Raw genomic sequence first — 114,361 nt, forward strand, 5'->3', positions numbered from 1 at the left:
TAAATGCTAATTACTAGGAGAAAGTGAATTGCTTCTTGAAATGTTTTATATATAATTGATCTAATTACTGCAATTTAATTGCTTACAAATAAATTAAGATCCTTTGCATTTATACAGGTTCTCAAAAGGGCTTTAGTGTTTGATAAAAGCTCAAGTTGATACTGTGTTGCTAATTTTGTTATTAATGTAATTGTGTTACATCGGCAGAATAATTGAACATAGCTTGTGAGGGTGCAAATGACTTACATGCACCTAATATAAATTTAATTTTGCCCTAAGATTCTTACAAACCCCACAACTGATGAAGACCAGAGCAAATTGTTAAAACAATATTAAGGCATTGTCAAGTATACAAAATAAATGTTCTTCAAGAACTAACCACATGTACAGACGTATCCGCGTACATCTAGCCTCTATATGCCATGCTTAGGTCGACACCTGAAAAATCTCAACATGGCTTAGGTCGGAAAGTCGACACAATCATTAAGTCAACAGGTCTACATTAGTTTTTCACTTTTCTTTTAGTCAGCAGGTGTTTCACGCCCTAGGGTGTGGTTGGAGAATAAAATAGCGTGCAGAGCGCAGCGAGACACCATGCGTGAAGCAAGCCACACAAGGGGTCCAGGTTGACATTCAGGACCAAAAAATTTGACCTTTTTGACTGTCAACCTAATGCATGTGTTGACCTTCCAACCTATTTCAGGGGTCTCCCTTCAGTGACCAATACCCACTCTGCTAATGTCAGTCCTCTTCATTTGCTGAAAATGCAAAGAGGATGCACAATACTGTGTTGATTAATTTTATATGACACCTGTATATTGTGTGTGACTGAGTCTGTATATGGAACAGAACTTGTATTGGAAAAACAGCTGCGTCGGTTGGTGTACAGATTCAGAGATGCAGCCACACACAGATATAGAAGTGTCATATCAAAACAGTAGTCCTCTCTTGTCATTGCATTGCAAACAACGTGCACTTTTGGCAAAAAAAAAGCCACAGCAAATGACACTGGGATCAACTGTATCATGCAAGAACAGGCTCACCAAAATATTGAGAAAATATTGAGGTTTACTGCAACAGTATTACACACATGCCAAGGCCTACTACTGATATCACACACAGCAACTGGACACTAGTGTATGCACGTACAAGGAATGTCTTTATTACAGTGTAGGTATGATCTCATCTGTCTCACCCCTATGGGTGGCGTATAACGGGGGACACAAGGTAGCGGCATATGCAGCAATCCCTGCGCCTGATAAGACATCTTACACAGGCCTGCCACCAGCTCCTTACAACCCCGGTGAGCTGCACACACCCCATTCCCTCTCACTTACGTCCGGGCTGCACACAGCCAGGCGCCCCCATGACCCCGGGCTCCAGCACCTCTCTCACGTATGAGCTGCCAGACACAGCCCCCATGGCTGCCGGCCGCGTCACCGGCGCTACAGGCTACAGCCCCGGAGAGCCCGCGTTATATCCGACCCGCCGCTACGTCCCTGCTCCTGCATTATCAGACTCCTTCCCGTGTGCTATCTGCTATGGCCTCCGTCCTCCCGGATTGGCTATTCATGTTACTGCCTGGTACATGGGTGTTATTGGCTGTGCGGCTGAGGTCATATTTCTCCCTCCCCGTGGTGTTATTGGCTCTCTCCCCCGGTCCTACTCACCACCTCTCCCGGTCTCGGTTCTTCTCTCCGCTCTGATTGGTTCCAGAACCGGAGCACGGAGCCCAATCAGCGCTTTGGACAAGCAAGATGGCGGAAGGACAAAGGCGCCGAAAGGCTACATGAACTGCGCATGTGCAACAAGCCACGCCCATACCATAGCGCAGGCGCAGAAAGTAAACTTTCCAACCCGCCCCGTCGCATACACTCAGCGCATGCGTGATGCTGGCTTCATGCTGTGGAATGTTCTAGCTGTATGATTTACGTCCTCCTCCTAAGCGGTGTGGGCGTATCTAGGAAGCGCAATATTAGCATAGATAGACGTAACTAGGAGGAAATTCGTGCGCCCGCCTAGCGCCTGTGTATGATTTGATTGTGTACTTGTGTAGCCAATCATATACTTACTGACAATACTTGCCTACCTGACCCTCTCTCTTAGTACACTAACCAGGGGGTGACTCCTGTCGCCAGTGAGTGTACACGGTAGAGATCGGCAAAACGGGTCACTAGCGAGAGCTGGGACCCACCGGATCAGTCAGTGAAACGATTCGGGACAGCGGTTCGATTTGAAAGAAGGGGTAATTTGTTAATAACGAAGCATGCTTTGTTTTACAATCATTTATTCCCATTATTTTTTACTTAAAAACAAAAAAAACAAAACATTAAGCTGAACAAATAAGAACATACATAACCGAGTAAAACACTGATCGATGGCTGGGTGCAGAATCGCCATCGATGGCGTCTGCACCGATGGCCATCCCTAGCAGCAGCAGCCTTATTATTCTTTCTTTTACTTGCAGTAGCAGCACTGAACTCAGTCTCCGGTGTCAGTACATCTCAGCTGCCACAGGTGGCAGTGCTGAGATCAGGAAAATGCATTGTAATTAAAAACAAAGTAAAAGAACGAGGGATCGGCGGGTCAGTCGTTCTTGAATGGGAGCCGTCTCAAAGATTCGCTTCGTTCACGAACGACCCATCTCTAGTACACGGTGCTGAATGATGTGGGTCATCACTGTGCCCCCCACTGCCTGCGTTCGGTGTCATGTAGTAGTACATGCGCTGCTTCAACAGCAAGGGCCTGCCCGTACCCGGTGTGACCATTGCCCAGACGTCGTGTTCTGCGGTTCTCTGCTACTGCTTATTGTCAATCATATCCTAACTACAGCACAGGGCATACCACCTAAGATTCAACCCGTTTCACACATAGAAAGCCATACAAATGTCATTTTAAATGTTTTTTTTCCTGCTTGTGGGCGGGGATCAAGTGTGGTTATCATTTGTAGCAAATACCGTTTCTGAGCTGTTCAGACTGCAGGGAAAACAGCTCTAAAACATGTAGGATCCTGCTTTTAACAAGTTTCAAAATACCGGTATTTTGTAACCGGTAAATTGATTGTGGAGCTTTCATATTGCAGCTGGTACCATTTTTTAAAGTAGTTAAAAAATCGGCAATATGGCGTGTTAAAACTGTAATGTCAAGGCAGGAGCTTAGAAGCACTGCTGCTGCAAGACCTTTGTAAACATGATGCTTCTGTTGACAACCTGTAAAAGTAAAATAAATCGCATTGTTTTTATGTTCAAATTTAAGGGGTGTACACATGTAGAGATCTCTGCTAAGCAATTTTGCTGTTGTCAAGATCTCCCATGGGAGCACATACACACGCAGAGATTTGTGCTAGGCAATTTTGCTTAAGCGAAAAATTTAAATAGTGGGTGGATATTACCGGAGGGGAGGGCATAAATTGTGTCAGCTATTTTTTTTTAAAACTGCGTGCCCCCCCCATCGCCATAACCAGCACCAGGCTCAAAAAGCCAGTCCTGGTTTTAAAAAAAATCAGGGAACCGAACAAGTAGGGGTTCCCTGTATTTTTTAAAACCAGGTCCAATGGCCGGTCTTGGTTCCCAAAATACGGGGGACAGAACGAATAGGGGTCCCCCGTATTTCAAGAACCAGGCCCAACCAGCCAGTAGGGTAATGCCACAGCCGGGGTAGACTTTTTATATAAGTCCCCCGGCCAAATCATTCATCCCTACCGACCAGTCAGCCTGGGCAGGGGTCCTGGGGGAGTGGGGACCCCACCAACGAAGGGGCCCCCCCTCCAGAACTTACCTGCCCAGTCTGAAACCTGGTGCTGTCCCTGGTACCCCTGGGCTGTGGGTACAGGGCTGATCTGTGTGTAAAATTAGATAAAAACCATTGAGTTTTGCTATGGAACTATGAGTTCCCAGCAAGCCTGGTCCACATACTCGGACTTGGAGAACCACAAGTCCCAGCATGTGGCCCATTAATGAGCTTGCTGGACTCATAGTTCAAAAGCAGAACCAATAGTTAAATAAAAACACAAACACATATGAAAAATAAAACTTTATTAAATTCAGAGCCCTTTCATCCAAATACTTACCTATCGTGACACTTAGGAAGGTCTCCTCCATCTGTTGGTTCTGAAGAAATCCTTTTAGGGTACCTGGAGAAGAAAAGCATACTCACCAGGGTTTGCTGGTGTAGATCGTGTCCTCTGGGTTCCATGTACACATGGAAGGGGGCACAGATGGGCAAACGGGAGGGGGCACAGATGGGCAGAACGGGAGGGGGCACAGATGAGCAGAACGGGAGGGGGCACAGATGAGCAGAACGGGAGGGGGCACAGATGAGCAGAATGGGAGGGGGCACAGATGGGCAGAGCGGGAGGGGGCACAGAAGGGCAGACAGGATGGGGGGCACAAATGGACAGACAGGATGGGGGGCACAATGGACAGACAGGATGGGGGAACACAGGGCCGGTGCTAGGGTCTCCGGCGCCCTCCTGCAAACCATACATTTTGCGCCCTTCCACACTGTCATTGCAACAAGTTGCAGCCCGTTTGTGGGAGCGTATGCACCCCGTGATGTGCCTACAACATTTTGCGTGCACATTACTGAGATGCGACCGGTTTGTTACATTGTTACATAGTAGGTGAGGCTGAATAAAGGCTTGCATCCATCTAGTTCAACCTATGTTTATAGTAGCTTATCCCTTGTTGTATAGTTGTTTGCTACACAGTGAAATGTTTGCGCAGTATCAGCTGTGTCAGTGAGGCAGCTCTAGCAGAGCAGGGAGGGAGCCAGCGCCTTTTCAGCATGGCGCCTCCCTGCTTTGCAGGAGCTGCTGAGTGGGTAGCGCCGGCCCTGGGGGCACAAATGGACAGACAGGATGGGGGGCACAAATAGACAGAAGGGAGGGGGGGCACAAATGGACAGAAGTGAGGGTGGGGCACAAATGGACAGAAGGGAGGGGACACAGACACAGACGGATGTGAGCCGGGAGGAGAGGGGAGGCCGCAGATGGGGCTGCGAGTCCGGCGGTGGTCTGACCACCTAACCTGGACTCATGCAAATATACCTGGATAAGGTCAGGTCGCTGGGCGGGTGGGCGTCCATGCGGCGGGGGTCCCCGGGAGGAGAGGGGAGGCCGCATATAGGGCTGCAAGTCCGGCGGTGGTCTGACCACCTGACTGGGACTCGTGCAAACATAGCTAGGTAGGCTGGGTGGGCGGACATGTGGCGGTAGCGGTAGAAGTCTGCACTGCAATACTGATGAGGGGGGAGTGGATTCAGGACGCGATCGTGGAAGCGGTCGCGTCCTGTGTACACACACAGTGACATGCAGATATTCTAAGCAATCTTACTAGATTGCACCTGCATGCGCTGATTTACTAATCAGGCGATCCGAATGTGCGGGACCGCGCATCGGGATCACCCAGAGCATACACACAGTGAGATTTGTGCTTAGTTTCTACGCAATCTAGTAACATTGCTTAGAAAATAGCACAAAATCGCTCCGTGTGTACGCCCCTTTACACTGCTGCTCAGGTACAATGGTATTTGCTGTGACAATGTCTAGGATGACAGGCAGGGGGTCAAAGTGAAAAAAGGTCGACACAGACAAAGGGGGAAATTTACTAAAGGAAATTTGTAAAAAAAAATAGGTGTATTTGTATCCAGAAATACACTTATTTTTGACATTTACTATCCCGAAAATACGGCAATTCGTATTCGTATTGATGTGCTATCAATACGAATACGAATTGCTGTATTTTCGGGATGGTAAATGTAAAAAATAAGAGTATTTCTGGATACAAATACACCTATTTTTACAAATTTCCTTTAGTAAATTTCCCCCAAAATGTCAATTTGTCGATGGTAGACACATGAAACTGTTGACATGGGTTTTTCACTGTTTTGTGTGTTTTTCGACATGGACCATCCCAATTAGTTTAATGTGTACCTTCGCATGGATGGCTTGCTCGCCATGCTTCTGGCATGGTGCCATGTTTCGCATTGCTCGGTACACTTTACCGTTCCAAATTGTAGCATTGGTTCCTACTTTTTCATCTCCTCTCTTGGAGAAGCGAGGAGACTGTCAGCTGGGGGACTAATCTTGACGTCATCAAGCTATTTGTGTCATTTTAGCTCTGCCCCTCCCCGAAGAGCCATGCGTTGCAGTATTTGAGCTGCTCAGCGGGGGATCTGGACACATTTTGGAGGCTTGCCCACCTTACTGGAGGGGGGTGGCCATCTTTGCCATTGATTTTTGCCATCTGTGGCAATTGTGCAAATTAGCCACCGATCGTGGCATACTATGCAATGGATGACCATATGTGTGCGTTTACCTTTTAAAAGTAATCCATTTTCTTTGACTGAATGGCCTGTGGGCAAAATATGGGGGTGTGGCTATGCTCTATGTCCCAGTATCTTGTGGAAAAAAATATATATATATTAGTTTATGCTTGACATCGGTGGAGAGAAACCATCTGGTTCTCACCCATCGATTGCAAAACTATTCCACATCGACCATAAACCATAGATGATTTTGAATCGTCAATGGTCATCCATCTGGGAGGGGAACCCATTTCGGGAGTGTAGACAAGTATGAAGTGTAGTCCATGTAGATGGTAAAGCATGACAAAAACAAACAAGATAAAAATTGAGAAAAACTTTCCTGTGTAGACTATTGATATGTCAACCTTTTGTCAATGTCGACCTTTTGTCCTTGTCGACCTTATACCTGTTGGCCAATAGTGGTTGACCTATTGAATCAACCTAGACCAGGGTTGCCGACTTTTTAATGCTCCTCTCCGGGAGAAGCCCGGAGAGGAGACTTTCCTTACCTGATCGGGGGCGGGGCTTGACGGTGACGTCATTAAGCCCCGCCCCCATTACGGGAACTAGTAGACATGACTGATATCCATGGAGGGGGCGGGGCTAAAATGACGCGATTGTGCCATTTTAGCTCCGCCCTCTCCTCTGAGACCCGCGGATTGCGGCATTTACATGCCGCAATTCGGGGGGCTCAGGAGGGTTGCCCACCCTTCCGGGGGCCGGGAGGGGGACCCGATTTTCGGGAGACTCCCGCAAATTCCGGGAGGGTCGGCAACCCTGACCTAGACACTGTGTACCATAGCTGTGCCCTTTCATGTATGCCCACATCAGTATCAGTACCAGCTGTCCTCATTTTAGCTAACCACTTGTAGTGTTTCATGGAATGTGCATTGTTGACCAACATTCATTTGAATAATAAAAAACATTCAGCTTCTATCAGCTTTACGTAGTCACTAACGACCCATCCACCCTTGCTTCGCACGTGTACATTTTTTCTAGTAACGGAGATGTTTGTAAATAAAGAATAAATTAATGAGTGGCCTATAATTTCTTTATAGACCACATTTGTCGTTTTTCCTTCAGAAGGGAGTACAAAAAGCAGTAGCGCACGCAGGGAGGGTTTCTGAGTACCCAGAAACCCCCTCAGGAGCCTAAGGGCCCTACTCTGAAAGCTGAGGGTCCACTCTTTCCATGGGTACAAGAATTTTAAAAATCGGCCCTTGGGAACCGGAGATATCTGACTTCAAAGCAGTGGTCCCCATCCAAGCCTGTTAATTGCTCTACCCAGTCAGATATTTCAGGTTCTGTCTGACTTAGAGTTTTTCTGAGGGTATATTCGAAAATCTGGGACTCTCCCCCTTTATTGGACACTAGAAGCTTGTCTCTACTCTTCCCAGAACCAGAGATATCAGCCTTCAAGCAGCTGGTTACTACTCCAGCTCCACACTCCTGGTATGTAGTTTTATATGCTCATTGGCAGATTGCTCTTCCTTCTGAACTCTCATCCCCTAGTCCCCAGTACCATTTGGTAGGTGGGATTCTCTAGTTTTTAATTCCATTAAAATCTAAGAAATCTATTTCTGGGAACTGGAGATATCTGCAGTCAAGCAAGCTGTCCTCCCACCAGAAAATTATGAATTATAAGCCCACTCCACTATACACCCCTCCTCTGCATATTAAACATCCTCTACCACCCTGGAAGTTATGTATCAGGGCCCCTTCATTCAGCCCAAATATATATATATATATATATTTTTTTTTTTTATTATTATTATTATTTATATACATTTGGTCTATCTATAATACTTTAACTGACCCGGCATATACTGGGTCACCTAAGTGTCCATCTCCGTGCTTTGCTTCGCCCCTCTGGAAACCCCCTTCTGAAAATCCTGCGTTTGCCACTGAAAAGATGCCACATCAAGTTGGCCATGGGAAAAACATTCCCCACTTATATCAACTCCAACTACATCTTGAGCTTTATTTGTGATCATGGGAAAGCAAACTGTTATCGGGAACTGTACTCGTCTAAAATGAAATGGAAAATTTGAGGGAATCATTGGGTATTAAAACAATTTCTCCAGTTCCACAGCCAGTAAGAATATTACCCTCAATGAGAAAGTTTTTTAGTTTTAACTTGCAATCGTGTTCCATTGTATGCCCCCTGCTCCCCATCACAGCCACCTGCCTCAGCCACCACATTCTATACCCCCTGCTCCCCATCACACACTCCCTGCTACTCATGACACACCTATTGCCACAGCCACCCCACTCTATACCCCTTGCTCCGCATCACACACTCCCTGCTACTCATGACACACCTCCTGCCTCAACCACCCCACTCTTTACCCCTTGCTCCCCATCACACACTACAGCCAACCCACTCTATGCCCCCTACCACAACCACCCCACTCCATGCCCCCTGCTACCTATACAGATGGAGCCGCTCTAATTAAAGCTGCTCCAAGTGCGCTGATCACCACCCGAAGTCAGCTGGACTAAAGCCGCTGCAGGTCCTTTCTCTCTGATGACCGGTGAGGGGGGGGGGGGGGGAATGCCTTGCCGACCACAACAGCTGCTGCCAATAGGCATGTAGGCATGTGCTGTGTAGCCCTGCACATGCTCCATGCACCCATCAGCTTACTGCACACATCAGTGTGTCACACACACAGAAGGAGGCAACATCCTCACACCACATGTGCGGTGTCTGGCAAACAGTATCCCGGTTAGGTGTCTTGCAATGCTTGCAGCGCACATAGTAAGCTGCCCACCCTGTATCCAGCAACAGCACCAGCTCCACCAAGAGAGAGGAGGGATCGGCATTGGACTGGTGGCAGCGCATATTTGCAGATGACTGGGCATAACCAACAGGGGTAATACAGAAGGGTGGAGGGGACAAAAGCAGATGGCTGCTACGACTGCTGTGTCCCGCTACCTGTATGTGTAGCAGTAACAGTAGTCACTCAGCAGCAAACAGGATAGCGGCAGCTGAAAGACTTAGTTGCCTACCCTCCTGCATTCTGCAGGAGACTCCCTGAAATAGCATCAATCTCCCTCTCTCCCTGATTAGTCTAGCAACCTCCCTCATTTCACCTAGCCCACATTACAGTATGTAAGCGGTTTCATTCCTTTTTCCCCAAAAAATTTGAAATAGATACATTTACATTGAATCATCAGCGCCATTTCCCAGCATTGGTGATAAAACACAACGTGTTTTTTGAGCAGTGTATATATATATATATATATATATATATATATATATATATATATATATACACATATACACACACACACACATATATATATATATATATATATATATATATATATGGACGCCCAATTATCTCTGCACGCGGTTCTCTATATCAGTCTGTGGCCCAGTTACTAGACTTTGTCCTTCAGCCTCTATTGCCATTACGCAAGTCCTTTTTGAAGGATACGACTAGCTTTTTGAAGCTGCTCATGGATATTCCTGCAGTTCCCCCTGGAACTTTAATGTGTTGTCTAGATGTATCTAGCCTATATACGTCTATACCCCATGATGGGGGGGTTAAGGGCTATGCACTCCTTTTTGGAACAACACCTTGACAATGAATTGTTTAACCATGCTTTATTTCTTAAGCTACTGGGCCTGACTTTGGAGCGTAATTTCTTTCTCTTTGATGGTAGTTACTACCTACAGCTGCAAGGGTGTGCAATTGGGTCTGCCGTGGCACCCTCGTATGCTAATATTTTTATGTTTTCCCAAGAGGATGAGATGTTCCTGAGTCAGCCCCATGTTAGTCAATCTTTGCTCCTGTACACCTGTTACATTGATGATATTTTCGTCTTGTGGACGGGTGGACAGGAGCAGTTTGACAATCTCATGTCTGAGGTAATGCACGGGATTCCACCATTAAATTTACTTATTCTTGCAGTACCAGTACAGCTCAATTCCTGGATGTAGCTGTTTCTATTGTTGACCACAAAATATGCACTGATGTATACCACAAAAACGTGGAAAGAAACACCTTCCTTATGGCCTCTAGCCATCACCCTCCAGCCCTGAAGCGGGGCCTTCCCCGCTCTCAGATGATGCGAGTGGCTCGCCTCATTAGTGATCCCATGCAGGTATCAGATCTGCTAGACCATCTGATAGAGAAGTTTATTCAAAGGGGATATGATAGAGAGTCTTTGGAGGTGCAAAAACTGCAAGTTATGGCTATACCCCGTGCTAATCTGCTGCAATCTAGTAATCGGCAAAATAGTAGTGTTCTGCCTTGGGCCAGTACGTATACTGTGGCCAGCCCCTCCATCCACTACGCCTCTAAGGCCTTATGGCCCATTGTTAAAAGTGATCCTGATCTACCAGCCTTTAGAACAGTTTGCCCACTGGCAGCTTTCAGACGGGGACGTAATTTACATGATCGTCTAGTTAAGAGTGACATCACGGGGATGAATATCCCTAGAGCCCCTAATGTATATATCAAGCCTCCGGGCTGTTATAGCTGTTTTAATTGCACTACGTGCAAATATATGATTGTGTGTAAAAATTTCAAACACCCTCACCCAACAAAGTGTACGATATTCGATCTATCTTTACCTGTAGGTCTGATCACGTTGCATATGTGATAGTATGCCCCTGTGGGTATTACTATGTCGGTCAGACTACCCAGGCATTTCATGTCCGTATGGGCCTCCACAGGTCGGCCATTGATTTTGCCCTATCGGGTAGAACAGTGGAGCAGCCTGTGGCACGCCACTTCAAGGCCGCAGGTCACATACTGGGTTCATTGAAATATTTTATCATTGACACGGTCAGTAACTCTGCTCGTGGTGGGGATAGGGCTAAACGCCTACTGGTCACTGAATCTAGATGGATCTTCCGTCTCAAAACCATTCATCCTCATGGATTGAATGATAAAATCAACTGGAATGCTGTCACCTGATTTCTTCAAGTTTTGTCTATTATTGTATGTGGATTTAACTAATTTTTTTCTTTTTTATTTAGTTATTTTTTTCTTGTCTTTTGATGTTTTATTACGTTTATGATCATGTAGGTCTTGTTGTACCTATGATGATATTTCTTGTGCCTAATGTTTTCCCTTGCTCTCCTTCCTCCCTAAGGCTGCCTGCGCTGTTTACAGATGCGGTCTGACTGAGCATGGCCGCCGTGGAACGCAAGCTGCAGGCGTTGCTTGGCAACGTGTCTGTGGCTTGGGACCGGAAGGACGCTGTTCAGTTCAACTTCCTGTTCTCAGCAGCGTGCGCCTGACGGCGGTGGAGGCGGGGATCAGGACGGCAGCAGGTATTTATGTTGTATGTTTATGTGTATTCTAATTGCTGTAGGATTTTGTGCTCTGAAGAAGGGGGTCAAACCCCGAAAGCTTAGCCTTTCAATACAATCCTGTTTATGTTGATGAAACGTGTCTCCGGAGTGCCATTTATTTCCTTGGATATGGTGTATGGTCTACTCATTTGGGCACCGGGGCCAGCTGTCGCTAACTTATTAGAGTGCCGGCTGCATTGGACTTTATATATATATATATATATATATATATATATATATATATAGGAAAAAATTAGAAGCCAGCACAGTGGATGAAAGTGTCCAAAAAACTTTTATATATCAAAAGATGAATTCCATCAGAAATAGCAAGTGGACACACCAATGCAAAAAAGTTGTAACAAAGTCCAAACACATGGTAGTTACCCAGTAGCGCACGCAGGGGGGGTTTCTGAGTACCCAGAACCCCCCCCAGGAGTCTAAGGGCCCTCGGCTGAAAGCTGAGGGTCCCCTCTTTCCATAGGTACAAGAATTTTAAAAATCGGCCCTTGGGAACCGGAGATATCTGACTTCAAAGCAGTGGTCCCCATCCAAGCCTGTTAATTGCTCTTCCCAGTCAGATATTTCGGACAGTTAGAGTTTTTCTGAGGGTATATTCCAAAAGCTGGGACTCTCCCTCTTTGATGGACACTAGTAGCTTGTCTCTACTGTTCCCACAACCAGAGATATCAGGCTTCCAGCAGCTGGTTACTGCTCCAGCTCCACACACCTGGTATGTAGTTTTATATTTTCGTTGGCAGATTGCTTCGCCTCCTGAACTCTGATCCCTAGTCCCCAATTCCATTTGGTAGGTGGGATTTTCTAGTTTTTTTTTTTCCAAAATGTTTTTATTGAGAGTTAGAGTATAAAACACAATACAACACGAAAAGTGAAGATTAAAATTGGGACAACAATTAGTGGTGCTATAATGATTAGATTTTCTAGTTTTTAATTCCAATAAAATCTAAGAATTTTTTTTCCGGGAACTGGAGATATCTGCAGTCCAGCAAACTGTCCTCCCACCAGGAAATTTTATTATTATTATTATTTATATACATTTGGTCTATCTATAATACTTTAACTGACCCGGGGTATAAGTGTCCATCTCTGTGCTTTGCTCCGCCCCTCTGGAAACCCCCTTCTGAAAATCCTGCGTTTGCCACTGTTACCACATCCATAATAGAAACATGGTGGTCCACTGCAAGGGTCACTGATGCCCGACGGCCGTTTCGATGCTGTATCACCGTCCTCAGGAGCATAAGTGACCCTTCAGCAAGACCGGATATATATAGTGCATTAAACAAAATAAACATATTCACCTGTGCGCCGCTAATCTCATATAGACACCTGTTCATACATAGCCAACGTGTGTGAAACATCTGAGTGTCCAGGAAGTGATGCGGCGTCGTTTCCGGCCAAAGCTAGTCACGGCGCCGTCACCAAGGGAACACAATGTTTAGAGAAAACATGCACGTCATAGAGACCACGCCCGGTGGGCTGAAAACCCTCCTTGGCGTCTGTATCCATGGTGACGCAACTCTTAACAGATTAGATACCACGCTGTTCACTCAGGCTCTGACAGCGTCATCGGTTGTAAGCCAAGGACACCAGTCAGAGTCAGGGAAGCGTATAATCGAGTGTAGGATCAAAAAGCGGGAACCAGATATATAATCCAGCTATCGCTCTGTCCGTCACTATGAGAAAAGGGGGAGAATGGCTATACGGGGTGTCAGGTTTGTCTAGAGACGGGCAAACAGGAGTATAATGTCATAAAGTATAACAAATATGACAAAGGAAAAAAAAATTAAAAATGCAAAGTATATATCAGTATAAGGAGACATATATCAAAGCTGTGCAGCGAATCATGGCATAACACACAATAAAAATGATTGTCTCATAAGAAGCAATGTAGAGACTGTTCCTCATTGAGTCCTCTGGGAGACATACAGTCAAGTAAATTAATCCAATAGCATTCCTTCCTTAATAGCAGATTTCCACGATCCCCGCCTCTCCTCAGCGGGGGAATATGGTCCACTGGTTGAAACCGAAAGTCCTTTAAATGATGTTTGCAATTCTGAAAATGCTTGGCGACAGGAGGCGTACTGGAGTCAATAGATGTCATAGCTTTTTTTATGGAAGATCGATGCATACCAACACGTTCTTTAAGGGTCCTTATCGTTTTGCCGATATAAATCATCTTACACGGACAAGTAATAGCATAAATAACATATCGTGTATCACAGGTAAGGTGATGTCTGATGGGATACACATTGGAAGTGCGAGGATCTATAAAGACAGGAGATGATATCAAAAACTGACAATTAACACATTTGGTGCAACGAAAGCTGCCATTTTTAGGAGCAAGCCAACCTTTGTTTTTAATGGGCAACAAGTCAGATTTTGCAACAATATCCTTTACATTGCTACTTTTTTTGTAGCAAAACATAGGTAATTTGTGACAGAATGATCCCATGGTATCATCTGCCTGAAGTATATGCCAATGACGATGTATTACATCTCTTATTCTTTTAGAGGCAATAGAGTATGTACTCACAAAAGTTAATCTATCAGAGTCATTGTTTTTCAAGGCAGGTACCAGGGATTGTTCCTGAGACAAATTTACACAATGAGAAATAGCTTCCTGTATCTCATCAGGCAAATACCCTCTCTCAATAAACCTATCACCCATCTCAGTGAGGGCTGACAATAATTTATTGTCATCCGAGGTAATGCGTCTCACTCGCAATAATTGAGACAGGGGTAAACCATGCTTAAGTGGTGCTGGATGAAAACTACCTGCCGACAATAAGGTGTTTTTGTCGGTAGGTTTTCTATATATGCAAGTGGACAGGGACCCATTGGACATAGAAATACCTACATCAAGAAAGCTAATATACTGCTCACTATAAGACATAGTAAAACGTATAGTGGTGTCTAGACTATTCAGATGATCCACAAAGAGTGCCAGGAGTTCAGGTCCACCAGTCCACACCATGAACAGGTCATCTATGTATCTTACATAAAAAAATACAAAAGATGAAAACTGAGAATTAGACATGATGTGTTGATTTTCATACATATGCATGAACAGATTGGCATACGATGGGGCCATGTTGGACCCCATCGCAGTGCCCTGTAGCTGCAAAAAAAATTTATTTTCAAAAAGAAAATAATTCTTGGATAAAACAATTTCCATCAATAATAAAAGAAAATTAACATTGGGACCTGCATAGTGTGGACTGGTGGAGACCAAACTCCTGACAGCTGCTAGACCTTCCCTGTGGATGATGGTAGTGTATAAACTGGATACGTCTAATGTCACCAGCAAAGCATCAGTCGGTAAGTTGTCAATTTTTTGGAGTTTTTGAATAAAGTCTGTCGTATCACGTAAGTAAAATGGAGTATTTTGCACAACAGGTTGGAGCCAAAAATCTATATATTGTGATAGAGGCTGACAAATAGAGCCACATGAGGACACTATTGGGCGTCCAGGGGGTTTGACCAGAGTCTTGTGGATTTTGGGCAAAATATACAAGATTGGGATGCGGGGATGATTTTGAGTCAGAAAAAAGGATGTAGGCTCATCCAGCCAACCATTATTGAGACCTAGAGCAATAACAGAATCAATTTCTTTTTTATAGTTATAGGTGGGGTCATATGTTAAGGATTTATAACAAGACACATCGGCCAATTGTCTATTAACCTCCGTGATGTAGTCGTCCCTATTGAGAATCACCACACCGCCCCCTTTATCAGCGGGGCGGATGGTGATCTCAGTGTTGTTGCTGAGGTTTTTTAATGCTACATTTTGTTCTTTAGTCACGTTAGAATAGGACATTTTTTGTTGGCCAATGAAATCCAAGGTATCTCGCTTTACTAAGTTGATAAAGATTTCAATAGAAGGGTTGGAGTAAGGAGGTTCAAATGTGCTTTTGACTTTAAACGGATTTTGTTGTTTAATAGTTTTAGGATATTTAGAAAAATAATTTTTTAATTTTAATAATCTATGAAAACGGTACAATTCTATCTCAAAGTCAAAAGGACGCTGTTTGTGTGTTCTCACAAAGGATAAACCCTTGCTGAGTACATCCAGTTCATCCTGACTGGGAGTATAGTCTGATAAATTAAAAACTATGGTTTCCCTTTGTTTTTGCGTCCTGATTGTTTTCCTATGATTGACTCCACCCCTCCTAGTAATTCTCCTCCTATTTGGCCTTTGTATTTGGAGCGAGTGACGCTGCCCTTCGGAAAAACCCGTTTTCCAGAGTGGTCAGAGTCACTCGCTGAGGTGTGTGTTTCTATATCAGAAAAATCTTTGTCATTACGTCCAGTCCGTCTACGTCTATTTCTGAAATTCTCCCTCCAATTAGGTCTTGAGTCATTTCCCTGTACCCAGCCATAGACTCTCATGTCCCTATAGTCCTCCTTGACAACTTTATATTTGTTTTTCTTAAATGCTAATAATTCTGTGTGAAAGGTGCTAATGGAGTCCTCTAACTTGGCAATCATGTCTCCTGTAGGATCATTTTTTAACAATTCTAAACCCATAGCTTCACAAGTTTTAATTTCATGATCAAGTATCTCCAAATCTGCATTCACTTGTTCAATCACTAGTAAGATAAGCTGGAACGAACAATCATTTAAAATCTGGCACCATTGCTGACAGAAATTTACATTGGCCCTGCCTATCGTGGGCTGATTCCGTATCCGAAACCCACGAGGTATCATTTTGTCCTTGAAATACTGAGACAAAGTTAACCCATGTAGCGTTAATTCAACTTTCCTTTTTCTCAATTTCACCAGGTCGGAGTAAACTTCTGCCGGTGTATCTACATCAAATGCCAGTGATTCTGTGTTGGTAAATAAAATCCTAGCTTCATCTTTACTGTCGAATCTTTTGACACCAGTCAAAGCGTCAGGAGAGATACTTGTATTATCCATCATGTCTGCACAGACAAGCAAATATGTGTCGCCAAAAAAATGCAAAAAAAGTCCAAATAATGAAAAAAGAAAAAAACGTGAAAAATCACAAAAATAGAAAAGAGCGTACTGTATCTTTAAATCCAGGTGCAATCTGCATAATTATGTTACTGGTGGCAGGAGCAGTATGCACACTTAACTATAATCGACTGTACCATGCTGTAGCCACATAAAATGTAAGTAGGAAAAAATTAGAAGCCAGCACAGTGGATGAAAGTGTCCAAAAAACTTTTATATATCAAAAGATGAATTCCATCAGAAATAGCAAGTGGACACACCAATGCAAAAAAGTTGTAACAAAGTCCAAACACATGGTAGTTACCACATCCATAATAGAAACATGGTGGTCCACTGCAAGGGTCACTGATGCCCGACGGCCGTTTCGATGCTGTATCACCGTCCTCAGGAGCATAAGTGACCCTTCAGCAAGACCGGATATATATAGTGCATTAAACAAAATAAACATATTCACCTGTGCGCCGCTAATCTCATATAGACACCTGTTCATACATAGCCAACGTGTGTGAAACATCTGAGTGTCCAGGAAGTGATGCGGCGTCGTTTCCGGCCAAAGCTAGTCACGGCGCCGTCACCAAGGGAACACAATGTTTAGAGAAAACATGCACGTCATAGAGACCACGCCCGGTGGGCTGAAAACCCTCCTTGGCGTCTGTATCCATGGTGACGCAACTCTTAACAGATTAGATACCACGCTGTTCACTCAGGCTCTGACAGCGTCATCGGTTGTAAGCCAAGGACACCAGTCAGAGTCAGGGAAGCGTATAATCGAGTGTAGGATCAAAAAGCGGGAACCAGATATATAATCCAGCTATCGCTCTGTCCGTCACTATGAGAAAAGGGGGAGAATGGCTATACGGGGTGTCAGGTTTGTCTTGAAACGGGCAAACAGGAGTATAATGTCATAAAGTATAACAAATATGACAAAGAAAAAAAAAAAAAAAAAAAATTAAAAATGCAAAGTATATATCAGTATAAGAAGACATATATCAAAGCTGTGCAGCGAATCATGGCATAACACACAATAAAAATGATTGTCTCATAAGAAGCAATGTAGAGACTGTTCCTCATTGAGTCCTCTGGGAGACATACAGTCAAGTAAATTAATCCAATAGCATTCCTTCCTTAATAGCAGATTTCCACGATCCCCGCCTCTCCTCAGCGGGGGAATATGGTCCACTGGTTGAAACCGAAAGTCCTTTAAATGATGTTTGCAATTCTGAAAATGCTTGGCGACAGGAGGCGTACTGGAGTCAATAGATGTCATAGCTTTTTTTATGGAAGATCGATGCATACCAACACGTTCTTTAAGGGTCCTTATCGTTTTGCCGATATAAATCATCTTACACGGACAAGTAATAGCATAAATAACATATCGTGTATCACAGGTAAGGTGATGTCTGATGGGATACACATTGGAAGTGCGAGGATCTATAAAGACAGGAGATGATATCAAAAACTGACAATTAACACATTTGGTGCAATACACAGTACAGTAGATTGTTTGAAAACCCTCAGGGTATACCATGGCACGGCACTCCAGGAAATGTGAAAATAAGGTGAATTTAATATACAACGTTTCGGGGTGCAAACCCCCGTTGTCAGGTAGACAGCATACACACACATTGCAATAATGCAAGACCTCACCTTATAGTGTGGAAGTGTTAAGAGGCCACCTCCCCCAGTGACTCCATTCGGCGTCAGACTTCCGGACTTTTTTTTTAGGGGCGTGGCATTAGGAAGGGGTGTGGTCACATAATACATAGTGCCACTTGTACACATTGAGCCAGGTAAACCACTGCTACATATTGCGCCAGGCAGAGCCCCTTAGACACACTACACCCGGTAGAACCCCTTAGACACACTGCGCAAGGTAGAACCCCTTAGACACACTGCGCAAGGTAGAGCCCCTTAGACACACTGCGCAAGGTAGAACCCCTTAAACACACTGCGCAAGGTAGAACCCCTTAGATACACTGCAGCTCCTGATGAAGGCGTGTGAACATGCTGAAACGCGTTGAGCCCATACCCTTGCTCCAGCATTCCATTGGATAGCCATCCAGCTACAATACAGCTCCACATTATTCCTTGCAATTGCAGAGGACATTATACCCGGCCAGTTCTGCTCCATATCACCTTGGATCCCCTGGAACCCGCAGCCATTTCCATTTGGTACCAGCTGTACCTTAAGGACTGCTATATCATCACCTCCATTGAGAGAGATACAGGAATCCATCACTGGATAATCTCCGGGACTTTGAATATCCATTTCCAACAAAGCCATCCACCACGTATGGTAATTATACACCCTGGTGCTGATTCAGAACACTCAACACCCATTTGGCTCCAATATTGAATGCTTGCAGCAAAGCTTTTTAAATTATTTTATACCAGTTTTTTCATCTTCATTATATTTGAGAATTCTCACATGCAATGTATTGTTTATAATTATGTTTTAACATTGTAATAAATTCAGCTAAACCCGAGCGCTGTATCATATCTTCTTTCACGTACTTTGTATATTTTTTGGGAGCCTTACACCCTCCCGATACAGCAGCTATAGTCACATTGGTGGTTACCCTTTTCTCTGATCTTTTAGGAGTGGAAGCTAGTCTTTTATGTGAGGAAATAAATCATACTACGAGATTTACGCCATTGGCGTTCTACTTTACGTGACTGATTTCGTAATTGTCTTGTTGTTTTGAAGTGCCACGGTTGGCATCTAGGCCTATGTGGGGTGTAATGAGTATCTGGAGCCACTTCATTAAGGGCTGTTTAAAGAGTCTGGTAGAGGTGGGAAACAGCAGAGTCAGGAGAGGTAAATGTAGAAATTAGTGAGAGCTGTTGTTGCAGGGAGGTTGAAAGTTGTGGAAAATTAATAGAATTAGTATTTCTGCGGGTTAGGGTAGGCTTGCATGATTTCAGTGTCAGTGAGCTTGGGGTAATGGAGGAGAGCAAGAGGGTAATGAGATTGTGATCAGAGAGAGGGAAGGGAGTGTTAGTAAAATCAGAGACGGAGCACAGCCTGGTGAAAACAAGGTCAAGGCAGTGTAGAGGCGTCGGACCACTGGGAGAGGCCGAGAGAGGAGATTAGAGAGAGGAATTTTGAAGCATGCAAAGATGGTGGACTGTCAATAGCAATATTGAAGTCACCCAGGATGATGTCAGAGGATAAGAAATGGGGGAGCCAGGCAGAGAAATCTTCTAAAAATTTAGTTTTGGGAAGCCCAGGTGGGCGATAGATAGCAGCAACACGCAGAGAGAAAGGGGAAAAAACCCTAATAGAGTGAACTTCAAATTATGTAAATGTGAGTGAAGGAACTGGTGGTAGAACAGAGTATGTGAAGGCTTGTGACAGTAATATACCAACCCCACCACCTTTACAGTTACCAGGCCTGGGGGTATGAGTGAAGTGGAAACCACCATGTGACAGTGCTGCAGACGAGGCCGTGTCTGATTCTGTGAGCCAGGTTTCTGTAATGGCCATCAGGTTGAAGTTGTGAGAGATGAAGAGGTCATGGATGGATGTTAATTTATTGCAAACAGAGCGTGCATTCAATAGGGCACATTTAAGTTGTTTGGTGTGTGGTGGGAGGCATGTGATATTAATGAGGTTAGCTGAATTTCTAGGCTTAGAACCAGCAAAATCTGAGTGGGGCAGGTGGTTGGGGCCTGGGTTTAGTGATATGTCACCAGCTAATAAGATTACAGAGGAGAGATAGATATAGGTGGATGTTTGTGTTTTTTTGTATTGGTGGTGGGATGTGGATGTGAAAGTACAAGTAGAGAAGTAAGTAAAGAGCTCATGAGTTTTTATAAGAGGGGAGTGAATAATGGAAGAGGCAATGGGCGGTATTCAATGAGGCTGATTCGCCAGGTTTTTATGTCGATTTTGTGCTGTAAGGCGAATTTGACAAAAACGGTGAATCACCCTATTCAATGACCAGATGGCGAATACATTTCAAGGTTTTTTTCGCCATGATTCACCGAGTAGCAATCGCTATCTTTTTATGGTGAAGTGGAATGTGAACTTTTAAAATAAAGTGTTTTGTTTTTTACATTTGGTGTAAAAAAATCAGGAATTTTATTCTGAGGAGGGGCATGCTATTTTTATTCATGTGCTGTAAGCACATGAATATATATTTAATTTTAAAACAAATATTTTTTTTAACACTGACCAGCCAGCAGGGGGCGCCGGAGCCGAGCCGCTCATTAGATATTCACTGCACCCGATCGTTACATATGCATTATCGGGTGTAGTGAATATACCCGGTCCCCTGCTGGCAGCCCCGGGGGGCAGCCTGTGCTGCCTGGCACCCGGGGAGCCCACCTCCCCCCCACAAATGTTCTGGGGCAGGCAGAGAGACTTCCATCTCTCTGCCTGCCACCGTCCTCAGGCTCCCTGCGGCTTTCGCCGCAGGAGCTCATATTCGCTGGTCAGGGGCAGCGAGCCTTTGAATACCGGAGCCGGCGAGGCTCCGGAGCGTGGCGAATGTGCAGCGAATCCTAAACCGGATTCGCTGCACCTCGCTGGTATTCACATTGAATACCGCCCAAAGTGTACTGAGTGGTGAGTGTCAGGGAGATTATAGGATGGTTGAAGTTTGGTGCGTATTCCATGTAATGAAATGAGAAGTAGCAGTTTGGTGAGCATGGTGTGATTGGTGCATGTTAGAGATAGGGTTAAGTAAAGTGGATAAGTATAGTAATATTGTGTAAAAGTATTGTATTTACCTTCCTTGAATTTGTTCAATGTTTTTTTTTTTTTTTTCTTAACTGTCTTTATGAGTAATTTCCACTTTGTAATTTAAGAGAGCCTACAGCTGAGGTCACTTGACCAGCTAATCAAAGGACATAAATTAGACTGGGTTAAATAAACACTAGCCAAAAAAGTACAGATTCCTACCTGTTAATATGCTTTCCTCTACTCCACCATGGCAGCCAACTCATGGGTTAAGTCCCGAAGGGTAGTACTCTGGAAGGAAACAAAAAAGAACACTGGCCCCTATATAAGCCACACCTCCTAAGGACTCAGTGTCTTCATTAAATAGCCTACATATATACAGTTATATTTCACTTAAACAATTTTAACCACCAACAACCGGGCGGGATAATGCTGCCATGGTGGAGTAGAGGAAAGCATATTAACAGGTAGGAATCTGTACTTTCCTCTACCTCCCCATGGCAGCCAACTCATGGGTAATACCCAAGCAGTTACCACACTGGGTGGGCACAATAACAATAATAATAATGAAAATAATAATAGTGGTTACATCACCTTACTTTAAACAACTGCGCTCAGCACCTTCCTACCAAACCGGGCATCTGCTGACGCCGTTACATCCATTCTGTAATGTTTGGTGAAGGTATGTACTGAGGACCAGCATGCTGCCTTACACAATTCCTGAATTGACGCCGCCTCCTTTTCTGCCCAGGAGGCCGATACTGCTCTTGTTGAATGAGCCTTTAAGCCTACAGGTGGGGTTTGGCCCCTAACTTTATACGCCTCCAAAATACAAGATTTGATCCATCTTGAAATTGTAGTTTTGCTGGCCCCCTGCCCTTTATTCTTCCCTTCGGTCAGCACGAACAACCTTTCTGTTCTTCTATGAGATTTAGTTCTTTCCAAGTATATTTTTAACGCTCTAACTACATCTAACGTATGTAGCCTCTCTTCCTTTGAATTAGCAGGATTTGTGCAGAACGAAGGCAGGATGATTTCCTGATTAATATGAAAGGTGGACACCACCTTGGGCAGAAACTGCGGATTTGTTCTTAGGACTACTTTGTCAGGAAAGAAGTTCAGGAAAGGCTGTTCCGCCCAAAGAGCCTGGAGTTCCGACACTCTTCTTGCAGATGTGATTGCTACTAAAAACACAACCTTCATAGTAAGCATTTTCAATGATACTTCCTGCATCGGCTCAAATGGTTTTTCTACTAACGCATTCAAGACCAGATTAAGGTCCCAAGGCGCCAGCGGGTTATGAAAGGACGGCTTTATTCGTTTAGCTGCTTGAATAAACCTCTGAATGTATTTATTATCTGCTAGCTTCCAGTCCAGCATGGCCGACAGAGCCGAGATTTGTACCTTAATCGAACTAACAGACAAGTTCTTGTCTAGCCCCCGTTGCAGAAACTCCAGCACCATACCTACCTCTTTTGCCTGATTGTTCTTTGACTTACAAAACTCCACGTACCTCCTCCAAATTCTATGGTACGTAATGGACGTAGATCCTTTCCTGGCCTTGAGCAAAGTCCTTACTACTTTACTGGAAAACCCTTTCCTCTCTAACATTTGTGTCTCAACAGCCATGCCGTCAGTCTCCAGGTAAGGGGCTGTGCCTTATATAATCTGTTTTGACCTATTAAGTTGTCTAGATCCGGCAGGTGCCATGGGTCTGCTATCGCCATCTCCAGCAGTTTGGAGAACCACGGTCTCCTCGGCCAGTACGGAAGTATCGCTATTGCAGTCACCTTCTCTTGCTGAATTTTCCTCAACAGCCTCGCTATTATTGGAAAAGGTGGGAACACGTACACGAATTCTGCTTCCCATACTGACGTCAGCGCATCCTGTTTCTCTGCCCCAGGATCCCAATGCCTTGAGAAGAACCTCTGGAGCTTTGCATTCTTCCTTGTGGCCATGAGGTCCACTTGAGGTTGACCCCACATTTTTATGATTTGCTCGAACACTTCTGGGGACAACTCCCATTCTCCCGGCTGCATGAGCTGCCTGCTGAGGCTGTCTGCCTGCAGGTTTTCTTTGCCTGCCACGAACACCGCCGTGAGACTGTTTACATGACTCTCTGCCCAGGATATTACTTCCGATACCTCCGACATGAGCTCTCGGCTCTTTGTTTCTCCTTGCCTGTTTAGGTAAGACACTACCGACTGATTGTCGGACCTTACAACAATATGTCTTCCCACTAGGCATTCTTGCAGGTGTATGCAGGCCATAAGCACCGCTCTCATCTCTCGGACGTTGGAGTGCTTGATTCTTGTTTCTTGGGTCCAGACCCCCTGAACCATCTGCTCTCCACAGACCGCTCCCCAGCCTGCCAGGCTGGCATCCGTGGTCACCACTTTCTGTCTCGACACTGCGAACACTCTTCCTTCCTCTAGCCTCCGTCTGACCGACCACCATGCTAGATCCTGACGAGCCTTCTTTGACAGGACAATCTTTTGAAACTTGTTTTTTCCATCGCCATCCCACTGCATAAGGAAGCAGCTTTGGAAAGCCCTCATATGGAACCGACCCCATTGCACGGCCTCTAATGCTGCCGAAATGAGGCCGAGCACTTTCATGCAGTCTCCTGAAAAAACAACTTTTTTGCTTTGGAGAGAAGAGATTTCGCGTCTTAACTTCTCCCTTCTGTCCTCTGTTAGTTTGATTGTCATGTGATTTGTGTCTATCCAGACGCCTAGATACTTTACTACACTCGCCGGGATGAGCTGACTCTTCTCCTGGTTTATCAACCACCCGTGTTGTTCCAGGTATTGCCTTACTTGCGACGTGCTTCTCTCCGCCTCTTTCCTTGTTCTTGCCATGATTAACAAGTCGTCGAGATACGGCCACACGCAGATCCCTTGCTGCCGCAGATTGGCGACCAATACCACCAGTACCTTCGTAAACGTCCTTGGAGATGTAGCCAGGCCGAAGGGCAGGGCGACAAATTGATATATTACCCCTCCAAGACGGAATCTTAGGTACCTGTGGTGCCCTGTATGTATCGGTACGTGCAGATATGCGTCCCGAAGGTCTATCGTAGTCAGAAATGACCCCTCCACGATATCCGGTAGGATAGACCTTAGTGACTCCATCCTGAATTTTTTTGTTATGATAAACGCATTTACTCTTCTTAAATCCAGGATCGTCCTGAAACCTCCTGAAGGCTTTTTGACTATAAAAAATCTTGATTGGCAACCTTTCCATTCTTGCTCTTTTGGCACTCTCACTACCACTTTTTGATTGATCATTTTTTGTAGACTGTCCAGTAACGCGGCTTTTTCTCTCGTATCCCGAGGTATTGGAGACTCCGTCTTCCAGTAACCCGGAAACTTTGCGAATTCTATTTTGTACCCGGATTCTATTATCTCCAGTACCCATTTGTCCTGGACAGACTGGGACCAAATCTGCTTGAACTGCAGCAGTCTGCCCCCAACTGTCACTCTGGCGTCATTGGCTAGAGTGCCTTGCGGAATATCTTCCGTCTCTGCCCCTTTGGCCTCGAAAAAAGCTCCGATTTGCCGCCCAGGACCTTCTGAAGCTTCTCCCTGGCCTATACGTTCTCGCTTCCTTAAAATCCGGCGATTGGAATTTAAGTGATCTATTGAAAAAGGGCTTCTTCCCCTTATCCTGTGGCAGCCAAACCGATTTACCACCAGAGATCTTTGTGATGATATCATCGAGTTTGGAGCCGAATAAATACTGCCCTTGAAACGGCAGAGACAACAGCTTCTGTTTCGACTGTGTATCTGCTGCCCACGGCTTAAGCCAGAGCGCTCTTCTTGCTACTGCTATAGTAGCGCTTGATCTTGCCGCTAATTTCACTGCATCTACAGAAGCATCACACATAAACTCCACGGCAATTTGAATGTTCTGGATGGTTTTTATCAGATCTGATCTCTGAATTCCATCCAGCGTGTCTGACTCTAGGTCATGACACCAGGACCTCATTACCCTGGCTGTTACTGCCATAGCTGCGGACGCCTTGATTGCTGCACCCGAGGTGACATGCTGTTTCCGCAGACTGACCTCCATCTTCCTTTCCATTGCGTCCCTAAAAATGTTCGCATCCTCCAGTGGGAGCGTAGTTTTTTTGGAAATTCTCGCGATAGCAGCATCGACCCTTGGGGCCTCCTCCCAATGTTTCACCTGCTCACTATCAAATGGATACATCTTAGATACCCTAAGCGGCACCGCCACTTTATCCGGGTGTCTCCATTCTTCGTCTACCATTTCCTTCAACGCCTTTGATAATGGAAATGTCTTGCTCTTCTTCTTCTTGTCCTGGAAAAGCAGGTCCTGCAATTTTTCCTCTTCCTGAGTCTCTTCTATTTTCAGAGACTTATTGATAAGAACCAACAGGTTCTCCAATAACACAGGGTTAAAGTCCGCCTCTGCCTTATCCTGTGTTATTTCTCCTTCTTCTACTTCCTCCTCTCTAAAAGCTGGGCCCTCTGCAGAGTCCTGGGACCCCCCTGAGAGCTCCGCTCTGCTCCTTTTTGCTTGCATTCTTTCCACATCTTGCTTAGTCATAAATGTGTCAGCCAAAGCGGTCTTCAGCATAAACACCAATTCAGTCATCTGAGGCATACCCATTTGCTGGGTTAGTTTGCAGGCATTACAAGCGGAGCCTATCCATTTATCCGGCAGGGCTTTATCACACAGGCTGCACTTAGCAGGGTGATGTTTCTTATGTTTAGCCTTTGCCTCCGACTGCCCCTTGCTTGTATCTGATCTAAAATCACACATATAATAGTCAGTACCATAAACGCTTTATCAATCAGTTCCTATCTCTGGCTTACCCTGATTTCCTCTGCTGCTTTTTCTCCTCATCCATACTGACAGCTTTATCAGCCTGCAGCTAAAAGCAATGACACACAATAAGGATGATGACAACTCCTCCAGCTAACGCTGTCAACGGAGTCTTACCCTCTGCTGGAATATACTGCACGTGCGTCCGGATCACTCCACTGCTCACCAGCAGTTTTGCCTATTTGCCTTTGCCGCTTAAAAAGCTTCCTGGCGCGCGTAGTGACGCGCCCCTGGTCCGAGCGGCGCCCCTGTGAGGTCAGACGCCCGCCGCATATGATACCTGGGCTACACGCCCGACGGGCGCCCGGCCTCTGCGTGGCGCCCTCCTGACGTCAGACGCCATACGCCGGACACCCGACGCCAGACGCCAGCCTCCAGGTCACCATGTTTGTGCTGCCGCTACCCCGGACAAGCGTTACCGCTCATGACCGCTGAGAAAGCCTCCGGCCACCGGTTCCAGCAGACCCAAGGTACCCCTTACTGCCCTCGACAGCGGGGACCCGTATTTTTTAATCCATGCCTCAACCCCAACTGCTCTAGGCAGCGGAGAGGGCCGCAGCTCAGGGTAAGCCCTTCCACTACCCTGGAAGGAAAAAAAAAGACACTGAGTCCTTAGGAGGTGTGGCTTATATAGGGGCCAGTGTTCTTTTTTGTTTCCTTCCAGAGTACTACCCTTCGGGACTTAACCCATGAGTTGGCTGCCATGGGGAGGTAGAGGAAAATATAATCCAATAAATTATGCCTCACTGAACACAGCTTCAAACAGGTACTACAAAGGCTAGAAATACCTTAACAATACAACACTGGTTATGCAATGGGCAAAATACAGATTACAGTAGCAGTTCTAGTGATTTTCAGATACTAATGTAAATCACATACATTTGTTAAAGTTTGTCTGTAGGGTGCAGAGTTTTGATAGAGTGGTCTCCTTCAGTTTTACTTCAGTGTAACGCTGTAGTTATGATTCAGTTTTCCCACTTTAAAACGGCCCACTTCAATATAGGCCCACAGCTAAACTATAGCCACAGCCGTATGCAATGAGAACTAAAATACTCTAACAATGCATGGTTCCCAATTCCCAATAATTGGAATCTACTCACTCAGTCCCCACCCCCTGCAATACATAGCAATAAAAGTGGCTTACAAAAACAGTTCTGGCATTCCAGGATACTATATATCATTTACAATAAAAAAATAAATGCCTCACTACACACAGGCAAGGAACTGTTGTAAATTACACATATCAGGTATTTGGTTTGTATTTTACCTAAGCAGTTATAGAAGACAATCCCACACAAAAAGTGTAATGCTCTGCCATGGCAGTGCAGATAATCAGTTGGTATTTTACCTGTTGGTTTCTGATATGCCAAATTGTCCTTCCTGCGAACCCTACCTAACTCCACCACACCTAATATAAAGCTGCTGCATTGATCATGATATTTCTTGTTTCGCTTGGATGACTTAATAATATATACTGAACTACACTGTTTGGAACTGTCGATACATTGTTCTGTTATGTCTTGTCTTCCCTTTCCCTCCCTCCTTCCTTCCCTTTCCTTCTTAACCCCCTTCTTTATTGTTGATTAGGCCAAAAGGAGGTTTTATGTTATTTTAGTATTTTTATAGCAAGTGTATTCTGTCTGCTTTACCAATCTGTAATATCAATTGAGTGCTCGGTTGATTACGGTTTATATGTTTAAATAAGCTAACCAAAAAGGTTATATGTTCACCTCGCTACAAACTTCTTATTGCAACGAAATGTACTTTTCATGTACAAAGCAAGGAATCTTATACCCCACAGAATCTCCATTGATGTTATTTCATTATGTTAATAACTGACAGACAATGTTGTAAATGTAAAACTTTATTTCATATGTACAATTGTTTTTTGAGAAAATTATTTAATAAAAAAGTCTTTAAAAAAAATAAAAAATCTACTACCAAACAATCGAAGATGAAGACAACAGACATCGCTGCGGTCCTTGGCCCTTTATTGGATGAGACGCTGCGGGTCTTAAAGAGGCCATTGATTCCACCCTTACTCTAATTAACCCACCACTCTCAACGCCTGGACATGGTGGAACAAAGGATTGTCTACGGAAGACAATCTCACTACAGCCCAGCGTACTGTTGACTCCCAATCTAAGGATATAAAGGCCCTCCAGGAGGAAATTGAGGACCTGGAAAACAGGAGCCGTCGCAATAATCTGAGGGTGGTGGGCATCCCCGAATCAGTTAAGGGCCATGAGCTATTACAACTCCTATCTACATGACTTCCAGAGCAATTGGCCCTCAATCTCAAAGGGGTCCCACTTGCTATAGAAAGAGCTCACCGCATAGGTCCAGATTGATCGAATTGTGGGGGGGGGGGGGGGGGGGGTCGCCCCCGCCCTGTCATAGTAAGAATTCTTAATTACGCAGATAAAATCAGAGTTTTGGAGCACTATCGTAAAAACACTAACCTCTTCCACAATGGTGACCGACTACTCATCTTTCAGGACTTCTCTGCTTTGGTGGCGGCCAAATGCAAGAGGTTATACCAGGTAGAGCACCTGACAGTGGCAGTACAGAGCACGGTCTCTCTTCCCACCACACAGTCAATTGTCACCCGGCCCCCCCGAGAATCATGACTCCATCCGACCTGCAGTGCCATGATCCCCACACAAGTCTTCCCTCTTTCTGCCGGCACCCGGCCCAGTGACCACCCATGGAGGCACTGCCAATACTGCCAGAACCTCACATGTTGCCAACATATATGACAACCCCCACTCTGGGCACACAGCTTACACCGCTGCAAACACCATCTCCTAGGACATCGCCAGTACTCCCATGCTGCCAACACAGTCTGCAACACCCCCTCTGAGGACACTGCCGGCACCACCACACTGCCGACACAGCCGGCAACCTCTGCTCTGATGAGACAGATGGGAACCCCATCACTGCAGACACTGACACTGCTGATCCTGCAGGCACCCCCCTCAATGCAGAGACACAGCCAGCAACCACCACTCTGAAGACACCATAGGCACAATCACACTGTGGATACAGCTGGCAACCTTTACTCTGAGGACACCGGCAGGAACCCCATCACTATAGACACGGCGAGCAACCCTGCACTAAGGACACTGCAGGCACCCCCACTTTGCCGACACAGCTGGACACACCTGCTCTGAGAACACTGCTGGCAACCCTAACGCTGTTGATCCCACCGGCATCTCCCACTGGCACCCCCTCACTGCTGACAAGATCAGAGCCACAGTCTTGATAACAAGGAATAGGACTCACTTCGCAGTTCTAAATGCTCTATTAGTGTTGTCATATGGAAAAATGCATACAAAATCTATATGGTACCTAGTCCCAGATTGGCTTTATCGTATGTATCCCAACTCCTCTGACCTATGCTGGAGAAACTGTGGTTCGCAGGGCACATTCTATCACATCTGGTGGACTTGCCTTATTGGGATATGGTGCATTCTCTCCTTGCACGTGTCATCAATCCCTTCTCACCTCCTACACCTGCAAATCTTATTCTATGTACCCGAATAGCTTACGTACCCAAGGAGTATAATTAACTCTTTCCTCATATCTTCTGTGCTGTTAAATACCAAACAGCCCGAAACTGGAAGCTTCCCAATGCTCCCAGCCATCAATAACTATTGAATAGGACCTGGTTTGTAGCCAACATGGAATATAAATCTCCAAAACAACACAATAGCAAAATGTCATTCTATTTGGCTTCCCTGGTACACCTACCACAACATCCCCCTTCCTGGCCTCAGATATTAATATGTTTCTATAAAACCCCTGCAGACCCCAAATCCCTATTGGATATTACTTCCCTCCCTCTCTATAGGATATATTTGCTATCTGTGCTCATACCAAACAAGGGTGGTTTTGTCAAAACCAAATAGAAACACAAAAAAATTAAAAAGGAGATACAGGTACAAAACCAAAAAAGGAGACCAGAGCACATTTCTAATTGTGGGCCATTAAATATACGTTGCAATTGAAAAGCATTTTTATTTAAAGATGCAAGATTTATGTATTTCAGCAAAAAACTTTGAGTGGAATTAAAAAAGTTTAATCATTTTTATTTGAATTTGAAAACCAAGTGTTAATTTTTTCATAAAACAATGTAGAAATTGCAGATCCTGCATAATATTATAAATAAAAGCCTGAAGAAACTTCTGCAGATGAAGAATTAGCACTATAAAGTTTTTCAGTTTGTTTTAGCTTTTCCCAGCTCTCACAACTTTGCATTAGCATCTCCCTGCTCTCACAACTTACAACATGGCTGCTTCTCATCACTGGGTCTCTGACTGATGACATCACCAGTTCACACTAATCTCCATTTAGCAGATTTAGTTGTTACCTGTGTATGACCAGTGTATCCATGCAGTATCCACCCAGAGTAGTTTCTGTGTAAAACCCTGCTCAAGAATCAGGATGTAGCCTATGGGCTACCTACCACAAATTCAGCTGTTAGAGCAGGCATGTCCAACGTTGGCCCTCCAGATGTTGTGAAACTACACATCCCAGCATGCTTTGCCACAGTTTTGCTATTAGAGAATGCTAAAACTATTGCAAAGCATGCTGGGATGTGTAGTTTCAAAACATCTGGAGGGCCAACGTTGGACATGCCTGTGTTAGAGGATTCCCCGGAACCCTCCACGGAAATGGCTGATGTGCATTCTATGGGACCACACATGTGCAGAAGCTATTATTGTACTTCTAGAAAAAGGGTAGGTAAAAAAAGGATGTACTGTAATCTGCTGTATGTACCAGGCTGCAGAAAAATCACCAGTGTTTTATCAGCCAATTGTCATGCTGCATGCAGGGTCTCCCTTGCTATCTGGAAATATTACAGTTGGATGACGGAACTTTTTAATTTTACCCCTACACAGAAATGATAGCTGGATATAATTGAAAAATGGTTGATTTATGCCTCTAGCTGCAATTACCAATTTTACCCATTTCTGTGCCTGTGGGAGCAGTTTATCATTCCAACCAACAAACAAGCTGCCCAGTGAGAATTATAATCAGTCCATGTATGGCCAGCCTTAAAACCTGGAGCTGTAGTGCATGAATTGTCTCTGTTAAACTAGAAAGCAGTTTACCATGACAGGTTCACTTTAATGCATACAAAAAGTTTGTTTTCCGACTAAAATAATTCATTTACCAATTATATTGCATTGCATATAATATTTACACAAAAATTGTCAACAGGATTTCACTATATATGACAAAACATTACATTTTTGTGCAGTCTTCTGTTGCTATAATCATAACAAAAAGCGGAATGCGGTTTTGTTACTATTAACACTGCTGGTTCGTCCGCTCACTCCCAACAATCTATTTTAAATTTGTAAACAGAAAAGTGTGGGGTGCGCTTCTACTAAAATGGCAAAGCCTCAGTAAAGACTGAATTTGTGTGTACTTCCAGAGGCATCGGGGAAATCTCATCCATCATCAGATTTAAGTGTTTTTGATTGCGAGGACTGAAGACTTTAAGCGGGGTATTCAATGCAGGGTCACAACTGTCAGGCTGGCCCGACAGCCATGACCCTGTCCCGTTCTCGGCCGGCTCGACGCTGATTTGGCAGGCGAGATTCAATGTCCCGCCTGCCGAGCACTGAGAAGGGGACAGAAATTGTGGAGCTGCGGCTGGGAGCTTGACAATTCCCGGCCGTTCTCTGCAGAACGTGCCCGACTGCTTGTAAAGTCGGGCTCGTTCTGCAGAGATCCCTGTTCAATGCTGTCAGGTATGACCACATTGAATAAGGCCCCTCCTTAAAAACAAAACAACTGGTTACATAGTGTACTCATTTTGTTATTGCTCAACATTTACAGAAATCATTCACTATATTGTATAGAACATTTGTCAATATCTGGTTATTAAGTTCATGCCGGTGTGAATACTGGTGTACGAGCCAACATGGGACAAAGGGATAAAAATGTAATCAGTTTATTTTTTGCCAATTGTAAATCACAAAATATACAGAGAGAATCCATTAAAAAGCATTTATCCTGCTTATTTACACCCTTTCTTTCCAAATGTAAAACAGATCTATATTACCCAGCAGAATAGGTCTACAGGATAGTAGCCTGGTTTTCATATTAAGGTGCAGAACTCAGAGTTGCAAGGTCCAATGTAATGAGAATATAAAAAGAAAAAATAATTCAAGACACCCAATCACGAAACGAGACACTCAGCATCAGTGATGACACAGGTGCCCGACATGAACGAGTGAACGCGCAGTGACTGAGATTTACCAGAACAAATTATGCATTCACGTAAATAAATGATTTTTTTGCAAGCCGAGCCAGACCTTGGTCTATTAAATAAGCTTAAATAAAGCAGCTGGATATTATCCATTAGAACAATCTGTATACCGTTTTCTTATCCACCAAATTAGATTTCCCGAATGATCTTGTTTTAAAAAAAGAAAAAAAAAATATCTTAAGAAATTGGTGCGATTCCCAGAACTGTAGCACCCAGAAGAAAGATACTTAAGTGTTCCATTCTTTTACAGCAATATGGTCTTCATCTCAGAAAGGACTTGTAACCAAAGACACCAGGGTATCCGTGGGAGGAATGAACAGAGAATCCTTGCTCTGTGCCCTCTGACCCTCCGGAGCTTCATCTCACGGTCAAACAATTCAGCACAAATTGCAGAGTCCGAGTGAAGTATCACGCTCCATATTCTTAATATAGCAAGGTCACTCCAAAAGATCCTGAAAGAACAGAGAAACGAGACGCGTTTAACAAGCCAGAGTAGCTTTTTAGAATACTGTCAACATGCAGGTACCTACTCTTACCTCATCTGAGTCATCATGGAAGCCACTATTCCTAAGAGATCCCCCAATGCTCGAATCCAACTGCTCGTCACCCTGTGTGTCCACATGCTGCCTTAGTACCGAATATCTGTGTACAAGGAACCTGAAGGATGGACAAAGGACATAAGCAGGGGTTAAAGGGGGGGACGGGACAGTTCTGCATATCCAACAGCTCAGAATATCCCCATTTTTAGCAGTTCCTAACATAGCAATAATTCAATTGGGAACCTGTCTGTCGTGTGGAATAATTGACAATAGAAAGTTCATATAGGGCCTGCTCTAAAAAGTGCATTAGAAATCCCTTGGTTTAGTTTGGGCTCAGTGTGCCTAGATTTTGTACCCATAAAGGGGCATGATTATGCTCCAGTCTCCAAGTGTACATGTCACAAGAAAAGTCCAACACCCCTTTCATTAAAACGAACCATTTTCCTAAAATATTACATGGATCAACCTCACTAAGGTCTTATTTGTCAAGGTGAAAGAACATTAAAGTTAAGGACTGCCTTTTTACATGGAATATTTGTATAAATGAAGCAGTACAATAATAAATATGCCTCCTACAACCCTATATCTCATGTAAGTACAGTTACAGAAAACATAGTCTTTGCAAACTAGACTCATCAGTGTGCCCAACTATGTCATATGTAAGGAGCATCCCACACAACTTGACCATGCAAATATCTGCTCTGCAAATCTATACGCGTTAGTGGATTTCTGCGTAAACTTATGAGGATTCTGTGCTGCTCTCACCAAATCCTCATTACGGAATATGGCTCAAAATTTTCCCTTAGCATTCATGCAGTTACCTTGAATTACATCAAAACATGTTTTTTTGTGTAGCAGTTTGTTTAACCATTTGAGTGCCAATATTGCTGTAAAACAGGCATGTCCAACGTTGGCCCTCCAGATATTTTGAAACTAAACATCCCAGCATGCTTTGCAATAGTTTTAACATTCTCTATTAGCAAAACTGTGGCAAAGCATGCTGGGATGTGTAGTTTCAAAACATCTGGAGGGCCAACGTTGGACATGCCTGCTGTAAAAGATCCTCAAAAAATGACTGCGAGCAGTGCCGATAGCTCACTTTCAGAATATTCAACTGCTTCCCCTTCACTCACCGTATCCATCTTGCTGGTTCTTTTCAGCGAGGTGAAAACAGCGAGTGTGACAATTAAAATGGCAGGACTCGCTATAAAATGCAGCGGACTCGCATTTGCAGCAAACCTCAACATTTAAGGGAATCCTCCCCGCCAGAGATTTTTGCAAAACATTGAATATGGCGAGGGGGTTTGGATGGCGAGGATGGCTGTTCCTCGCCCAACAAAAAGCCATTTTCCCCCTACAAACCCCCCTCGCATTGAATACACCCCATAGTCTTGAAATGACTAAACCGGCCTCATTGGCAGTACTTACTAGCTACTGTAGAGCAAATAAAAAGATTATTAATTATGAAAAACGTAACTTTTGATTACTGTTAATCTCCTGTGCACACCTACATATTCATTAATGTAGCATAGCCCTTAAACCTCTTTAAAAATAATGGAATTTGAACCAACCCAAACTATCTATCAATATAGTAAAAATAAAATGGCAGATGAGGGTTTCCAGCTAAATCTGGATTTAATTTTTCATAGAATACTTTTTCCATATTTGTTACCTTCCACCACAAATATATTTCTTGATTATCATGATGGCAGCAGCTACAGCCACTAAAACCACAACAACGGCAGAAAGAATCACTGCGACGTAGCTAGTGGTTGGTTTGTCCTGCAGAAAGACACAAAAATATATACGTGCAAAATAAGTATATAAATGACCAATTACTATGGTGGAGTGTTTAAACATGCCTCACTACCAGTGTATTGGGCTCATGCCAAGGTTAGGAAGAATTTGCAAGCTTACCATTACCCACCAGTGTAGTGGAGAAGAATCCACTACACACTCCTCTCTCTGAAAATGTAATGTCACACAATTCCGGCTGGGCAATGGATCAGAAACAATTACTAATCTGGGAAATTGGTATGCAATTTTACAACCTAAATCCAGGCCCCCCTTAGCATTTGGGTTTCCATAGCAATGTCATCCCTTGTACCCACTACAGTTATGGTGTGTACACACGGTGAGATTCCTTTGCTATTCGACTTGCTATGTAATCTTTGCTAACTCTGTACTATTTACATACAATTCATGCTATCTACATTCCATTTGCACTATATAGTCATTGCTACACTGTCTATTTGGATTTTTTATTTCAGCTGAACGGGAGCACGCATCGGCATCGACTTGGGTTAGAAAGCTTAAAGACATGTTCTATCTCCATACGATGTCTATGCGATCCCGATTTGATTTTGACTATATAGTTTTCTCTCTCTGGGCTGCAATTAACAGATAATGTGCTTCTAGAAGGGTGTCATGCCCTGCCTTTTGGAAAGCACTTCCATGGGTTGCACAGACACAGTCCCATAGAAGCTAGTGTTTTGTGCATACAAAGTCCCACAGCTGCTTGCGTTAGGCCTGGTGCTGCAAGATCCATGGTGTACAACCAGAGACCAGAAGTGGTTCCTAAATTGAGTGCCTCAGGTCACTTGTACGAGTGCAGATTTATGTGATCGGCAAAACCAGAGCTTGTGGCTGTCTATAATAAAATATGTGGACAAACTGAATGGTAACCCTGTCCTCCAAATCATAACTGAACATAAATTAGCAGAATTTCTTAATAAGAAACTTTTGGACTAGAGGTGCCATGAAAAAGAAAATGCTTTCCAGCTGTGGTAAAACTACAATTCCCAGCATGCCTTGCCCCATAATGTGGTAAGACATGCTGTGATGTGTAGTTTCGCAACACCTGAAGGGTCACAGGTTGCCAGGCCTGCTCTAGTATTCCATGATTCAAGAAAGCTTGGGAATCAGAGTTTTTCAGGTCTGCTCACTATTTTACTGTAACATCTATTAAGCTAAAACAAAAGGAATTTCTTATTAGCAGTATAAATATTATAACGTTCACAACAACGCATCCAGAAAACGGTTAATCCAAACTGACTGAGTTACAGAAACATTCCAGGCCAAATAATATTTCAGAGGGAGAACCTAATCTGCCAGAATATGTATATTGCTTTGGACATGACTGCATGAACACGATTCAGGATCATACCTTAAGAATCTGTAGGAAATGGTGTGCTTGGTATAGGAAAGGCTATAAAAGCAGAAACAGCAGCCAAAACAAATTAGTGGCCGAGGAGTCTTCCCTGATTACTGTGATGTTTGAGTTTAGTGCAGCTCAGAAAATGAAATGGGCAGATAGAAATACCTGTGGTATTGTGGACAGGTCACTTGTACATTTCTGTTTCATGTCCATCTCTTCCCGCATAGGATTTTCTCCACCAGTGCACTTATCACCAGGAATCTTACGGTACCTATAGGTTAAAAATAAAAATAAAAAAAGAGTTGGTAGATTACATTTCATTAAAAAAAAACAAAAAAACCCTCCAATATAGCAGCAATTGTGGAAGGGGGGATATTATCATTAAGTAATGGAACTAAAAATATGTCATTGTGATTGACAACGGCAGTAGTGTAAGAGTTAATAAGTTACCCTAACCCATTGTTACCCTTTCGTCTTCAATTTTTCCTCTTTTCCATATACACACAGTTCCAGCTCATGGCCCTTGAGTTCAGGCTGTTCTTCACATGTCGACTCATTCTCTTTACGGAAATATCCAAAGTCGCTGTATAAGTGGAAATTAATTTAAGGACTTTCAGAGGTTATCAGACAGGGAGAGTTGGCAGTGCATACATCGTTAGTATGTATATAAATGACATTACCACATGTAGTCATCCAGTGTACATGTACAATACACCGGTTCTGAGCTCACAATGTAATTCCGACCATTTTGGCACATGGAGGATTGTCGCAAACGCAGATACTGTTCCTTATATCCTAAAACACAACCATCAGATGGGGCCCCAGGATCTGTCGAGTGTGCCAACCAATTGATATAATCTTTCTCTTCACCTAATGAAGGGCATTGAAGACAAAACATATGCAAGACCAGATAAACATTATAATACATATATATTTAACCCTTTAAGTGCCAAGTGAATTTGTCAAAATCTATGTGTGAAAATTTCCAAGCAAACATTGGTACTTATTTCCTAACATGGCTTCCAAATTTTCTACGTACGCTAACGTAGGGAAATGACATTGCATGCGCTTTTTGCATGACATGCGATGCTCCATATTTTCAGATGTATGATATGGCTGGTGTGAATGTGTTCCTAAAACAAAACCCACTATCAACGCCACTCTGAAGCGTGGCGAGCGCAGCGAGCCTCGTGTGGGGCGGCGGAACGCGTCCTCCGACCTTTTCAGACCCCCACTATCCACGTCGGCGTGGAGTTGACTTTATTTAGTGTACCGGGCGCAGCGAGCTACCAAGCCCGAAGCGCGGCGAGCGCAGCGAACCCGCGAGGGGACGCGCATTACTTTACACACTTTGGGCTCAGTGGCACGCTGCGCTCGCCACACTATATAAAATCAACTCTACGCCAACGTGGATAGTGGGGGTCTGAAAAGGTCGGAGGACACATTCCGCCGCCGCTCGCCACGCTTCAGGATAGCGTGGATACTGGGGGTGACGCAATGGTATAGTAAGCACCTATCAAATCACATGGCATGGGTGCTTATACAATGAAATATCGCATCGCATTTGGTGCCATGCGATCCTATGCGATATTTCATTGTATAAGCACGCCTGTGCACTTAATATGTTCCTACGCAGAATAGCCCACTAAGCTATTTGCTTAGAGGGCGCCTTGCTAGGAAACAAGTACCCATACATTTTTTATTCATCATAATGACCTGTAATGTTTACCTTATAAAGGAAATAAAATATGTTATGTATAAAAAAATTGTATTTACATTTATATAACAAATGTGAGTGACACTGGCATTTTTAGCAGATATTTTGCACATCTCTCACAGAGATGTTGGCAATCAAAGGGTTAAGCCCATGTTACCATAAGTGAAGGTGTTGCAATAAAGACTGTGAAATTCAAAGAGATGGGAGAACACTGGCAAAACAAAAAGAACACTTGCTTTATACTCACAATTCTGTTTTAGAAGAGAAGCAAAGTCTATAGTGTAGGACATCCAGTAGTGTCTTAGGAAACTAGGTGGATACCCCCAAATGGTGACATTCAGAGAACGGGCACCTGGCTCTGAAGCCAGGCCAGTGAAAATCAGAGGCTCATTGGTAAAGTTATAAGAAAACCAACACTGGCCTTCATCTGTTGAAAATCTATGGGGGGGAAAGGTACATACATATAAATGATTAAACATTCATTCACATACACACCAAACATTACCTCTGGAGTAAGCCGGTTGCCCATTTTAATATTTGGCTCTCAGTTAAAAAAAAAAAAAAAAAAAAAAAAATTGAGTGAATCCTTAACCCCTTCCTGACAGAGCTAGTTTTTGCGTTCCTGACAGAGCCATTTTTTTCAAATCTGACATGTCTCACTTAAGTGGGGATAACTTTTTTTTGCTTTTACTTATCCCAGTGATTTTGAGATTGTTTTTTCGTGACACATTGTACTTCAAATTAGTGGTAAATTTGGGTCGATACAGTCTGTGTTTTTTTGTGAAAAATACCAAAATGTCGTGAAAAAATGGAAAATTTAGCGATTTGCAAAATGTTAAATTTTCTGCTTGTGAGACAAATAATCTTACCACTCAAAATAGTTAATAACTAACATAGACCATATGTCTACTTTATGTTTCCATCATTATTTCAACTTCCTTTTAATTTTTTTGGACACTAGGAGGCTTACAATATGAATAGCAAATTCTCAAATTTTCAAGAAAATTTCAAACACTGATTTTTTTAGGGACCAGTTCAGTTCTGATGTGACTTTGAGGGACTTGTATGTGAGACACCCCCATAAATGATGCCATTTCAAAAACTGCACCCCTCACAGTATTCAAAACAGCATTTTGGAAGTTTGTTAACCCTTTAGGTGTTTCACAGGAATTAAAACAAAGTGTAGGTGAAATTTCAAAATTTCATTTTTTTTGCAGATTTGCAATTTTAATACATTTTTCTAAGGAACACAGTACATTTTACTAGAGAAATGTGACTAAAAATTGATTCCCCCAAATCTTTTGTTTTCATAAATATCCTATATGTGGCCCTAGTGTGCACGTTGACCAAACCACAGGCTTCATAATAGAAGGAGCACCTACTTGATTTTGGAGCCTCCTTTTTATGAGATTATTTTTTAGGCACCATGTAGGTTTCTAGGCACCATAAGATGCTAAAATTTAGGAACCCCCCCACAAGTGACCCCATTTTGCAAACTACACCCCTCAGGGAATTCATCTAGGGGTATAGTGTACATTTCAAACCCCCAGGGGTTTCACCAATTTTGATACAAGTGGGCAGTGAACATGAAAAATTACATTTTTTTACACAAAAATGCAGTTCTGGCTCAAAATTTTTAATTTTCACAAGGTATGAAGGAGACAAAGCACCCCAAAATATGTGCCCCAATTTCTCCCAAGTACGGCAATGCCTCACATGTGACCAAAAAGTACCAGTTGGGTGCATGGCAGGACTCAGAAGGGAAGGAGTGATTTTTGGATTTTGCAGCACAGATTTTGGTGGAATGAATGGTGGGTGCTATGTTGCACCAATACAGTGGAACCCCCCCACAAGTCACCCCATTTTGCAAACTACACCCCTCAGGGAATTCATCTAGGGGTATAGTGTACATTTCAAACCCCCAGGGGTTTCACCAATTTTGATACAAGTGGGCAGTGAACATGAAAAATTACATTTTTTTACACAAAAATGCAGTTCTGGCTCAAAATTTTTCATTTTCACAAGGAATGAAGGAGAAAAAGCACCCCAAAATCTGTGCCCCAATTTCTCCCAAGTACGGCAATGCCTCACATGTGACCAAAAAATACCAGTTGGGTGCATGGCAGGACTCAGAAGGGAAGGAGTGATTTTTGGATTTTGCGGCTCAGATTCTGGTGGAATGAATGGTGGGTGCTATGTGGCATTAGCAAGACCCCCGAAGCACGGTGAAATTATGAACCTAATATTCCATAGATGTGTGGTATATTTTAAAACACTCCTTTATACATAGGCCGGGTTTGTCGGGGCAAGTGTCACACTGGAAAATAGTTTGCTTTCTTATTCCCTTTTTATAGCAAACTTTGCACCTTTTTTGTGTCCTGCCCTTTTTTCCAGTGGAGGGGATTTCATCAGGAAAATGCTGCCCTGGTACAATACGGGGACCAGTACTAGAAGTACTGGGGCCCTCTGCCTGCTGGTTCCCAAATATTAGGCCCTTTATGACTTCCTCTTGAAAGTGCATAAATGTCCCCCTCTGGCCGGTAGAACGGAATAGCACGTAAGCGTTATACAGTGCCATCTGGATGATATACACGGCCACCTTCTTGTACCAGATTTTTGTTTTCCGCAGGGCACTGTACGGCTTCAGTACCTGATCTGAAAGATCCACTCCGCCCATGTACCTATTGTAATCCAGGATACAATTAGGTTTGGAGGTGTGGGTACTGGTACCTCGTACAGGGATGGAGGTGGTACTGTCTCCGTGAATTGTTGTCAGTATAAGGACATCCCTCTTGTCCTTATATTTGACCAACAACATATTTTCGTTGCATATTCCCCTGCTTTCACCCCTTCTCATTACTTGGGCAATGTGCGTTTTTGGGAGGCCTCTTTGGTTCTTGCACACAGTACCGCAAGCTGCTGTACCTCTTGAACCAAGGGCCTTAAACAGGGGGATGCTGGTGTAAAAGTTATCCACATAGAGGGGATAACCTTTATCCAGGAAGGGGTGCACTAAATCCCAGACAATTTTCCCACTAACACCTACGAGGGAGGGGGGGCATTCTGGCGGTTCAATTCTTGAATCCTTCCCTTCATAAACCCTAAACCTGTGGGTGTACCCTGAGGTGCTTTCACACAGTTTATACATTTTTATGCCATACCTTGCCCTCTTACTGGGAAGGTACTGGCGGAATTTAACCCTTCCTTTAAAATGTATAAGGGACTCGTCGATACAAATACATTTTTCAGGGATGTACACCTCTTCAAATTTGGCACTGAAATGATCAATGACCGGCCTGACTTTGAATAGCCGGTCAAAGGTGGGATCATCTCTGGGTGGGCACTGTGCATTATCGGTGTAATGTATAAATTTAAGAATTGTCTCAAATCGAGTCCGGGTCATGGCCATACGGTAAAATGGAGTACTGTACAGAACATCTGTACTCCAATATTGCCTAATTTCTGGCTTTTTTACTATGCCCATATGAAACACCAGACCCCAAAACGTCATCATCTCTACTGCATCTACAGGGGTCCACCTAGCAAATGATGACGTGGGGTTTTGAGCAATAAACTGCTGGGCATATAAATTAGTTTGGTCCACCATTAAATTTATAAAATCATCAGAGAAAAATAATTTGAAAAAGTCAATTTCTCTGAGACCTGTGGAATCAAATTGGATTCCTGGCATGGCCAAAAACTCAGGAACCTGGGGCTCAAAATTGTCTGGTGGTGGGGTCCATACGAGATCAATTATTGGGGGGGGGGGGGTCTCAGCTGCTCTACGGGGGCGTCTTTGAGGGGGTCCCTCATCACCAGAGGAGGAAGAGGAGCTTAAGGCAAATCCTTCAAATTCCCCGCTTGCATCACTGGCTGTGTCAGAGTCAGAAGCAAGCATGGCATATGCCTCCTCCACTGAATACATTCTCCTGGATGACTGGGAGGACATTTGGGAGGACATTTGGGAGGACATTTGGGATGCCATTTTTATTTTTGTGTTACTGGTAGTGAAATGTTTCAACACGTGTATAGTGTAGGGGGGGGTACAAACTTTATTTCAATCCGGGGGGTATGTAGTGTGTAGTGTGTATGTAGTGCAGAAAAAAAAAAATACTTTATACCAATAAAAAAAAAAAAATAAAGGGGTTAAAAATAAAAAATTTAAGGGGTTAAAAAAAAAAAAAAAAAGGTCCTGCGCCAAAAATTGAGCACAGATGTTGGTCAGTAACGTCTGTCACTGAACAGCGCTCAAAGGCAACAGGAATTTGATCAAAAAAAAAAAAAAAAATAGATCAACCCTGTGCCGAAAAAGATGATCAGTGATGTACGTCACTGATCAGCGCACAGCGGCCACAGGACACCCACAAAATCACAGTGTGTGTAAAAAAAAAATTAAAAAAAGACCCCACAGCACACACACAAAAAAAAAAGGTGATCAGTGATGCGACACTGATTACCAGTGAGGTGCAGCAGGTGCACAACCTTTGGTGCAACTGACAGGTATATATAAAAAAAAAAAAAACCTCTGTACCCCCAAAAAAGTTGCTGATCACCTCAGATATAGTGATCAGCACAAAAGGCGGGGGCAGCAGACACAAAATTTAGCACTCTCTATCACTCTCTGTCACTATCTCTCTCTATCTCTCTATCTCTCACTATCTATCACTCTATGACACTGCAGCAGCAGCACTGACAGGTATATCTATATATAAAAAAAAACCTGCGCCCCCAAAAAGTTGCTGATCAGTTAATTTATACTGATCAGCACAAAAGGAGGGGGCAGCAGTCAGTTATATAAAAAATATATAGCACAATCTGTCACTATCTCTCTCTATCTCTCTCTCTCTATCTCTCTCTATCTCTCTATAACTATCACACTGCAGCAGCACAAAATATAGCACTCTGTCACTAGGCCTCTCTATCTATCTCTCTCTCTCTATCTCTCTCTCTCTATCTATAACTATATCACACTGCAGCAGCACAAAATATAGCACTCTCTGACTCTCTCTATCTCTCTCTATCTCTCTCTATCTCTCTCTATCTCTCTCTATCTCTCTCTATCTCTCTCTATCTCTCTCTATCTCTCTCTATCTCTCTCTATCTCTCTCTATCTATCTCTATCTATCTCTATCTATCTCTCTATCTAGCTAGTACACTGCAGCAGCACAATTTCACAGGAAGGCACAAGTAGCAACAGGATCCAGGAAGCAGTGATGAAGCAGCGATCAGGTAAGTATGGAGCAAGTATGGAGCAAGTATGGAGCAAGGTTCTGGTCAGTATGGCGGCAGGGGGGTACGGTGACCGCACTGCACGCTATTCCAGACCGGAATGGCGTCTGCAGTGCAGTCACCGTTAGTTTAAATCCCCCTCCTTGGCTGTGATTGGTCCGTCGGTCCGACGGACCAATCACGGCCTTTGGGGGCGGGCGGGGTGAGGTGGGGTGACACCAGTGTCACCCTTACACCCCGCGGTGATTGGTGCTGTACTTTACAGCACCAATCACCTCTGATCCCGTGTCACCGGCGAACGTTATTCGCCGGTGACACAGGAAAACGCTGTGAATGGCTGTTCACACTGAACAGCCAATCACAGCGATCGCCGACGGGGGGGCGGCATCGCAGCCCCCCCTGGGCATGCACGGACATGTCTGCTGTCAGGGACAGCAGACATGTTGAAACTGTCACCGCGTCTATAGACGCGGTGACAGTTTAAATCCATGACGTACATTTACGCCATGTGTCGGGAAGTGCTTCCCGACCATGACGTAAATGTACGTCAAATGTCGGGAAGGGGTTAATGTCTCAGAGACACTCTTGAATGGCAACAGGGCTTAGTCACTGCCCATGATATATTATATTTTAACAAATGCACTGTAATTCTTCTGGCCCCATAAAAGAATATATGACTGCATTTCACTTGATCCAGTTTATTCTACGCCTAAAAAGCTAATTTCCACTATGTTCTTAACTTGGGACATCAGGAAAAGGCCAATTCCACAACCAGGTGTCTGGTCCAGTTTTATTTCCCAATTACTGCGTCTATTCATTAGTAATTATGAGCTATATTTTCCCTCATAATGAAGTTGGATGATTAATGACTGTGGTGCTGAAAAAGTAACCAGCATTTATTGGTCATAGCATTCTGTCAGCAGGTGGGTCCATAACTGGTGTAACCATATGACCACCATACTTGAACAAGTAACGTCATCATGGTGTTGGAAATGCTAATGAGGTTATTGCCAGAATGCCGTAAGACTACCAATTAGCTTGCCAATAGTAGAAACAACACATTCCATGTCTATTAGAAATATTCAACATCGGGGGCGTGGCCTAGCAGCTAAACGGAGCAAACGTGTTCCATAGGAGCTCCTGGAATTTAACAGCTAAATCACCCTTTTGCCCACATCCACCTCTTCTTTCTTTGCCCCAACTCTCCCCTACCTCCATCTTTAGCACCCGACCAGCCTCTGACAGCGTCGCGGAGCCGGGGAGTCCTTCTCAGGACTCCTGCAGGTTGCGGCCTACCAGGGAGGTGAAGCCGCGGCCTCGAGTTTGCGCCCAGACCAAGCAGACGGAGCCGGCGGGAAACGAGGAAAACAACCCCTGTGAGCAGCGGAGACCAAGAGGGAAGACCCCCGGCCGGAGAGGACCCTCAGACTGCTGACCGGAGGAACAGCATCGCTCCGTGACAGCGCGACGATCAGATGCCGCCACAGAGGAGACGCGGCGGCGAGGACACTTCTGACACGTGAGTACGGGAGACGGCGGAGCTCCCGGCTCACGCATAAGGCAGACACGGGGAGAGGGGGAAGCGGCAGCAGCACTTAAGCGCCAGAAGAAAGGGCGCTGTGCAGAACGGATCCCTGGGCTGGGGCATTAACCCCCTGCCCGCCCGGAACCGCCGCCATCTTGGGTGAGCAGCCTGTGCTGCTCGCCTACCAGAAAACCCCAGCCTGCAGCCGCTCACCCTTATAGGAGACCCATCAACTGCCAACTCTCTACTGCCTACCTCTGAACAGGCCACTTAAATTAAATTATAAAAGATCACAAATAGGAGAGGGGGAAAGGGGAAAAGAGGGAAGAAGGGACCCATTAACCCCCCACGCCCTGGACTGCACCCTTAACTTCCAGCACTGCCACTGCCTCCTCATTAGGGCAGAAGGGAAGAAGGAAGAAGGTTGCACAAACTGACACCACTCCAGAAGCTGATCTTTGGCTCTGCTGTGCCCCTCGGAGCTAGAGGACACCTTCGGGCTGACCCCCCCCCCCCAACTAATACAGCACCTCCAGCACCCCTTCCTAGAACAGAGACTTCCTGAAGCGACCCCCTGGCAGCAAGGAAGTGCCCAGATACATACCCTTTGTCAGCAGGGATGGGCGCCAGCACATGACTCTCTCTAATCAAACACCCCACGTATCCTGATGAGCAGCAATGGTACACCATATGTTTAATAACTGATGTATTGATGCATGTCTGATCAAACCTGCCTTCCCCCATCGCATTAACATCTGATTGGTTTCAGCTTTCTATACAGTGTCTATACAGCCGCTATGCCTCCCAAAAAGAGCAAAGCCCCCAAACCAGTGTCTCAGGTACCCTTTTTCAAACCTAACCCCAGGAGCTCCAGCGGCGGGTTAGAGATCAACATCACGCCCTCCCGGAACTCTGAGCCTAAACCCCCTCCCAGTGACCATTCTACCTCCCATGCTATCACGCCGGGACCCCCGACAAGCTCAGAGATTTCTGATGATGCAGCCCTAACGGTGGGCACCCTGAAGATACTACTCACCCAAATGAAAGATGAGGTTACATCAGAAATTCGCACCTCTCTGCAGTCATGCCAGCGCTCTATTGACGACTTAGGGGAGCGTACTGACGCACTTGAGACCAAGATGGGGGAGATGGTAGGCTCTCATAATGATCTGATAGACTCTCATGCCTCCTTGGAGGAAGAGGTAGCCGCGCTGAGGGAGAAACTGGTGGACATGGAGGACAGATCACGGAGGAACAACATTAAGATACGAGGTATCCCTGAGAACATTGCTAACAGCAGCTTACACGACTTCGCCGTCGACCTCTTCAGGAAGCTGCTCCCATCGGCTTCCTCAGCAGATCTTCTTCTGGACAGGATACACAGACTACCTAAGGCCAGATCGGCCCCTGAGGGCGCCCCGAGAGATGTGCTGATGAGAGTACATTTCTTCCACATCAAGGAGGCACTCCTTAAGGCCGCAAGGCCCACAGAGGAGTCAGCTTCAGTCCTGGGCTCCTTGCAACTTTATGGAGATTTCTCCAGAGCAACCCTACTTAAGAGACGCTCCCTACAGCCCGTCACATCGGTCCTCAGGAAGGCGAATATCCAGTACCGCTGGGCCTTCCCCACCCGCCTCCTCATACAGAGAGAAGGCTCTACAATTTCGGTATCATCGGCTGAGGAAGGTTTGAAGCTTATGTATGCCTGGAAGTTATGCGACACCCCTGCAGGGGCCCCCCTAGAACCTCCGACCCGGCGACTTCAGCAGGACTGGTCGCTGGTGGAGCAGTAAATATTTGCTCAGCCTCCCATATTAAGTACCTGTAGCAGTGTCATTCTGCAAGCCATAAACTATGTGAAATCTGTATCCTTATTTAGCTGAGTTACTACCAGCTAGGCATAGATGAGGATAGGATGCCTGGATTATCCAGACCAAATGATAGGCATTATGGCTCCATAGTTTACTCGGCGGTGCAGCCCGGACTAACCCGAGCTCCCCGGCAGACTTACATATTCTACATATCATAGAGTTTTATTGATATTAATATGGACACCGTTAAGTCATATCAAGGTTAAAGTATAGAACTAGACGATAGTAACATTAGATATCTTGAGTAAGCCCCTGTATGCACATTAGTGCCCAGTTGCCACTCAGACAAGCATGCTCCGCAAGTTCTAATTCAATGTTAGTGCCCCAAACTAAGTCATGGTGTGATATATTTTGTGTTAAGATGTTTTGTTCCTCAGGATTACTGTGGGGTAAATGACCACTACCCCCACACAAGTTGGTTGAGATGTCCTCTGTCAGGACTCTCACTACGGCTCCATATGGAGTCGCTAACTCTATTCTTTTCTTTCTCTTTTCAATCTCTTCACCCCTCCTTTTCCCCCATGTGTCTTGTCCCCATCCCTGTATGTCTTATGCGGTCTCACCTTGGGCAACTAGGCGCTACCTTGTAACGCTTCATACGCTTCCTACCATGAAATTTGATTATGGTTAACATTGTCACATTAAACGCCAAGGGTTTAAACTCCCCCCAGAAGAGGAAGTTGGCTTTGGCCTATTTTCATAAACTGAAGGCACATATTGTGGCAGTCCAAGAGACACATTTCATTAAAACGGCCCCGCCAAAATTCTCCAATAATAGATACCCGCACTGCTACACCGCAAATGGCCCACATAAAAAAGCTGGTGTAGCTATCTTGATGTCTGCTTCCTGCTCCTTTACCATCAACTCACAGTACGCTGACCCAGACGGCAGATTTTTAATTCTAGTAGGCCAGATAGATGGGATTGAGACTACACTCGTCACTTGCTATGCCCCGAACACTAGGCAAATTGCATTTAGCAGGAAACTCCTTTCCACTGTGCAGAAACACACTAAAGGGGCTCTCTTGATTCTTGGGGACTTTAATATGGTATTGGACTCAGTTATGGATAGATCCCGCCTCGTAAGCCGTAGAGACCAAAAATCCCCTGACCACTCCAAAAGGTTTAAACAACTTATTAATGAATATGACCTCCAGGATGCCTGGCGCGCTAGGCACCCTGGACAACGAGACTATACCTTTTTTTCTCACCCGCATCGGTCGTACTCGAGGATAGATCTCGCCCTCACGGATAAATGGACTCTGGCTTCTATTCGTAAAGCCGAGATATTGCCCATTACGTGGTCAGATCATTCCCCGGTATTGCTGATGTGGGATTCGAGCTCTTACAGGTCCCCACCGGGTCCATGGCGGCTGGGAGGGTCGGCTCTGACAAATACGGACTCAAGGAAGTCCATTCAGGACTCTCTCTCCCTTTATATCATTACAAATAAACCAGAGGACACGGGAACATTCAATCATTGGTGTGCGCTGAAAGCAGTAGTGAGAGGCTCCGCTATACAGACAGCAGCCAGGGTGAAGAGGGCAGAGGCCAGGGATCGGCGGGTGGCGGAGGAGGAGCTCTCTAGACTAGAAGCAGCCCATAAGGCTGACCCTTCGGACAGGGCTACATACTCAGCACTATTACAGGTTAGGGATAAAATCAATGCTGCTTCTCTTCGAGAAGTACAAAAAAACATCGCTAGATTAAATCAGCACTCTTACCTCTATGGTAATAAGGCTGGAAGGCTTTTAGCCAGGAAACTGAGGGGTAGAAGAGCCAAAGCAAGAGTAGACCTTCTAATTAACTCTAAAGGTACCAGAGTGGTTGATCCCTTCCAAGTCGCGGACACATTCGCGGAATATTATACTAAACTGTATAATCTTAAAACGGACCTGCACACCCCTCAGCCCTCAAAAGACGACATAAACGCTTTCCTAGACAGCATTAGGCTACCGATGTTAGACCCCGGGGTCTGTCAAACCCTTAGTGCTCCCTGGTCCCTGTCAGAAGTGGAAACAGCTATAGATGGCCTACCCCGGGATAAAGCACCTGGCCCCGATGGATATCCCTCAAATTTCTACAAATGTTTTAAGGCGGAGCTCGGGCCAGTCCTGACGAGAGTATTTAACGAGGCCTCCCGGGCGAAGGGGTTCCCAAAAGAAATGCTCGAAGCCCGAATAGTAACCATTCCGAAACCCGGCAAAACACCCACATCGGTCCAGAACTATAGGCCCATAGCCCTACTAAATACGGATCTGAAATTGTATGCTAAATTGATAGCCAATAGACTAGCCCCATTACTCCCATCACTAGTGAGGGGAGATCAGGTAGGCTTCGTACCGGGAAGACAGGCCCCGGATAATACCCGCAGGGTCTTTAACGTTGTAGATATGTGTGACCGTACTAAATCCCCACTACTACTGCTCTCACTAGACGTGGAGAAAGCGTTTGACAGACTCCACTGGGGGTATTTAAGAGAAGTATTGGTACGCTTTGGTCTTAAAGGCTGGTTCTTGGACTCCATATTCGCTCTATATACATGTCCATCCGCGAGAGTATTCGTGAATGGATGTCTATCCTCGAGCTTCCCGATAACTAACGGTACAAGGCAGGGGTGCCCCCTATCTCCGCTCATATTTGTGTTAGCAATGGAGCCCCTGGCTGAGAAGATCAGATCCGATGACCGAATAATTGGCCCGACCATAGGAAATATCCCACATAAAATTTGTCTATTTGCAGACGATGTTTTACTATGCCTACAAGAGCCGGAAAGATCCCTGAAAGCACTACATGAAGCTTTGGAGGCTTACTCCTCAGTTTCGTATTATAAGCTTAATACGTCTAAAACCGAGGCTCTCCCATTGAATATCCCCAGTGAGGAGGTGACTCGCTTGAAAGATAGATACCGCTACGCGTGGCAAGGAAGAGCAATTAAATACTTAGGAGTACATGTCGCCAGAGACGCGCACCTGATTGAATGCAACTTCCTCCCGCTCCTACACTCATTCCAAAAACTAATTACTGAGTGGTATGTCCACGAAATCTCATGGATGAGTAGAATTGCAGCTTCAAAAATGGTCCTTCTCCCTAAACTTATCTACCTTTTCCGAGCAATTCCCAGGAAGCTCCCCAAGTCCTTAACATGTAAAATTAACTCCCTTTTCACTAAATATATCTGGAAAGGCTCAAAACCCCGATTAGCTAGGAAGATTATGGTACTCCCAAAAGCTCTGGGGGGAGTAGGGTACCCTGATATTGAAAAATACCACATGGCCTGCATACTTAGCCAAGCTAGGGACTGGCTGAATACCAGCAACCCGAAACCTTGGGTCACACAGGAGCGGGCAATGTCTACAACCATTCCACTCGCGGATCTCCTTTGGGTGCCCCTCCGGGATATCCCAGGAAGATCAGAACTTAGCATAGCCACAAGGGCGACACTGGAGGTGTGGCATGGGGTGCTCGGGGGAGTGGGAGGACTGGGCCTGCCTGGTGCAGAAATCTCGCTTGTAGCAGTTTCTAAATTTATTCCCAATCTGAATCTAGACTCATGGATTGGGGCAGGGATTTCCACCTTGGGACATCTGTGCGAAGCGGGAACCCTCTCACAATTCTCTGCTCTACAGGGGAAATACGGTCTACCTAAAAATGATTTTTACAAATACTTGCAAATACGCCATTGGCTATCTGCCACTAGAACAGACCAGACCCCAGTTATGCCTGCCCCGGCCCTCCTTACCTCCAGAATATATAGTCAGACACACAAGGGAGGCATTTCCAAGTGGTATGACTATTTAGTCTCGGAAACTAAGCAGGGGAAACTGCCAGCCCAGCTTAAATGGGAAGTAGACCTTAAGGTATCCTTCAGCGAGGAAGTGTGGGATTCCATTCTTTATTCTGGCTTCAAAATGTCCAAAAGCTTACACCACGCGGAAATGTTCTTTAAACTCTGCCACAGGACGTACTTTACCCCCAAGAGACTACATGCTATTTGGCCGAATGTCTCACACATGTGCTGGAGGGAATGTGGGGGAGTAGGTTCTATATTACACATATTTTGGCAATGCCCACTTCTATCCCCATTCTGGGCCGAAATAGCTACCCTTATTAGCGATGTACTCAGAGTTCGGCACCAGTTAGACCCAGTAGTGGCACTACTACACCACTCCGACACAATTAAAGGGGGGGACTTGTATATTATGAGACATATACTAATTGCCGCCAAGGCGGCAATCGGACAACTATGGAAATCGGCGGAAATTCCCTCAGTTCGACAAATTATTAATAAGGTACATAGCCACTTCCTCTTCGAGACGACTAACGCCCGATACTCCTCTTCGGCCTCCTCAATCCACCTGAGGTGGTTTAAATGGAGTGAATACCAGGAGTCCCGGGCCCTCCCGCCATTCGGCGGGGAGACACAGGAGCTGTCAGCCCTCAATTCCCCCCCCCTTGTCGCAAGAGTACTGATTTTTGACAGCCTCAGAAAGACCTGTGACCTAAACAGGAAGGCCGATTGCCCAAGCACCGCTACCCACCCCCCCCTCCTCCTCTTGTGTCTATTCCCCCTCTTTTCCTTTCTTTCTACAACATACTAACCTGGCCGGCCGGCTGGGGAGGCCCCCCGCCTTTCTTCTTCTCTTTCCCCCTCCCCCATTCTTCCAATCTCTATCCCCTTACTGTCCAAATATAGGTCAATGTTTATTATTGTGATTGTGGATTGTAATATTTAGACATATAACTTTACTCTCTACATTATTCAAGTATGTTGCATAAGTTTTTCTGTACGCACGCATTTGTATTCTGCACTTTGTGATCTAATACCGTGACCTAATAAAAATCTATTAATTAAAAAAAAAGAAATATTCAACCTCTCTTTGACTTCCATAAACATACAAACTTTTATATAGGTAAGCATTTTAAAAAGGGAAACTCCAGATAAATTATTATTTAGCAACATGATCTCTGGTGTGCAAATAATTAAAACAGTGGGGTTCCTGTGGAAGCTTGGGGGGGTCCTAAAGCCTAGCAGCAGTTGCAATTTGCAAACACTGGGTTATCATTTGGAATACAAACAGCTAATGTATGTTTAGGTTTCTGTGTTGCTCCAAGGACAACACAGAACCGCGCCCAGAAAGTGCCTCAAAACTTGAGAATTAGATTTTTCTCGAATTCCATGTAATTCTCAATCCCAATTTAGCATTTATCGAATCCCCATTAACAATATTCTGCTCACTTGATAGTGTCGATAGGCAGATCACTTTGCTGTACTGCCACAATAAGTCCTCCGGAGTCCAAGATGGCATAATGATGAGGGCCATCCAACACCCGAGTCCATGAGTATCCACCATCATCTGAGAGGTATACACTTGGAGTAGCTACGGACACTGCATCCCCCACACTGCCTGTGACAAGAGAATACACAGTGATTCAAACAACAATGCTAAACAATCTTGTTACTCTGTTGGGCAAGTTCACTTACCATGTGCAATTACTATTCCCACAGCATTTGGCTCAGACAGAGGTGGCAGCGGGACTGGAAGATTCTGCGAGATGCTGTACTGGGCATGTATATGCAAACTACACTGTGGCATAGATATAAATAGGGAAGAAAAATAATTACATAGATATAGCACTATACATAAATTGTAGCACATATATAATGAAGTCAATGTAGTTTAAAAGACAGATACATAGGTGCTAATGTCCATTTTTCTGAAAACGGACCATCATGCTGTCAGAAATTTGATCTCCAGAGTATGACCCTCTTTGGTAGTATTGATGTTTCTCCACATTTTCTTCCCAAAACTTCTGGGAATATATGTACTGAAAAGTGGAGAATTTTAGAAGTGGTAATGTTGGCCATATTTATTTATAGCAACCCGCTTATTATCTTGAAGGAGGTGCTAGTACAGTGGTTCCCAACCCTGGTCCTCAAGTACTCCCAACAGTGCACGTTTTCCAGGTCTCCACACAGAATCATAAGTGCTATAATTAATTAGCTCCACCTGTGGATCTTTTCAAATGTGCCTGACTAATGAGTGCACCTGCCGGGTGACCTGCAAAACGTGCACTGTTGGGGGTACTTGAGGACCAGGGTTGGGAACCACTGTGCTAGTAGAATGGTATAATCTGATTGGTTGCTACAGGTAACATCTTCACTTCTAAAAACTAGAGATGTGCAGGTTCAGTTTTACTTGGTTCTCAAATCCGTATTGGGTATCCAAAACATTTGACAGCCGATAGGCGGAGATCGTACAAGAAATATATTTTTCCCACTTTGCTATAAAATTCAGTTTTAAGGGAGAATGAAGGGCAATCATAACATTTATAAGACCTACTTATACCCCCTTGACTATCGACTCTAATAGATCATGTAAGCTTTTAGGGATTGTAGAAATTCTGTGAGGGGGCGTCCTGTATACCTACAGCTATATTCCAGCTGTAGCGATTTCTAAAAGTCCTTATGAGAAAGGGAGAACCAAGATTGGAGGTAACAAAATAGTAAGAGGGCACCTTGTAAAGTTGCTTTATCAAGGTCAGAGAGCCCCTTAGAAATCCAGGCATGTAATTTCAAATCTGGAATTAGGGAGGCTATACCAGTTAATGACAGATCAGCGGAAGGGAGATGGGTATCAGTCATTTTAGACATCAGTTTCAACCAAGCCTTACGTGTTGAAAGGACAACAACAACCGAGCAAGTGAAACAATGTAGGACCTCCAACTCTGGCAGCCAAAGGACATCGGATATCAGGAGAGGCAACACCAGGCCCCTTTCCAAAACAACCCAAGGGTTGGGATAATCACCTACAATCCAAGCACTGAGGGGAGAAAGGATAGAGGCTAATAGATATAACCGGATGTCTGGAAACAACAAACCTCCTTCTAATGTTGGTAATGACATCGTAGACTAAGCCAATCTAGGTTTCGTAGCCTTCCAAACATATTTCATAAAGATTGAGATAAATTGAGAGATTAAGGATTTGGAGAGCAGAATGGGGATCAATCTGAATAATTTATAAAAATTAGGAAGAACTATCATTTTTAAAATAAAAATTTAGGAAGAACTATCATTTTTAAAAGCTGCAAAGCGGCTCATCCAGGACATATGGTGCATCATCCAGTCTGATAACAATACGGAAATGTTGCTGAGGAGGGGAGGATAGTTGCTGGGTATAAGATCTGCGACTCTCAGGGTGATCTGAATCCCCAGATACTTTAGGCTCCTATCTTGCCATGCATAATCATATTGAGACCTCAATGAACAAAGAAAAGAGGTGGAAAAGTATATTGGCAATGTTTCCGTCTTGGGGGTATTTAACTTCTAGTATGAAACAGGAATACTCCTCCACAATTAAATGTAAGTGGTGTAACGAAGAGTCTGGGTTCTCTAATGTGAGGAGGACAAAGTCCGCATATAGGCTGAATTCATATTCATGGCCGAAAACAGCTGAGCCCTGTACCCTCTCCATAGAGCGAATAGTTTCAGACAGAGGTTCTATCGCCAGAGCAAACACCAATGGGGATAGTGGGTAACCCTGGCAAGTGCCAGGTGTCAATCTAAGCCCTGTCAACTTCAATTAATGAAGTGGCAGTGACACACCACTGGGGATCACAAGAGAGGTGTTCTACCATTAATGGTAGATGGTCATCGATTTGCAGAAAATTAAATGATATCCCACTTCTCTGGTCTCAGCACGATATGTGTGGTCACTTAATGATGCTACAACATGGCGCATGGCCAATCTACAGCATTTTAGACCCCAGAGCTGAGTGGGCCTGGTCCTGTAGTCCTGTCCCATGCCCTACAGAAAGTATTGCGCCCTAAACAAAGTATGGAGACTAAAATTATTTAAAAAAAATATATATATAATCAGTGGAGATGAAGTTATCAATAACAAAACTGTGTATACAGACAGTGAAACTTGTAATTATGCTAAGTAATGCAAATTAACACTGGACACATGCTGCCCTAAAATTATACATCTAGCACCCTACCTTCTCCTTGTCTTTGGATGTTGAATCGCATTCTGCATTTTCGGGTTTCCTGATCCTGCTCCATTCACCACCTTGATCAAAGGTGATTACAGAATGGACAGAATTATCTGGAAATAAAAGTAGAAATAAATCAAAATAGATAATAAAAGTATAAAAACCTTGAACCTTTGCCATACCAGTCTTAACACGACAACTATCATAATCTTTCTGCTAACCTTCAGCAAGCACACTCGTAATGAACACTCCACGTAGGGATGTTACATTGGTGAAGTCAGTCTCTCCTCCTATCTGTGTGTAAAGATGTCTCTCCAGAGATTTGGAATACACAATACCTCGATTATCCGATGTGTATATGGTACCACATCCTGTGTCTGTGAGAAATAAATAGCTTTAATAATAAAACATAAGCATAAACGTGGATATTTGATCAAGAATAATTGCAATATAATAGAAATATGTAAACCAGCGCATACCATAAAAAAATGATATATATATATATATATATTTTATTGGAAAATCCGCACTCACGGCCAGCCTCTGTCAGCATATGGGGTGCATCCCCTAAGGCAGTGTTTTTCAACCACTGTGCCATGGCACACTACTGTGCCTTTAGCTGTTCTCAAGTGTGCCCCCAGATCTGGAGATGCCCAAACCAGTTTACAGCCACCACCAGTTCAACTGTTATTTACTGGTCTCTTTTCGTGTATTTTATTTGTATTACCTGTGTGATTGTTTTTTTTTTTTTTTTTTTAGATAGGGGCCAAAAGGTTTTTTTTTTCCTGTGGGGGCCAATGTGTTTTTCCCTGTGGGGATCTCATGGTGTGCCTTGGCAATTTTAAAATCTTATTTAGTGTGCCGCAAGGTAAAAAGGTTGAAAATCACTGCCCTAAGGTAACGAATAAACAATGTTTGGGCTGGGTAATTTCCCCGCATAAGGTTCAAGATGAAATCAAAACACGATTGAATTTGGTAATGGCCTCTTGCTTGTAGGACTCTGATGAGATCACATGCACATTAACCACAGGAGCCTTTTAAAACATTTGCTCTGAAAAAATACCTGTTAGAAGACCAGTTCCCTACTACAAGCTAGAGCAGGGCTGGACAATTGCGGCCCTCCAGATGTTGATGAACTACACATCCCAGCATTCCTTGCATCAGTTTCAGCATGGCCACATAGCAAAACTAATGCAAAGCATCCTGGGATGTGTAGTTCATTAACATCTGGAGGGCCGCAATTGCCCAGCCCTGAGCTAGAGGATATACAGAGGCCATTACCAAATTCAATCATGTTTTGATTTAATCTTCAACCTTATGCGGGGAAATTACCCAGCCAAACTGGGGAACGCCTCATCTCCCATTTAAAAGTGTCCTCCATATGCATTGCTAAAAAGGACCAACCAAGGCAAGCTTTATCTTGATTTTAAATCTATCACAGGAAATTGACCCAATACAGAAGGGTTCATTCATTTCACCAGATGGTCAGCCAAAAACTCGTTCTATAGCATTAGATCAGTGGTTCCCAACCTTTTTTGTCTCCCGTACCCCTTGATTAGGCTTTTCATTTAGGAGTACCCCCTCCTGAAATTTTCAGGGGCGTGGCCTAAAAAGGGGTGTGGCTTAACAGGGGCAAGTCATACTGGCAATGACAGGAAAAAAAAAAGTGCAACCATTTGGCCACAATATAAGCTCGGCCCATTCTGCGGACAGCATATAAAATAACAGAACCTTGTCAAATCTCTATTACTGAAGCAACAGACATTCCAACGGATCACGTTAGCCTTCCAATAGTGCCAGATACACATATGCCCCCTAAAGTGCCAGGTATGCCCGCACAGTGCCAGAAATGGGAATGCCACCACGGTGCCAGGTATGACCCCATGGTACTGGGTATGTGCCCACAGTGCCAACAATGCCCCTACAGTGCCAGCAACAAGTATACCCCCATAGTGCCAGCAACAAGTATGCCCCACAGTGCCAGCATTGCCCCACAGTGCCAGTAACAAGTATGCCCCACAGTGCCAGCAATGCCCCACAGTGCCAGTAACAAGTATGCCCCACAGTGCCAGCAATGCCCCACAGTGCCAGTAACAAGTATGCCCCACAGTGCCAGCAATGCCCCACAGTGCCAGCAACAAGTATGCCCCACAGTGCCAACAATGCCCCACAGTGCCAGCAATGCCCCACAGTGCCAGCAACAAGTATGCCCCACAGTGCCAACAATGCCCCACAGTGCCAGTAACAAGTATGCCCCACAGTGCCAGCAATGCCCCAGTGCCAGCAATGCCCCACAGTGCCAGTAACAAGTATGCCCCACAGTGCCAGCAATGCCCCACAGTGCCAGCAACAAGTATGCCCCACAGTGCCAGCAATGCCCCACAGTGCCAGTAACAAGTATGCCCCACAGTGCCAACAATGCCCCACAGTGCCAGCAATAACAATGCCCCACAGTGCCAGCAATGCCCCACAGTGCCAGTAACAAGTATGCCCCACAGTGCCAACAATGCCCCACAGTGCCAGCAATGCCCCACAGTGCCAGCAATGCCCCACAGTGCCAGCAACAAGTATGCCCCACAGTGCCAGCAATGCCCCACAGTATTTCCCAGCAGCAGCACACTCACCATTGACGCTGCTGCTGGGGAGAGGACAGTCCAGTGTCCCCCTGCCATGTAGCTGCCACGCTGCAGTGCTTCTCTCAGGCCAGGGAAGGAGAGTACAGCACACTGCATATCTCTCCTTCCCTTCAGTGTGACTGGGCTGCCCATCAATCAAAGTTCGCGGGCCGGCTCCTGATTGGCTGCCGGCCCGCAAGCTCTGATTGATTGGCGGACGGGCGGCCAGTCACAGGGAAGCACACTGAGGGGTAGGAGAGATGCGCAATGCACTCTCCTCCCCTCCAGCGACCTGTCTGGCGGCCGCGGCTGCCATTACAGGCCGGGCTGCGGCGTACCCCCCAGCGTGTGGACGCGTACCCCCAGGGGTACGCGTACCACAGGTTGGGAACCGCTGCATTAGATGAACCTTCACCAAATATTTAAAAGATTTGTTTAAACACTAATACCCCTGATGAAGTCTCACAAATGAGACGAAATGCGTTGGGTTTACATGTTTTCATCTATGATCTTGTGAAAAAACACATCTGTGAAAAGAATGTGTGTGTGTGTGTTTTCTTTATGTCGGCACTCCACTAAATCAACTGCCCAGGAGCCATAACAAAAGTTAATGCAAGTGTCCAGAAATGAAGGCACTCGGAGACTGTATAATGAAGACAAAGTTCCATCTGTATTGAGGTTGTTGAGTACTTTCGGGAGCTCAGTCCCGTCTTCAGAGACTGCAGAGGGTTCTGAAGACGGGACTGAGCTCCCGAAAGTACTCAACAACCTCAATACAGATGTAACTTTGTCTTCATTATACAGTCTCCGAGTGCCTTTATTTCTGGACACCCATAATTATATATATATATATATATATATATATATATATATATATATATATATATATATATATATATATATATATATATACATACATGCCTTTGTCCTCATCATCCAGTGGTCATCCTAGCCCTTTGCTTTTATTAATACACTATATTTTTATTATTATGTGTATATACTATATATTCAGAATAAGTTGTTATATTTCAGAAAACCGTTTCTTATATATTTTTTCAGCCTGTGCTGGTACAGGTCGAGTATCCCGTATCCGAATATCCGTTATCCGAATTATTCCGAAAACCAGACATTTCAGAAAGTGAAATATTTTTTTTTTTTTTGCCAAAAACTCACTGGGGACATGATATGTAACTGGCACTATATATGTGCAAGACAATGATTGCTTGGCATTCAAATTCAGTGCTGAGATAGTACACACATTTTGTTTCACGTTTTGAAACCTTGTTTTTTGAACAAATAAAATATATTTGTGTGTATTTTATGTGGTAATAAAATATATTTGTGTGTATATTATTATGTGTTTATACAGCATAAATGCAAGATACTTCAAAATACATAATTGAAATATTAAAATATTCCGAAATACGGAATAATCTGTTATCCAAAATTCTCCTGGTCCCGAGCATTTTGGATAAGGGATACTCAACCTGTATACATTTTTCGGTACTTGTGTATTTTGGCGGCGCCCCCGATGTCCGTCGTACGACGAACAGATCGCATCGCATCGCATGCCATGCACCCGATGGCATGCGATGCGACGCGATTTTGACCCCCTATACGACCAAAAATCGTATAAGCACCCTAAAGGGTGCTTTTGAGCACCCAAATGGGTGCTTACAATGTTAAATGCACCCCCACGCCACCCCCCACTATAAACGTGAACCCGAAGCGTGGCGAGCGCAGCGAGCCCGCGAGGGGCGGCGGTACGCGTCCTACGACCTTTTCATACCCCCACTATCCACGTCGGCGTGGAGTTGAGAATAGAATAGTGTGGTGAGCGCAGCGAGCCACCGAGCCCGAAGCGTGGCGAGCGCAGCGAGCCCCGCGAGGGGACGCGGATACCTTCACAGTTATACGCGTCCCCTCGCGGGCTTCACAGGTGTCCGTGGCGACGCGGACACCTGTGAAGCCCGCGAGGGGACGCGTTTACCTGTGAAGGTATCCGCGTCCCCTCGCGGGGCTCGCTGCGCTCGCCACGCTTCGGGCTCGGTGGCTCGCTGCGCTCGCCACACTATTCTATTCTCAACTCCACGCCGACGTGGATAGTGGGGGTATGAAAAGGTCGTAGGACGCGTACCGCCGCCCCTCGCGGCCTCGCTGCGCTCGCCACGCTTCGGGTTCACGTTTATAGTGGGGGGTGGCGTGGGGGTGCATTTAACATTGTAAGCACCCATTTGGGTGCTTAACATTGTATAAGCACCCATTAGGGTGCTTATACAATGTTTAATCGCATCGCATCGCATCGTATGGCATCGTATGCCATGTACAATGGCATACAATTTCAAAATTGTATGCCATCGTGCACTATCGTACGATATCGCGTCGCATCGCATACCATCGTATGTGTTATGGTATGCGATGCGATGGGCGCCGCCAAAATACACAAGTACCCATTTTTCTATTGCAATCTACCATTAGAGGGCTGACTACCCTATTACCTAGCACAGTTGTTTGCGCACACAACAATATTTCTCTTTCTTCTTATTTGATCAAGGTTACTTGACTGCAAAAACAAGGGCTTGATAGGAAATAATATAACCAGAGACCACAAACTAAAAGGCTAACCATAAAAGAGCGCTATATAAGAAACGTAATAAATTAATAAAAGTACTACCAATCCTTCATAAAAAAAAAAAAAATTACAGGCAAATCAATGAGATACACAATATGAATATTAGACATTCAATAATATTATATCATGATATTATATAGGAGTCCAACAAAGTAACAATTAACACCAAAATTATGTGAAATTCTTCTTTCCAGTATTTGTTTCTCGTACGCTTATCTTGGAAGCAGAAAATAAATATGTACAGTAAAGTCTAAATGCTGTATATTACACCCAGTGTGTAATAAAAGTAAGAAGTGGCCTTGAGGATTCCCTATAGAAGATGCGGATAGATTCCATGTAGAGTAAGATTCCATGTAGAGTAGAGAGAAAGTTGCGAAGGTGTACAGATTATTATTATTGCCTTTATTTCTAAAGCCTGGTACACATTAGATGACATTATTAAACCAATTTGCTATTAACTATTCTTTTATCAATTCGTTACGACACTACGCTTAATATACTCTCCTGTGGCTTGCTAGCATCGCCTGTACATACAACCTAATTTAAGGAGCAAATTGTGCAGTGTGTACACTACCAATGACAAATGATATGTCTTCACACCCAGCCCGATGTGGACATAAAATGGACTGCCATCCTCCATTTTCTGGGCTGATCTCTGACAGCTGTGACAGTAGAGGATCCAGGATTTACATCAGTCTGCAAGATTTGGAAACTGCCCACTTAATTATGCAACTGCCCACCACCAATGTATGCCACCCAATTATCTGGTTATAGTTGCGCCCTAATCCTCCCCTCACATATATTATGATCAATAATAAAACAGATGCATGTTATGAACCAGTGACTCTCATTATAATATGTTAATAGAAATAGATTTCACCTAGTCCATTATAAACACAAAATAGATTTTTTTTCTCCTCGAGATATACTTTACAATGTAACTCAAGGCTCCTGTGTACAGACCTCCTTCATCATCTACATGGATGAACACCAGATCATCACTGGCAGCCAACACGGAATAAAACTGCTCATGCGTGACAGATGGGAGCTGAGCAACATTCCATGTATCCCCATGGTCTTGAGAAACATGGATTCTTCTCCTCATTCTATCCTGCAATAGATATACAAAGAACAAAAAGTACATTATTGGTGTAACCGGCTAACTCAATTTTTTTTCACTGCATAATTGCTGTTACAAATGAGCTAAAGTCAAAAAGCCTTACGTCTTCCATCACAGAGGCAAGTAAAAAACTACCCCATAATCCAAAGGAATGGACGTGTTCCTTCAGAACCTTGAATGTTTTGCCAAAATCTGATGTCCTTTTCATTGTTAGTGTCCACACGGCTTCAGACAAGCTAGCTGTATAAAAAAAAAGGCAAGAGAAAAGCACATTATTACCATATGCCTTTATCCACTTGCCTGGTGACCACACCAGACTGGGCTTTCAGCTGACATGGACTCATCTGTGAGCTGATTCTTTGTTGCTACTACTTGAACAGCGCTAAGCCTCCATTAGATAAGGAAAAGAGGCCAAGAAATCTCCAACAGTGATCCTGGCATTGTCCCTCCCCCACAATGGCAGCGATACACCTACATTTTTCATAACTGAGGCCCCCCCAAATGATAGTCAATTACTGACAGTCTTCTGCTGCTCTAAATGCTACAATCGCAGACCCTGCGCAAAGTACCGAACATCAGTACTTTGTACCATGCGCCGCAACTCCATCCACATTTGAGTTAGTCCCTTGAAGTGACCAGTCAGAAATTCCCACAGGGGAGCTGCTGAAAGAGTGTCTTCCAGCAGCTGCCAATGTCAGCTTTTTTTTAAATATAAAATAGGAGCGAGATAAGTTTTTAAAAAGAGGTTATCAACCTACTTTCATTTATAAATAAAACCTCACAATTTTCTGAAATATAGGATTAGCCAGTTAAGTGGTTAAAGCCAATTTCCATCATACTTACAACAAGACTGATTCCCAGCAGTTGTGGTAAATAAGATCATGTTTCCAGAACCCCTTAAAGTGAAGGCAGATGGGATAAAAAAAAAAAAAAAGATAATGAAGAATAAACTATTAAAGAAACTCCAAGACTGCAGATTACTAGTTTGCTACATCTAAGGTTCCTCACCATTTGGCAGAACAGACAGACCTATGGATGAGGTTCCAAGAGTCACCAAAGTCTTTGGATAGCCACAACTCAAACTGCAAGATGGAGAGATGGGAAAGGATACCTTTAATCTATACATATGCAGCAATCTGGACACTAGCCCAATAGCCAGGCAGGTTTACATGTGTATAACTTCCATTCTAAACATGCTTTAGGTAATAGTTTATGAATATCCTTTTTTTTAGAATTTACATATAATTACCAGTTGGGGTGTAATTTAGATGTATACTCCAACTCACATGTATACTAATAAGCAGCAGGATTTTAGGATCTTCACGGTTGTAGGATACAGGCTTCAATGGATGAAAAGGCAAATCTGTTTTAATAAAGGTCTTCGCGAAGTCTGAGGATCTGAAGATCCGGCCACCGCTGCTCCCTCCAGACACTTCACCAACCAAGACAACCTTGCAGAAAGGAGCAACAATGAAAGCAGGGGACATGTGGATAGCTGTGACAGAAGCAATAACAGTGTAATACCCCTTTCAGACATACACGAAAATCACGGGTTTTTTCACATGAACGTGCCCAAACCCGGGATACTGAGCACCTGCAATTGACCAGGGGTTTTCCCGGTATTTAACTCCCGGGTATAATACCCGGCTTATGTCTGAATGGGTTTACCCGGCTTTTTCAGTTTTAAACATGTGATGTTGCTTTTTTTTGCTGCCGGGGCATGTCCCATTTTAATGATGAAACACTGAAATGCTTGAAAAGCCTGGCTTATGTGTGAAAGGGGTGTACCCGGGTTTTTCCCGGATTTGAGGTGTAGTGTGAAAGGGGGTCTGTTACTAAAATCCCGGGAGTGACCTGGGTTGAAAATCCCGGGTAAACCTGGCCAAAATGGGTATTACTAGTTGATGAACAGCGGAGTTGAATGCATTTTGAATATGGGCACTGAAAATGCTAGGTAAGCTATATTATTTCGCAAATTATCTCAAATACAAGAGAGCGCAATTGGCACATTTTTCAGTTAAAAATAACAATTTGGTACCACCATATAACAGTAAATTTATATAGTAAATCATTCAAACAAAGACACTAATATAGTGAGACATTCAACACCTTTCTCATAAAAATTTGTTAAAATAATATACCTTCTTATATAAAGAACAGTAGTTGAGAGTGGTACTTGTGAGTTATCTGGGCGCCCGATTTCTAAATCGGGTCGGATCGGGCACATCGCATCGCATCGCATGCGACCATCGGATGCGATGCGATGACCCGATTTTTCCATAGGAATCAATGTTAAAATGGACTGAGTCCATTTTAACATGGAATTCAATGGGAAAAAGGGGTTCTTTTCATACCCCTACTATCCAAGTGGGCATGGAGTTGGATATAAACCTGTGGCGAGCGTAGCGAGCCACCGAGCCCGAAGCGTGGCGAGCGTAGCGAGCCCCGCGAGGGGACACAGAATACCGTACGCTCGCCACGCTTCGGGCTCGGTGGCTCGCTACGCTCGCCACAGGTTTATATCCAACTCCATGCCCACTTGGATAGTAGGGGTATGAAAAGGACCCCTTTTTCCATAGGAATCATTTAAACATTGATTCCTATGGAAAAATCGGGTCATCGCATCCGATGGTCGCATGCGATGCGATATCGCATCGCATCGCATCTGATTGTATGCCTTAACTTAAGGCATACAATCAAAAAATCGGGCGCCCAGATAACTCACAAGTACCTTGAGAGTTCCCCTGATCAAACTGAAATTCCAATCTGCGGGGTTTCCTTTAATGGTTAATTTCCTCTCTATGTATATTATTGTGTCAGGGAAAATACATCCGTACTCTTAGTATCGTTAGTATTTTGTAATCGTTATTTTGACGATTTTCCAGTAAGGTTCTGCTGGTATAATTCCATTCTAGTCAACATGTTCAAGTCTATAATACAGACCTTTTTCAAGATATTCAATGTCTTGAATACCTTTATAGAAATGACCAGGGAACAGAGGTAAATTACCCCAAATGGGGCAAAAAATTAAATTCCATGGGTAATGGACTATCAGGCTGTCCAGACACAGCCGGGCATACATATGAATCTATATACATCCCGGCTGTGTCTCGGCATAGCAACCGTACAGTTTCTTTGCCTGTTATAGGCTCTGTACACCTATCTCTAGTCTAGTGAAAAACAATATGCGCAGACTGTAACTATATTATCTTGAAATACTGATACAAACAGTTGTCTGGGCGTCACATTATCAATGGCTATACCACACACAGCCTGACAGCCATTGATAATGATTACCATGTAGGGCTGTGTGTGGTACAAATTTTGTACCACACACAGCCATACATGTTAATCATCATCATCAATTGCGGCCAGGCTGTGTACCATACTAGAAGGATATATCAACAATTTCTGGGGGTACAGTGTGTATTACAATTATATGATTTACTTACTTTCAAATCAAGGGGGTAGCGTTGGCGTATCTAAATATATTTCGGGGTAAAAGATAAAAAAGTTCCCTGACCCCCTGCTTTATAAGAATATAAACACCTAAATCACTGTGAGTAAAGGTATGCAATTCTTCCTTATCCTAAAAGTTAAAGATAACCTTTTATATTGGATATATTTTCAGATATACTTTGCTCACATGACCTCTACATCACTGGATTGAAACTCCGCATCTGAACAAACCATAGGGAGGAGAGAAAGGCTTCTTGAACCCTTAGTGCAGTATTCAATGCTCTCCATTCTCCATTTTTATCGGCGAACAGGGTTGATTTTTGGCGAAATGGAGAATTATTTCACCAAAAATGATGTTCGTTGTATTCCACGGTCCCTGTTCGCTAAAAGTGAACGTCAGCGGGGGGCGTGGCCTGACCGGGGAAGAGGAAAGCTGCACTCACCTAGAGCTCCTGTATCCCAGCCTCCTAAACCTTTCTAAATACCCTCCTGCGACCCCCCTCCTACCCCATTCTCCCTCACAACAACCCCAGACCACCAGACGACCTGTCCAGGAAAAGCAGCGGTGCCAGGAGGCCCGTTTGCGGCTCTCAGAGCACTGCGGCCTAGCGTCCCATCAAGCCGGGACCTCGAGTAGGCAGCCCACCCGCCGCCGGAGCTCCGCATCGGAGATCGCGGGAGGACCGCTCCAGGGACGAAGCCCGGACACTGCACCCTCACCCAACGCCCCCCTGACGCTGCCGGACCCCTTCCCGGGCTCCTAACCCCCTCACCTGAAATGGTAAGCTGCATACAAGCTCACACAGTCCCAGCGGCGGCCATCTTGGATTGCGGGGACAGCTGCAGACGCGCTCCCACGCTGCCCCCCAGCTACAACCACGCAGCCCAAACATCATCTGGAGTCTGCATAAGCCCCCCACAGTCCTGTATGTGGCCAGGCTCTGGCAGTTAAAGCACCTCTCTCCGAGGGAGGCACAAGAATAGGAGCGGCGGCCATATTGGTTGGGGCAGGCACAAAATCACAGCAGGGATATCTGGACACGGCGGCCATATTGGTTGAGGCAGAGGCTCATTATATCTGCACAGCTCCCCGCTAGACAGTAAGCACCAAACGAGGGACCCCTGCCCAACCAGCCTACACTACAGCACTGCTGGTACCACCAGCCATTATAACTGCTGCGTACCCAACGCAGTTTCCCTTCTCCATTTCCAGCCTGGGAGCCTCAGCCTGACAGCAATATAACAGTCAAGGCAGCCGCCCACCCTCCCATTCATATCAGCCTGCCCAGCCACTTTGAACCCACAGCTCTTGCCCGCTGCCAACATCATTTGCCCCCCTATTGTCCTCCCACATACAGCAGCTGCAGAATACTTGCCAGCCCCCTCTTGGCCGTGGGGTGCAACCCCCCCACCAGCAGACTCACCCCCTTCTCCACTGATAGCACCCAAAAGAGATCAACCTGTGTGAACACACAGGAGACTCACTGAGCTGCTCCGTATTGGAAAAGATATTAACATCAGGAGGCGAGGCCAAGTCATAGTGAAGAGAGCAGACGCATCCAGCCTAGGCTTCCGCTCAGCTCTCTCCCCACATATCCTCCTAAAATCATCTCCTCAGATAACCGTGACACACCGCCTACCCGCAATACCTGGCACAGCTGGCGACGAAAAATCAGCTCAAGGGCAGGTCCCTGAGCAAATAGAAGAGTGAGACTCCCCACATTCAATATAGCTCACCTCCCCCCGTGGAGGTCACAATACCCAACATGCCTGTCTGAGTAAATTCTTAGACTCGCTAGGACCGAAGCTATCCCTCTCTGCTGATCACCTCCGCCATTTCCACTCCACAAATACCACGTCTACACCCTGGTTGCTGATTTCGGCCCCCAACGGCCTTGTTCACTATGTCCCAGAGAAACAAGAAAACTCCCCAGCCAACCGGAAATTTCTTTGGCTCCAAATCCAAGAGCTCTTCAGGCAACATGCCGCTCTCAGATTCTTCCTCCCACCCTGGAACGGTAGAAACATCCATAGACCCCCAGATCCAAGCAGTGATGTCCGGGCTACTGGAAGGGGTACAAAGTGCCTTCAAACAAGAGCTCGCCAAGGCAGTCTCGGAGTTCAGGTCCGACTTGACAGCTTTGGGCACCAGAACTGACGATTTAGAATCTAAAACTGACGACTTATGCCGCTCTCAATCCCGTCTGGATAAGGAACTCTCCAGACTTCATGAAGAGATAGAGACGCTTAAAGAAAGACAAGAAGACCAAGAAAATCGCTCTCGGCGTAACAACTTGCGCATCCGCAACGTAGCGGAAACCGTTCCCGGTTCCTCTCTACCAACGTTCCTGAAAGAATTCTTCCAACAAATAGCCCCATCGCTAACAGACGAGGATTGCCTTTTGGATAGGGCCCACAGAGCCCTTCGCCCGAAACCCCCGGCTTCACAACCCCCAAAAGACATTATAGTCCGTTTCCACTATTATTAAACAAAAGATAAAATCCTCGCAACCACCAGAGACTCTCCATCTACCAAATTCCGAGACATGCAACTACAAATATTTCAAGACCTAGCCCCCTCGACCATTCAAAAACGACGTGAATTGCAGCCAAAATCCTTCGCCAACACAAAATCCGCTACAGGTGGGGTTTTCCCTTCATGCTACAAGTGTCGGCAAATGACTTTCTGCACAACATCAAGACTCTGACTCAAGGTCAAGATCTCCTGGCAAAACTGGACCTGCTTCCGTCCCCCTCAACAGAAGCCGACGAGAGTCCCTCCACCCCAAGACCACAGAGACACTCCCCCCCACCCCCAGAATGGACAAGGGTTTCTCGTCACCGAGTGGAAAACGGCAAGCCTAACTGAACTCTCTCATCTTTACCAAAGTTGAATTACAAATAGTAAGCTCCACATGTGTGCTTACAGTTCCGACCCTCTATGGGTGAGATACACCTCTGTGGTAATGTTAATTCTGTTTAGTTTTAAGTGTAGAGTTAATAATTCAATGCGTAGAGATTTATAGTATGCTAGCTTAGTTAGTCCCTACAGACCCCTATAGCTTGGGATGCTATCGGTCCTGGCGGTCTCCAACACGCCAGCACTATGCTTCTTTATCCCCCCCCCCCCAAATTCCCTTTCACAAATGTTTAGATTATATGTAATAGTTTGTTTCCTTGTAGCGGTCCCTACATGGGACCCTTCTCTTCAGGGTACTAGCCCTTTTGGGCTCTTTCCTCTCATCTACCACTTATCTTTTTTTCTCCTCTGGTGTCCTCCCGGTGGCGCTCACCCTCCTCCTGCCTTCGCTCCCTCCTCCCCCGCAGGATGGTCCCCCTTTCCCCCTCAGTCTACCCACACTTGTAATTTGATTCTTAAAATAACTTGCTGTGACATACCATACGATGGCCCTTAAATTATTGTCCATAAATGTTAATGGCCTGAACTCGCCCAAAAAAACGAACGATCCTCCTGGGAGCCTGCAAAAGAGAAAACGCATCCATCGTGTTCTTGCAAGAGACACATTTCTCTGGCAGTCACTCCCAACTCAAGGGCCGTTCGTTTTCTCAAAATTTTTTTGCATCGGCGGACTGCAAAAAAAGAGGAGTGGCTATCCTGATTCATAGGGGTGTGCCTTTTGTCCCAATTAAAACAATTGCTGACCCTGACGGGAGGTTTATTTTGGTAATCGGAACCATTCGTTCACTTACTGTGACCCTGGTTTCTTTATACGCTCCCAACCAAGACCAATCTCAATTCTTTGACACGTTCTTTAAACGCCTAGGTAGAATGGCACAAGGCCACATAATTATCGGAGGAGACTTCAACACTATTATCGACCCTTTGCTAGACAGATCCACCCCACCTCCACACACCTCAACGTCAACTATTCCCAGAGCTTCCCGCACCCTTACTGCAGCCTTAAAGCATAATGGACTGAGCGACTCCTGGCGATTAAAGCACCCGCACTCTAAGGATTACACCCATTACTCGGCCCCCCATCAACACTACTCTAGGATAGACATGATCGACATCTCTTCCCCTTTGATCCCTAGAGTTAAAGAGGCAGGCATAACGCCGTTTTCCTGGACTGACCACGCAGGTATTTACATACTCATTGATCTTTATGAGTGTCCCCCGAGGACCTATAGATGGCGGCTAGACGACTCCCTACTAGAACATCCCTCCTCGTTAGCAGAAGTTAAACTTGCTATTACTCACTACTTCAAAGAAAACTCCTCCCCTGACCTTTCCCCTACCACCATTTGGGAAGCCCATAAGGCCACCATCAGGGGCCTGATAATCTCCAAGGTCTCCTCTATCCGGAAAAAGCAGAAGGCACAGATACACACCTTAGAAACTCAATTAACATCGCTAATAGATCAACATAAAAGCACGCCCACACCTGCCTTACTGTCCCAGATAGACTCGATCAGGGGTCAGCTGAATACACTCTTATCCCATAGAGCTGCCAATATTCTTAAAAGACTTCAACAACGGTTCTATGACAAAGCGGATAAGATAGACTCGATCCTGGCCAACAAGCTTCGGCGCCAACAAGCGTCGAGAACTATTGATAAAATATACTCCTCTATAAGGGGATCACACACCTATAACCCTAAAGAAATAGCGGAGGAGTTCCGAGCATTTTATGAAGCTCTGTACAACCTGAGTGAGTCTTCCCCCGCATCCACATCTGATACAGATAATCTATCTGCTTACTTAGCCAACACTCCCCTACCCACACTTTCAGATGCTCATCTTTCCTTCTTGAACGCAAAGATAACGGTGGAGGAGGTAGTATCGGCGATTCACTCAATGCGCTCCTCTGCTGCCCCGGGTCCCGATGGCTTTACAGCCCAATACTATAAGCGCTTTGCATTGGAACTAGCCCCCCATCTGGTGGTGTTGTTTAACGACATCCTTGAGGGTGCCTCTTTTTCCCCAGAGGCCACCCAGGCGGACATAGTGGTGATCCCAAAACTTGACAGAGACCCGACCGGGTGTGCAAACTACAGACCAATTTCGCTTTTGAATGTAGATTTAAAAATTTTGGCCGGCCGGCTTGCTTCTCTGCTCCCACTTCTGGTTCATCCAGACCAGGTCGGTTTTATTCCTGGTCGCCAGGCGTCGGATAACACGAGACGAGCAATAGACCTTATCCACGTCATTCAAAAGCAGAAAAACCCCGCCTTGGTCCTAGCCTTAGACGCGGAAAAGGCATTTGACCGCATTTCCTGGCCCTTTGCCTCATTATGGAACCCCTGGCGGCAAGGATTCGCAACAACCCCTCTATTCAGGGCATAAAAACCGGTCCATCGGAACACAAAATTGCGTTATATGCCGATGATGTACTTTTGACCCTCGCAAACCCGATCAGCTCAATCCCCCCCCTACTCTTAGAAATACAGCAATACTCCCAACACTCTGGCTACAAAATTAACGTAGAAAAGACAGAGGTCCTTGATTTTCACATACCCGGATCCTCCAAATCCGAACTAATGAAACAGCTTCCATGTAACTGGAACAGAAAGAAAATCAAGTACCTCGGCATATACCTGACTCAACACTATCACAAACTTTTTCAGGCCAACTACCCGCGTCTTCTAGAGATAATTAAAACAGATCTGTCCACATGGTCCTCCCACTACATCTCTTGGATTGGTAGGATTAACTCAGTCAAAATGAGTGTCCTCCCGCGCCTCCTATACTTATTCCAAACCTTGCCAATATATATCCCCCTTTATGTATTCAAATCACTACAATACCAAACCACTCAGTTTATTTAGGACAAGAAGCGCCCCCGAATAAGGCTAAAACTCTTACAACGACCCTCCCATCAAGGTGGTCTAGGTATCCCGGACTTCCGGAGAGAATACTATGCCTCACGGCTGTCCCAGAATGTCCAATGGTGCAACCCATGGGGCACACAGAAAGTTTGGGTAAAAATAGAAGCGGACGATTTGGGATTGTCCACTATGTCTTCCCTGCAATGGCTACCTAAAAACAAGCGCCCTCACACAGCTGCATCCCACCCGGTGGTCTCCCGCGCTTTATCGGTGTGGGACAAGGTTAACAAAACACAATACAATTTAGCTCCACTCCCCTCTCCTCTAATTCCGCTATTCCATAACCCAGCCTTTCCTCCAGGCATGAGCCGCTCTTCCCTCTCCAGTTGGCTAAAAGATAACATCTATTAACTTAACGATATCTCAGTCGATGCTAGTTTCCCGCAGTTTGCCGCAATAAGAGAGGGTACAGCAATCCCGAACATGGACTTTTTCCGCTTCCTACAAATCCGGCACTTCCATTCTAAAACCACCCCAACTCTTATATCCAGACCTCTAACATCTTATAAATACATATGTTGGAAGCGAACCTCCTCCGCGGGCCTAATCTCAACACTTTACTCCCTTCTGGAAACTAGCACGGCCTCCTCTCGGGCTCCACATGAGAGGGCCTGGGAGAGAGATCTAGGTCTCCCCATAGATGACGAGGACTGGGAGGAAATTCGCGACAACGCGGCCTCCAGCTCGATATGCGTGAAAATTAAAGAAAACATATATAAGCTCCTTTATCGCTGGTATTACGTCCCATCCAGACTGCATAGGATGTTTCCTAACACGTCGGATAGGTGCTGGAGGGGCTGTACGGCAGAGGGTAGCTTCCTTCATACCTGGTGGAACTGTCCAAAGATAGTTACAATCTGGAAAGAGGTGGAAACCTTACTTTCTAACCTGATGGGAATTGCTGTCCCTCTAGACCCCAAATATTATCTCCTTCCACTTAAACCCCCCATGCTTACCCTACACCAGCATAAACTATTCTGACATATTATCTCTGCAATGACCTGTCAAATAGCAGCCGACTGGAAAAAACCAGATCCGGCCCCAATGCAGGCAATACTTGCCCGCATATGGTATACTTATAGAATGGAGTATATGACCGCAACTATACGCCACTCTCTCAAATCCTTTCATAGGGTGTGGACGTCTTGGATGACTTCTCAGAACGCCCCCCCACCATATATAGACTAACGGAAATCCACCCCCTCCCTCAACCTTCCCCCCCCCCCGCCCTCTCCCTCCACCCCCCTTCCATGCCCCACTGTGACACCACCTGGCTTCCTTGGAAGGGACAGGGTGTCCCGCTGCCACCGGAAGGACGCCCTTTACCCTTCTCTTTTTTGCTTTTTTCTTCTTTTTCTATTTCTTTTTTTTCCTTCTTTTCTCCTATCTCCTCTTTTTCCTATCACTCTCTCTCCCCTTTCTTACCGCCTCTTATAAAAACCAGAAAATTTCCTTCTCTCATCCACTCTTCTCCCCTTTTACTCTGGAACACGACAACGCAGAAAATTAGACTCGTATATTGTTTGCATTCCTTGTTTGTGTGTACCGTGTCGCTGAGACTTCATCTGTTTGTACTCTGACATGTTCCAACAATAAAATGTGTTAAAAAAAAAAAAGTGAACGTCAGCCTGTTCGCCGTTTTTAAGTCGCCACTATTCACTTTTTTTTTTTTCTATGGGAAATTTAGTATAGTTGACAAAAGTGTATTCAATGCTAAAATGGAGAACTGTGTTCACTTTTTGGCCCTTATTCAGATCTGAGTGCAGTACAAATTTGTTATGTGCACTGCAGGTGGGGCAGATGCAACATGTGCAGAGAGTTAAATTTGGGTGGGTTGTGTTTAAACTGAAATCTAAATTGCAGTGTAAAAATAATGCAGCCAGTATTTACCCTGCACAGAAACAAACTCACACAAATGTATCTCTCTATACATGTTACATCTGCCCCACCTGCAGTGGACATGGTTTTGCCCATTTTCCAAACAAATTCGTACTGTGGTCAGATCTGAATAAAGGCCAGTTTTGGTGAAGTTTGTTGTTTTGCTCTCGACATCTTTTTTAGGTGAACTGAAATTTGTACTTTTTTTGGTGTCTACAAGTTAATTTATTTATAAATGGAAGGATCTTGATTATTTTATTTCTTTACAAGCGCCACATTAATACATTTTTTTTTTGCTGTTATTTTATTTTCCTCCATGTTGTATTTGATTGGCATTCTCACTGCCAGGGGTTAACCTGCTCACTGCCAGGGGTTAACCTGACCTCCGACTCCTGTTCTTGGCAGCCCGCTGACATCTATCACCACAATACAGGAGCAAGCAGTGTTCCCATGCTGCTTCAGGTGATTAGATGTCATCGCTGGGGCTGCCGAGAGCAGGAGCTGGAGTTCTGCGGGAACTGAGCTGCTGCTGGATACTCTGCGCCGGCCACTCCCCTTACCTGCCACCACCATCCCCCTGCTTTCCGGGGGCCCCCTCCTCTGCTGCTGTGTGCGCCGGATTAGAACAGTTATGCCGTCAGGGGCAGCGAGCCCCTGACGAGTTGAATAAGGTGAGAGGGAGGGCTGGCGGCGGACAGAGGTGACGGTGGAAGCATAACAAGCGCACCAAAACACTGGGCGCTGCCTTGCGATCGCCGTGCAGTTGAATACTGCCCTTATAAGGAACGTACGGTATGACCTCATGTTGATTTATGGTCTGTTATTCATGTAATGCCCAATGTTTTATTTCCTCCAACTACTCTGTAAATTAGTATTTAGAAAGGGTTAAACTAGTTAAGTTTAACTAAGGAAACAGCTCAGACAAAGTCAAAGAACCAATGAGCTCACCTTTCCAGAATTCTCAGGTCCAAGAGCCATGCCAAACTCTGTGCGTATGTATGTGTTGTTTATGAGAGATGTTATTTCCTGGAAAGTCTTTCCATAATCATCGCTGAAAGTATAAACATTATCAGACACATATTACAAAGAATTTTAGTATTTCTTAATGTTACATTGATGTCAGACAACTGCAAATGTGTATACAATAAATAATACTGAAAGAGGATAAGGGCCAGACTAGCCCACAGGGTTACAGGGACCCACCCCCTCCTCTAGAGATCAGCTTTCATACAATGCACTTGAATTATACATATGTTACAATTAGAGCCAGATTAGGGGCGGCTCAGGGAGTATGTTACCCAGGGCACCCCCTGCTCCCATCTGGGCCCACTGGGGGCTGGGTTTACGCCATGGGCGGAGCTACGCAACACTGCACTCCTAGTGCCGCAGCTCAACATAGTAGGTCAGTGAAAGCAGAAAGGTAAGGAGGCAGGAGGAGCTGTTGCTTAGTGTGAATACCCAGGCAGCCACTGCAAGAGTAGGAAGGAGATGGGGGCAGTGTTCCCTCTAAGCTGTACGTGCGCACACAACTCGACGAGCGTGCGCACAGACATGACAACAGAGTGCACAAAGTAGCAGTGGTCCCTTTTTGCAGTTGTGGACTCAATATGTGTTTCACCCATTAACTACATTGTGTGCTGTGTTTTGAATGTTTAATATCATTTTGAAGTAAAGTTAACAAAAATGATGAACGTCATTTTCCAGTTATATATAAGTGACGCACAAAAATTTAAATTTCCTTCCAAAGTTGCACAGCCAAAATCTTGCCGCACACATCCTTTTCGTAAAATTAGAGGGAACATTGGATGGGGGCAACTATTTATGTGTAACAGTATGTTATAATATGCATTGTGTGAATGTGCTACATGTATATGTTTATTGTTGTGTGTGGCAAAATGTATATATGTGTGGAAGTGTGTGACTTTGTGGATGAACTGTATGTGCAGTATTCAATGATAAATTACGCTATGTGCAGCGAATCCTGTTTAGGAATCGCTGCACATTTGCAGGGTTCCGGAGGGCTGGAGCCTTCGCTGCCAGCCCTCCCTCTCACCCTATTCAATGCCGCAGGGGCTCGCTGCCCCTGACAGCAATTTTAAACCGACGCAGGGATCCGGGGGACGGCGGCAGGCAGGCTGATGGAAGCCTCCCGGCCTGTGGCGGAATGTTTGGGTGGGGGGGGGGCTCCCAGGGACACAGGCGGCACAAGCTGGGAGAGCTGTCAGGGGCGCTGTGGAGGGAGCCCCTGCACTGGTCTTGTTTGTGCATATGTAATGAGGGTGACCAGTGTGAAGTGAATATCTAAATGAGCGGCTCCCCGCCCCCTGCTGGTGAATGTGTAACAAATTTTTTTATTTTAAAAACTTTATTTTAAAAGATTACATTCCAGTTCACCTTAAAAAATGTCGAATGCAAAATGGTGAATCATGGCGAAAAGCATTGAATACACTCTCTGCGAATCCTAGTGAAATCCCCATTGAAATACACCAGCGAATTGCAGCGAGCATGAAACGGAGAACTGGTTGGACTTTACTGTTCGCTTTTGGCGAACAGTGAACATTGAATAGGGTGAATCAGATATTCAGTGAAAAAGATTCACCGCAAAGAATGAAAACAGCCGGCCGGTTCACCAAAAAAAACAACAACAACGGTGAATCAGGAGCATTGAATACTGCCCTATCTGTGCAACAGTATATATGCATGTGTATGTATGCGTTCAGTAGTGTCGAGAGGGGGGGCGAATACTTTTTACCCAGGTCTGATGTAGGTATCTGTGTCCATGCCTGTATACCAAATGTTGGTCTTTAGAGCCCACAGTCTTAAGTGCCACAGGCCCCCCAAATCCTGCTCTGGTTACATAATATGGCATTGGGCTATGATATTTTTCTACAGTGCATTGCTGTTATTAATTTGGTACATGTATCATGCATGCACTAGCAATATTTACTATATAAACTTACCCAGACCATGTACTCCATAATGATTATCCAAGCCTTTACACATGGGTCTCTACCACTGCATTACCCCAGTGGGTCTTGTATGCCCCAGGCTCGACACCAAAGGGAACATTGTACTATTAGAAGAAACAAAACCTTGTAGAGACTTACCTCCTGTATAGACTGGACTGTCCATATGTAATCATAATTAGTGGAATTTGGAAAGTGGTTAGCACAAGGATAACCTAAGAAGGTGAAAATTAAAAAGTTAGAGAGTGTGCAGGTAACATTGGAAATGACACATTAAATCACAATATGATCTTCATATAATATCAAATTACAGTGGTAATGTAATTGGAACTGATTGGCACAATTTCTTTGATTACATTAAGATTTCCATTAAATTGTGTGATCAAGGTTACATTGAAATCTTTTAATAGTTTTCCTTTATTTTCTGATTTTGACTAAGGCCATATGTGATTTGAACTATGGGCAATTTAGCCAGTCAAAAGGTCAACACAAGCTTAAGGTCGAAATGAGTTTTTCACGTTTTCCCCCCAGACAGGCGGAATTTCATTCCCTACCATCCACTAGGATGTGAAGGGAGAATATAATAGTTGTGCCGAGCTAAACTATGTGCATGTAGCAGCACAGATAAGCTGGGTAGAAACTAATACATATATCTACAGATCAATTGATTTGCAGATAGATCTTAAGAGGGATGGGGCAGCGTGTTCTACATACACGCTACCCCGAGCCGTCAGGACTCACATCACAAATAGGCTTGAGCTGTCAATCACCGGCGGCTCCTAGCAGGGCAGATCGCCCATACACACAGCACGATGCTGTTGCACAGCCAACGCAATATATCTGTGAACAACGCCATTCACAGATATATTGCTTGTACACACTGGCCGATGGTTCATCTATATATCAGCCGTTCAATTGAACTAAACATCTTCATACTGCCCAATCTCCATGCATTCCCAGTCATGGGAGAGGAAAAAAACAAAAAACAAACAAACAAAATACAGTTCAAAAAGTAGACCACCAAAATATAGAAGCTTTTACAACTTCAGTGCCAGCATGCCTGTGCCAAATATAAAACAAAAATCATTGCAATTCTCTGTATTTAATAGATGTATTAATTGTAAATTACTTACACCTGTTCCATCACCAACCCAAACCAAAGACAATTCTTTACTCTGATCAAAGGTGCCCTGTACATGTACAAAAAAGGAAAAAAACACAAAACATTAACTACAGTATATGATTCAGTTATACAAGTATGTACAATAATAACATTACTTTATGGTCACATAAATCAGTAAATTAAAAATTAACCTACTACAGATTTTTTTTCCGGCAGGTATTCAATCACGGACGTTTTTGGCCATTTCAGTTCATATTTGCCCATGCTGCTTCAATTTTTTTGGACAGTGAATGGCATGGATGAAAACGGCCACAAGTTTGTAAAAAACACGTGGATTTGCATAAAATTCGCTGATCCACGCGTTTTTAAAAATCGATGCTGGATTTTTTACCCAGGCGAAAAATCAGCACAGAGATTTAATAGGGCAAATTTAATTCTCCCTAAAAAGAGGGCGAAAACATGATTTTTTTGCCTGGTGTAAAATCCGGCAAGGATTGAATACCACCCTTTGTCCATAATAGAAACATCCATATGTGACACTGTACTAAAATGGTCTTTGTGTCCCATTCCCTTTCTTTAATCTGATATTCAAAATATAGCATTTCTACCTAGTAATTTGCCTTTAAACTGGCCCTTTCCTAGTGTGAAATGGTCACCCCAGGGCAATATTCCCAGGTCATCGACCCGGTCTTATTCCCAGGTCAAAGACTAATAATTAGCTTTTCCTTATGAACAGGGGTGTCATACTGGAACTGGCAAAATAAAAAAAAAAAAAAAAAAAAAAAGGGTCCCTAGCAGGGCTGTCATCAAGCCCCGTCCCCAGTACTGCAAATCCCGCAATTTGCGTGTCTTGTGGAGGGGCGGGGCTAAAACAATCTGCATCTTTAGCCCCCCCCCCCAAAGATGTAAATCGCGTGAAATTAACACTGTGGTGGGGGGAGATGTGTGTGGTGGGGGGGGGGGGCGGTATCCGGAAGGCCTTTCCGGGGGGCCGGGAGGGGGACCCGATTTTCGGGAGGGTAGGCAACCCTGGTCCCTAGGCAAGATGGAAGTGGAAGCAAGGAAGAGGTAAGCAACTATCGACCAGTGAGCCTTACATCAGTAGTAGGGAAATTGATGGAAACACTCTTAAAACAAAGAGTTATAGAATATCTCAAAACCAGCAATTTACAGGATCCAAAACAGCATGGGTTTACTGGGGGAAGATCATGTCAAACAAATCTTATTGACTTTTTTGACTGGGTGACTAAAGTAATAGATCAAGGTGGGGCTGTAGATGTAGCTTATCTAGACTTTAGTAAAGCTTTTGACACTGTCCCACATCGCAGACTGTTAAACTTGAAAGCTTGGGATTGGATTCTAAGATAGTTGAATGGATAAGAGCGTGGTTGCAGGACAGAAAACAGAGAGTTGTAGTAAACGGAGTACAGTCAAAGGAGGGAAAGGTTACAAGTGGAGTACCCCAGGGATCTGTACTTGGACCGGTGTTTTTAATATCTTTATTGGTGATATTGCAAATGGAATTGAGGGTAAAATGTGCCTTTTTGCAGATGACACAAAGGTATGCAACAGGGTAGACACACCAGGAGGGGTAAAACAAATGATTGAGGATCTAGGCAAATTAGAGAAATGGTCAAGAGAATGGCAACTACAGTTTAATGCCAAAAAATGCAAAATCATGCACTTGGGTCTCAGAAATCCAAAGACTCAATATAGTATAAATGGCACTATAATGGAAACTACTGAGGAAGAGAGGGATCTAGGTGTCACTATTTCAGGGGACTTAAAAGCAGGTAGGCAATGTAACAAAGCAATGAAGAAGGCAAGTCAGATGCTTGGTTGTATAGGGAGAGGTATCAGCAGTAGAAAGAAAGAAGTAATAATGCCACTGTATAGGTCATTGGTACGACCTCACCTAGAGTATTGTGTTCAGTTCTGGAGGCCATATCTCCAGAAGGATATAAATACATTAGAGACTGTACAAAGAAGAGCAACTAAAATGGTGCATGGCCTACATCACAAAACGTACCAGGAAAGACTAAAAGATCTTAATATGTATACTTTAGAGCAGAGAAGGGAAAGGGGGGACATGATAGAAACTTTCAAATATATCAAGGGCTTTAACAAGGTACAGGGGGGAGACATTCTTCACAGGAAGAGGAGCAACAGAACACGAGGACATGCACTGAAACTAGAGGGAGGAAGATTCAGGGGAAATGTGAGGAAGAATTTTTTCACAGAAAGAGTAGTAGATAAGTGGAATAGCCTCCCAACAGAGGTGGTAAACGCAAATACAGTAGTACAATTTAAACATGCTTGGGATAAGCATATTGATATCCTTACAAAAAATAAGGATCAAATATGGTTTGAGGTAACATGTTTAAAAAAAAGGGGCAGACTAGATGGGCCAAGTAGTTCTTATCTGCCGTCAAATTCTATGTTTCTATGTTAAGATGTCAGTTTGCGGCCCTCCTCAAACAATCCATAGCACTATATCTTTGCTGCTGACTGCATCTGGTGGCGAAAGAGTACCTACTCCAATAAATGCTGCGTGAACATCGGCATTGCATAAAAATGTGAATTAGGCTCTTGGTGTTTTAGGCTTAATAAGATTAATACATGTGTCACGTGTAACGTAAACCGACAACATAGAGTGGATTAAACCATTCTGTGTGTCCAAACATTTTTATCCTATTAAAGATCATCAAATGGACTTTGAGAGTTTGGGCAGGTCTGTTTCATGATGTCATACAGTAGCCGTGCACTGCTCCTCTGGTACCTTTTTGAAGGGCCAGCATATCTTTATTGGGCCCCTTAGGATCTGCTGGGCCCTAGGAAGGCACCTAGGTTGCCTTGGGTAAAATCCACCTCTGGTGTAACTACATGTTTAAATGGATATACAAGTGACAAGAACAACCTGCAGCACAAAGGAATGGAGAAAGGAGTACTCTAACACATTAGCAAAGGTCGCAAACAGAAACTACAGGCCCCACGCACCTTAGAGATGTACAATTTAGAAAAAACAAATGGTAACGATACATAATGTTAAAGGGTCTTTAATATAGTTGCATATGACACCATTATATAAATCTTATAAAATGAATAATACACGCATATCTAAATGATGCTGGATACAAACTAGACGATGTGTACCCAGTACATCTTTACAAGCGATGAAGCAGGGGGCGCTATGCTGCATTTGGTTACATGGCATCGCTAGCAACATCACCCGATTGAGCTGCTTGTACAGAGGATGTCGCTAGCCGCACATTAGGACAATTTGTACATTTTGTCATAACGATTTAGACTGGATCAATTCCATTTAAAGTCATTCGGTAGCAGGGCAAATAGGGATGTAACTCGGTGTGGATTGTATTGTCGACCCGACTTAGGTTGACAGTCATTAGGTTGACACCGTTGGGTCGACAGGCAACTAGGACGACAGGGTTATAGGTCGACATGGGTGAAGGTCAACATGGTTTTAGGTCAAAAAATGCGTTAGTCGACATGGGTTAGGTCGACAGGTCATCATGGGTTTTTTAACCGTTTTTTTTCGACCCGAATGTTAACAATACGACCGTATCCCCTCTCAGGTGAGGTTTTCTATTTTTCCCCACAATAATGCCAAGAATAGTGGATTTACTTCTGCTTTATGTACTGTACTCCTTTATGTGCAGGCAGTTATCTGCGTTAACCAGTGCCTCAGTGCTAGTCACCCGATTACCTTGTGTGGTAGCAGCAGCACGCCTAACATAACTCGTGAGGTGCAGTTTACTACGACCAAGGACATTAATAGCGGTAAAAAGAACCCACAGTACCAAGTTCCAAGTGCCAGGCACAATGCAGTCAATTAAATTGCTCTGTGTATTTAACCTGGGAGCTACTTCCCTGCGATACTGTTTGCATTGCCCTACAGATGCCAGTATTCAATGCTCCCGATTCACTGTTTGTTTTTTTATGGTGAATCAGTTTTTTCATTCCTTGCAGTGAATCTTTTTCACTGAAAATGTGATTCACCCTATTCAATGTTCACCGAAAGCGAATAGTGAATGCCGGCCAGTTCTCCATTTCATGCTCGCTGCAATTCGCTGGTGTATTTCAATGGGGTTTTCACTAGGTTTCGCCGAGAGTGTATTCAATGCTAGGATGGCGAATTGCTTTCTCCCTGATTTTTGCCATGATTCACCGTTTTGCATTCGACATCTTTTTAAGGTGAACTGGAAAGTGATCTTTTAAAATAAAGATGTTTTTTTTTTTGGTGTAAAAAAAAAAAAAAAATCATTTCTGTAAAGGGGCATGCTATTTTTATTCATGTGCTTGAAGCACATTAATATATATATATTTTTTTTTTTTTTTGCCAGCAGGGGGCCAGGAGCCGCTCATTAGATATTCATATATTCACTGCACACTGGTCCCGGCTTCTTACGATCGGGACCAGTGGAGCGTCTCCCTATCCCTGTCCCCTGCCTGCCACCGTCCCCCGGCACCCTGCTGCATTTGATGCAGGGGTTAAAATTCTCCGTCAGGGGCAGCAAGCCCCTGCGGCTTTGAATAGGGTGACAGGGGGGCTGCCAGCGAATGCTGCAGCCCTCCAGAACTCTGCGAATGTGCAGCGAATCTTAAACAGGATTCGCTGCACATGGAGAAAAAAAAATCATTGAATACTCCCCAGAGACTTCATCAGCTGTGAACTTTTCCCAACATTGTATTACAACGAGAGAAGTAATTTTTCATTTTAGAATACAGATGAGAATAAAGGTGCCCATACACGGTACAATTGTTGGGTACGATGAGATACGTGCTCCCGTCACACATCTCATCACACAGCTCAAAAAGTATGTGCTACTTTTTGTACTAGATCTCAACCTATGCAATGCGATGAGTTCAATATTGTATACAATATAGTTTTAGGGTGTTTTATTTAAATAAAGAACTTTAATCTTTGGGTGTCTTTTTATTTACTTATGTATACTATTTTTATTTAAAATGAGCACTTACATTTTCTAGACACCTTACCATTATACTGAAATCCCCGGTAGAGGGATGGAGTTGTTCATTTCATACCCTAATGGGACCTACACATGGGTCGATTTGAGGGCATTTTCGAACGATCTCACTAGATCACTTAGAAAATTTCACCACATCGCTGTTTGTAGGGGCCATAGCGATAGCGATGCGCAGCCTCTGCGCGCCGCTATCACCCAGCGATTAATATCCAGCATGCTGGATACATCTATAATTTCCAGTGTCAGGGCCAGTGTTCTCATTGGCGAACACTGGACTTGATAAATCGCTCAGCACAAAACGTTGACAAATCACTGTGTGCTTAGCGATCTTGCATCACTCAGAACTAGGGTGGCCAATCCCTAAAACGCTGGGATTCCAATCCCGGGATTAGACTGCGCATACGCAGTCTAATGCCAGGCAGCGTCTGAGCTGGTGCTCAGACGCTGCCCGGCTTCTCCTGTCCGGGACTGTGTGGCTCTGCACAGCGTGATGACATCAGAGGTCACGCTGCGCAGGCCACACAACAGCCGCCTCGTCCTGTGTGCACCGCAATGACTTCCCGCAGTCTCCATGAGACTGCCCACCCAGGCTACGTGCATACGCCTCATTCCTGACCCCCGTACCATCGCCCAACGCCCAGGCTGCATCCTCCTTTCTACACACTGAGGCTGCATCCTCCCGCCTCAATAGCCCACCCGACCGGGCGGCTGGGGCAGGGTTTTGTATTAGGGAAGCCAATCTCGGGATCCCGGGAATGGGCATTTTTCAATCCCGAATTCCGGGATTGAAAAAAATGCCCCGGGATTGGCATCCCTGCTCAGAACGCTTCAGCATTTCCCTGTGTGTCCCATTAGCTGTCCTGCTCTTGATCTTGTTCCTACTAGAACAGAGGGAACGCATGTTGTTAGTCTGCCTATTAACAGTGGGACCCATCCCCTTAATTCTAGCCTCGGGCTAGTATCCGTTCTAGCAGCGGTACCCCTTCCCATATCTCATTAGCAATCATTCCAGGAGATTCTAATTTTAATTTACAGATACTACTTTTCTGCTTATTTCAATAACCCGGTCTTTTAAATAAGGTTCTGCATGTAGAACACATATTGACATTGCCTACAATGTTTACTGTTGGTAGCGCTATGCTGACAAGGAAAAATGCAACTTATACCGCTTTCACACTGCCTAAACGTTTTAAAAACCGGTATTTTGAAACGGTATTTAAAACGTGTCTGAGCCTTCACATTGCAGTTGATTACCATTTTAAATACCATTCACATCAGTCAACCTGTTTAATCCCCTGAACACATGTCAAGGCAGAATGCAGGGGACAGCCTATCACAGGTCTGTAGTCTGTCGATTTTACTAAATACAGTTTCAGAGCCATTCTCACTGCATAAAAAAACAGCTCTGAAACGTGTCGGACTTCTACACGGTAAATAAATTCTGGTGCTTTCCCACTGCAGCCTTAAACGTTTTAAAATGGAAAAAAAAAAAACGGCAATATACCGTTTAACAAGTGCGGTGTGAAAGGGGTATTACTGTAAAGCATTTACACAGTTTTCAATGCTACATTTGACCTCGTTTTGCACATAGAAGAATGTCACATTTAGCAGTTTCAGATGTGACCAAAGTGTAGCTATGTAACAGGCTATATTTTGAGCATCTGCAGAAATATTCCATATAGTAATTAATGCATACTTGCCTACCTGACCCTTGAGGGAGAAAATGCTCTGTTCCTGGACTTCCCTGGTAATGTATGATTGCCGCAAGCAGGAGGAGGAGTTTGCAGGTGCACACTAAATATATATGCTAGACCTTTTAATATCTTGCTATATTGCATTTGAGGTTATTAGCATAGTAATGGCCATTAGTATCGGCTTGTCCACCGCGTCCAGGTTACCTCATTAGGACAAGTCCCTAACACTACTCTGGGACAGGTCCAGGGCACAGGGCCCCCAGGCCCGCCCAGCAGAACCACCCCATGGCATCACATTAGTGTGAAATTAAAGTGATAGTAAAAGGGATAGGGGAAATTATATGTGATAGGACTTACCAAGGTAAGAAGTAATAATAAATGTGAAGGGTGCTACATATATATTAAACAAACTAAAGGGGTGATTGAAAGTATACGATATGATGCCATGGAGCAGCCCAGCAACAGCAGCCCAAAGAGCCCTGAGCCCCAAACACGGTCCCACAGACTAACACTCAGCATATATGTATAGTAGGACTTACCCTCATAGTGCCAAGCTGAGGTGTGCAGTCTTGAATGTTGGGACTCCAACCTAATTAAAATCAATTTGGGACAGGTGGGTGGGGTGCAAGTTTAGGAGGAAGGCGTCTCTAGTTCCTTCCAGTGTGTATGAATACACAATATATAGTACATAGGGGGAGGGGCCCTAAACTGCACACCCTGGACATATGAGGTGCTACCTGCTGAGACTTGTAGTGCAGCAAGCAGGAGGAGGAGTTTGCAGGTGCACACTAAATATATATGCTAGACCTTTTAATATCTTGCTATATTGCATTTGAGGTTATTAGCATAGTAATGGCCATTAGTATCGGCTTGTCCACCGCGTCCAGGTTACCTCATTAGGACAAGTCCCTAACACTACTCTGGGACAGGTCCAGGGCACAGGGCCCCCAGGCCCGCCCAGCAGAACCACCCCATGGCATCACATTAGTGTGAAATTAAAGTGATAGTAAAAGGGATAGGGGAAATTATATGTGATAGGACTTACCAAGGTAAGAAGTAATAATAAATGTGAAGGGTGCTACATATATATTAAACAAACTAAAGGGGTGATTGAAAGTATACGATATGATGCCATGGAGCAGCCCAGCAACAGCAGCCCAAAGAGCCCTGAGCCCCAAACACGGTCCCACAGACTAACACTCAGCATATATGTATAGTAGGACTTACCCTCATAGTGCCAAGCTGAGGTGTGCAGTCTTGAATGTTGGGACTCCAACCTAATTAAAATCAATTTGGGACAGGTGGGTGGGGTGCAAGTTTAGGAGGAAGGCGTCTCTAGTTCCTTCCAGTGTGTATGAATACACAATATATAGTACATAGGGGGAGGGGCCCTAAACTGCACACCCTGGACATATGAGGTGCTACCTGCTGAGACTTGTAGTGCAGCAAGCAGGAGGAGGAGTTTGCAGGTGCACACTAAATATATATGCTAGACCTTTTAATATCTTGCTATATTGCATTTGAGGTTATTAGCATAGTAATGGCCATTAGTATCGGCTTGTCCACCGCGTCCAGGTTACCTCATTAGGACAAGTCCCTAACACTACTCTGGGACAGGTCCAGGGCACAGGGCCCCCAGGCCCGCCCAGCAGAACCACCCCATGGCATCACATTAGTGTGAAATTAAAGTGATAGTAAAAGGGATAGGGGAAATTATATGTGATAGGACTTACCAAGGTAAGAAGTAATAATAAATGTGAAGGGTGCTACATATATATTAAACAAACTAAAGGGGTGATTGAAAGTATACGATATGATGCCATGGAGCAGCCCAGCAACAGCAGCCCAAAGAGCCCTGAGCCCCAAACACGGTCCCACAGACTAACACTCAGCATATATGTATAGTAGGACTTACCCTCATAGTGCCAAGCTGAGGTGTGCAGTCTTGAATGTTGGGACTCCAACCTAATTAAAATCAATTTGGGACAGGTGGGTGGGGTGCAAGTTTAGGAGGAAGGCGTCTCTAGTTCCTTCCAGTGTGTATGAATACACAATATATAGTACATAGGGGGAGGGGCCCTAAACTGCACACCCTGGACATATGAGGTGCTACCTGCTGAGACTTGTAGTGCAGCAAGCAGGAGGAGGAGTTTGCAGGTGCACACTAAATATATATGCTAGACCTTTTAATATCTTGCTATATTGCATTTGAGGTTATTAGCATAGTAATGGCCATTAGTATCGGCTTGTCCACCGCGTCCAGGTTACCTCATTAGGACAAGTCCCTAACACTACTCTGGGACAGGTCCAGGGCACAGGGCCCCCAGGCCCGCCCAGCAGAACCACCCCATGGCATCACATTAGTGTGAAATTAAAGTGATAGTAAAAGGGATAGGGGAAATTATATGTGATAGGACTTACCAAGGTAAGAAGTAATAATAAATGTGAAGGGTGCTACATATATATTAAACAAACTAAAGGGGTGATTGAAAGTATACGATATGATGCCATGGAGCAGCCCAGCAACAGCAGCCCAAAGAGCCCTGAGCCCCAAACACGGTCCCACAGACTAACACTCAGCATATATGTATAGTAGGACTTACCCTCATAGTGCCAAGCTGAGGTGTGCAGTCTTGAATGTTGGGACTCCAACCTAATTAAAATCAATTTGGGACAGGTGGGTGGGGTGCAAGTTTAGGAGGAAGGCGTCTCTAGTTCCTTCCAGTGTGTATGAATACACAATATATAGTACATAGGGGGAGGGGCCCTAAACTGCACACCCTGGACATATGAGGTGCTACCTGCTGAGACTTGTAGTGCAGCAAGCAGGAGGAGGAGTTTGCAGGTGCACACTAAATATATATGCTAGACCTTTTAATATCTTGCTATATTGCATTTGAGGTTATTAGCATAGTAATGGCCATTAGTATCGGCTTGTCCACCGCGTCCAGGTTACCTCATTAGGACAAGTCCCTAACACTACTCTGGGACAGGTCCAGGGCACAGGGCCCCCAGGCCCGCCCAGCAGAACCACCCCATGGCATCACATTAGTGTGAAATTAAAGTGATAGTAAAAGGGATAGGGGAAATTATATGTGATAGGACTTACCAAGGTAAGAAGTAATAATAAATGTGAAGGGTGCTACATATATATTAAACAAACTAAAGGGGTGATTGAAAGTATACGATATGATGCCATGGAGCAGCCCAGCAACAGCAGCCCAAAGAGCCCTGAGCCCCAAACACGGTCCCACAGACTAACACTCAGCATATATGTATAGTAGGACTTACCCTCATAGTGCCAAGCTGAGGTGTGCAGTCTTGAATGTTGGGACTCCAACCTAATTAAAATCAATTTGGGACAGGTGGGTGGGGTGCAAGTTTAGGAGGAAGGCGTCTCTAGTTCCTTCCAGTGTGTATGAATACACAATATATAGTACATAGGGGGAGGGGCCCTAAACTGCACACCCTGGACATATGAGGTGCTACCTGCTGAGACTTGTAGTGCAGCAAGCAGGAGGAGGAGTTTGCAGGTGCACACTAAATATATATGCTAGACCTTTTAATATCTTGCTATATTGCATTTGAGGTTATTAGCATAGTAATGGCCATTAGTATCGGCTTGTCCACCGCGTCCAGGTTACCTCATTAGGACAAGTCCCTAACACTACTCTGGGACAGGTCCAGGGCACAGGGCCCCCAGGCCCGCCCAGCAGAACCACCCCATGGCATCACATTAGTGTGAAATTAAAGTGATAGTAAAAGGGATAGGGGAAATTATATGTGATAGGACTTACCAAGGTAAGAAGTAATAATAAATGTGAAGGGTGCTACATATATATTAAACAAACTAAAGGGGTGATTGAAAGTATACGATATGATGCCATGGAGCAGCCCAGCAACAGCAGCCCAAAGAGCCCTGAGCCCCAAACACGGTCCCACAGACTAACACTCAGCATATATGTATAGTAGGACTTACCCTCATAGTGCCAAGCTGAGGTGTGCAGTCTTGAATGTTGGGACTCCAACCTAATTAAAATCAATTTGGGACAGGTGGGTGGGGTGCAAGTTTAGGAGGAAGGCGTCTCTAGTTCCTTCCAGTGTGTATGAATACACAATATATAGTACATAGGGGGAGGGGCCCTAAACTGCACACCCCTTTAGTTTGTTTAATATATATGTAGCACCCTTCACATTTATTATTACTTCTTACCTTGGTAAGTCCTATCACATATAATTTCCCCTATCCCTTTTACTATCACTTTAATTTCACACTAATGTGATGCCATGGGGTGGTTCTGCTGGGCGGGCCTGGGGGCCCTGTGCCCTGGACCTGTCCCAGAGTAGTGTTAGGGACTTGTCCTAATGAGGTAACCTGGACGCGGTGGACAAGCCGATACTAATGGCCATTACTATGCTAATAACCTCAAATGCAATATAGCAAGATATTAAAAGGTCTAGCATATATATTTAGTGTGCACCTGCAAACTCCTCCTCCTGCTTGCTGCACTACAAGTCTCAGCAGGTAGCACCTCATATGTCCAGGGTGTGCAGTTTAGGGCCCCTCCCCCAATGTATGATTGCCATCACCTGTGGTGACAGGCCTTTCTTGTCAATTACCTAGCTTCCCACAGGTGATGGCAATCATACATTACCAGGGAAGTCCAGGAACAGAGCGTTTTCTCCCTCATGGAGAGGGTCAGGTAGGCAAGTATGAATTAATGCCTATGCTGCTAGAAACAAGCAAACAGTAAAGATTTATTCTTTGTGCTATAAATAGCTGTTTAATTGGAAGGCAGGGCTGCAGCTGTGATCAGATAGAACACAAAGGAAGAAACACAGATCACAATCAAATAACATGCAACCACCACAAATATCATACGCATCAATGACCCCCTTCCAGTTCTCCATTTCCATGGTGTATAGAAAACATTACCACACAGACGACATGGGGACAGTGCCTTAGGGTAGTTCATCTGGCAAAGAAGCCGGTTACCTAACACTTACAAAACCAGACAGGCAAGTTGTACAACAGGCTTCAAACACACACACCATATTAAACTGCAGAACAAAGATGCCATATGGATACATAATGCCATTAAACTCTAACACAACATTTTACTGAAATTAGTACTGAATACATTGGCTATTCAACTACTGTATTGATGTGATACAGTGATGCAGTCCCACTACTGTGCACTGTTGGAACAATAAGTTATGAGGCATTTGACCACAAGTGTGAACCTACAATTACCTCTAACAGACTAGGCTATTGTTCTAGAATGCCTACATCTACAGATCTTAAACGCACAGGGAAAGCAGGCTACTGGTATCATAAAAATATGTACACTCTTTTTATGCCATTTCAGCAGAACACATCAAAACAAGAAGTGTCTACACATGATCTAAACACATGTAACTGAAGCATGACTTCCCACTGCAAATCATACGTGACTATCTGTGGAATAAAGAACATTCAAAAGTCAAATGGTGACATCGTCAGTTACACTAAAATTGCTTCTATGACCTCTACCACTAGTAATTCAACTTAATAAAGTGTATATTTAGAATACAAGTAATAACCAGGAATCCTATTTTTTTTTAGCAATCCTTCTACAAATCATTCTGTCTTTCCAAAATCTCTCTGTTAGGAAAACAAGTATGGCTCCAAGACAGGTGCTCATAGCTTTCATCAGATTATGCAAAGGAAGAGGAAGATGTGACATTGCAGACATTGGGCCAAATTCATAGGTGGATGTTGTTTGCATCACTGCCTTGTATGCAGTCACAATGTAAAAATATGCCAATGCCATAGGAGGCATCTAAAGAAAAGAAAAAAAATCTGCTGGCATCACAGATTTGAGTGATCAAATCACCTTGGTGACCATTGGTTGTGATGGTCACACTTGCCAACCATAAGTGAGTTAAGCTGGATACACACCTCAAGATTTGTCTGTCTAATCTGTCCGGTGTGAACAAATATCTAGAAATGTATGGGAGCATTTGACAACCATTTGCTTGAAATTGTTCCGATAAATTTGTTAAATAAAAAGGGATTGAACAATTTTCTCTGAACGACCATGGTATGTTTTCCGGTGTCTAGGAGCAAATATTGAACTCTCATTTCCTCCCATACATTACCAGGTTGCTGTTCTCACCAGACATTGGGGGGAGGGCAGAGTGGCACTCCAAGCATCTCTGCTCACTACATAGTGCATAGTGGGCCTTATTCTGATTGAGTCGGACGGTTGCGTATTTCGGACGGGCACCGAGTGTTCTTAACCCCGTCTATCGTACGGATCGCTCTTGCCACCCGAATGCGGAAGGACACCAAGCGAATGGACCACAAGTAGATGTTTCATGTGAACACCCACTCACTGGCCTGTGGGAACCTCCCCCATTCTCCAATGGCCACCAACCATCAAATGGTGGACCGAGCGGTCAGGCAGCCACGAGTGCTCCAGACAGTTGTCCGTGTGAAGGCAGCAACGATATGGGCGGGCAGATGACATCCGGCTATGTCAGCTGTCCGCCCCCCACATGTGCGTCAGGACCGTATTTCCATATGCCCACCCAGCATTTTCATGGGAATGTACATGAAATGCGGGGCGTACGCATATGGTAATGACCCAAACAGCCCTGCGCGCCCCTTTCCACCCCTGCTCGGATGGTCCCGTACGTTCGTTTTCCGCACAGAATTCACGCCGTGGTCGGACGTGCAAGGTGTACGCACATGCGCTCACGCAAAACATAAAGGGGTCCACTGTCGTACTAAAGCAAAAGTAATACCAGTCTGCATATTTTTTAAGCTACATTTCTGGGTTCTACTTGCAATAATAGAGTATACTAATCCTTGAACAATCAATAATAGGAAATACACAAAATAGAATTATTACTCATCGATCAAGTTCCTATGCGCTCTCTCACAACCCACCTCTTAAATATGGGCCCGATTCAGACCTGCATATATTTGCTGCCTAGCGAGCAGGTTAACGCCGCTTACACATCCGCTCGCATGCGTCCGCACAGTTTCTCTGTACCTGTTGCGTTTAATGTGCGATTGTACTTTGTATTACTTGTTCTTTCTAAAGCAGTGGTTCCCAACCCGGGTCCTCAAGTACCCCCAACAGTGCACATTTTCCAGGTCACCCAGCAGGTGCACTCATTATTCAGACACATTTTAAAAGATTCACAGGTGGAGCTAATTATGTCACTTGTAATTCTGTGTGGAGACATGGAAAACGTGCACTGTTGGGGGTACTTGAGGACCCGGGTTGGGAACCACTGTTCTAAAGCACTGGTAAAGTCAGGATTACAAGGGTCATCATATTGGGCATAGGAACTGAGCAAGCATCAATAATAATCATGTATTGACACAAAGGCATTGCAATTGTTGGTCATTAATTATATCCCATTAAGGGCACTTTTCCACACCCAAATGTCCTATGGATTAGTCATATAAAGCAGCTTATCCCATGCTAAGTGCCAGGTATACTGCAGATACTGTACTGTTCTCCCTGTATGCGTGACCAACCACAAAGCCCTACTTTACATGGATTCTGGAGGATGCTACTGTGGGTGCAATGGAACTGGTCGCTCAGTACAACTGAATAGCTCCAGAATACTTTATATGGCAGATAAATATATATTTTATCAATTCATTTCAGCATCATTTTCAGTCTTGTGTAATAAGTTAAGAGAACTTAAAATTTAGGTTACATGTTATTTATTATATCCGGTTATTTATATAGTGCACACATAGTCCACAGCGCTTTACAGAGACTATTTTAACATTGTAGAGCTCACAATCTATATTCCCTACCACATGTACACGCACACACATTCATTCTACAGTTAATTTTTGTTGGGAGACAATTAACCTAGCAGTATATTTTTGGATTGTGGGTAGAAACCAGGGCACCCGCAGGAACTCCACGCAAGCACGGGGAGAATATACAAACTCCACACAGTTAGGGCCATGACTTCAGTGCTGTGAGGCAGTAATGCTAACCATTACACATCCATACTTCCCCAGTACATTCAAATGATCAACTGTGGAATAAAACGTAGAAGTATAACATACATCCCATAATACTGTATCAGGATATACTAGCCAAACTACAGCATATGGAATGGTGATTATAGGAAGGAACTTTTGGCTTGCATACTGTACAAGCAAACATATTAGTAGGGTACAGAAGCCCCCGCATTGCAGCTTGTCCGACTAGAACTCTGGATCGGCACTACCTAATATAGTATTATATACATTGCACTTTTATTCCATTTTTTATCATTTGCATGTTCTAGCTCTATCAGAATAAAAAAAAAAAAAAAAAAAACATAATAATATAACATTAAAGTAGATTGAGTTTATATGCGATTCTTAAGGCCCCCATACACTAGGGCGACTTGTCCTGAGGACAAGTCGCCCCCGACTTCCCCCTGAGCTTCCCCGGCAGCTCCCCGGGGGAGCTTGATAAGATTGGCACTTGATGTGCCATTTTTTACATGTGATAAATCGTCTCGATTTATCACATGTAAACCCGGGGAGCAGGGGGGGGGGGGGGGCTGCAGAACAGGGCTGCTGGTGGGGAGCGCTGCTGGTGGGGAGCGCTGCTAAGGCAGCGTGCAGGGGACGCTGCGGGGGACAGTGACAGAGCCGGGCAGGGGGAGGCGGGAGCTGTCAGTGCTGGGAAAAAAAAGCCCATACAATGAATGGGCAGCCTGTGATTGGCTGAGCGCTCTCTCAGCCAATTGCTGACTGGCTGAGAGAGCGCTCAGCCAATCACAGGCTGCCCATTCATTGTATGGGCTTTTTTTTCCCAGCGCCGACAGCTTTTCCTGCCCGGCTCTGTTACTGCCAACTCTGTGTCCCCTGCAGCGCCCCCCTGTCTTACTAGCAGCGCCCCCCGCGCATTGACTGCTCCCGGAGGTAGTGCAGGCGGGGACCGCAGGCGTCGCGGCGGGAGAATAGAAAGAAATCTTATTCAAAAGACTGGGCGGCCGCTGATTGGCTGAGAGCTCAGCCAATCAGCGGCCGCCCGGTCTTTTGAATAGGATTTCTTCCTATTCTCCTGCCGCGCCGACGGTCTCTGCTCTGCGACGCCTGCGGTCCCCGCCTGCACTACCTCCGCCGGGAGCCGTCAATGCGGGGGGGGGGGGCGCTGCTAGTAAGACAGGGGGGCTGTATATAAAGATATATCGGATCTGAACATCGTGATCGTGGGTGCTAAAAAGCAACCATGATGGCTCAGATTCCGATATATCTTATGTTCTGCAGGTCCGACGCCGTGATCCGATCCGCATGACACATGCGATTTTGGGCCGATTCCACCCGATTTATCGTCCCAAAGGGCCAAAATCGGATGAAATCGGCCGAAAATCGCATAGTGTATGGGGGCCTTTAGGTTTAATTAGGTAGTAAAGGGCAGGATTTGATTCTGTTTGTACACATTTTATGATTGGCAGCCATCAGCACTGGTTGGCCTAATAATTAGAATAATGTAAACAAAGGAATTATAATTTAGTCTGGTTAATCTATGCATGGATACTCATTCACAAACTAGATCAGCCCTGGTTTAACAGCATATTGTATTTTCTATACATCTTTTTTTGCACCTTGCTGGTTTTGTATTGCGAATACAAAAGGCAGTATTCAATGAGGCCAATTCTCCATGTTTTATGGGTGAATTTGTGCTATTTTCACGTTGGAAGGTGATTTTTTGTGTCAGAAAGTGAATCACCCTATTCAACGTGCACTTTTCGCCATCTTTCTAAACGATTTTCACCGTGTAGCAAATCGCCAGCTTTTCATGGTGAAGTGGAATGTGAACTTTTAAAATAAAGTTGTTGTTTTTTTACATTTGGTGTAAAAAGAAATAAAAAATAATCAGGAATTTTATTCTGTGAATGGGCATGTTATTTTTATTCATGTGCTTATAGCACATGAATATATATTTAATTTAAAAAAATTATTATAATTTTTTTTTTTGCTGGCTCTCCCAGGGGGCAGCTTATGCTGCCTGGGTCCCGGGGAGCCCTTCTCCCCTCCACATACGTTCTGGGGCAGGCAGGGAGACTTCCATCTCCCTGCCTGCCGCCGTCCCCCGTACGCCGCAGGGGTTAAGATTCGCGGTCAGGGGCAGCGAGCCCCTGCGACGTTGAATACAGGGATAGCAGGGGGACAGCGAGGCTACGGAACACGGCAACTGTGCCGCGAATCCTAAACAGGATTTGCTGCACGCCGCGATTATGTTCATTGAATACTGCCCAAAGAAGCGATTTGTATTTAACAGATGAACAATTTAATTATAGGTTAAAAAATAGTTGCCATTTAATTTTGCAGCAAAGTAAAAACTGCAGAAGGTGTAAAATATACATATATTCATTATTGTGTTTAGAATATATTCATTATCATTGTATATTCATTATCAGTTTAGAATATTAGTACAATTAATAAAGCTTAAAAAGTCTATAAAGCCCCATACACACTAGGGGGGCCCATTTATTATTGGATTGCATATGCAATGCGATCTGCGGGGTACACATTGCAATATGCAATCCTTAGGGGCCAATGAGTCTACGTTGATGCCACACTGACCGCACTGCCACACAGGCAGATGTGGTCTCTTGCCCAAAGTCTACAATGGGTTACCGCCATCTCAGAATGGCGGTAACCCAAGTACCTGATGCGATGTTGCCCAATATTGATACATTGAGCGGAATACGAGCAATTTTAAGTGAATTCGTCCTGCAAAGGGTGCGAGATAGGCCTAATTTGGGTGCGTTCCAGCACCCGAACAGCAACTCACACCCTTCAGCAATTCTGAAAAAACACAATTCTGACCCTGATGCTGTGTACACACGGGGGAGATAGGTGCTATAATCACTGGGAATATGGTCGCAGGCGACCATATAGCCAGTGATTGGGAGTGTGCCCCGGCGATAAATCGCCGGGTGCGCGCTCCCGTTTTCTGCCCCATTGTAATCGCTGGTCACAGGAGCTTGCTCCTGCGACCAGCTAATTACCTCTGCGGCATCCCCAGCAGAGGTTCGTTTTCAACAGCAACCATCTCTGGTCGCTTGTTAAAAAAGAGACACTGAGCAATATATTGCTCAGCAATATATTGCAAGCAATATATTGCTAGCAATATATCTCCCCCCGTGTCCACCTTGAGAAAGACGCCTGGAGCGTCGAAACATGTTTAAAGAAAAACATTCTCAATCCACGAAGGGGATAAAAAGTTTTTGTGGCATCTCATTAGTAAAAGAAGATTGGAGAAACAATAATAGGGACGCTAGACTAGCACGCAGGGAGATGCGTTGTATATACGATTTGAACACCTTAAAACCATTTGGACTAAATTCAGAGTTTGAAGTCAAATGGTTTCTTTAGAGTTTATTTAAATATCTGCCTAGTACTGTTTTGTAATTAGTTTTGTTTTTCATATTTTTTTCACATTTTTTCACATTTTAGCTTTTTTATGTTTTTCAATGATAGAAATGTTAATGCAGTATCTTTTTGTATAGATCAGATTATATTATGCTTATCTGTCATATATATGATACTTTTGTGAATGGAAACCGGGTGTCTCTGACTTCAGATATTCCTAATGGAAGAGCACTTACTATATATCCATGTGATGTTTGTTTACATCACATGGTCTTGATTTCCATATTAATGCCAATACAGCGTTCTGAGCGCTGTCTACGTTAATTTATTCACACCATGTGACCTGGGAGGGTCATACAGGCTCAAAACAAACGTGAGCAACGTATCAGGAGCAGTGATCACATACCATGTGATCGCAGGTTCCCCCACGCCAACGTAGACGTAGTGACATCAGCGCTGCTGGCGTCTATTGTTTACATCATGTGACAGGCAGCGTCTCACTCCGGCTAGCGCGGTTACAGACGCGCTGTGCCGGAAGAGGATTTGATCACGTGAGCGGAGGTTCCCAGCCTGTAATATCCAGACGCCGCATATGACACTATCCCGGACCCACGGGAAGTGTTTAACACGGCGTTTTGCATTCAGGTCATCTGGGAACTATCTTGTATTAACTTTTAAGCTTGGATTAATATTTTTAGATGTTTTATCATAAACACCTCCCTTTAATTATTTCCGGGTTAATGTTTAACTTCCGGGATAATGGGGACATAAATACAGGGTGCACCCTATACACACTCCACCTTGAGAAAGACGCCTGGAGCGTCGAAACATGTTGGAGGAGTGTACCTAAGAGAAGCCATCCACACTACCTAGGTCCAGGTTGGAAGTCTGCAGCAGGAGTTACCCGGGTTCCATCTATCTTCTGACTGTTATCCCTGTTCCATACGGTACGAGGCTTGGCCTTTCGTTTTTTATCAATAAAGCCTCATGATATTTTAAACTTAATTGCACCATGAGGAGTTCTTTTGTTGTTTTTTATATATGCTATACCGTTTGAGGAAAAGATACCTTTATCAAGTGTTGCCATACTTCATACCACGTAAGATAGTGTGAGCCTTGTTTTTTGGATCATCAAAGATACCGTTATGTGTGTTCACCTAGCAGTATATATGTAAGCACATGTAAGAGTCTTCACGATCCTAAAGCACGTCCCTGGTGGTCCCATTAAAGATACCCAGATATGATTCCACACACATTTTCTATTGTAAGCAGTGTAAGCATTTAAGTCGTGGGAATTTGGGATCCATTCCTTCCCGTCCTAATTTGAAGAATATACTTTCTGTCCATAAAATATCACCTGACAGTCTGTACTCTTTATTTGTTTTTCTTTTACATAATTATGGAGAGAAATACTTAACAAAGAAGTGACAACAGACAAAGAATCACAGTGAAAACCCAGACTGAAACTGTCTTTTCACTCCTGAGAGGAGAAGCAGCGCAGTGATTTATATCTTTCTTTTTGTACGCACCTTAACTCTCTCTCTAACCTATCTCTCAGCTCCCATGCCTCGCCAAGCTACTGGAGAGACTTGTCTACTCGCTCATCACACACTTTCTTAACTATCACACCCTATTAGACCCGCTTCAGTTAGGCTTTCGTTCCCAACACTCCACTGAGACAGCACTGATTAAAGTGGTGAATGATCTGGTAACTGCCATGTCTAAAGGAAGTACTCCCTACTTATTCTCCTATATCGCTCTGCTGCGTTTGACACTGTTGATCATGCTCTTCTCATACAAACACTACACTCCCTAGGTCTTAATGATACAGCCCTTTCCTGGTTCTCATCTTACCTATCTGATCGCTCTTTCAGTGTTCGCTTCTCTGACTCTACCTCCTCTTCACTACCTCTGTCAGTCGGAGTTCCACAAGGCTCAGTCTTAGGTCCTCTGCTTTTCTCAATCTAAACCTCCTCTCTTCACAAACTCATCAGCTCTTTTGGATTTCCGTATCATTTATATGCGGATGATACTCAAATCTATCTATCAACCCCAGAGTTGTCACCAGTGGTTTTGGGCCGAGTCTCTGAATGCCTCTCTGCCATCTCATCTTAGATGTGTTTTTTCCTTGCCACCTCAAACTCAATATTTCCAAAACAGAATTACTTATATTCCCACCAACTAAGAACAGTTACCATCCTGATATCTCCATCACGGTTGACAACTCGACAATCTACCCTACCCCAAAAGCTTGTTGCCTAGGGGTCACCCTCGACTCTGAACTGTCCTTTGTTCCCACATTCAATCTGTCACCAAATCAGGTTACATGCATCTAAAAAACATATCCAAAATACGACTCTTTCTCACTCAAGACACTACAAAATCTCTTATCCATGCACTCATTGTATCCCGCATTGATTATTGCAATAGTCTCCTAACTGGTCTTCCCAAGAACAGACTCACCACTGCAATCCATTCAAAAAGCTGCTGCTAGTCTGATCTTCCTAGCAAGATGCTCATTATCGGCTGATCCGCTCTGCAAGTCCCTCCATTGGTTACCTGAGTTTTACCATATTCAATATAAAACCCTTCTGCTAGCATATAAAGCTATTAACCATTCTGCACCAGCATATATCATTACTTATCACAAAATATCTCCCATCTCAACCACTCCACTCTGCACAAGATCTGCGTCTCTCTTCTGCACGGATCACCAGCTACCATTCACTATTACAGGACTTTCATCAGGCTGCTCCCACCCTATGGACTGCTTTTCACAATAAGACTCTCCAATAGCCTCCAAACTTTGAAGCGTTCCCTGAAAACTCACCTCTTCAGGCAAGCCTATCATATTTAAGTTCCATATGCATAACCCTCTGAGGCACTTATGTATCATATAGCTTCCCTTCTGGGCCTACAAGCTATGCCATTACTGGTGCCTGTCCTTGTGTTTCCCTCCTATATCCCTATAGAATCGTAAGCTTACAGCAGGGCCCTCTTACCTCCAAGTCTGTCTGTTGTTACCCAGTTTGTTTTATCTCTGTTTACAATTGTAAAGTGCAATGGAATCTGCTGCGCTATAAAAGAACTGTATATAAATTATAGGATCGACCGCAATATCTTTGACTTGTATTGGCGAGTGAGGTTAAAAGACCCATATTACCAATATGAACGATAACATTAACAATAAATTGCTCATATCATCCACTTGCACGCTCAATATTTGTAACGATATGCACTCCCACGTGCCGTTAATGAGGTCTACTGCCATCTGTACATGGAGGCCAATGTTGACTATATGGTCAACGACAATGTTCAGCAGGTGATGGGTGACATCACTGAACGATATCGCTTATGCTGTCCTCTGCATTATAGAACAATACAGTGTAATAACTCCAAGTGAGCCCCACATGCACAGGTGTGTATTCAATTTATATTTCCGGTACGAATACTGTAATCTATATGTTGCATTACTTCATATTTAAATATGCTTATTGACATGCATGAGATCGCTGACCCGTATGATACACACACACATACACACTACACACACTGTATAAATACACACCCAGTGCACAGACAGCGCCGCCAGCCAGTGCTGCACAGTATGGACACTGCATTACATACAGCTCCTCTCCCCCCACCCACCGGCCACCACACCTGAGCTGCAGCCTCACCTGGTGTGTGTCCTTCCCCAGGATGTCATGAAAGGCTAATGGCTGCTGGCAGTTCCCTTTGCTACTCGGCGTAGTGTCGGACACCGCGCTCCTCCGCACCCGGGCGAGCAGTGCCGCATCGCGTCGCCACACAGCGGGGCCCAGCTGGTCCCGTGGACGGAGGCAGCGGGCTGAGCACAGGACGAGCAGGAACACCAGGGCCTGAAGCCCACCCGGCCCCAAACACGAACACATCCCTATACTGCGAGCTGCCCGGAGCCGCTGCCAGCAAACTGACAGGTGCTATACGGCCCGGCGCCTATTGGTAGAGACTTTGGTCACTCTAGCTCTGCAATGTCACCTATTGGCTGCAGTGATACTGAGCCCTCCCTGGCCACGCCCACATACAACATCCGTGCTAAGCAGGTGCCAGCCTGACGTCGTCTTGTTGTTCCAGGCCGGTGTCTCTCACCCGTGAGGCTCAGGCGCTGCTGCATTTGTTAGTTAGATTGCATTGAGCAGGCACTGTGCTACAGCCCGTCTTGCGCCGTGTTACATTAATTGATAAGTTTCCAATTTTGGTTAAGAACATGTGACATCAGTTTGGCGATACCACATCATGGTTTCTAACATTGTGTACATATTCCCAGTGTGTATTTTGCAGCTGGATAGGTGAACATAAATAGGGTGATGGCAATCTTGGGGCATTTTTTTCAATCCCGGGGTCCGGAATTAAAAAATACTCAATCCCGGGATCGGCATCCCTAATACAAAAAAAATTGACAGTTCACCCACACTGGCTGCCCTGCACATTTGCATTGGCGGCCGTGACAGGGCAGACAGCAGCGCTGCAGGGTTCCGGGTGCCTCTGGGTGCAAGACAGGAGCAGTAGAGCGTGCATGCGGTGCGACTGTGAGGAGAGTGTGGCCTGCGGAGTGTGACCACTTACTGTCACTCTGCAAAGGCCGCATGCTGGGACAGGAGCACCTGGACAGTCTAATCCCAGGGTATTGAAATCTCGGACATTTTGAGGCCAACAACGTCACAGACCATATCAGTCTCTTACAAATTGTGCACGTAGAACACCTGTGGTCAGAGGAGGAACTAGCGAGTTGTGGGCCCAGATGTAAAGATATATGTTGGGCCCCCCACACACACACACACAAAAACCATTGTGTCTTTTTGTGTTGTTTACTTCAGATTTCAATACCCCGGGTCCGACATGGGATATCAATCTGAAAAAGCCCCTTGGACTCACTGCACCATGATTATGCACACCATAATGCCCATTACACATATTACACATTGCCGCACACAATAGTGCCCATTACACATAATGCCACATACCACAGTGCGCATTACACATTATACCACACCGTAATGCCCATCACACATTATTTACAACATTGACTGGCGGGGAACTGTGTAATATATATAAAATTTCAACTAATAGCACTTGAATTTAGATTTAAATAGCAATTGCTGGTCCTGAGGAAGAAGCGTGAATAAAGCTTCGAAACATTGACCTGACCTTGGGGGTCTGTGAGTGTCATTTCTATTGATCGTGTGCCACCTCCACGCTGTCTGTATATTGACTTGCGTTGTGCAAGTTGTGGTGTGCACCGGACCGTGAGACACCGTGAGGAGTGCTACTCTACATCTGCATTATATATATATATATATAAATATGCAGCTTTTCTTCATTATCGGCTTATATTGGAGATCCATTATAGAGGGAAGGAATTCCAGTTTTTTAACCCATAGAGGGTTGCCCTTCTTTTTACCCGTTGAAGTATGCACCTACACCGTGGACGATAAGAACATTGAGTACTCATTAATTTTTATGAGACAAAACCCAAGATTCTAAAAGGGTCCACTATCTCTTGAGGAATTTCAGGAGATCTTATCTCTTTAATGAAGATATATTGATATGTCCCCCTGATGAAGTAGTTATAGACGAAACGCGTTGGGTCTATTGTATACGTGTTACCTATGACAACAAGATAATCCTAATAAACAATAAATTGGATGAACTTTCTTTATTTGCTTCACTTGACTGCGGATTATTCCATTTATGGACATTATTTAGAAAATATAGGCGCCACACCACAATTATGTTTCGCATTGTCTGTGTTGGTCCCTTAACCCTCAGGGGACACTGTAGTAAGGAAGCCAATATTTATCATATTTGACTGGATAATTTAAGTGCGTTGTGGATTTTTGGATATTATATATATATATATATATATATATATATATATATATGAACGGCGGTTAGGCACTCCTCACAAATTGAAACTCCATTAATCAAGCTGGTGCCTTCACAATGGAATAACATGTATCGGCACTGCACTCAGCAATAAAACAATCTAGACAGTGGGGTTACCACGTTTCAGTTGTGTACCTTGAAAAAAGTTCTAAAATAAGAACTGAAACGTTGTGGTAACCCCACTGCCTGTATTGTTTTATTGCTGAGTGCAGCACTACCGCCTGGGTGCTAAGTCGTCGAAGGTGAACCAATGTCAAATAGTCATGTGGGTACAACACATGCTTTCTGTAATATGGATCTGGCTATTTCACTGTAAATCATGAAATAGGATTGCGTTTAGTGCACTACTTGTGGTGGACATGCTTAGCCGGCCGCACCGATGCTCATCTTGGAGAGGCTGTCTATCTGGTCAGGCCCAGGCAACCAAAATTTCTGACGGCAGCCCTGGAAGGAGCGGACAGAAGCCATGAGGCAGTGGGCATTATGGTGTGCCATAATGTACAATGGGCATGATGGTATGTATCATAATGTGTAATGGGCATTATGGTGTGTGGAATAATGTGGAATGGGCATTACTATAAGAAAGAAAAAATACTATAAGGGGGGGGACAAAACATAGCCTTGCTCTGGCACCATGTTGCCTAGCTACTCCTCTGCACACAGGACGCTGCCAGGAAGTCCGCCACGGAGCTGCTGCTGCAGAAGCTGGCTCTGGCCTGGGGACGAGGATGGGGGCACAGACTGAGGGTGGGAGGAGAGAGGCAGGGCCAGTGGCGTAGCGAGGGTGGCTCTGGCGGAGCACCAGCTCCGGGCGCAGGAAGTTCAAATGGCGCCGGAGCCGTGCCTGCATCGCGTCCCAGCCCTGCACCGCCAGCCGCCCTACCTGCTCCCCCAGCCGCTCCCGCCTCCCCGCTCACCACTGTGTTGGCCGGGTGACAAGCAGGGCGCCGCCAGCCCTACCTGCTCTGCCGCCCGCTCAGCATTTACCGCTGTGCCTGGGCCCGGGTGACATGCAGGGCGCCGCCAGCCCTGCACTTCCCTGTACCGCGAGTCAGTGAAGAAACCGCCGAGTTCCGTGGAGGACCTCACCCCGGCGTCTGCAGCAGAAGGACAGCCCTGGACAAAGTGCGCAGCCTGGTGCTTGGCATCCCGGGCAGCGCTGAAGATCACAGCAGCTGGAGATCGAAGGGGGCAGATGCGCCACAACAGAGGGTAAGACTCCACATGCCCTTCTGCTGCACCACTCTGCCCTTGTTACCCCTTCCGCTGCAATACTCTGCAAATTCAGGACACATTATACGGGCTGGGCTCCCCTCTTTATCCTCCCTGCCCCGCTGTTAGTTTAATAAAAGAACTCGGAGTGGCAAACATAGGGGGTGGGCTCCCCTTCTTCTGCTGGCCTGTAATTAGGTGAATATGAGTGTATACCTGTCTGCCCTGCTGCTGCCAAGGGGGAAATGGGGGTAACAACCACAACCATAATGGGGTTATTACAGCTGTGATACCCCCACAAGTCTGTAAAAGGAGTATCTACTATGGGGGTATTACACATATAACCCTCTGGGCAAGGAGCATGTGAGCCCCAATGGCAACGAGCATGAATTTCCCATGGCAACGAGCATGAAACCCCTGGCATCGAGCATGTAACTCCTGGCAACAAGCATTTAGGTAAGCCGCATTTGTGTGGCATAATATATAATAGGCATTACAGTGTGTGGCATAATGTGTAATGGGCATGATGGTGTGTGGTATAATATGTAATAAGCATTACGGTGTGTGGCATAAGGTGTAATTGGCATTAGAGTGTGTGGCATAAAGTGTAATGGGCATTACGGTGTTTGGTATAACGTGTAATGGGCATTATAGCGTGTTGTGTAATGTTAGGCCACGCCCCCTTTTCACTGCGCAGGAGCCTCACCTACTACAAATTGGGGGGGCGCAAAACATGCCCTTGCTCCAGGCGCCGTGGCACCTAGCTACACCGCTGGGCAGGGCTGATCCTGTGCGTGCGTGCCTCAGGGTGGGGCAGCTAGCATCAGCTCAGCAGTAAGAAGGGTCTCTCCATCTGCTAGGACGGAAAGGGATCTGAGCTTGCTGCCTGTGGTCATATATTTATATTATATAACTTAATAATATATATGTTAAAATAGGGGGGGGGGGACAAAAAATGGTGTGCCTAGGGGCGGCCTGACCCCTAAATTCGCCCCTGCACTTGCTATGTCTATCCCAGAGTCAGAACATCCATTAGACAACTGAGGTTCGTGCATAGGATGCAGTGGACACTGTGTTTAATGGTCTTGCACAGGGAGACATGTCCAGAATCCCACTCTCTTGGATCTGATCAGCCATTAGGTTCATCAGGCTGCAGCCTATGGCACCTTGTCTTGAAAGAATGCAAACTACAAACTCAATCCATCTACCCTGTTATGGTACTGAATTTACTTACACCTTCACAAAACTGGCTCAATGCAACTTTTAGGCCATGAAAGTCTTCTAATGATGCCAAAACAATGCATGGGTATGATGCTGTCACAATGTGTACAGAAGCTGTGACAAATGATTGAGACTGCATAGCTTGTCTCATCTTAGAACATGTGCAGTAGGAGTGGACCGAGAGAAGATGCTAGTTTTTTTTTTTATTAAACTGCAGGTTTAGAGAAGCGGAGATGCTGCCCACAGCAACCAATCAGATTCTAGTTTTTATATTCTAGAAAGTGCTATATAAATGATTAGTTGAATCTGATTGATTGGTATGGGAATCTTTGTAGTGGCAGCGTGGCCCACTGTTTGCCCGGTTACGGTAAAAAACATACACTGACTCTTATGATAGACATTCATATGGTCGACAGTCACAAGGTCGACAGGGTCTAAAGGTTGACATGGAAAAAGGTCAACATAGGTTTTTAATGTTTTTAGGGTGTCTATGTCGACATAGGTTGACATGGACACTGTTTAAGTGTACCGAGTCCCCTCGCAACGCTCGGCACACTATTTTATTCTCCCTCCATGCCCTAGTGCAGCGGTTCTCAAACTGTGGGTCCTGATCCCAAAGTGGGTCCTGACCTTCTTAGCATGGGGTCGTGACTCCATGTTGCGGACCATCAGGCTGATGACTTTTCTAATCTCAGTCAGTGATTCAAGGAGTCTTAAAGATCTGTTGAATTGTCTGTTATTTAGACTCCTCCTATCATTTTGTGCCTCCACAATGCTGCCAAGTATGTGCTGTCGGCTGACTACACATGTGATGTGATGACCTTCTGCAGTAACTTGCTGGGGTCCTGTAATTATTTTTATTGTCTGATGGGGTCCCAGAGCAAAATAGTTTGAGGACCCCTGCTCTAGAGGATGGTAGGTTGTGAAATACCGCCTGTCGGCATATGTCGGCTGAAAATTTAGTAAAAAAATGGAAGTCTACTATTTTCATGTCAACCTTTTCCATGTCGACCTTTTGACCATGTCGACCTTTAGACCCTGTCGACCTATTGTGTATCGACCTTTAAACCCTGTTGACCTTTTGATCCTGTCGACCTTTTGATTGTTGACCATTAGTGGTTGACCATATGACTGTCTATCATGAGTCAGTCTATGATCAGTCCGGATACCGGTTTGCCCAGGGATGTCTTAATGGCATTGTGGGCCCTATGAGAGCAAAGCACTGGAGCCCCTACTATCAGCCATCCAGCATGCTTACTATCGGTAACTGTTAGACTGCAGGCCGATAGAGAATGTTTCCCAGGTCTGATTTTGTGTAAATTACAATCAAAGCAGCCGGGCAGCAATCTCTACTAGCCTCACAAGAAACTCGGGAGGCACCAGCAAATCCCTGCTCCAAGGCCCCTAGTATTGAGGCTCTGGGTTTGCCAGTGGGCCTGTGCCATGGCCTCCTCGTCCGGCCCCTTCACAACGATTGCCAGAAGCTGCGGCTGCTAAAGCTAGCAGACACCTTCTGGTGCTACTAGCCAGGAGCAGCACTGTGGGGTGGGCACCATATTCTGAGAGCTGCTGTGGGAGAGGACAAAGGTTGGCGTTAGGTGTAATATCCAAACCCATGCCCTGCAGCCTGCTGCCCAAAGGAGCCAACACCCGACTGCTGCTGTGCTACCTGTGAAATATCGCTCAATGTGTGATTGAGATGGTTTAAAAGGGATGATATTAAAGTTTTACATCTCGTGGTGCGTGTGTCTTTATTTTCACATTCTTTTTTACAGGTGACCTACAAGACCCAAAGAGGATATTAATGCCCCACATGCTGGGTCTTATAGTTCTACTATAAAAAGCAATGTATTTTAATCTTTTCTTTACACGCATCAGCCCAGTGTCCCCTGCCCTGGGGCGCCGGGGACTGCCCAGGCTTCGGATCTGGATGAGTGAAGCCTTGGGGGACCCCTTTATTGGTGGGGTCCCCACTCCCATAGGTATCCTGTCCAGGGCTGACTAGCCACGGTCATTTGGTAATTTTAAGGGGGCAAATTTAAAATTTGCACCCTATTACATTTGGGATTTCGATGGAATTATTTTATTTTTTGGAATTATTTTAATTATTTTATTTTTTAGACAGGTCAAAACATGCAAATTTTACCGCAATTCACACGTTATTACATGTGCAATATTTTGGAAGCGTGCTTATTCACAGATTTTTATCCAAATAATTGCACATGTCTAAAAATGGCATTCTATTACATATCGCCCATAGCCCCCTTAGTACTTGTGCAGTCTTGTCACCCACAATTCCTTAGGTAAACATGTATGTATTGTGCTTTTGTCAGGAAATCATGTAGATAGATTAAGGACATTGCTAATATTTTAATTAAAGTACAGTATAAGCACTTACTATTTTTTTTTTATTTCCATCATGTCCACTTCCAACAAGACCAGTTGTTCTTACTGAATAACCAAAACAGCAGGAGATCATGCTAGCACCAGTTTATCCAGCTATTTAAGTGGAAGACAGGACATAAGTTGTAATTGAGGACACCAAGCATGTGTAACACACATCAATACAGGCTATAGTCACACCTGAGTATTCAGCACCTGTTGCGGCATTGGCTGTGTCACTTATTTCAAATAAAGGGATTTATAAAAAACAAACAAACCAAATGGACAGCATAAGTCATCAACTTTGTAAAATGCTACCAGAGTAGCCCAGGACATGGACATGGCTTACTGTACAGGTTGAGTATCCCGTATCCGAATTTCCGTTATCCGAATTTTTCCGAAAACCATACACTCCAGAAACTCACTGGGGACATTTGTAACAGCACTACTGAGGGAATGATATGTAACTGGCACTACTGAGGGAATGATATGTAACTGGCACTATATATATACAAGAAAATGATTGCTTGGCATTCAAATTCAATATCTGAGATAGTACACAAATTTGGTTTTGAAACCTTGTTTTTTTAACAAATACAATATATTTGTGTGCATTTTATGTGTTTGATGTGTGTTTATACAGCATAAATGCAAGATATTTCAAAATACATCATTGAAATATTAAAATATTCCGAAATACGTAATAATCCGTTATCCAAACGTCTCCTGGTCCCGAGCATTTTGGATACGGGATACTCAACCTGTATTTACATGTGGCTAGTAGAATGAAGCAGTTAAGAAACAAACTGAAGCACTTGTACATGTCCATAGGGCATTTGCATACCCTCCAACATGACCCATTCCATTAGGTACAAAATGCTCTGCTTCTGGACTTCTTCCTTAAGGTGGCCATACACACACAGATTTATCTTCAGATCTGTCTGGTTGGAACAAATACATGGTTATGGATGAGAGCAAATGACAGTTGACCATTTGCTTGGAAATGCTGGAAAACTGCCAAACTGTCACTCATCCATAACCATGTTTTTGTTCCAACCAGCCAGATCTGAAGATAAATCTTACTAGTGTATGGGCACCTTTAATCTAGGATTGCCTTCACCTTTGCTGGAACACCGTTATCATTGCTGAACTAGTTCAACACAGGTGACTGCAATTATCAATTAAGAAAGAAGTCCAGAAACAGTGCACATTGGGGCAGATGTATTAAGCTTTAACAAGAGATAAATCCAAGGGTGATAAGGAGAGATAAATGTCCAGCCAATCAGCTCTTAACTGACTTTTTTCAAACACAGCCTGTAACATGGCAGTTAGCAGGTGATTGGCTGGACGTTTATCTCTCCTTATCACCCTTGGATTTATCTCTTGTTAAAGCTTAATACATCTGCCCCTTTGTACCTAATGGAATGGGTCATTTTGGAGGGTATGCGTTAGCTGCACAAAGGGCTACATTGGAGGCAGCTTCCCTTTCGACAGTAAGCATAATGCCAATGCTCTGGCTGTGCCCTCTTGTGAGGAGGCAGCCAACTCTGCATGGCAGGAGGGGGTGGGGCATGGTGCTGCATCAGGGGGGGGAGGTGGAGAGGTGATGCTGGGTAGGAGCAGAGCAGTTGGCGTGTACACATGATTGCATCATCACAGACCTGTCTTCACCACACAATGCTGAGATTACAGGGGGCGCAATGTATACACGTGTTCCAGGTTCATTGGGGCCCCCAGGTTCAGACAGGCACACACAAAACAAATCTAAAAATCTGGACAGTAATGCATTTAGTTATTATTTTTTGCATGTGGCTGCATTATGGAGGAAGGATTTTCTGCTGAGGGTAACGCCAGGTAAATCAGGTACTGGGATACATAGAAGAGCAGGACCTGACATACGTTCTGCCATGACTACCTTGCAAGCATTTATGTTGTGATGGGCAAGTTTTTTTTAGTTATATAATTTTTTGCGTGTTCTTCGTATTTGTTGATTTAACATGTGATTGCGTTATTTTGTAGATGATGTTATCACCTCTCCAGTGGTTTGTATGGCGGGAGAGCCAACAATTTCCAAGATCACCACCGCCATAATCATCAGTGCAGTCCCCCTCCACCAGAGACCCTTTTTCCTATCTGAACGGAATTTTGGGGGTGCTGGGGAACCAGAACATTCTCCTGGAGAGGCAGACTGAGGTCATTATTACAGTCATGTGGGAGCAGTGTGCTTAAATACTGAGGGACACTGCGACCAGAATGCGTGGCTGCACCTGCAGATTTAACATTTATCACAATACCTTCTACCTCCCAAAATCTGTTCACAAGTCCTGACCATGCAGTTTCCATCCCTTGCCAGGGTTTAAGAAGATCATGCAAGTAGCTGTACCCTTGTGGTGCTCAGTCTGCTGCCAAGTACGAGCACTACACATGTTTTTTCGGTAATCTCCTGCCAGATTTTTGCTGTAGTTTGTAATCTTGCCATTGCTTACAGGATCTTAAACTTCTTGTTGCTAATATTTAGCTGTTGTGTGTGTTTATGCCTTCCTACCTACTGCAGCAATTGCCGTGTTTATTAGCACTGGAATTTCTTGATCCAAAATCCAATCAGTACTGCTGTTTTTCTGGTTTGCAGCATTTGATTGGGTGCTTGACATGCATTACAAGCCCTCTGCTGTTGTTGTTTTTTTAATTCTCTATTAATGTAAAATAAAAAATACAAGAAAAATAAAAAAAACTCTCTAATAAAAGAAAATAAAAAACTATTTATTTACACAATGTGTTTGTACTTGTAGTTACAAGTAAAATAGTTGTGACTCAGCATGCATGGAGATTTCAGCTATATAAATACCTATTAGGTTTTTGTAACCATAATTGGTTTGTGTAACTATAATTGTATGTGCTTAATGCTGCTTTCACATTGCCTAAACAGGTCTGAGCCATAAAGACCCTTTCCCACTGCATGATGTAAACGGTATATTACAGGTTTATTACCGTTTTTGTACCTTTCACATTGAACCCGTTTTGAATGGTACAAAAACTGTAATTAACCAGTAATATACTGGTACCAGGTATTCCCTGGTACCTGGCCTGCACCCCCCTTCCCTTGTACTAGGAAGTGGGTACCACCGCCCCCCCCCCTTTCTTGGTACCTGGCAGCTGGTTCCCCTGCTCCCCCCCCCTGGTACCTGGCATCTGCTACCCCTGCTCTCCCCCCCTCCCCTGGTACCTTGCAGCTGGTACCCCCGCTCCCCCCCCTCCCCTGGTACCTGCTCAGCGCATCCAGCCCAAGGCAGCAGTGGCGGTAGCGGGGTCCCGGAGCTGCAGGGACGCGGTGTCACTGTGCCCAATCCCCGGCTGGGCGGGTGAGAGAGGGGGGGTTGGGGGGAGTCTCAGATGGTTCTGTCCTACAGTACATGCCTGGTGTCCCTCCTGCGAGGCTGGGTTATCCCAATGGCAGAAGCAGCAGCAGCAGCTAGTACCCCCAGAGGGCAGGACAATGCCGATGTCACCGCTTTGTGTGCAGCTCTTACCCCCAGCAGCCCCGCACCAGCTCTGTGTCCCGGCAGCCAAGCCTGCGGTCCTTTTTATGCAAATTTTAAGTATTTTTCATGCATATTTGCATGCATATTTCAAGATTTTTATGCTGCATATAATCCTGTCTGTAATAATGGGGAGTGGGGGCTGTGTGTACTGGGGGAGTGGGGACTGTGTACAATGGGTAGTGGGACACAGTACCACTAACAATTTTTTTTTCTACTTGCACCACAGTCAGGGTGGCACAAAGAACTGTCAGGGACATATAAGGCAGGGAGGGAGGGACAGTAAGGGGTCACACAGGGCACACTACACTCAAGGTGGAAAATAGACACGCCCATAGGTGTCACTAGACATGTTCTTTGGGTGGAACATTACACGCCTCCTCAGCATCTAAAAACCATAGCTGCCTACCCTCCTGCATTCTGCAGGAGACTCCCTGAAATAGCAGCAATCTCCCTCATGTCACCTAGCCCACTTTACACTGTTACATTTTTTTGGGAAAAAGGAATGAGCGATAGATACATTTACACTGACTCATCAGCGCCCTTTTACCAGCACTTTACCAAGTATAGTAGCTCTTACTAACTGCTTTGGAGCTCATCTACATTTGGATATAAGTCATTTTTAAATATTCCTCTCAGATGTAGCAGTACACACCCACGCTTCTAGGGGCCAGGTTCACAATCTCTTTTCACAATCTCTCCATATATGGAACTAGACACGCCCTTTGGGTGGAACATGACACGCACCCTCAATGGGGCGCTGTGCAAAATTCTATTACCAACTGTGAAGTTATTAGACTCACTGTAAGACTGTAATTATTATATTTTATTAAGTGTAGTGATTAATGTACTTTTTAGTCCGTCTGTACCCTCTTGTTCTATTCCCCAAATCTGTGTGTATTTCCAGAACCATAGTATTAGACTGTATATTGCCCAAATATGGTCGGACAGGAAATACCCAGGAAAGAACAGTGTATGATTTCACCAAAATGTTATGTCCAATTACCATACTATTGTACCTGCTCTTTACAGAAGAGTGATAGCTGAGGGACAATCTTCACAGGGGTTGATCAGCACATAACGCAATCAGCTGGTTATTGTTCCTTGTATTGCATATCTCTGGTCACTAGCAGACTTACTGGAACCAGACCCAGCAGGGGGAGCAGCAGCAGATGGACAGCTGAAGCTGGGAGGGGGGATATACCTGACTCTTGAATCCACCAATCGAGACCCAGTGCAAGCCCACTTTTGGTATGTGCACCGTGGGAATTTAGAAGGTTTTAAAATGACTTGTACACATGCTGGCTCCTCATGTTAGTCGCAATCCTGGTTCAGGGGTCATACCCTCCACTGGATCTTGTGGAACACATCGTTTGCCCGGGGGGGTCATCCTACTAAGCTCTGGTGTGGAGCGTCCGGTGCTGTGTGGATTTACACAGGTTTCTGCTATCACTGCTGTGTGGAATAAGTGATAGTTTTGTGATTTGGAACTGTGATGCTACAAGGACTTGAACTGCTACCTGGATGCTACATTTTGCCTCTTGTTCCTGTCTTTATCTACTTGTGTGTGCTGTGATAAAAATAAACCATATTTTGGTTTCATCTGCTCGGTGTCTGAGTGATTGACGATCCCGTATCCTCACATTTGGCGGAAGCGACAGTGGGATCATTCAGACACCAACCATCGAGCACAGAAAGCACAGAGAACAGAGGATCAGACCATATGTAAGGAAATGGAAAATGCAGTAAGGTGAAGTTCAGCAAGTGAGCAGGTGTCAGTCCTGTGAAAGGGAAAATGTTCCCAAGGAAAGAAAATCGATGCCTCAAGACCCCTGGAGCAGAGGAGATCAGGGATGGAGGTTCTTCAGTGTATCGGCAGGCTGGGAAGCCGGATCTGTTATTTATTGTCAGAAAAATGCAGTATATCTGGGAGTACTGGGAAGAAGCTCAGCAGGTGGAGAGTATCCAGCATACAGGACAAGTTGTGTTACCTAGGGGATGCATTCCTGCACTGTAAAGGTGAGGCCACCTCGTGGAATCTGCTGGGGGAGCCAGAGTTTGTAGAATTTACAAAGGAAGTGATTGCTACAGTGACCCAAATGCTACAAAGAGGACAATATTCTGAGGCTGAAGGACAAGTCGAGAATAAATTGATGTCCCAGACAGAGCCAGAGGAAAGGTCCAGAATGGGGCTACTGCAATCTGGGCAGACAACCGAGGGGTCTGCCACAGAATTATTTGTTACCACGAGAGAAGAGTCATTGTCAGGGGTGCCCCTACCTGCCCTTGAAGAAATGACTATGGAGGAGCTGATAGCAGAATGTCAGCTGCGAGGTATACCCATCCAATCCTGCACGTGCAGGGAAATCATCCAGCGGATCCTTCAAGATCAGGGGGATCCTACAAAAGCATTTACTGATTATCGGGCATGGATCCTCAATTTCGGAGCACAGCTGAGTGTGTGGGAACAATTGGAGTGTCTGGAGGAGTGCTTTATTGTGGCAGAGGAAGAGGCGACTGATCACGGGCTCCTGGACAACCCAGCATGGCGAGACCAGTGTCGCAGGGTGGCTGATGAAAGGCACCGCCTGCAACAGCTTCTCCCACAGCCTAGGGAAGAAGCTGGTCAGTGTTCCATACTGGGGGAGGTTATCTCCAAAGTGAAGGAAGTGGGGCCCGTTAGCCAGGCACCCCAGGAGGAGCTGCACTACAGCTTCCCTTTTGCTGAGGTGGAAGATGGAGAATTATTTACCTGCTGCCAGGGGATCTATGAGGACTGCGTCCAAGAGGAGATCACCGTGGTTAGAGGAGTATTCGCCAACATCCAGGCCACAAGCATACCAGTCACAGATGACGTCTTGTTTCAGGCTGCCCAGCATATTCAGCTGGGGAAGGAGGTTATCCAGGAGGAGGAGGTGTGCGCAGAAGTAGCTGCAGGTCAGAGACTGGCTTTTGAGGGGACAGAGCTGATACGGCCTGTCCTGCAGCCACCAGCGGAATTGTTCCTGATGGAGGGTCCCTCCTCAGCCCTGGGCATTGAGACCAAATGCTGTACTGAAATTTGCCATGCCCCTAGTTTGGTTTTGAGGGAGGAAAGATGTGACAGAGTGGCGGAAGTGCCAGGGCCAGAGCCCATATATTGGCCTGCTGTTTGGCAGCTGTTCCTTGTGCAAGAGGGGGAGGTGGAAAGTGCTCCCTGCCCCATTATGCCAGAGGCACAAGTATTAGTACACCCTATAGGTGTGCCCAGTGTAAAAGGTTACAATGTTGCAGAGGGGGGGTACCCAGCTTCTGAAGAAGAGGAATTGCTAAATTTCTTGTTAGTTCAGATCTATAACTTAGATTGTAATATAGCCCTTGCTGATTCTGCAAACCAGCCGCCTTTTACAAGATGGGTTTGGTATGATGTCACACTGTGGGACTCAGGTGGTACATCCAAACCTCAGATTCTCTGCTCTGCATCCCACTACAGGTTGTTATTGGTTCCTGAACAACTTGGTACAGGGACTAAAATAGTAGGGGAAGGAATGTGAAGTTATCAGACTCACTGTAAGACTGTAGATATTATATTTTATTAGGTGTAGTGATTAATGTACTTTTTAGTCCGTCTGTACCCTCTTGTTCTATTCCCCAAATCTGTGTGTATTTCCAGAACCATAGTATTAGACCAGCGGTCTCCAACCTTTTTTGGGGCGTGAGCTACTCGCGTCAAAATAAGCCACCCGAAGAGCTACTAAAATAAAAAAAAAGAAAGAAATCTGCCTAATGACCAAATAATGCCCTTTACACATTATGCCACACACTGTAATGCCCCTGACACATTATGCCACATACCACAATGCCCCAGACACGATATGCCACACACTGCAATGTCCAATATGCCGAATACATACCTCCCAACGCTGAAGGCAGAGGATAAGGGACATCTGCACGTGCCGAAGGCCATGCCCCCAGCCTCTCTGAACAGATGCTGTGCCATATATACACATGCCACCAGCAGTGGCAGTTACTCAATGCCACCAATACCCGCACTAATGCCATAAACACAATGCCCCCCAGCAGTGCCAGATAAACAATGGCTGCCTAATTTTGGTGCCATTGTAAATAAATACTCTGGCGGTATTGTGTGTGCGTGCCATAGGCACGCGCCAAAAAATAGGTGTGGCCACATACCGTGCGGCCAATGAAAGTGGGGGTGTGATACACATATGCCCCCAATAGTGCAGTGCCAGATTTACATATATGCCCCCAATTGTGCCAGGTATGCCCCCAATAGTGCCAGATACACACATGCCTCCAATATAGTGCCAGGTATGCCACAATAGTGGCAGATATAGGTATGCCCCCAATAGTGCCAGGTACAGGTATGCCCCCAATAGTGGCAGATACACATATGCCCCCAATATAGTGCCAGGTATCCCCCCAATAGTGGCAGATACACATGCCCCCAATAGTGCCAGGTATGCCCCCAATAGTGCCAGGTGTGTTCCCAATAGTGGCAGATACACATATGCCCCCAATACAGTGCCACTTATGCCCCCAATAGTGCCAGGTATGCCCCCAATAGTGGCAGATATAGGTATGCCCCCAATAGTGCCAGGTACAGGTATGCCCCCAATAGTGGCAGATACATATATGCCCCCAAATGTGCCAGGTATGCCCCCAATAGTGCCACAATCCCAGCAATACATATGCCCCCAGTGCCAGAAACACATTTGCCCCAATGAATTTCCGAGCAGCAGAACAACTCACCATTGTTGTTCCTGCTGCTGCCGGGGAGAAGAGGTAGTGAAGGAGGCCCTGGGAGCTGCCCCGCGGTCCAGTGAAGCAGCGCCGACGACGGAGTGCAGCACCAGCATGTGTCCTACGTACTGTAGCAGAAGGCGCGCCGCGGCCAGTGATCTCACGCAGTAACAAAGTGACCTTCGGCTGCAAAGTGAGCAACTTTACAGCCGGAGGTCACTTTCTTGCGGCGGTGACCTCCTGCCGCCAAGCAACAACCGCTGCACGTCGGAAGGGGAGCAGCAGGAGGTCGCTTTCTTGCGCCATTGACCTCCTGCCGCCAAGAGGTCAGGCGAGCTACCACTTACCACCCGGCTAACTACCCGTCGCTCGCGAGCAACGGGTTGGCGATCCCTGCATTAGACTGTATATTGCCCAAATATGGTCGGACAGGAAATACCCAGGAAAGAACAGTGTATGATTTCACCAAAATGTTATGTCCAATTACCATACTATTGTACCTGCTCTTTACAGAAGAGTGATAGCTGATGGACAATCTTCACAGGGGGTGATCAGCACATAACGCAATCAGCTGGTTACTGTTCCTTGTATTGACACTCCCTTGCATATCTCTGGTCACTAGCAGACTTACTGGACCGGACCCAGCAGGGGGGGGGGGGGGGGGGGGGGCAGCAGCAGATGGACAGCTGAAGCTGGGAGGGGGGATATACCTGACTCTTAAATCCACCAATCGAGACCCAGTGCAAGCCCACTTTTGGTATGTGCACCGTGGGAATTTAGAAGGTTTTAAAATGACTTGTACACATGCCGGCTCCTCATGTTAGTCGCAATGCTGGCGCAGGGGTCATACCCTCCACTGGATCTTGTGGAACACATCGTTTGCCTGGGGGGGGCATCTTACTAAGCCCTGGTGTGGAGCGTCCGGTGCTGTGTGGATTTACACAGGTTTCTGCTATCACTGCTGTGTGGAATAAGTGATAGTTTTGTGATTTGGAACTGTGATGCTACAAGGACTTGAACTGCTACCTGGATGTTTCTATGCTACATTTTGCCTCTTGTTCCTGTCTTTATCTACTTGTGTGTGCTGTGATAAAAATAAACCATATTTTGGTTTCATCTGCTCGGTGTCTGAGTGATTGACGATCCC

At 44.9% G+C, this 114,361-nt stretch overlaps 2 protein-coding genes across 9 annotated transcripts in view; both read right to left on the reverse strand.

The window, feature by feature from the left end:
• Positions 1 to 1,852, reverse strand: part of NFYA (nuclear transcription factor Y subunit alpha) — a 17,949-nt gene extending 16,097 nt beyond the window's left edge. The window contains exon 1 of one of the 8 annotated variants that reach the window (XM_083172927.1): positions 1,671 to 1,852. The gene's annotated coding sequence lies outside the window, so the exon portion shown is untranslated. Of the gene's footprint in view, positions 1 to 1,337; positions 1,646 to 1,670 lie in introns of those variants that run through there. The other 7 variants (XM_083172925.1, XM_083172928.1, XM_083172931.1 and 4 more) reach the window with 7 other exon arrangements.
• Positions 1,853 to 32,093: 30,241 nt separating this feature from the next.
• SORT1 (sortilin 1) lies at positions 32,094 to 98,178 on the reverse strand. The gene is made up of 20 exons (XM_083172933.1): positions 97,873 to 98,178; positions 76,114 to 76,170; positions 75,122 to 75,195; positions 72,963 to 73,065; positions 62,114 to 62,278; positions 61,836 to 61,909; positions 61,671 to 61,723; positions 60,931 to 61,067; positions 60,671 to 60,818; positions 54,682 to 54,837; positions 54,467 to 54,573; positions 51,951 to 52,053; positions 51,705 to 51,873; positions 38,088 to 38,278; positions 36,804 to 36,993; positions 36,590 to 36,706; positions 36,289 to 36,394; positions 34,639 to 34,748; positions 32,964 to 33,084; positions 32,094 to 32,879 (listed from the first exon to the last, which is right to left on the reverse strand). Exons 1-20 carry the CDS (start codon positions 98,104 to 98,106, stop codon positions 32,865 to 32,867), a joined length of 2,430 nt encoding a protein of 809 aa, XP_083029059.1. The 5' UTR covers positions 98,107 to 98,178; the 3' UTR covers positions 32,094 to 32,864.
• Between the last annotated feature and the right edge of the window lie 16,183 nt (positions 98,179 to 114,361).

Source organism: Crinia signifera, chromosome 2, assembly GCF_055691185.1.
Source record: "Crinia signifera chromosome 2, ASM5569118v1, whole genome shotgun sequence".
Lineage (NCBI taxonomy): Eukaryota > Metazoa > Chordata > Amphibia > Anura > Myobatrachidae > Crinia > Crinia signifera.

Excerpts from the sequence above, each read along its gene's own strand:
- SORT1 (XM_083172933.1), bottom strand. The coding sequence starts at position 98,106 with ATGTGTTCGTGTTTGGGGCCGGGTGGGCTTCAGGCCCTGGTGTTCCTG. Across the intron at positions 73,066-75,121 it reads CAGTCCAGTCTATACAGGAG|CGATGATTATGGAAAGACTT; the intron begins GTAAGTCTCTAC and ends TTATACTTTCAG. Across the intron at positions 51,874-51,950 it reads GGGAATAGTAATTGCACATG|GCAGTGTGGGGGATGCAGTG; the intron begins GTAAGTGAACTT and ends CTCTTGTCACAG.